The sequence below is a fragment of the Dendropsophus ebraccatus genome, chromosome 6 (genome assembly GCF_027789765.1).
Source record: "Dendropsophus ebraccatus isolate aDenEbr1 chromosome 6, aDenEbr1.pat, whole genome shotgun sequence".
Classification (NCBI taxonomy): Eukaryota; Metazoa; Chordata; class Amphibia; order Anura; family Hylidae; genus Dendropsophus; species Dendropsophus ebraccatus.
In genome coordinates, this window is record NC_091459.1 from 152,359,729 (window position 1) to 152,496,605 (window position 136,877).

At 48.7% G+C, this 136,877-nt stretch overlaps 3 protein-coding genes across 3 annotated transcripts; 1 reads left to right on the forward strand and 2 right to left on the reverse strand.

The window, feature by feature from the left end:
* Nucleotides 1-32,781: 32,781 nt before the first annotated feature.
* On the reverse strand, nucleotides 32,782-54,123 carry LOC138794570 (scavenger receptor cysteine-rich domain-containing group B protein-like). The gene is made up of 7 exons (XM_069973324.1): nucleotides 54,018-54,123; nucleotides 50,254-50,811; nucleotides 49,649-49,969; nucleotides 49,247-49,567; nucleotides 47,981-48,307; nucleotides 47,436-47,750; nucleotides 32,782-32,998 (listed from the first exon to the last, which is right to left on the reverse strand). Exons 1-7 carry the CDS (start codon nucleotides 54,073-54,075, stop codon nucleotides 32,982-32,984), a joined length of 1,917 nt encoding a protein of 638 aa, XP_069829425.1. The 5' UTR covers nucleotides 54,076-54,123; the 3' UTR covers nucleotides 32,782-32,981.
* Nucleotides 54,124-67,700: 13,577 nt separating this feature from the next.
* LOC138795377 (uncharacterized) lies at nucleotides 67,701-77,513 on the reverse strand. The gene is made up of 6 exons (XM_069974361.1): nucleotides 77,407-77,513; nucleotides 71,360-71,707; nucleotides 70,583-70,871; nucleotides 69,413-69,498; nucleotides 68,060-68,599; nucleotides 67,701-67,955 (listed from the first exon to the last, which is right to left on the reverse strand). The coding sequence occupies exons 3-6, from the start codon at nucleotides 70,743-70,745 to the stop codon at nucleotides 67,701-67,703; spliced, it is 1,044 nt and encodes a 347-aa protein (XP_069830462.1). The 5' UTR covers nucleotides 70,746-70,871; nucleotides 71,360-71,707; nucleotides 77,407-77,513.
* A 400-nt stretch (nucleotides 77,514-77,913) lies between these two features.
* On the forward strand, nucleotides 77,914-120,107 carry EIF2B4 (eukaryotic translation initiation factor 2B subunit delta). The gene is made up of 10 exons (XM_069974363.1): nucleotides 77,914-78,066; nucleotides 92,486-92,520; nucleotides 92,993-93,131; nucleotides 94,883-95,089; nucleotides 100,593-100,672; nucleotides 113,458-113,549; nucleotides 114,774-114,888; nucleotides 114,977-115,053; nucleotides 117,650-117,766; nucleotides 120,092-120,107. Exons 1-10 carry the CDS (start codon nucleotides 78,042-78,044, stop codon nucleotides 120,105-120,107), a joined length of 903 nt encoding a protein of 300 aa, XP_069830464.1. The 5' UTR covers nucleotides 77,914-78,041.
* Nucleotides 120,108-136,877: the final 16,770 nt, after the last annotated feature.

Below are 136,877 nucleotides of genomic sequence, written 5' to 3' on the forward strand. Positions count from 1 at the left end.
CTGTATTGGGGGGGGATTGTATAATGATGGCGTCCTCTGTATTGGGGGGGGATTGTATAATGATGGCGTCCTCTGTATTGGGGGCGGGGGGGATGATTGTATAATGATGGTGTCCTCTGTATTGGGGGGGGATTGTATAATGATGGCGTCCTCTGTATCGGGGGGGGATTGTATAATGATGGCGTCCTCTGTATTGGGGGGGGATTGTATAATGATGGCGTCCTCTGTATTGGGGCGGGGGGGATGATTGTATAATGATGGCGTCCTCTGTATCGGGGGGGTGATTGTATAATGATGGCGTCCTCTGTATTGGGGGGGGATTGTATAATGATGGCGTCCTCTGTATTGGGGGATGATTGTATAATGATGGCGTCCTCTGTATTGGAGGGAGGGGGATGATTGTATAATGATGGCGTCCTCTGTATTGGGGGGGGATTGTATAATGATGGCGTCCTCTGTATTGGGGGCGGGGGGGATGGAATTCGTATAATGATGTGCGTCCTCTGTATCGGGGGATGAATTGTATAATGGATGGCCGTCCTCTGTATCGGGGGGGTGGGGGGGATGATTGTATAATGATTGGCGTCCTCTGTATATCGGGGGGTGGGGCTGGGATGAATTGTACTAAATGATGCGCGTCCTCTGTATCGGAGGGCGGGGGGATTGTGATAATGATGGCGTCCTCTGTATCCGGGGGGGTGAACTTGTATAATGATGGCGTCCTCTGTAATTGGGGGGGGGATTGAGTGTATAATGATGGCGTCCTCCTGTATCGGGGGGGGGGTGATTGTAGAATAGATGGCATCCTCTGTATCGGGGGGGCGGGGGGGATGATTGTATAATGATGGCCGTCCTCTGTATTGGGGGGTGTGATTGTATAATGACTTGTGAGTCCTCTGTATCGGGGGGGCGGGGGGATGGTTGTATAGTGAAAGGCGTCCTCTGTATTGGGGGGGGGGGTTGATTGTATAGTGATGGCGTCCTCTGTATTGGGGGGCGGGGGGATGATTGTATAATGATGGCGTCCTCTGTATCGGGGGGGGGGATGATTGTATAGTGATGGCGTCCTCTGTATTGGGGGGGCGGGGGGATAATTGTATAATGATGGCGTCCTCTGTATCGGGGGGATGATTGTATAATGATGGCGTCCTCTGTATCGGGGGGCGGGGGGATGATTGTATAATGATGGCGTCCTCTGTATCGGGGAGGGGGGATGATAGTATAATGATGGCGTCCTCTGTATCGGGGAGAGGGGATGATAGTATAATGATGGCGTCCTCTGTATCGGGGGGCGGGGGGATGATTGTATAATGATGGCGTCCTCTGTATTGGGGGGGGGATGATTGTATAATGATGGCGTCCTCTGTATCAGGGGGCGGGGGGGTGATTGTATAATGATGGCGTCCTCTGTATCGGGGGGGCGGGGGGGATGATTGTATAATGATGGCGTCCTCTGTATCGGGGGGCGGGGGGGTGATTGTATAATGATGGCGTCCTCTGTATCGGGGGGCGGGGGGGATGATTGTATAATGATGGCGTCCTCTGTATCGGGGGGGTGATTGTATAATGATGGCGTCCTCTGTATCGGGGGCGGGGGGATGATTGTATAATGATGGCGTCCTCTTGTATTGGGGGGCGGGGGGGATGATTGTATAATGATTGGCGTCCTCTGTATCGGGGGTCGGGGGGATGATTGTATAATGATGGCGTCCTCTCTATCGGGAGGGGGATGATTGTATAATGATGGCGTCCTCTGTATCGGGGGGATGATTGTATAATGATGGCGTCCTCTGTATCGGGGGGGTGATTGTATAATGATGGCGTCCTCTGTATTGGGGGGCGGGGGGATGATTGTATAATGATGGCGTCCTCTGTATTGGGGGGCGGGATGATTGTATAATGATGGCGTCCTGTGTATTGGGCGGGGGGATGATTGTATAATGATGGCGTCCCTCTGTATTAGGGGGGCGGGGGGATGATAGTATAATGATGGCGTCCTCTGTATTGGGGGGATGATTGTATAATGATGGCGTCCTCTGTATCGGGGGGGGGGGATGATTGTATAATGATGGCGTCCTCTGTATTGGGGGGGATGATTGTATAATGATGGCGTCCTCTGTATTGGGGGGGATGATTGTATAATGATGGCGTCCTCTGTATCGGGGGGCGGGGGGGGATGATTGTATAATGATGGCGTCCTCTGTATTGGGGGGCGGGGGATGATTGTATAATGATGGCGTCCTCTGTATCGGGGGGGGGATGATTGTATAATGATGGCGTCCTCTGTATTGGGGGCGGGGGGGATGATTGTATAATGATGGCGTCCTCTGTATCGGGGGGGGGGATGATTGTATAATGATGGCGTCCTCTGTATCGGGGGGCAGGGGATGATTGTATAATGATGGCGTCCTCTGTATCGGGGGGCAGGGGATGATTGTATAATGATGGCGTCCTCTGTATTGGGGGGGGGGATGATTTTATAATGATGGCGTCCTCTGTATCGGGGGGATGATTGTATAATGATGGCGTCCTCTGTATCGGGGGGCGGGGGGATGATTGTATAATGATGGCGTCCTCTGTATCGGGGGGCGGGGGGATGATTGTATAATGATGGCGTCCTCTGTATCGGGGGCGGGGGGGTGATTGTATAATGATGGCGTCCTCTGTATCGGGGGGCGGGGGGGGATGATTGTATAATGATGGCGTCCTCTGTATCGGGGGGCGGGGGGGGATGATTGTATAATGATGGCGTCCTCTGTATCGGGGGGCGGGGGGATGATTGTATAATGATGGCGTCCTCTGTATCGGGGGGATGATTGTATAATGATGGCGTCCTCTGTATTGGGGGGGTGATAGTATAATGATGGCGTCCTCTGTATTGGGGGGCGGGGATGATTGTATAGTGATGGCGTCCTCTGTATTGGGGGGCGGGGATGATTGTATAATGATGGCGTCCTGTGTATTGGGGGGGGTGATTGTATAATGATGGCGTCCTCTGTATTGGGGGCGGGGGGGATGATTGTATAATGATGGCGTCCTCTGTATTGGGGGGATGATAGTATAATGATGGCGTCCTCTGTATCGGGGGGCGGGGGGATGATTGTATAATGATGGCGTCCTCTGTATCGGGGGGCGGGGGGATGATTGTATAATGATGGCGTCCTCTGTATCGGGGGGTGATTGTATAATGATGGCGTCCTCTGTATTGGGGGGGTGATAGTATAATGATGGGTCCTCTGTATTGGGGGGCGGGGATGATTGTATAGTGATGGCGTCCTCTGTATTGGGGGGCGGGGATGATTGTATAATGATGGCGTCCTGTGTATTGGGGGGGTGATTGTATAATGATGGCGTCCTCTGTATTGGGGGCGGGGGGGATGATTGTATAATGATGGCGTCCTCTGTATTGGGGGGGATGATAGTATAATGATGGCGTCCTCTGTATCGGGGGGCGGGGGATGATTGTATAATGATGGCGTCCTCTGTATCGGGGGGGCGGGGGGGTGATTGTATAATGATGGCGTCCTCTGTATCGGGGGGGTGATTGTATAATGATGGCGTCCTCTGTATCGGGGGGTCTGATTGTATAATGATGGCGTCCTCTGTATTGGGGGGGTGATTGTATAATGATGGCGTCCTCTGTATCGGGGGGCGGGGGCGATGATTGTATAATGATGGCGTCCTCTGTATTGGGGGGGTGATTGTATAATGATGGCGTCCTCTGTATCGGGGGCGGGGGGATGATTGTATAATGATGGCGTCCTCTGTATTGGGGGGCGGGGGGATGATTGTATAATGATGGCGTCCTCTGTATCGGGGGGCGGGGGGGTGATTGTATAATGATGGCGTCCTCTGTATCGGGGGGCGGGGGGGTGATTGTATAATGATGGCGTCCTCTGTATCGGGGGGGGATGATTGTATAATGATGGCGTCCTCTGTATCGGGGGGGGATGATTGTATAATGATGGCGTCCTCTGTATCGGGGGGCGGGGATGATTGTATAATGATGGCGTCCTCTGTATTGGGGGACGGGGGGATGATTGTATAATGATGGCGTCCTCTGTATCGGGGGGGGATGATTGTATAATGATGGCGTCCTCTGTATCTGGGGGGGGGATGATTGTATAATGATGGCGTCCTCTGTATCGGGGGCGGGGGGATGATTGTATAATGATGGCGTCCTCTGTATTGGGGGGGGGATGATTGTATAATGATGCGTCATCTGTATCGGGGGGATGATTGTATAATGATGGCGTCCTCTGTATGGGGGGTTATGATTGTATAATGATGGCGTCCTCTGTATCGGGGGGCGGGGGGATGATTGTATAATGATGGCGTACTCTGTATCGGGGGGGGATTGATTGTATAATGATGGCGTCCTCTGTATCGGGGGGCGGGGGGGATGATTGTATAATGATGGCGTCCTCTGTATTGGGGGGCGGGGGGATGATTGTATAATGATGGCGTCCTCTGTATGTGGGGGGGGGATGATTGTATAATGATGGCGTCCTCTGTATCGGGGGGGATGATTGTATAATGATGGCCGTCCTCTGTATCGGGGGGGGGGGATGATTGTATAATGATGGCGTCCTCTGTACTTGGGGGGCGGGGGGATGATTGTATAATGATGGCGTCCTCTGTATCTGGGGGGGGGATGATTTGTATAATGATGGCGTCCTCTGTATTCGGGGGGCGGGGGGATGATTGTATAATGATGGCGTCCTCTGTACTCGGGGGGCGGGGAGATGATTGTATAATGATGGCGTCCTCTGTATCGGGGGGCGGGGGGATGATGTATAATGATGGAGCCTCTGTATCGGGGGCGGGAGATGATTGTATAATGATGGCGTCCTCTGTATTGGGGGGGATGGATTGTATAATGATGGCGTCTCTGTATTGGGGGGATGATTGTATAATGATGGCGTCCTCTGTATTGGGGGGGGGGGGATAATTGTATAATGATGGCGTCCTCTGTATCGGGGGGCGGGGGGGATGATTGTATAATGATGGCGTCCTCTGTCTTGGGGGGGGTGATTGTATATAATGATGGCGTCCTCTGTATACGGGGGGGGATGATTGTATAATGATGGCGTCCTCTGTATTGGGGGGCGGGGGGATGATTGTATAATGATGGCGTCCTCTGTATTGGGGGGGTGATTGTATAATGATGGCGTCCTCTGTATCGGGGGGGGGGGTGATTGTATAATGATGGCGTCCTCTGTATTGGGGGGGGGATGATTGTATAATGATGGCGTCCTCTGTATCGGGGGGGATGATTGTATAATGATGGCGTCCTCTGTATTGGGGGGGGGGTGATTGTATAATGATGGCGTCCTCTGTATCGGGGGGGATGATTGTATAATGATGGCGTCCTCTGTATTGGGGGCGGGGGGATGATTGTATAATGATGGCGTCCTCTGTATCGGGGGGGGATGATTGTATAATGATGGCGTCCTCTGTATCGGGGGGGGGGATGATTGTATAATGATGGCGTCCTCTGTATTGGGGGGATGATTGTATAATGATGGCGTCCTCTGTATTGGGGGACGGGGGGGATGATTGTATAATGATGGCGTCCTCTGTATCGGGGGGCGGGGGGATGATTGTATAATGATGGCGTCCTCTGTATTGGGGGGCGGGGGGGATGATTGTATAATGATGGCGTCCTCTGTATTGGGGGGCGGGGGATGATTGTATAATGATGGCGTCCTCTGTATTGGGGGGCGGGGGGATGATTGTATAATGATGGGTCCTCTGTATCGGGGGGCGGGGGGATGATTGTATAATGATGGCGTCCTCTGTATTGGGGGGCGGGGGGGATGATTGTATAATGATGGCGTCCTCTGTATTGGGGGGGATGATTGTATAATGATGGCGTCCTCTGTATCGGGGGGCGGGGGGATGATAGTATAATGATGGCGTCCTCTGTATTGGGGGCGGGGGGATGATTGTATAATGATGGCGTCCTCTGTATCGGGGGGCGAGGGGGATGATTGTATAATGATGGCGTCCTCTGTATCGGGGGGGGGGATGATAGTATAATGATGGCGTCCTCTGTATTGGGGGCGGGGGATGATTGTATAATGATGGCGTCCTCTGTATTGGGGGGCGGGGGGATGATTGTATAATGATGGCGTCCTCTGTATTGGGGCGGGGGGGATGATTTGTATAATGATGGCGTCCTCTGTATCGGGGGCGGGGGGATGATTGTATAATGATGGCGTCCTCTGTATCGGGGGGATGATTGTATAATGATGGCGTCCTCTGTATTGGGGGGCGGGGGGATGATTGTATAATGATGGCGTCCTCTGTATCGGGGGGCGGGGGATGATTGTATAATGATGGCGTCCTCTGTATCGGGGGGCGGGGGGATGATTGTATAATGATGGCGTCCTCTGTATCGGGGGGCGGGGGGATGATTGTATAATGATGGCGTCCTCTGTATCGGGGGTCGGGGGGATGATTGTATAATGATGGCGTCCTCTGTATCGGGGGGATGATTTTATAATGATGGCGTCCTCTGTATCGGGGGGGGGGGATGATTGTATAATGATGGCTGTCCTCTGTATCGGGGGGCGGGGGGATGATTGTATAATGATGGCTTCCTCTGTATTGGGGGCGGAGGGATGATTGTATAATGATGGCGTCCTCTGTATCGGGGGGGGGGGGATGATTGTATAATGATGGCGTCCTCTGTATCGGGGGGGGATGATTGTATAATGATGGCGTCCTCTGTATGGGGGGGCGGGGGGGGATGATTGTATAATGATGGCGTCCTCTGTATCGGGGGGGCGGGGGGGTGATTGTATAATGATGGCGTCCTCTGTATCGGGGGGGGCGGGGGATGATTGTATAATGATGGCGTCCTCTGTATTGGGGGGGATGATTGTATAATGATGGCGTCCTCTGTATCGGGGGGGATGATTGTATAATGATGGCGTCCTCTGTATCGGAGGGGATGATTGTATAATGATGGCGTCCTCTGTATCGGGGGGCGGGGGGGATGATTGTATAATGATGGCGTCCTCTGTATTGGGGGGCGGGGGGGATGATTGTATAATGATGGCGTCATCTGTATTGGGGGGCGGGGGGGATAATTGTATAATGATGGCGTCCTCTGTATCGGGGGGGGGATGATTGTATAATGATGGCGTCCTCTGTATCGGGGGGGGGATGATTGTATAATGATGGCGTCCTCTGTATCGGGGGGATGATTGTATAATGATGGCGTCCTCTGTATTGGGGGGCGGGGGATGATTGTATAATGATGGCGTCCTCTGTATCGGGGGGATGATTGTATAATGATGGCGTCCTCTGTATCGGGGGGCGGGGGGATGATTGTATAATGATGGCGTCCTCTGTATTGGGGGGCGGGGGGATGATTGTATAATGATGGCGTCCTCTGTATCGGGGGGCGGGGGGATGATTGTATAATGATGGCGTCCTCTGTATTGGGGGGGTGATTGTATAATGATGGCGTCCTCTGTATTGGGGGGCGGGGGATGATTGTATAATGATGGCGTCCTCTGTATTGGGGGGCGGGGGGATGATTGTATAATGATGGCGTCCTCTGTATTGGGGGGCGGGGGGGATAATTGTATAATGATGGCGTCCTCTGTATGGGGGGGGGTGATTGTATAATGATGGCGTCCTCTGTATCGGGGGGCGGGGGGATGATTGTATAATGATGGCGTCCTCTGTATTGGGGGGGTGATTGTATAATGATGGCGTCCTCTGTATTGGGGGGGTGATTGTATAATGATGGCGTCCTCTGTATCGGGGGGCGGGGAGATGATTGTATAATGATGGCGTCCTCTGTATCGGGGGGGGATGATTGTATAATGATGGCGTCCTCTGTATTGGGGGGCAGGGGGATGATTGTATAATGATGGCGTCCTCTGTATTGGGGGGCGGGGGGATGATTGTATAATGATGGCGTCCTCTGTATCGGGGGGCGGGGGGGATGATTGTATAATGATGGCGTCCTCTGTATCGGGGGGGGTGTTTTGATAATGATGGCGTCCTCTGTATCTGGGGGGGTGATTGGATAATGATGGCGTCCTCTGTATTGGGGGGGTGATTGTATAATGATGGCGTCCTCTGTATCGGGGGGCGGGGGGATGATTGTATAATGATGGCGTCCTCTGTATTGGGGGGGTGATTGTATAATGATGGCGTCCTCTGTATTGGGGGGGTGATTGTATAATGATGGCGTCCTCTGTATCGGGGGCAGGGGGAATGATTGTATATGATGGCGTTCCTCTGTATTGGGGGGCGGGGGGATGAATTGTATAATGATGGCAGTCCTCTGTATCGGGGGGGGATGATTGTATAATGATGGCGTTCCTCTGTATCTGGGGGGCGGGGGGGATGATTGTATAATGATGGCGTCCCTCTGTATCGGGGGGGGATGATTGTATAATGATGGCGTCCTCTGTATCGGGGGGGCGGGGGGGATGATTGTATAATGATGGCGTCCTCTGTATTGGGGGCGGGGGGATGATTGTATAATGATGGCGTCCCTCTGTATCGGGGGGGATGATTGTATAATGATGGCGTCCTCTGTATGGGGGGCGGGGGGATGATTGTATAATGATGGCGTCCTCTGTATGGGGGATGATTGTATAATGATGGCGTCCTCTGTATCGGGGGGCGGGGGGATGATTGTATAATGATGGCGTCCTCTGTATCGGGGGGGGGGAATGATTGTATAATGATGGCGTCTCTGTATTGGGGGATATTGTATAATGATGGCGTCCTCTGTATCGGGGGAGGATAATCGTATAATGATGGCCGTCCTCTGTATCGGGGGGGGGATAATAGTATAATGATGGCGTCCCTCTGTTTCGGGGGGCGGGGGGGATGATTGTATAATGATGGCGTCCTCTGTATTGGGGGGGGGATGATTGTATAATGATGGCGTCCTCTGTATTGGGGGATGATTGTATAATGATGGCGTCCTCTGTATCGGGGGGCGGGAGGATGATTGTATAATGATGGCGTCCTCTGTATCGGGGGGGATAATAGTATAATGATGGCGTCCTCTGTATCGGGGGGGGGATAATAGTATAATGATGGCGTCCTCTATATCGGGGGGCGGGGGGATGATTGTTTAATGATGGCGTCCTCTGTATTGGGGGGGGGGGGGGATGATTGTATAATGATAGCGTCCTCTGTATCGGGGCGGGGGATGATTGTATAATGATGGCGTCCTCTGTATTGGGGGGCGGGGGGATGATTGTATAATGATGGCGTCCTCTGTATCGGGGGTCTGATTGTATAATGATGGCGTCCTCTGTATTGGGGGGCGGGGGAATGATTGTATAATGATGGCGTCCTCTGTATCGGGGGGGGGGGGATGATTGTATAATGATGGCGTCCTCTGTATTGGGGGGCGGGGGGGGATGATTGTATAATGATGGCGTCCTCTGTATCGGGGGGCGGGGGGATGATTGTATAATGATGGTGTCCTCTGTATCGGGGGGCGGGGGGGTGATTGTATAATGATGGCGTCCTCTGTATTGGGGGGATGATTGTATAATGATGGCGTCCTCTGTATTGGGGGGCGGGAGGATGATTGTATAATGATGGCGTCCTCTGTATTGGGGGGATGATTGTATAATGATGGCGTCCTCTGTATTGGGGGGCGGGAGGATGATTGTATAATGATGGCGTCCTCTGTATCGGGGGGCGGGGGGGGATGATTGTATAATGATGGTGTCCTCTGTATCGGGGGGGCGGGGGATGATTGTATAATGATGGCGTCCTCTGTATCGGGGAGGGGGATGATTGTATAATGATGGCGTCCTCTGTATTGGGGGGGATGATTGTATAATGATGGCGTCCTCTGTATCGGGGGGGCTGGGGGATGATTGTATAATGATGGCGTCCTCTGTATTGGGGGGATGATTGTATAATGATGGCGTCCTCTGTATTGGGGGGCGGGAGGATGATTGTATAATGATGGCGTCCTCTGTATCGGGGGGCGGGGGGGATGATTGTATAATGATGGTGTCCTCTGTATCGGGGGGGCGGGGGGATGATTGTATAATGATGGCGTCCTCTGTATTGGGGGGGGATGATTGTATAATGATGGCGTCCTCTGTATTGGGGGATGATTGTATAATGATGGCGTCCTCTGTATCGGGGGGGAGGGGGATGATTGTATAATGATGGCGTCCTCTGTATTGGGGGGCGGGGGGATGATTGTATAATGATGGCGTCCTCTGTATCGGGGGGGGGGGGGATGATTGTATAATGATGGCGTCCTCTGTATTGGGGGGCGGGGGGGGATATGTATAATGATGGCGTCCTCTGTATCGGGGGGCGGGGGGGATGATTGTATAATGATGGCGTCCTCTGTATTGGGGGCGGGGGGGATGATTGTATAATGATGGCGTCCTCTGTATCGGGGGGCGGGGGGGATGATTGTATAATGATGGCGTCCTCTGTATTGGGGGGATGATTGTATAATGATGGCGTCCTCTGTATTGGGGGGGCGGGGGGGATGATTGTATAATGATGGCGTCCTCTGTATTGGGGGCGGGGGGATGATTGTATAATGATGGCGTCCTCTGTATTGGGGGCGGGGGGGATGATTGTATAATGATGGCGTCCTCTGTATTGGGGGGCGGGGGGATGATTGTATAATGATGGGTCCTCTGTATTGGGGGGCGGGGGGATGATTGTATAATGATGGCGTCCTCTGTATCGGGGGGGGGATGATTGTATAATGATGGCGTCCTCTGTATTGGGGGGCGGGGGGATGATTGTATAATGATGGCGTCCTCTGTATTGGGGGGCGGGGGGGATGATTGTATAATGATGGCGTCCTCTGTATTGGGGGCGGGGGGATGATTGTATAATGATGGCGTCCTCTGTATTGGGGGGCGGGGGGGATGATTGTATAATGATGGCGTCCTCTGTATCGGGGGGCGGGGGGATGATTGTATAATGATGGCGTCCTCTGTATCGGGGGGCGGGGGGATAATTGTATAATGATGGTGTCCTCTGTATCGGGGGGCGGGGGGTGATTGTATAATGATGGCGTCCTCTGTATCGGGGGGCGGGGGGGATGATTGTATAATGATGGTGTCCTCTGTATTTGGGGATGATTGTATAATGATGGCGTCCTCTGTATTGGGGGCGGGGGGGATGATTGTATAATGATGGCGTCCTCTGTATTCGGGGGCGGGGGGATGATTGTATAATGATGGTGTCCTCTGTATCGGGGGGCGGGGGGGATGATTGTATAATGATGGCGTCCTCTGTATCGGGAGGGGGATGATTGTATAATGATGGCGTCCTCTGTATCGGGGGGATGATTGTATAATGATGGCGTCCTCTGTATCGGGGGGCGGGGGATGATTGTATAATGATGGCGTCCTCTGTATCGGGGGGGGGTGATAGTATAATGATGGCGTCCTCTGTATTGGGGGGCGGGGGATGATTGTATAATGATGGCGTTCCTCTGTATTGGGGGGTGGGGGGATGATTGTATAATGATGGCGTCCTCTGTATCGGGGGGATGATTGTATAATGATGGCGTCCTCTGTATTGGGGGGCTGGGGGATGATTGTATAATGATGGCGTCCTCTGTATCGGGGGGCGGGGGGATGATTGTATAATGATGGCGTCCTCTGTATCGGGGGGCGGGGGGATGATTGTATAATGATGGCGTCCTCTGTATCGGGGGCGGGGGGATGATTGTATAATGATGGCGTCCTCTGTATCGGGGGGATGATTGTATAATGATGGCGTCCTCTGTATCGGGGGGGCGGGGGGATGATTGTATAATGATGGCGTCCTCTGTATCGGGGGGCGGAGTGATGATTGTATAATGATGGCGTCCTCTGTATCGGGGGGCGGAGTGATGATTGTATAATGATGACGTCCTCTGTATCGGGGGGGGGGTGATTGTATAATGATGGCGTCCTCTGTATTGGGGGCGGGGGGGGTGATTGTATAATGATGGCGTCCTCTGTATCGGGGGGATGATTGTATAATGATGGCGTCCTCTGTATTGGGGGGCGGGGGGGATGATTGTATAATGATGGCGTCCTCTGTATCGGGGGGCGGGGGGATGATTGTATAATGATGGCGTCCTCTGTATCGGGGGTCTGATTGTATAATGATGGCGTCCTTTGTATCGGGGGGCGGGGGGGGATGATTGTATAATGATGGCGTCCTCTGTATTGGGGGGGCGGGGGGGGATGATTGTATAATGATGGCGTCCTCTGTATTGGGGGGCGGGGGGGTTATTGTATAATGATGGCGTCCTCTGTATCGGGGGGGGGATGATTGTATAATGATGGCGTCCTCTGTATTGGGGGCGGGGGGATGATTGTATAATGATGGCGTCCTCTGTATTGGGGGGGGGGTGATTGTATAATGATGGCGTCCTCTGTATGGGGGGCGGGGGATGATTGTATAATGATGGCGTCCTCTGTATTGGGGGGGGGATGATTGTATAATGATGGCGTCCTCTGTATCGGGGGGGATGATTGTATAATGATGGCGTCCTCTGTATTGGGGGGCAGGGGGATGATTGTATAATGATGGCGTCCTCTGTATCGGGGGGCGGGGGGGATGATTGTATAATGATGGCGTCCTCTGTATTGGGGGGGTGATTGTATAATAATGGCGTCCTCTGTATTGGGGGGGGTGATTGTATAATGATGGCGTCCTCTGTATTGGGGGGCGAGGGGGATGATTGTATAATGATGGCGTCCTCTGTATTGGGGGGGATGATTGTATAATGATGGCGTCCTCTGTATCGGGGGGCGGGGAGATGATTGTATAATGATGGCGTCCTCTGTATCGGGGGGATGATTGTATAATGATGGCGTCCTCTGTATCGGGGGGCGGGGAAATGATTGTATAATGATGGCGTCCTCTGTATTGCGGGGGGATAATTGTATAATGATGGCGTCCTCTGTATCGGGGGGGGATGATTGTATATTGATGGCGTCCTCTGTATCGGGGGGGATGATTGTATAATGATGGCGTCCTCTGTATTGGGGGGGATGATTGTATAATGATGGCGTCCTCTGTATTGGGGGATGATTGTATAATGATGGCGTCCTCTGTATTGGGGGGAGGGGGATGATTGTATAATGATGGCGTCCTCTGTATCGGGGGGCGGGGAAATGATTGTATAATGATGGCGTCCTCTGTATTGGGGGATGATTGTATAATGATGGCGTCCTCTGTATCGGGGGGGGGGATAATAGTATAATGATGGCGTCCTCTGTATCGGGGGGCGGGGGGGATGATTGTATAATGATGGCGTCCTCTGTATTGGGGGGCGGGGGGGGATGATTGTATAATGATGGCGTCCTCTGTATTGGGGGGGTGATTGTATAATGATGGCGTCCTCTGTATCGGGGGGCGGGGGGATGATTGTATAATGATGGCGTCCTCTGTATTGGGGGGATGATTGTATAATGATGGCGTCCTCTGTATCGGGGGGCGGGGGGGATGATTGTATAATGATGGCGTCCTCTGTATCGGGGGGCGGGGGATGATTGTATTAATGATGGCGTCCTCTGTATTGGGGGGCGGGGGGGATGATTGTATAATGATAGCGTCCTCTGTATCGGGGGGGATGATTGTATAATGATGGCGTCCTCTGTATTGGGGGGCGGGGGGATGATTGTATAATGATGGCGTCCTCTGTATTGGGGGCGGGGGGATGATTGTATAATGATGGCGTCCTCTGTATTGGGGGGAGGGGGATGATTGTATAATGATGGCGTCCTCTGTATTGGGGGGCGGGGGGGATGATTGTATAATGATGGCGTCCTCTGTATTGGGGGGCGGGGGGATGATTGTATAATGATGGTGTCCTCTGTATTGGGGGGCGGGGGGGGATGATTGTATAATGATAGCGTCCTCTGTATCGGGGGGCGGGGGGGATGATTGTATAATGATGGCGTCCTCTGTATCGGGGGGCGGGGGGATGATTGTATAATGATGGCGTCCTCTCTATCGGGAGGGGGATGATTGTATAATGATGGCGTCCTCTGTATTGGGGGGGGATGATTGTATAATGATGGCGTCCTCTGTATCGGGGGGGCGGGGGATGATTGTATAATGATGGCGTCCTCTGTATTGGGGGGGATGATTGTATAATGATGGCGTCCTCTGTATCGGGGGCGGGGGGATGATTGTATAATGATGGTGTCCTCTGTATCGGGGGGCGGGGGGATGATTGTATAATGATGGCGTCCTCTGTATTGGGGGGCGGGGGGGATGATTGTATAATGATGACGTCCTCTGTATCGGGGGCGGGGGGATGATTGTATAATGATGGTGTCCTCTGTATCGGGGGGCGGGGGGATGATTGTATAATGATGGTGTCCTCTGTATCGGGGGGCGGGGGGATGATTGTATAATGATGGCGTCCTCTGTATTGGGGGGCGGGGGGATAATTGTATAATGATGGCGTCCTCTGTATTGGGGGGCGGGGGGATGATTGTATAATGATGGCGTCCTCTGTATCGGGAGGGGGATGATTGTATAATGATGGCGTCCTCTGTATTGGGGGCGGGGGGGATGATTGTATAATGATGGCGTCCTCTGTATCGGGGGGAGGGGGATGATTGTATAATGATGGCGTCCTCTGTATCGGGAGGGGGATGATTGTATAATGATGGCGTCCTCTGTATTGGGGGCGGGGGGGATGATTGTATAATGATGGCGTCCTCTGTATCGGGGGGAGGGGGATGATTGTATAATGATGGCGTCCTCTGTATTGGGGGGGATGATTGTATAATGATGGCGTCCTCTGTATTGGGGGGATGATTGTATAATGATGGCGTCCTCTGTATCGGGGGGGATGATTGTATAATGATGGCGTCCTCTGTATTGGGGGGCGGGGAAATGATTGTATAATGATGGCGTCCTCTGTATTGGGGGGCGGGGGGATGATTGTATAATGATGGCGTCCTCTGTATTGGGGGCGGGGGGGGGATAGTATAATGATGGCGTCCTCTGTATCGGGGGGCGGGGGGGGATGATTGTATAATGATGGCGTCCTCTGTATTGGGGGGCGGGGGGGATGATTGTATAATGATGGCGTCCTCTGTATTGGGGGGGTGATTGTATAATGATGGCGTCCTCTGTATCGGGGGGCGGGGGATAATTGTATAATGTTGGCGTCCTCTGTATCGGGGGGCGGGGGGGATGATTGTATAATGATGGCGTCCTCTGTATCGGGGGGCGGGGGGGATGATTGTATAATGATGGCGTCCTCTGTATCGGGGGGGCGGGGGGATGATTGTATAATGATGGCGTCCTCTGTATTGGGGGGGATGATTGTATAATGATGGCGTCCTCTGTATCGGGGGCGGGGGGGATGATTGTATAATGATGGTGTCCTCTGTATTGGGGGGCGGGGGGGATGATTGTATAATGATGGTGTCCTCTGTATCGGGAGGGGGATGATTGTATAATGATGGCGTCCTCTGTATCGGGGGGCGGGGGGGATGATTGTATAATGATGGCGTCCTCTGTATCGGTGGGGGGATGATTGTATAATGATGGCGTCCTCTGTATCGGGGGGGGATGATTGTATAATGATGGCATCCTCTGTATTGGGGGGCGGGGGGGATGATTGTATAATGATGGCGTCCTCTTTATCGGGGGGGATGATTGTATAATGATGGCGTCCTCTGTATCGGGGGGCGGGGGGATGATTGTATAATGATGGCGTCCTCTGTATTGGGGCGGGGGGATGATTGTATAATGATGGCGTCCTCTGTATCGGGGGGGATGATTGTATAATGATGGCGTCCTCTGTATTGGGGGGCGGGGGGATGATTGTATAATGATGGCGTCCTCTGTATCGGGGGGCGGGGGGGATGATTGTATAATGATGGCGTCCTCTGTATTGGGGGGCGGGGGGGATGATTGTATAATGATGGCGTCCTCTGTATTGGGGGGCGGGGGGGATAATTGTATAATGATGGCGTCCTCTGTATCGGGGGGGGGATGATTGTATAATGATGGCGTCCTCTGTATTGGGGGGCGGGGGGATGATTGTATAATGATGGCGTCCTCTGTATTGGGGGGCGGAGGGATGATTGTATAATGATGGCGTCCTCTGTATTGGGGGGGGGGATGATTGTATAATGATGGCGTCCTCTGTATTGGGGGGCGGGGGGGATGATTGTATAATGATGGCGTCCTCTGTATCGGGGGGGATGATTGTATAATGATGGCGTCCTCTGTATCGGGGGGCGGGGGGATGATTGTATAATGATGGCGTCCTCTGTATTGGGGGGCGGGGGGGATGATTGTATAATGATGGCGTCCTCTGTATCGGGGGGGATGATTGTATAATGATGGCGTCCTCTGTATTGGGGGGCGGGGGGATGATTGTATAATGATGGCGTCCTCTGTATTGGGGGATGATTGTATAATGATGGCGTCCTCTGTATCGGGGGGCGGGGGGATGATTGTATAATGATGGCGTCCTCTGTATCGGGGGGCGGGGAAATGATTGTATAATGATGGCGTCCTCTGTATTGGGGGATGATTGTATAATGATGGCGTCCTCTGTATCGGGGGGGGATAATAGTATAATGATGGCGTCCTCTGTATCGGGGGGCGGGGGGGATGATTGTATAATGATGGCGTCCTCTGTATTGGGGGATGATTGTATAATGATGGCGTCCTCTGTATCGGGGGGGGATAATAGTATAATGATGGCGTCCTCTGTATCGGGGGGCGGGGGGGATGATTGTATAATGATGGCGTCCTCTGTATCGGGGGGCGGGGGGATGATTGTTCAATGATGGCGTCCTCTGTATTGGGGGGCGGGGGGGGATGATTGTATAATGATGGCGTCCTCTGTATCGGGGGGGATGATTGTATAATGATGGCGTCCTCTGTATGGGGGGCGGGGGGAGGATTGTATAATGATGGCGTCCTCTGTATTGGGGGGCGGGGGGATGATTGTATAATGATGACGTCCTCTGTATCGGGGGGAGGGGGATGATTGTATAATGATGGCGTCCTCTGTATTGGGGGGGGTGATTGTATAATGATGGCGTCCTCTGTATTGGGGGGGATGATTGTATAATGATGGCGTCCTCTGTATTGGGGGGCGGGGGGATGATTGTATAATGATGGCGTCCTCTGTATTGGGGGGCGGGGGGATGATTGTATAATGATGGCGTCCTCTGTATTGGGGGGCGGAGGGATGATTGTATAATGATAGCGTCCTCTGTATCGGGGGGCGGAGGGATGATTGTATAATGATGGCGTCCTCTGTATCGGGAGGGGGATGATTGTATAATGATGGCGTCCTCTGTATTGGGGGGGATGATTGTATAATGATGGCGTCCTCTGTATCGGGGGGCGGGGAAATGATTGTATAATGATGGCGTCCTCTGTATTGGGGGGGGATGATTGTATAATGATGGCGTCCTCTGTATCGGGGGGCGGGGGGATGATTGTATAATGATGGTGTCCTCTGTATCGGGGGGCGGGGGGATGATTGTATAATGATGGTGTCCTCTGTATCGGGGGGGCGGGGGATGATTGTATAATGATGGCGTCCTCTGTATTGGGGGGCGGGGGAATGATTGTATAATGATGGCGTCCTCTGTATCGGGGGGCGGGGGGGATGATTGTATAATGATGGCGTCCTCTGTATTGGGGGGCGGGGGGGATGATTGTATAATGATGGCGTCCTCTGTATCGGGGGGCGGGGGGATGATTGTATAATGATGGCGTCCTCTGTATCGGGAGGGGGATGATTGTATAATGATGGCGTCCTCTGTATTGGGGGGGATGATTGTATAATGATGGCGTCCTCTGTATCGGGGGGGGCGGGGGGATGATTGTATAATGATGGCGTCCTCTGTATTGGGGGGGGATGATTGTATAATGATGGCGTCCTCTGTATTGGGGGGCGGGGAAATGATTGTATAATGATGGCGTCCTCTGTATTGGGGGGCGGGGGGATGATTGTATAATGATGGCGTCCTCTGTATTGGGGGGCGGGGGGGGGGATAGTATAATGATGGCGTCCTCTGTATCGGAGGGCGGGGGGATAATTGTATAATGATGGCATCCTCTGTATTGGGGGACGGGGGGGATGATTGTATAATGATGGCGTCCTCTGTATCGGGGGACGGGGGGGATGATTGTATAATGATGGCGTCCTCTGTATCGGGGGGGGATGATTGTATAATGATGGCGTCCTCTGTATCGGGGGGGATGATTGTATAATGATGGCGTCCTCTGTATCGGGGGGGGATGATTGTATAATGATGGCGTCCTCTGTATCGGGGGGTGGGGGGATGATTGTATAATGATGGCGTCCTCTGTATTGGGGGGCGGGGGGGGGATGATTGTATAATGATGGCGTCCTCTGTATCAGGGGCGGGGGGATGATTGTTTAATGATGGCGTCCTCTGTATCGGGGGGCGGGGGGGATGATTGTATAATGATGGGGTCCTCTGTATTGGGGGGCGGGGGGGATGATTGTATAATGATGGCGTCCTCTGTATCGGGGGGCGGGGGATGATTGTATAATGATGGCGTCCTCTGTATTGGGGGGCGGGGGGGGATGATTGTATAATGATGGCGTCCTCTGTTTCGGGGGGCGGGGGGGATGATTGTATAATGATGGCGTCCTCTGTATTGGGGGGGGTGATTGTATAATGATGGCGTCCTCTGTATAGGGGGGCGGGGGGATGATAGTATAATGATGGCGTCCTCTGTATTGGGGGGGGTGATTGTATAATGATGGCGTCCTCTGTATCGGGGGGGATGATTGTATAATGATGGCGTCCTCTGTATCGGGGGGGGGGATAATAGTATAATGATGGCGTCCTCTGTATTGGGGGGCGGGGGGGTGATTGTATAATGATGGCGTCCTCTGTATTGGGGGGATGATTGTATAATGATGGCGTCCTCTGTATTGGGGGGGTGATTGTATAATGATGGCGTCCTCTGTATCGGGGGGCGGGGGGGATGATTGTATAATGATGGCGTCCTCTGTATTGGGGGGGTGATTGTATAATGATGGCGTCCTCTGTATCGGGGGCGGGGGGGGGGGTGATTGTATAATGATGGCGTCCTCTGTATCGGGGGGGGGGATGATAGTATAATGATGGCTTCTTCTGTATTGGGGGGCGGAGGGGATGATTGTATAATGATGGCGTCCTCTGTATTGGGGGGCGGGGGGATGATTGTATAATGATGGCGTCCTCTGTATTGGGGGCGGGGGGGATGATTGTATAATGATGGCGTCCTCTGTATCGGGGGGGATGATTGTATAATGATGGCGTCCTCTGTATTGGGGGGGGAGGGATGATTGTATAATGATGGCGTCCTCTGTATTGGTGGGCGGGGGGGGGGGTGATTGTATAATGATGGCGTCCTCTGTATTGGGGGGCGGGGGGATGATTGTATAATGATGGCGTCCTCTGTATTGGGGGGGTGATTGTATAATGATGGCGTCCTCTGTATTGGGGGGGTGATTGTATAATGATGGCGTCCTCTGTATTGGGGGGCGGGGGGATGATTGTATAATGATGGCGTCCTCTGTATCGGGGGGATGATTGTATAATGATGGCGTCCTCTGTATTGGGGGGTGATTGTATAATGATGGCGTCCTCTGTATTGGGGGGCGGGGGGATGATTGTATAATGATGGCGTCCTCTGTATGGGGGGGGATGATTGTATAATGATGGCGTCCTCTGTATCGGGGGGCGGAGTGATGATTGTATAATGATGGCGTCCTCTGTATTGGGGGGGTGATTGTATAATGATGGCGTCCTCTGTATTGGGGGGCGGGGGGATGATTGTATAATGATGGCGTCCTCTGAATTGGGGGGGTGATTGTATAATGATGGCGTCCTCTGTATCGGGGGACGGGGGGGATGATTGTATAATGATGGCGTCCTCTGTATCGGGGGGGGATGATTGTGTAATGATGGCGTCCTCTGTATGGGGGGGGGGATGATTGTATAATGATGGCGTCCTCTGTATCGGGGGGCGGGGGGATGATTGTATAATGATGGCGTCCTCTGTATTGGGGGGCGGGGGGGGATGATTGTATAATGATGGCGTCCTCTGTATCAGGGGCGGGGGGATGATTGTTTAATGATGGCGTCCTCTGTATTGGGGGGCAGGGGGGATGATTGTATAATGATGGGGTCCTCTGTATTGGGGGGCGGGGGGGGATGATTGTATAATGATGGCGTCCTCTGTATCGGGGGGCGGGGGGATGATTGTATAATGATGGCGTCCTCTGTATCTTGGGGCGGGGGGATGATTGTATAATGATGGCGTCCTCTGTATCGGGGGGCGGGGGGATGATTGTATAATGATGGCGTCCTCTGTATTGGGGGGGTGATTGTATAATGATGGCGTCCTCTGTATCGGGGGGGGTGATTGTATAATGATGGCGTCCTCTGTATGGGGGGGGCGGGGGGGATGATTGTATAATGATGGCGTCCTCTGTATCGGGGGACGGGGGGGATGATTGTATAATGATGGCGTCCTCTGTATCGGGGGGGGGGGATGATTGTATAATGATGGCGTCCTCTGTATGGGGGGGGGATGATTGTATAATGATGGCGTCCTCTGTATCGGGGGGCGGGGGGATGATTGTATAATGATGGCGTCCTCTGTATCGGGGGACGGGGGGGATGATTGTATAATGATGGCGTCCTCTGTATCGGGGGGGGATGATTGTATAATGATGGCGTCCTCTGTATCGGGGGGGGATGATTGTATAATGATGGCGTCCTCTGTATGGGGGGGGGGATGATTGTATAATGATGGCGTCCTCTGTATCGGGGGGCGGGGGGGATGATTGTATAATGATGGCGTCCTCTGTATTGGGGGGGCGGGGGGGATGATTGTATAATGATGGCGTCCTCTGTATCAGGGGCGGGGGGATGATTGTTTAATGATGGCGTCCTCTGTATTGGGGGGCAGGGGGGGATGATTGTATAATGATGGGGTCCTCTGTATTGGGGGGCGGGGGGGGATGATTGTATAATGATGGCGTCCTCTGTTTCGGGGGGCGGGGGGGATGATTGTATAATGATGGCGTCCTCTGTATCGGGGGGCGGGGGGATGATTGTATAATGATGGCGTCCTCTGTATTGGGGGGCGGGGGGGGTGATTGTATAATGATGGCGTCCTCTGTATTGGGGGGGGTGATTGTATAATGATGGCGTCCTCTGTATCGGGGGGCGGGGGGTGATTGTATAATGATGGCGTTCTCTGTATCGGGGGGATGATTGTATAATGATGACGTCCTCTGTATTGGGGGCGGGGGGATGATAGTATAATGATGGCGTCCTCTGTATCGGGGGGCGGGGGGGGATGATAGTATAATGATGGCGTCCTCTGTATTGGGGGGCGGGGGGGGGTGATTGTATAATGATGGCGTCCTCTGTATCGGGGAGGGGGGATGATAGTATAATGATGGCGTCCTCTGTATCGGGGGGGATGATTGTATAATGATGACGTCCTCTGTATCGGGGGGATGATTGTATAATGATGGCGTCCTCTGTATCGGGGGGCGGGGGGGGATGATAGTATAATGATGGCGTCCTCTGTATTGGGGGGGCGGGGGGGGGGGTGATTGTATAATGATGGCATCCTCTGTATCGGGGAGGGGGGATGATAGTATAATGATGGCTTCTTCTGTATTGGGGGGCGGGGGGATGATTGTATAATGATGGCGTCCTCTGTATTGGGGGGCGGGGGGATGATTGTATAATGATGGCGTCCTCTGTATCGGGGGGGATGATTGTATAATGATGACGTCCTCTGTATTGGGGGCGGGGGGTGATTGTATAATGATGGCGTCCTCTGTATCGGGGGGGCGGGGGGATGATAGTATAATGATGGCGTCCTCTGTATCGGGGAGGGGGGATGATAGTATAATGATGGCGTCCTCTGTATTGGGGGGCGGGGGGGATGATTGTATAATGATGGCGTCCTCTGTATTGGGGGATGATTGTATAATGATGGCGTCCTCTGTATTGGGGGCGGGGGGGATGATTGTATAATGATGGCGTCCTCTGTATTGGGGGCGGGGGGGATGATTGTATAATGATGGCGTCCTCTGTATCGGGGGGGATGATTGTATAATGATGGCGTCCTCTGTATCGGGGGGATGATAGTATAATGATGGCGTCCTCTGTATTGGGGGCGGGGGGGATGATAGTATAATGATGGCGTCCTCTGTATTGGGGGGCGGAGGGGATGATAGTATAATGATGGCGTCCTCTGTATTGGGGGCGGGGGGGATGATTGTATAATGATGGCATCCTCTGTATCGGGGGGATGATAGTATAATGATGGCGTCCTCTGTATCGGGGGGCGGGGGGGGATGATTGTATAATGATGGCGTCCTCTGTATCGGGGGGCGGGGGGGATAATTGTATTATGATGGCGTCCTCCATATGGGATGGGGTAGGGGAGGATCGTTGTCTCTGTTGTTTATTGTTCTCCATTGTCTTGACATCAGATAAGACGTCTTCATCTCAGTAATTATAGGGAACTTCTCCTTTTAGTCATCAGCTCCACAGTCAACCGCACCATTAACTCTTCACCTACTAGAAGGTGCAGCCTGTGGCCTATTTTAACCCTTTACACTCAGGATGTTGAGGACTATGGTGGTGCTTGGGTCTTAGTGACAGAACATCCTGGGGGGTCCTGAGACGTGAGGAGCCACCATGACCACCACACTGGTGAGAAGTAGTTGTAGATCCCTGGGAGGTACATACTTTATCCCCAGAGTCGATGTTTTACACTACTCTGATTAACCCTTCACTGTATGAGCTGCATTGATTCGGGAGACGTCTGGAAGCTGGTGAGCAGCATGGGTGTGGGGACATCCCACCATCCATGGTGGCAGCTTGTGGGTGAGACCAAGGAGAGGATGATTACCACTTATCCAGCAATGTTGGTGACAGTGAGTAGCGTACCCACTTAGAGTATGGACTGTGTCTACATAAAGGCACTACAGCCCCAGTGCTGGCCTCCTCTAGCGGCAATGCTTCCTCATACCTCTGGGATATTCAGTACAGCCCCAGTGCTGGCCTCCTCTAGCGGCAATGGTGGTCCAACAATTTTTAAAAACTTACCAAGATCTACCAGAGTTACTGGTGAAAGTGCGGCCCTTGTGCGCCCACTTTCAGAAGTCTACTGTAGTTGCTGCTAGCCTCAAAAAAACCCAGCAACGCCAACATTTGCCAGAACACCGGCTCTCGTGCAATGTGAGCACTCGCTGAATTCCACATATATGTTGTCCAGGGTGTGTGAGCAGCAGCGAGCGTTGATGGAGTACCAGCTCCAAAACCCCCGTGTGCAAAAAAATGTGTAAATCTGTTTCGGGTAATGTTACTCTCCATGCTGACAGCAGCCATCCGCCTCATACGATCAAATCAATCCCTGTTGGGGAAATGACACGTATGAAGCGCAACTGCAGTACGGATGATGCATTTAACATAGAATGTGAGATCAGTGAGGCCAGGCTCCGTCAGCGGGGATATCCACAATGGATGTTACAAAGGGCCAGAAATAGAGCGAGGAGGCCAGAAATCTGTCAGGTGCATCCAGACATTATGTGGACAATCATGGGGGCAAAATAGACTCTATACGTTTTCATGCCATAGAAAAAGTTCCACCGCTAGCGAGGGGTGGGGATAGAAGGAGCAGACTACAACAGAGGGAAGCTTTTTGGATATTTCAGCTTCAAACCTATTCTCCTAATGGCCTGAATCTGAGACGTGAGCTACTTTTGTATTATTAAATTCACAATTGTTGTGATCTTGTGCATATAACATGTTACAAGTTGTTAAATGTTGTATTATTCTGTGACACGCAATTCAGCCCCTTGTAAATAGTGTAAATTTTGGCACTTTTTGTTCAGTATTTTCCGGTAGCATTGGTTTTAAGTGTTTATGTTGGTTCTAACTCACTTCACCCATACAACATGTGTAACTCATCATGCTCTGACATCAGAGAGAGGTGGAGCTTAGAGTTTAAAAGCTAGCTCCACACGTAGTTACAATTGTCATGATTAAGGATGCGATAGCATCAGAAATGCGTTGACATCTGTGTGTGAATACTGCTGTTATACCTGTGGTCTTATGGGTCCGTACAAATAAACTATTCATCTGCAACTCGCTGGTCCGGTGTATCGTTTTGGAGAAATCTGTTGTCGTCACATCTTTAGAGGGCTCATCTGAAAGGCCATGCAGATAATTGTTTTCAATGGCTCACCTCAAGGGCCTAAAAATGTATGTTTGTAGGGCTCACCTCAACATCATCCAATGTTTGCTGGTGTCAACTTTAACTTGTCAAACTCAAAATTTGGAGGGCTCACCTCAAGGGTCCTTTAACTCAGCTTTTCAAGGGCTCACCTCAAGGGCCTCTAACTCAATTTTTGGAGAGCTCACCAAAAAGGTACTCAGACTCTATTTTTGGAAGGTTTCCATGAGACCCACACCCCTTTATGTGTAATGAAGGGCGTATGGAAGTGCCAGATGACTTTCAAAATTTAAAGAGAATGTGTATGACCACATCACACGCACATAGCATTTAGCGGTGGATGCTGTTTGATTCTCTCCCCCCCCCCCCCCCCCCCCCTCCGGCCATCTGTGGTTGTCATAGACAACGTGATTTAAAAGGGTTCAGGAAAATGTTCGTTATAAATTGGCTTTCTGTTTATGCTAATGTAGAGGAAAGAAGGTTTCCTGCTGTTTTTTTCCATGTTACATAGAGGCTATATTGGGTGTATTGCTGAGAGGCTGAGAAAGTGGCGTAATACTGCGACATGGGCATGTTAGATGCAGCCAGGCATGCTTCCCCTACTGTCCCATTTTCATTCCAGAGGTGTTAGCATCATTATCTGAGGTGTCATTGTGGACTTTATGACCTAAATTCGACCATTTGGAGACCACCAAGTCACCAGCATTTTTCCCATAGGCTTTAATGGGATTCAATATAATGGGATTCAATATTCGATCGAATAGTCAAACAGTCCGTTCGAATCGAGTCCGTTTCGAGCTTTCGAATATTTCACATCTCATGCATCTCTACACCTCATTATATGCGGTGATAGGGACTCGCCTTGTTATATACAGTATATACAGTCTCCTCATTATATACAGTGATCAGGGATCGGGAGTCTCCTCTCTGTATACAGTGATCAGGGATCGGGAGTCGCCTCTCTGTATACAGTGGTCAGGGATCGGGAGTCTCCTCATTATATACAGTGATCAGGGATCGGGCGTCTCCTCTCTGTATACAGTGATCAGGGATCGGGAGTCTCCTCATTATATACAGTGATCAGGGATCGGGAGTCTCCTCATTATATACAGTGATCAGGGATCGGGAGTCTCCTCATTATATACAGTGATCAGGGATCGGGAGTCTCCTCATTATATACAGTGAAGTTTGTAAGCGGGCTTTGTCCAGTGTCCGACCCATGCGGGTTACTGTCTGAGAACTAACTGGTAGAGAACCAGGGCTTAGGTAGACCCACGTTGGAAAGCTAAGCTGCGTCCTTTCTCCCGATCCCTGATCACTGTATACAGAGAGGAGACTCCGGATCCCTGATCACTGTATATAATGAGGAGACTCCCGATCCCTGATCACTGTATATAATGAGGAGACTCCTGATCCCTGATCACTGTATATAATGAGGAGACTCCTGATCCCTGATCACTGTATATAATGAGGAGACGCCCGATCCCTGATCACTGTATATAATGAGGAGACTCCCGATCCCTGATCACTGTATACAGAGAGGAGACTCCCGATCCCTGATCACTAGGCCGGAGCACCGCACAGTCAGAGGCCGGAGCACCGCACAGTCAGGGGCCGGAGCACCGCACAGTCAGGGGCCGGAGCACCGCACAGTCAGGGGCCGGAGCACCGCACGGTCAGAGGCCGGAGCACCGCACGGTCAGAGGCCGGAGCACCGCACTGTCATAGGCCGGAGCACCGCACAGTCATAGGCCGGAGCACCGCACAGTCAGAGGCCGGAGCACCGCACGGTCATAGGCCGGAGCACCGCACGGTCAGAGGCCGGAGCACCGCACTGTCATGGGCCGGAGCACCGCACAGTCAGAGGCCGGAGCACCGCACAGTCAGAGGCCAGAGCACCGCACAGTCAGAGGCCGGAGCACCGCACTGTCATAGGCCGGAGCACCGCACAGTCATAGGCCGGAGCACCGCACAGTCAGAGGCCGGAGCACCGCACAGTCAGAGGCCGGAGCACCGCACAGTCAGAGGCCGGAGCACCGCACAGTCATAGGCCGGAGCACCGCACAGTCAGAGGCCGGAGCACCGCACAGTCAGAGGCCGGAGCACCGCACAGTCAGAGGCCGGAGCACCGCACAGTCATAGGCCGGAGCACCGCACAGTCATAGGCCGGAGCACCGCACAGTCAGAGGCCGGAGCACCGCACAGTCAGAGGCCGGAGCACCGCACAGTCAGAGGCTGGAGCACCGCACAGTCAGAGGCCGGAGCACCGCACAGTCAGAGGCCGGAGCACCGCACAGTCAGAGGCCGGAGCACCGCACAGTCAGAGGCCGGAGCACCGCACAGTCAGAGGCCGGAGCACCGCACAGTCAGAGGCCGGAGCACCGCACTGTCATAGGCCGGAGCACCGCACTGTCATAGGCCGGAGCACCGCACAGTCATAGGCCGGAGCACCGCACAGTCAGAGGCCGGAGCACCGCACAGTCATAGGCCGGAGCACCGCACAGTCAGAGGCCGGAGCACCGCACAGTCAGAGGCCGGAGCACCGCACTGTCATAGGCCGGAGCACCGCACAGTCAGAGGCCGGATCTGTGAATATCCATACTCCCGAATCCAGGCAGTCAGAGGAATGGCTCTAACGGTAGATCTGGGAACAGTCAGACGATGTAGAGTTAAATATTTGCATCTCAGGGAACAAGAAAGATGAAAATATAATGAGAAATAATCATAAAATGGCAAATCCTGAGAAGGCGGAAGACACAGCGGGAAGAGAGGGGAACAAGAGAAGTGATTAGAGGGGGAGGAAGCCGAGGAATGGAGGCCGACAATGAGCAGGAAGAAAAGCCCCGCAGGACACAGATGGTGCGAGTGGGAGAGCGAGGCACAAGCCGGGCCCCACCAGCCCTATACACCCCACAGGACGGGCCCCACCAGCCCTATACACCCCACGGGACGGGCCCCACCAGCCCTATACACCCCACGGGACGGGCCCCACCAGCCCTATACACCCCACGGGACGGGCCCCACCAGCCCTATACACCCCACAGGACGGGCCCCACCAGCCCTATACACCCCACAGGACGGGCCCCACCAGCCCTATACACCCCACAGGACGGGCCCCACCAGCCCTATACACCCCACGGGCCGGGCCCCACCAGCCCTATACACCCCACGGGACGGGCCCCACCAGCCCTATACACCCCACGGGACGGGCCCCACCAGCCCTATACACCCCACAGGACGGGCCCCACCAGCCCTATACAACCACAGGACGGGCCCCACCAGCCCTATACACCCCACAGGACGGACCCCACCAGCCCTATACAACCACAGGACGGGCCCCACCAGCTCTATACAACCACAGGACGGGCCCCACCAGCCCTATACAACCACAGGACGGGCCCCACCAGCCCTATACACCCCACAGGACGGGCCCCACCAGCCCTATACAACCACAGGACGGGCCCCACCAGCCCTATACAACCACAGGACGGGCCCCACCACCCCTATACAACCACAGGACGGGCCCCACCACCCCTATACAACCACAGGACGGGCCCCACCAGCCCTATATGCAGCGAGCCGGGGTAATGGGAAGAGAGTGAGGGGAGTGAGGAGAGGATGATGGTGATGGTAGTCTCTCCTGAGCGTGTGGCTGAGCTCCTCTGTGAGGGGAGTGAGGAGAGGATGATGGTGATGGTAGTCTCTCCTGAGCGTGTGGCTGAGCTCCTCTGTGAGGGGAGTGAGGAGAGGATGATGGTGATGGTAGTCTCTCCTGAGCGTGTGGCTGAGCTCCTCTGTGAGGGGAATGAGGAGAGGATGATGGTGGTAGTAGTCTCTCCTGAGTGTGGCACTGAGCTCCTCTGTGAGGGGATGCACTGAGGGCTGCAGAGTGAGAGTGTGCTATACCTGCAGGATGGCTGGAACTTGTCACTGTCACAGGTGGGCACGAGGGCTTCTGCAGGTACAGGGGGACTCTCTGGCGCTTCCCGGGTATCTCTCTCTCTTCTGTGGCTGCTGCAGCGGTTTCTGTAGGGGGGCTGCACCCGTGTGTAAGGTGGTCGGTGGTGTGGACCTGTAGTTCCCCCGGGGCCAACCCCAAAATACTGCTGCCTGGTAATATGGCCCTTGATGGTGGTGTGGTGCAGGTGGACCAGACAACAGGGAGACAAGGAGGGAGGCAGTGTAACAACAACTCCTTTACTGTAAGACTTGCAGGTGTTATACAGTCCTTTAGCATACAGCTGTGACTACTGGCGGCTTTGACTGAGGTACTGTGCTTGTGAGAGCCTGGTGGTGTGAAGAGAGACGACCTGCCTTAGGTCCTGGTCTGCCAGTACGTGTGGGACGCTGGTGAGCACTGTGATCCTGTGGACTTCTCCCCAATGGCGCTTGTGTCTGCTTCTCCCCTCCCTGTCTGCCAGGGAGCTTCCTGCTTAGGTTACTGGGCCGGGCCTTAGGCCACAACTTTCGGATCCCAGAGGATCCAGGGGTCCTAGTCAATCCTACCCCCCGAATGTCAGGAAGATGGGTGCTGAGGCCTAGGTTAGCTCGGCTCCCCTTACAGCCAAGTCTCTCCACTGGGTGTCTGTCTTTAGGATTCCCACTGACTGTATATGTGCTGGCCCTTTCCTGAGGGGGCACCTGACAAACTGTCTCTCAGGGTCTCTCTTTCTCTCACCTCCAGCTGTCTGTTCTCTTGCTGCTCTGTGTAAGATCTTTCTCCTTGTTCCCCTCAGCAGCTTCTCTCTCTGTGGTGATCTCCTGAGGTGATGTTATTCCCTCTACAGCTGGTCACTTGTCTCCTGTCTCAGCTCTGCAACAGCCAGCCTTATATAGGGGGCCTATCTGCATAACCACACCCCCTTCTAGCAACTTCCTAAGCTTACCACACTACCTAGAGCAGTTCCCACTACGGTCAGTAGATGTCGCTGTTGTGTGGTGTGCAGTGTAAGCATGTAACCCATCTCTGCCTGCCAGTTACTGGTACAGAGAAATACACAGAATAGTTGCACATAAAACATGTTATCTCCTAAAATATATAATAACACTTGTTGACAGGAGCCATCCTCAGCCCAGCCACAGGAACCATGCTCTGGTATACTACATATACACCCCATGGGACGGGCCCCACCAGCCCTATACACCCCACGGGACGGGCCCCACCAGCCCTATACACCCCACGGGACGGGCCCCACCAGCCCTATACACCCCACAGGACGGGCCCCACCAGCCCTATACACCCCACAGGACGGGCCCCACCAGCCCTATACACCCCACAGGACGGGCCCCACCAGCCCTATACACCCCACAGGACGGGCCCCACCAGCCCTATACACCCCACAGGACGGGCCCCACCACCCCTATACAACCACAGGACGGGCCCCACCAGCCCTATACAGCCTCAGGACGGGCCCCACCAGCCCTATACACCCCACAGGATGGGCCCCACCAGCCCTATACAGCCACAGGACGGGCCCCACCAGCCCTATACACCCCACAGGATGGGCCCCACCAGCCCTATACACCCCACGGGCCGGGCCTCACCAGCCCTATACACCCCACAGGACGGGCCCCACCAGCCCTATACAACCACAGGACGGGCCCCACCACCCCTATACAACCACAGGACGGGCCCCATTAGCTCTATACACCCCACAGGACGGGCGCCACCACCCCTATACAACCACAGGACGGGCGCCACCACCCCTATACAACCACAGGACGGGCGGCACCACCCCTATACAACCACAGGACGGGCCCCACCACCCCTATACAACCACAGGACGGGCCCCACCAGCCCTATACAACCACAGGACGGGCCCCACCAGTCCTATACAACCACAGGACGGGCCCCACCAGCCCTATACAACCACAGGACGGGCCCCACCAGCTCTATACACCCCACAGGACGGGCCCCACCAGCTCTATACAACCACAGGACGGGCCCCACCAGCCCTATACACCCCACAGGACGGGCCCCACCAGCCCTATACAACCACAGGACGGGCCCCACCAGCCCTATACAACCACAGGACGGGCCCCACCAGCTCTATACACCCCACAGGACGGGCCCCACCAGCTCTATACACCCCACAGGACGGGCCCCACCAGCCCTATACAACCACAGGACGGGCCCCACCAGCCCTATACAACCACAGGACGGGCCCCACCAGTCCTATACAACCACAGGACGGGCCCCACCAGTCCTATACAACCACAAGACGGGCCCCACCAGCCCTATACACCCCACAGGACGGGCCCCACCAGCCCTATACACCCCACAGGACGGGCCCCACCAGCCCTATACACCCCACAGGACGGGCCCCACCACCCCTATACAACCACAGGACGGGCCCCACCAGTTCTAAACATCGACATTATGGTGTAATGGGAGGGATGTATTATGGTGTAATGGGAGGGGGTGTATTATGGTGTAATGGTGGTGTATTATGTTATGGTGTACTGGTGTTTGGGGGTCTTTAGTTTTCCTTCTTTAGGGCTCATAATATACCCCTGAGGATCCTGTCCTACGAGGCCCCTGATGTAAGATGTTTGTAATGTCTCCAATTCTGGAAAAGGGCCTGAAAAAAGCTCCTGGGACTGGGCAAGGGTGGGATGACTAGGATGGTGCGATTGGGCAGGTTGGGAGGAAGGAGGGTCAGAGAAAGGTTCCTGCAGTCCAGACTTGGCTAGTGAGGAGACTGGACTGTGTGGATGACTGGCTAGTGGAGAGCGTTATTGGCTATCCACTTTACCTCCTGTCCCTGCTGCTCGGGCATCAGCAGCTGTGTACCCCGCCCGCTGCTTAACTGTCCAATGAAGCCAGGGATGCTGGATGAGCGTAATGCTGGCTGCCCCCACCAGCACACATTTTATCCCTACTGGCTTGTGCGGCTCCCCACCAGCACACATTTTATCCCTACTGGCTTGTGCGGCCCCCCACCAGCACACATTTTATCCCTACTGGCTTGTGCGGCCCCCCACCAGCACGCATTTTATCCCTACTGGCTTGTGCGGCCCCCCACCAGCACGCATTTTATCCCTACTGGCTTGTGCGGCCCCCCACCAGCACGCATTTTATCCCTACTGGCTTGTGCGGCCCCCCACCAGCACACATTTTATCCCTACTGGCTTGTGCGGCCCCCCACCAGCACATATTTTATCCCTACTGGCTTGTGCTGCCCCCCACCAGCATTTCCGTGCGCTAGCCTTACACATTTCAAAAATGTTTAACTGTATACAAAGTTGTGTGATATATCTCTGCACCAAGGCTTTTTTTGTGAATCTGTTGCAGAGCACAAGAGACTATTGCAACTGTTTAACATCCCAGAAGAAGTGCGCCAATTTGGGCAGAAACAGGAGGTGTTTGCAACTTTTAGGTACAGCAACAGGCGATACGTGAACATATATGTATATTACTTTTCAATATGTCGCAGCAACAAAAGCAGCAGAATTCTAATCTGCAAGACTGTGCACTGTATGATCTGCTGCTGCGTCTCTCCACTATAACGTGTGGTGTACGCTCGACCGGTCACTAGATGGTAATGTGAGATGCCACTCCTGTGGTGGTTAGTCGGAATATAGCTCAGCCAGATGGTAGGTTGTCGTGACGCCAGGACCCAGGATCTGTCACCAGCCCATATGGACTCATTCCAGGATCTGTCACCAGCCCATACGGACTCATTCCAGGATCTGTAACCAGCCCATACGGACTCATCCCAGGATCCGTCACCAGCCCATATGGACTCATCCCAGGATCCGTCACCAGCCCATATGGACTCATCCTAGGATCTGTCACCAGCCCATATGGACTCATCCCCAGATCTGTCACCAGCCCATACGGACTCATTCCAGGATCTGTAACCAGCCCATATGGACTCATCCCAGGATCCATCACCAGCCCATATGGACTCATCCTAGGATCTGTCACCAGCCCATATGGACTCATCCTAGGATCTGTCACCAGCCCATATGGACTCATCCCCAGATCTGTCACCAGCCCATATGGACTCATTCCAGGATCTGTCACCAGCCCATATGGACTCATCCCAGGATCTGTCACCAGCCCATATGGACTCATCCCAGGATCTGTCACCAGCCCATATGGACTCATCCCAGGATCTGTCACCAGCCCATATGGACTCATCCCAGGATCCGTCACCAGCCCATATGGACTCATCCCAGGATCCGTCACCAGCCCATATGGACTCATCCCAGGATCCGTCACCAGCCCATATGGACTAATCCTAGGATCCGTCACCAGCCCATATGGACTCATCCCAGGATCTGTCACCAGCCCATATGGACTCATCCCCAGATCTGTCACCAGCCCATATGGACTCATCCCAGGATCCGTCACCAGCCCATATGGACTCATCCCAGGATCCGTCACCAGCCCATATGGACTCATCCCAGGATCCGTCACCAGCCCATATGGATTTTATGATCTGACAGCAGATTTGGCTTTCACTTCACCCTCCTCTGTAAACGCTTTCTCCCTCCTGGTAAATAAGACTATGACAACTCTTGAGGACATCTCTCTTTAATCATCATAGTCGATCACAAGACATCTTGTAAATTATCATGCGGGGGGGGGGGGGGGGGACACATCGAGGAATACAGAAAAGACTTCAGAAGAGAAGGCAGCAGCTCGATGACATCACTGACCCACCACATGACATCACTGATCCACCACATGACATCACTGATCCACCACATGACATCGGCTACGACACTTCCTCATCTATAAGAGTAAAATATTATTATGACGTATTGCATCACAGCACAGGGCGATCCTGATGAGTATGTGACGGATGATACAGACACTACAAGTGCATATACATAGAATACATCATCCATGTGATATTACACGGATAGCCTCACACCCAGGAGCTGTGACCACATATACTATATACCTGTGCCAAGTATATAGTATATACTGATAGTAGGCAGTCACTGAGCTCTCACTGTGTATACATTTACATTATCTAATAGGCCCTGAGTCCAGGAAGAAGCTAATATACCCAGTTGGTCACCATTCTCCATTCCACCACTAGATGGATGGGACAAATCTCCCATCCAATACTCTGGGTCTCTCTCCAGGGCCGTAGGGAGGGGGGGGGGGGCAGCTGCCCCGGGTGCAGAGACCGGGGGGGGGGCGCCATCACAGGGACCAGAGAGAGGATGGCAGTGGATGAGGCAGCCTGGAAGCCTCCTGCCCTCTGTCAGTGTGAGGAGGACGGGGACGATTATAACTTGATCAGCAGAGCTATTTCCCATACTGTACTGTCTCCTGGCTGCTGTTTAGCTATAATTTGTGCAAAATCGCTGCGTTTAGCCCTGATTTGCACAAAATCTCGGTAAAAACGCAGCCAGGAGACAGTACAGCAAAGTTACTGTGTAGATGGTGAAGGACCTTGGCATGTGACTATGATGTCACCGCAGGTCCTGTATGTACACTGCACTATGGAGGAGGAAGAAATAAAATACAGGTGTGTGGGAAGGGGAGGACAATCAGGGGCGCCCAGTGTGGGGAGGAGGGTGAAGGCTGCCCAGTCTGAGGGGGGGGAGGGAGGGGTGAAGGGTGCCCAGTCTGGGGAGGGGGAGTGAAGGGTGCCCAGTCTGGGGAGGGGGAGTGAAGGGTGCCCAGTCTGGAGTGGGAAGGGGGGTACAGGGTGACACCAGGCTGGGATGAGGGGAGACACACAAGAGAGTGTCCAGTGTCTATTAAGGGGTCTGGTCTGGTTGTACATTATTATATACTTAACCCCTTAATAACTGCCTTCACCTACTATCTGCAGGGGTAGGGAAGTTTTAGTTTTGTCCATGTATGATGGGAGTTGTAGTTTTGCAACAGCTGGGGAGCCAAGGTTTCCTACACCGATCTATATAGCAACTGTACTTGTATATACAGCGACCATGATACAAGAGTCATTTTTCTAAATTATTTCTATTTTGAATTTGGTGACGGCATACCTTACTGGAGGTGACGGGATACCTTACTGGAGGTGACGGGATACCTTACCGGGGGTGACGGGATACCTTACCGGAGGTGACGGGATACCTTACCGGGGGTGACGGGATACCTTACCGGGGGTGACGGGATACCTTACCGGGGGTGACGGGATACCTTACCGGAGGTGACGGGATACCTTACCGGGGGTGACGGGATACCTTACCGGGGGTGACGGGATACCTTACCGGAGGTGACGGGATACCTTACCGGAGGTGACGGGATACCTTACCGGGGGTGACGGGATACCTTACCGGGGGTGACGGGATACCTTACCGGGGGTGAAGGGATACCTTACTGGAGGTGTTACTGCTGCTGCTGTCTCCGCTGCTGAGTAGAGTCAATCAAACCTCGGGAAATCCTAGCTTACATCAAACTCGAACATTCACAAACCTGCCGCATTAGATTGCTGATGTCTTCAAGGTCCGTGGGGAAGGAGGAGACTGCCCGGGTACTGCCTGAAATTCTGGGATTCAGCCTAGGTAATAGGTCCCCGGGCTGTCTCCTCCTTCCCCACAGACCGGGAAGACATCAGCAATCAAATGCGGCAGGTTCGTGAATGTTCGAGTTCGATAGAACCTAGGATTTCTCGAAGTTTGATCGACTCTACTGCTGAGCGTACCTGTGCATTAGGAGACGGCACCATAGAATCACATTACATTGGGGGTCACACTGGAGATAGATCAGGAAGCTTAAACTCCTAATTCACAGGTACAGAGAGCAGGGAGCGAAGACAACGGCGCCTCCTCAGGTACAGACAGCAGGGAGCGGAGACAACGGCGCCTCCTCAGGTACAGACAGCAGGGAGCGGAGACAACGGCGCCTCCTCAGGTACAGACAGCAGGGAGCGGAGACAACGGCGCCTCCTCAGGTACAGACAGCAGGGAGCGGAGACAACGGCGCCTCCTCAGGTACAGACAGCAGGGAGCGGAGACAACGGCGCCTCCTCAGGTACAGACAGCAGGGAGCAGAGACAACGGCGCCTCCTCAGGTACAGACAGCAGGGAGCAGAGACAACGGCGCCTCCTCAGGTACAGACAGCAGGGAGCAGAGACAACGCCGACTCCTAATTCACGGTACAGAAAGCAGGGAGCGGAGACAACGGCGCCTCCTCAGGTACAGACAGCAGGGAGCGGAGACAACGGCGCCTCCTCAGGTACAGACAGCAGGGAGCGGAGACAACGGCGCCTCCTCAGGTACAGACAGCAGGGAGCGTAGACAACGGCGCCTCCTCAGGTTTCAGACAGCAGGCAGCGTAGACAACGGCGCCTCCTCAGGTACAGACAGCAGGAAGCGGAGACAACGGCGCCTCCTCAGGTACAGACAGCAGGGAGCGGAGACAACGGCGCCTCCTCAGGTACAGACAGCAGGGAGCGGAGACAACGGCGCCTCCTCAGGTACAGACAGCAGGGAGCGGAGACAACGGCGCCTCCACAGGTACAGACAGTAGGGAGCGGAGACAACGGCGCCTCCTCAGGTACAGACAGCAGGGGGCGGAGACAACGGCGCCTCCTCAGGTACAGACAGCAGGGAGCAGAGACAACGGCCCCTCCTCAGGTACAGACAGCAGGGAGCGGAGACAACGGCACCTCCTCAGGTACAGACAGCAGGGAGCGGGGACAATGGCCCCTCCTCAGGTCCAGACAGCAGGAAGCGGAGACAACGGCGCCTCCTCAGGTACAGACAGCAGGCAGCGTAGACAATGGCGCCTCCTCAGGTACAGACAGCAGGGAGCGGAGACAACGGTGCCTCCTCAGGTACAGACAGCAGGGAGCGGAGACAACGGTGCCTCCGTTAAGGGGTTAAAATTTGGTCCCTAAGTACCTTAACAACACAGGGTGTATATTTAGGCCCTTTGGTCGCCTCAGGGAGTTCAGAGGGAGGCCGCGCGGTGACCCTGCTCTGAACCGCCGCAGTCCCGGGTGCCACATGTACCCTGGGACCGTGGCTATTAACGAGCATGATCAGATTGCCATGCCCGCTAATAAAGTATTACTTATGCAGTCTGATCCCTGGTGGTCTAGTGGCGGAGATTGCCCACCCCAGGACGTTGTCCTGGAGGAGTGATTTCTGTGTCTGCTGCTGGCCGGGGTCTGCGCTGTAATGGCGCTGATCCCGACTCGGCACTCGGTTGCTTCCGGCTGCAGCAGCTGAAAGCAATCAGGTGCCTATCTCATCGATCTATGCTGTATTACTATATACAGCATAGATCAATGAGAGATCAGAGTGCTTATACTAGAAGTCCCCCAGGGGGAATAACCCTAACCCCAGGGGGAAGAATCCTAACCCCAGGGGGAATAACCCTAACCCCAGGGGGAATAACCCTAACCCCAGAAGGCAATAACCCTAACCCCAGGGGGAATAACCCTAACCCCAGGGGGAATAACCCTAACCCCAGGGGGGCTTCTAGTATAAGTGTAAAAGGAATAAAAAAAAAAGTGTTGTTATTAGTAAAAAATCCCCCTCCCCTAATAAAACTCAGAATCACCCCCCTTTTCCCATGTTATAAATAAATAAACATGTTTGCTATAGCCGCGTGCGTAATCGCCCGAACTATTAATTAATCACATTCCTGATCTCACACGGTAAACGGCGTCAGCGCAAAAAAAAACAAAATGCAAAATTGCGCATTTTTGGTCAAATCAAATCCAGAAAAATTGTAATAAAAAGTGATCAAAGTCGTATATGCGCAATCAAGGTACCGATAGAAAGATCACATCGTGGCGCAAAAACTGACACCTGACACAGCCCCATAGACCAAAGGATAAAAGCGCTATAAGCCGGGAATAGAGCGATTGTAAGGGACGTATATTTGGTAACAATGGTTTGATTTTTTACCGGCCATCAGATACAAGAAAAGTTATACATGTTATATATCGTCGCAATCGTAATGACTTGAGGAACATGTATAACAAGTCAGTGTTACCCCAGGGCGAACAACATAAAAACACAAATACCCCCCAAATAAACAAAATGCGTTGTTTTTTTTTTCCAATTTCACCACACTTTGAATATTTTCCTGGTTTCGCAGTGTAATTTATAAAAAAATGCAGCCGTCATTGCAAAGTACAATTAGTGGCGCAAAAAATAAGGATAAGGGATGATGTGGGTCTCTAGGTGAAAAAATGCAAGTGCTATGTATGTATGTATGTATGTATGGCCTTATATACACAAGGAGGAAAAAACGAAAACGCAAAAATGCAAGTTGTCTCTGTCTTTAAGGGGTTAAATGCGAAAACTTTAATGCAATTACTTTAAAAAATGGTGATTGAGCCCAGAGCTGCCTGATAATGATTCTTCATAAAAACCTTCCAGGTGCACAGTATATATGACCTTATGTATCCCATATTGTGACCACCGCACTAGTGCTGCCAGGAGAGAGGAGCCAATCTGAACAATCACTTATACATATCTAAACTTCATTTAATATATTATATATATGTGTGTTATATACCAGCAGTGAAGGGACAACATGGGCCCCCTGTGCTTAATCTTTGCCTCGCTACACCTCTGCTCTCTCTCTCTCTTTCCTGCGGCCCTGGACCAACAAGCACTAAGGTACAGGTATAATATATGTGGCCTTCTGTGTGTGTATATAGCAATATACGTATCACAGTAGACTGTATACGTGTACATATAGATATTCTAGGTAGAAGTGTGTGTTGCTATAGACATACCTCCCAACTTTGGCTGAGAGGAAAGAGGGACATGGACACGCCCCTAACCCCACCCAAAGACACGCCCTATCCCCAAGACACGCCCCTAACCCCCAAGACACGCCCCTACCCTCCCATATCACGTCTTCCACTGTAGTGCCACATTGGTTTTCTTGCAGAAAAAAATGGTTTGACCAGGATGGTAAGTATAGCACTTTAACTTATATCTCTTTTCCTTCTGAGCTAACTCTTGGCTTTGGCTCATTTCCTCTGCAAAAAAAAATCTTTTTAATTTCTGAAGACTGTAGCTGGCGATAAGTGATAAAACTTAGAATATAACATATTGTGGATTACATCCCTACACTGAATGGAGAGATATATACACACTCAGTAGGAAGATAAGTATATAATACACTGCTGTATACCTACACTGAATGGAGAGATATATACACACTCAGGAGGAAGATAAGTATATAATACACTGCTGTATACCTACACAGAATGGAGAGATATATACACACTCATACAGGAGGATAATAAGTATATAATACACTGCTGTATACCTACACAGAATGGAGAAATATATACACACTCATACAGGAAGATAAGTATATAATACACTGCTGATCACCAGGGCTGTATTTACAGCTTGGGCTGCACTAGGTCTCAATACGCCCGTTGTGAAGGCCCATTTGAACACGCCAATTATCGCTATTAGCAAAAGATCTAAATATCACCAACATATATGACTAAATAATGCCACCATACAATAACTTAAAGTGACTGTACCACAAGGCCCAGGCTGAAGCATTGGAGGCGGGCCGACCTACCCTTAGGGTACTATTACACCAACAGATCTGACGACAGATTATCTGCCAAAGATTTGAAGCCAAACCCAGGAGTGAATTTGAAAAGAGGAGAAATCCAGTCTTTCCTTTATGACCTGATCTCTGTTTATAGTCTGTTTCTGGCTTTGGCTTCAAATCTTTGGCAGATAATCTGTCGTCAGATCTGTTGGTGTAATAGTACCCTAGTGGGAAGAAACTCCAGCCCCTCCATGACGTGACTGCATTAGAATCAATGGAACCCTATCATAGAGGGGCGGGGGGGTTTCCCCCCACTAAGGGTGGGTCGGCCGCCTCCAGTGCTTCAGCCTGGGCCTGGTGGTACTGTCACTTTAATGCCGCTACTGTAGACTAACTGCATAGCATGATAACTAAAGTACCTCTAGTAATTGCCAAGTTGCATTATATAAGCAAGAAAAAAAAATTCCTGTAGTGCTTCTCTAACTCCCCACTTTTGGCCATAAGTACCAAGGCCTATTTTTCAAATCTTTGTGAAACTTAAAGTGTACTGATGGTCTTTCTCTGGTGGCAGGATATCCTGTACATGCGCCCAGCGGAGATGGAATACTTCTGGCAGTGTCGTTGCATACAGTGCAATTGATGGTATTGTTGGACCTTCACAGGTACTGTAGCATGGTGGCAGCATTTTGACAGCGTATCCTGCCACCAGCGAAAGATGATGGTTACACTTTAAGGCTATGTTCATATGCTGTACAAACAACAACCGTTCAGCTTGAATGGCCGTTGTTTAACACAACCTACGGCTGGAGTTATTGAACACGTTCATTACTTCTGACCATAGTTAGCGTTAAACAGTTGTTCACGTGGAACGGCCGTTGTTTGTACAGCATATGGACATATATGTGGTCACCAGTAGCTGCGCAATCATGGCAACATTGTACATCTATTGGTGACCACATAGGGACATGGATTAAACTACATACATGGACCAGAATTGTGGGGAAACAGTATTAAAGGTGATATCCTCTCTTTTAGGAGGGATTCTCTATTATCAGGAGGGATTCTCTATTATCAGGAGGGATTCTCTATTATCAGGAGGGATTCTCTATTATCAGGAGGGATTCTCTATCATCAGGAGGGATTCTCTATCATCAGGAGTGATTCTCTATCATCAGGAGTGATTCTCTATCATCTCTCTGTACCCTCTGGACTGCCAGGATGAGTTTTAGCTACTATGTAGAGTTAAGTTGTGGCTCTGCCTCCTCAGCCTAATGCAGCAGCCTGCTGGGAGTAGTAGTATTAGAAGTCATCTGATTACTCCCCCTAGAGAAGGGGTTTTCCTTATAGTGACTTTAGGGGACATCAGACAATACACAGATAATGAGCACTTCATCCACAGTCCCTCCAGGTCACTGTCTGCCGTCCAGGCTGGTCAGGCAGAGAAGCCTCATTCATCCTCCTTCCCTCCTGGCAGTGCCTGGTAGCGTCAGCAGCTGGCTGACAGACATGATAGCAGACAGCTAACCTGCACAGCAGGGAAGGGGTTAAGTCACTTCCATCCTCCCCTCCCCCCTTCTCTGCTGAGTCCGTACAGTGCTCTGGGTGCTCAGCACAGAAGGTGGGGGATGTGCTGACTCCAAAGGTAACTTAACCGCTTCCTTGTAAACTGCCTCCTGCTCGGCCTCATTAACACCCCCCAATCCCCTTATACCGGGCCGCGCAGCAGCAGTGCTCCTCTCCCAGCAGCTGCTCCTCTTCTCCCTCCTTCGCGGTCTTCTGGTGGGCGGGAGCAGGGAGTAGTTCCCCAGCCGGCTGATACACTCCCGAGGCCGGGAACAGACTCATCAGAGGGAGTTTGTATCTCCCGCACTCTTGTGGCCGGAGGCAGAATGCAGCTTCCGGTCACAGGAGCCAGCCAATCACAGCCCCGCATCTGCCAGCGCTCACCAGGAGCACTCGTAGTTAAAGGGCCAGCTGTGTTTTGGGAAGCGGGACACTTGGGGACCGTTCCGGGACGGCGGGACATGACCCCAAAATCGGGACTGTCCCGCCGAAAACGGGACGGTTGGGAGGTATGGCTATAGATATATATGCATGAGTCTCTATATGTACATGTACTAGTGGTCGGCTGCTGGATGTGGCTGTGATAGTAACTATAGATCCAGGATACGGTGTGGGGTCTGGATATAGGTTATACTGTATATACATACACATGGTCACATGGTGCTTGGTATCCAGGGGGTAGGAAAGGAGGCAGCTGTGTGTGGTTGTGTTCTCTATGTATTGTATCTGTATATGATGTATAGTGTCCTTGTCATCTATGTTATTAGTAAAGCAGACCGAAAGACCGAAAGATATGGAAAACGTATTCATTTTTATTTTAATCAGAATCATAGAAAATCAGATAAAAAAAGCATATAGCATGAGCTGGAGCTAATACAAACCCCCAATAGGGGTGGATATAAATAGGTTACATAATGAAAAAGGACATTGAATAAATATATATTGAATGGTGACCTACATACAAATGTACCGGCCACTGGGTATGTCACAAAGCAAAATGAACATCAGTGGAACATCCAAAGTAAATACATGAAAGATTATTGCATGTTACCCAAACAGCATGTCCTTAATATATATATATCTGTCCACCTCACCACTGGGTCTCTCAGTCCTTTAAGACAGATATGGCTGATAGGTAGGGCTCATTCTTTGGGGATCCCTTGTTGGATGGTCGGGCCTATATTCTGCTTCTCCAGGCAACTGGACTCAAATTGTCACCAATTTGTCACGATCCCCGTGACTTAGGTTCTGGCTGATAGGCCACAGGGTCAGGCTGGACCCCCCTCCGTCAGCTGCCAACCAGAACCTCCTCCAATCATGTCGCTGCCCCCACACATCATATAAGGCTGACGTGACACCTCACCTTACACACCTTACACAATCACCACAGACTATACGCTATAGCCCTAACAGATAACAACTCGCCCTCGGTAACGCTCTTCCTAGGGTCATAGGATCGTTAGGACACAAGAAGACTCTTATTAAAGTGAAATTTAATATAATAAAAAAGACAGTGCATACAACAAAGGGTTATTTAAGAAAAATACAAGATAAAATACACAGACATATATATATATATATATATATATATATATATATATAGTGAGATACAGTTCTTAAAATAAAAGGGAGAAAAAACAGAACTTAATCCGTTACGCGAGGTTTGAGTCCAGTTGCCTGGGGAAGCAGAATATAGGCCCGTCCATCCACCAAGGGATCCCCACAGAATGACCATGTCCTTTTTCATTATGGAACCCATTTATATCCACCCCTATTGGGGATTTGTATTAGCTCCAGCTCATGCTATATGTATTTTTATCTGATTTTCTATGATTCTGATTAAAATAAAAATCAATAAGTTTTCCATATCTTTCGGTCTTATTTTGGTTTTGGTATTTTGCATGCAGATAGACCCTATCCATCTGAGCCTAATATAGGATTGGTTATTAGTAAAGTAGTTTTATACATATCTGCAAGGGTTGTATGTTACTCCGGTAGTGACAGAAGGAGCGGTGGGTGTGTATACTAATTTATATATATATATATATATATATATATATATATATATATATATATATATATATAATACAGAGTAAGCGGTGTGTATACTATATATAATACAGAGTAAGCGGTGTGTATACTATATATATAATACAGAGTAAGTGGTGTGTATACTATATATATATATAATACAGAGTAAGTGGTGTGTATACTATATATATATATATATATATATATAATACAGAGTAAGCGGTGTGTATACTATATATAATACAGAGTAAGTGGTGTGTATACTATATATATATATATATATATATATAATACAGAGTAAGCGGTGTGTATACTATATATATATATATATATATATATATATATATATAATACAGAGTAAGCGGTGTGTATACTATATATATATATATAATACAGAGTAAGCGGTGTGTATACTATATATAATACAGAGTAAGCGGTGTGTATACTATATATATAATACAGAGTAAGTGGTGTGTATACTATATATAATACAGAGTAAGCGGTGTGTATAATATATATAATACAGAGTAAGCGGTGTGTATACTATATATATATATAATTACAGAGTAAGTGGTGTGTATACTATATATAATACAGAGTAAGCGGTGTGTATAATATATATAATACAGAGTAAGCGGTGTGTATACTATATATATATATAATTACAGAGTAAGTGGTGTGTATACTATATATAATACAGAGTAAGCGGTGTGTATACTATATATAATACAGAGTAAGCGGTGTGTATACTATATATATATATATATATATATATATATATATATAATACAGAGTAAGTGGTGTGTATACTATATATATATATAATTACAGAGTAAGTGGTGTGTATACTATATATAATACAGAGTAAGCGGTGTGTATACTATATATATATATAATTACAGAGTAAGCGGTGTGTATACTATATATATATAATACAGAGTAAGTGGTGTGTATACTATATATAATACAGAGTAAGCGGTGTGTATAATATATATAATACAGAGTAAGCGGTGTGTATACTATATATATATATAATTACAGAGTAAGTGGTGTGTATACTATATATAATACAGAGTAAGCGGTGTGTATACTATATATAATACAGAGTAAGCGGTGTGTATACTATATATATATAATTACAGAGTAAGCGGTGTGTATACTATATATATATATAATTACAGAGTAAGTGGTGTGTATACTATATATAATACAGAGTAAGCGGTGTGTATACTATATATATATATAATTACAGAGTAAGCGGTGTGTATACTATATATATATAATACAGAGTAAGCGGTGTGTATACTATATATAATACAGAGTAAGCGGTGTGTATACTATATATATATATAATTACAGAGTAAGCGGTGTGTATACTATATATATATAATACAGAGTAAGCGGTGTGTATAATATATATAATACAGAGTAAGCGGTGTGTATACTATATATATATATATAATTACAGAGTAAGTGGTGTGTATACTATATATAATACAGAGTAAGCGGTGTGTATACTATATATAATACAGAGTAATCGGTGTGTATACTATATATATATATATATATATATATATATATATATATATATATAATACAGAGTAAGTGGTGTGTATACTATATATATATAATTACAGAGTAAGTGGTGTGTATACTATATATAATACAGAGTAAGCGGTGTGTATACTATATATAATACAGAGTAAGTGGTGTGTATACTATATATATATAATACAGAGTAAGCGGTGTGTATACTATATATATATATAATTACAGAGTAAGTGGTGTGTATACTATATATAATACAGAGTAAGCGGTGTGTATACTATATATAATACAGAGTAAGCGGTGTGTATACTATATATATATATATATAATTACAGAGTAAGTGGTGTGTATACTATATATATATAATACAGAGTAAGCGGTGTGTATACTATATATATATATATAATACAGAGTAAGCGGTGTGTATACTATATATAATACAGAGTAAGTGGTGTGTATACTATATATAATACAGAGTAAGCGGTGTGTATACTATATATATATATAATACAGAGTAAGCGGTGTGTATACTATATATATATATATATAATACAGAGTAAGCGGTGTGTATACTATATATATATATATAATACAGAGTAAGTGGTGTGTATACTATATATAATACAGAGTAAGTGGTGTGTATACTATATATATAATACAGAGTAAGCGGTGTGTATACTATATATATAATACAGAGTAAGTGGTGTGTATACTATATATATAATACAGAGTAAGTGGTGTGTATACTATATATAATACAGAGTAAGTGGTGTGTATACTATATATATATATGTATAATACAGAGTAAGCGGTGTGTATACTATATATATATATGTATAATACAGAGTAAGCGGTGTGTATACTATATATATATATATATATATATATATATATAATACAGAGTAAGCGGTGTGTATACTATATATAATACAGAGTAAGCGGTGTGTATACTATATATATATATAATACAGAGTAAGTGGTGTGTATACTATATATATATATATAATACAGAGTAAGCGGTGTGTATACTATATATATATAATACAGAGTAAGCGGTGTGTATACTATATATATATATATAATACAGAGTAAGTGGTGTGTATACTATATATATATAATACAGAGTAAGTGGTGTGTATACTATATATAATACAGAGTAAGCGGTGTGTATACTATATATATATATATATATATATATATAATACAGAGTAAGCGGTGTGTATACTATATATAATACAGAGTAAGCGGTGTGTATACTATATATATATATAATACAGAGTAAGTGGTGTGTATACTATATATAATACAGAGTAAGCGGTGTGTATACTATATATATATATATATAATACAGAGTAAGTGGTGTGTATACTATATATATAATACAGAGTAAGTGGTGTGTATACTATATATATATAATACAGAGTAAGTGGTGTGTATACTATATATATATATATATATATATAATACAGAGTAAGCGGTGTGTATACTATATATAATACAGAGTAAGCGGCCTGTACAGGAAACAAAAGTACCAGACTAGGAGCCGACCAAAGGGACTAAGATCCACAAACCAGATATATCCCTGTATATATATATATATACACTAGAGAATGTAGCCGGGGCTGCCTGGGTATAAAGTGTTAGGGTGTTAATTAGATTTGTTCCAAGGTCGCCCAGGAGGCCAATCTATGCCCTTGTTCTTTTTTGTTTAGGTTAAATTCACACGGGTGTATCTGCAGCGGATTTAAGGGGTTAATGGGGCCGCGACTTACTCCCAGCAGGATTGTTAACCTGCTGCCAGTATGTATGTAATCACACTGAAATTCACAGGGGAGGCATCCGCTGCCGATCTGCCCGTGTGAATTTACCCTTAAGGGGAAATCGCCAGGAGCCCTATATACCCCTTTATACGCTATATACCCTGACAGTTCTGCACTGTTTATGTAAATTGTAGGTTAGAAATAAACTAAAAACTTTAAAAATCCTAAATACCTAATAGCCAAACTGAGATGTCATCATGTGATCAGACTGTATACAGGGCATTGTTATATAAAACATTGGCAGTGCTGGTGAAGGTCCTGTCTACCTGTAGTATATAGTTGGTGGAGGTCCTGTATACCTGTAGTGTATAGTTCTGGGGTCCTATATACCTGTAGTGTGTAGTTTGGGGGTCCCTGCATCATCATAATCTGGCCCTCTTAGGCACTACCTTTCATCCTTGGTGAGGACAACACAGAAGAGGTTTCAAAGTTGTATACACTCCCCCGCATGTAGCCCCCATACTGTATACACCCCCCACACCTGTGGGTAGCCCCCATACTCTATACACCCCCCGCTTGGAGGTAGTCCCTATACTGTATACACTTCACCCCTGCAGGTAGCCCCCATACTGTATACACTCCCCCCTGCAGCTATCTCCCATACTGTATAGACTCCCCCTTCAGGTAGCTCCCATGCTGTATACACTCCCCCCTGCAGGTAGCCCCCATGCTGTATACACTCCCCCCTTCAGTTAGCCCCCCATGCTGTATACAATCCCCCCCAGGTAGCCCCCATGCTGTATACACTCCCCCCCCAGGTAGCCCCCATGCTGTATACACTCCCTAACATCCCCTTACTGTATACATTCCCCAACCCCCTTACCCAGCAGGTAAGCCCCTTACTGTATACACTGTATATACACTGTACACTGTTAGGGTGCCTTCACACCTACCGGATCCGCAGCAGATTTCACGCTGCAAATTCGCTGCAAAATCCACTGCCTATGACACTACATACTCGCAACGAGATTACATACTCGCAGCGGGTTGTCAAATTAACCCCCTTGGCGGCCGGAGCGTAACTTACGCTGACAGAGGCCGCCATCATCTCGCCCGCACAGACCGCTGTTAGATGGTGCAGGCTCCTTCCAGTGTGTTCAGCGCTGAGCTGCTGCCTGGCACGGCTCTCTCCTCACGGATCTCGACGTCACCCCATGAAGCAAGCTGGAGCGGTGTGTGCGGGCGGGATGATGGGCGTGTCTGTCAGTGTAAGTTACGCTCCGGCCGCCAAGGGGGTTAATTTAGTATGAAGTGTCATAGGGTTGAATGACACCGGATCCTAAGCGGATTTTGCTGCGAATTTGCAGCGTGAAATCCGCTATGTGTGAAGGAACCCTTACTGTATTTATATCTGTGGATCTGCTGTGAGGCAGCTTCCCTAGCATCCAATCAGATTCCAGCTCCCTGTGAAAATGAAAGTAATAATCCTATTGGTTGCTAAGACTTCATACTGCCTGCTAAGACTTCATACTGCCATTACTGCTGGAGAGCTGCAGCTAATTATATCACCTGTGTGTGCAGTGAGGAGATTCTCACATTCATCTCTATGGGGCGCCACTCTTCCCCCTCCCCCTCCCCTCCTGTACATCTGGAGGGGACAGGACCTTTGCTCTAACCTTCCCGGGCACCCAATGTATCTGTGGGCCAAATTTGGGTCAAATGGTTCAGGCGTTTGGAAATCTATAGAGGACAGACAGACAGACAGACAGACTTTCATTGTTAGGATATAGATGGGAACACTTGCCTGTACAGATGACCCCCGCATCCTGGGAGTGGGTGCAGAGACTGTTCTTAGACAGGACTCCTCCGCACTGGGACAGCGAGGTCTCGGTGCCGTTACAGAACAGTTTTTCCAGCCATATTGATCCAGAACCAGGGCTGAAATACGCTGCTCCAGGGGCCCGTTGTGCAGGTCCACAGCCAACGTGTCTACACACAACATGGGCATCGGAGACATCCCAGGTGTCATCACATACGGTTCCCCAGGCCTGGTTATAGAACACCTCCACCCGTCCTGAGCACGAGGAGTTACCACCAACCAGTCTCACCCTTGAGATGCCTACAAGAGAGGATGTCAGTGTCATGTAGCACAGACACAGGTCACATGATGTACACGTGTAGCACACGACTGTCTATACATATCACAGTGTCCACATTCTACATATACACACACAGCTGCCCTCAGCCAACAGGATGTACACATTGATCTGGATGGTGTCCTTGGGAATCTCTCAATGGTGCAGCCTCAGGCTTTGGGCCCTCACCCCTGGTTGCTTAGGATCTTCATACCTGCTTGTGAACACAACACCTCGGCCTCCCCGGCCTCACATCTGTGCCCTTTGGACAAGATAGAGCTGCACTTGGAGAAACTTGCTTCATGGCCGGCACAGGCGATACTGCGCAGATCTGAATGGGAGAATTCCCCTTTGTGTATTGACATTTCCTTGACATGTGCACGCTCAATAGCGAGGCCACAGCCAAGCTGCCTACATAGCACTGCCTCCTCCTCAACATCCCACTCAAAGGCAGGTACAACGTTCCATTTACTGTCCTGGAATATCTTCACTTTCCCAGAACACGCAGTGTTTCCCCCTTCTACCGCCACCTTGGAAATAGCTGCACAAGACATGAAGAAAGAACAAGATGATGAGTACAAAAAAAGCTTATGGAGCTCAACTATGGAGGACCAGCTGGTGGTGTGGACATGTCTACTATGAGCTGTACAGACATGTCTACTATGAGCTGTACAGAAGAAGACATCAGGGCGGGGATGAGATGTGGAGGACCAGCTGGTGGTGTGGTCATGTCTACTATGAGCTGTACAGACATGTCTACTATGAGCTGTACAGAAGAAGACATCAGGGCGGGGATGAGATGTGGAGGACCAGCTGGTGGTGTGGACATGTCTACTATGAGCTGTACAGACATGTCTACTATGAGCTGTACAGAAGACATCAGGGCGGGGTTGAGATGTGGAGGACCAGCTGGTGGTGTGGTCATGTCTACTATGAGCTGTACAGAAGACATCAGGGCGGGGATGAGATGTGGAGGACCAGCTGGTGGTGTGGTCATGTCTACTATGAGCTGTACAGAAGACATCAGGGCGGGGATGAGATGTGGAGGACCAGCTGGTGGTGTGGTCATGTCTACTATGAGCTGTACAGACATGTCTACTATGAGCTGTACAGAAGAAGACATCACGGCGGGGATGAGATGTGGAGGACCAGCTGGTGGTGTGGTCATGTCTACTATGAGCTGTACAGACATGTCTACTATGAGCTGTACAGAAGAAGACATCAGGGCGGGGATGAGATGTGGAGGACCAGCTGGTGGTGTGGTCATGTCTACTATGAGCTGTACAGAAGACATCAGGGCGGGGATGAGATGTGGAGGACCAGCTGGTGGTGTGGTCATGTCTACTATGAGCTGTACAGAATAAGACACCATGGGTGGGACTGAGTGTGTCTATTATTAGGTCATGTATGTCCTGAAACCATCCCTGGTCCCCACTGCATGTAAACCGAGTACATGACTAAACCTTTGTGATTGTCCCACCTGATGTGGAACAGGCAATTCTTGCATGGATGTTAAGGAAGCATGGTTGTGAGTTCCAGACACTGAGGCTGCATTCAGCTAAGTGAGCCTCGGACCCAGAACAATGTGTTTGCTCTACCATCCTCCACTGGGGATCATTCTGTCCCAGCATGTTTTCCTGCATCGTCACCAGAGGTCCACAGCCCATGTGTCTGCATATGACTGAAGCTTCCTTTACATCAAAGTTCCAGAGGCAGAATCTACTCCACGTGTTATTGAGGGAAACTTCCACTATCCCGTCACAGGGTCCAGAACCATTGACCAGTCGGACATTACTAACACCTGCGTGGCGAAAAAGGAGGAGGTCATGTTCGTAACGAAAAAGTAGAACATTAGTAATAGGTTCTTACCTAGAAGACTTACCAGAGGGCAGACAGCTGACCCCTGCACTACGCTGAGGTATTGCTGGGTCCGGTTCGGTCCATGTTCCCAGTAAACACTGGGAAGCATCATGCTCATCTCCAGTACAGTCCAATTGTGTCAGCACCTTACCAGATGCTGTCCCGAATGCATCTCCCTTCAAGGCCTCCAGAGAAGGTCCACACCCCATCTGCCTACAGACAACATCGGCTCCATGCCTGTCCCAGTGTTTGTCACTCAGCCAGCCCCAGGTATCATTGTAGAGAAATTCCACTCTTCCCTGGCAGCGGTCATTGCCACCCACCAACTGGACCTGAGAAAGAACTGGAGAAGGGCAGAAGGATCAGAGATCATGTGTCCATGGGGCACTTCTGAATTGGCATCTGAATCAAATTTGACAAAATCCAATTTCAGGAAATGTGGTCATCTAGCTGGGGTCCCTCTGCCTTCCTCTACGGGGCCTGAATGACACACAACATCTTATAAGTCCTTCCTGAGCACTTGTGAAGCTCCTACACGCAGTGTCAGCTTCTTTAGATTCTACAACAATATGGAGACTAGACGAAGATGCCGACATTACTGATACTTTCTGCAGTTGAGAAACTTACGAGCTCTCTTGGCGGGTCCTCCCTTCCTCTCGATGCTGCGACACACTGACCGCCTCAACACGGACAGACCTCCGTCAATACTCAGATATTCCGCTATGTTATGTAAATGGGTCTTTGGTGGGTAGGACACAATGTCAATATATTCATGGATGAAGGATCTTGTAAATCCCGCCACAAATATCTCCACCCCAGCTCTCTTCAGTTTGTGTATCTTGGGCTTCATAAACAGGTAGGGGTCGTAGCCATCCAGCAGTAAGATGAGGATGTGTGGCCGGTGGGCATTGTCGGCCTGTGGTCTCCATGTCATGGAGTTAATGAAGTCGACAATGGGTTTTCTCTGCGAGATGTATCTGACCGTCCCGGGATGGCGGCGGAAGTATTCCTGGGTCTCCTTGAAGCCCATGTCGTAGTAGTAAAACATCACCTGTTGGTTGGTGACGTTCTGCAGCTCTTCTGCAAACCTTCTGATTGTCCCCAGTTCATGCTGATTGCCGCCATATCTGAAGCGATCACAGTAGACGATGATCTCCGCAGATCTGTGGATCCCATAGGAACAACCTTGGAGAGACAAAGTATATATAACCAGAGAATCCACCGAGACAAGCAAGTGGCTCACCTTTCTGTTAGGGATCAGCTGCAGCGATCAGGTCCCGGCGTACAGACACTAAATACACTACAATAAATATCAAATATCAACCTTACCTCAGTATTCAAACCAATAAGATACCAACATAAATGCATATAAAATCCCTGCAATAATGCTGCGTACATGGCCAGAGACGGGTCGTGTGTGAACAGGACCCCAGAACCTCCATGGATACAATGTAATAATGCTGCGTCCATGGCCAGAGACGGGTCGTGTGTGAACAGGACCCCAGAACCTTCATGGATACAATGTAATAATGCTGCGTCCATGACCAGAGACGGGTCGTGTGTGAACAGGACCCCAGAACCTCCATGGATACAATGTAATAATGCTGCGTCCATGACCAGAGACGGCTCGTGTGTGAACAGGACCCCAGAACCTCCATGGATACAATGTAATAATGCTGCGTCCATGGCCAGAGACGGCTCGTGTGTGAACAGGACCCCAGAACCTCCATGGATACAATGTAATAATGCTGCGTCCATGACTAGAGAAGAATCGTGTGTGAACAGGACCCCAGAACCTCCATGGATACAATGTAATAATGCTGCGTCCATGACCAGAGACGGGTCGTGTGTGAACAGGACCCCAGAACCTCCATGGATACAATGTAATAATGCTGCGTCCATGGCCAGAGACGGCTCGTGTGTGAACAGGACCCCAGAACCTCCATGGATACAATGTAATAATGCTGCGTCCATGACTAGAGAAGAATCGTGTGTGAACAGGACCCCAGAACCTCCATGGATACAATGTAATAATGCTGCGTCCATGACCAGAGACGGGTCGTGTGTGAACAGGACCCCAGAACCTTCATGGATACAATGTAATAATGCTGCGTCCATGACCAGAGACGGGTCGTGTGTGAACAGGACCCCAGAGCCTCCATGGATACAATGCAATAATGCTGCGTCCATGACCAGAGACGGGTCGTGTGTGAACAGGACCCCAGAACCTCCATGGATACAATGTAATAATGCTGCGTCCATGACCAGAGACGGGTCGTGTGTGAACAGGACCCCAGAACCTTCATGGATACAATGTAATAATGCTGCGTCCATGACCAGAGACGGGTCGTGTGTGAACAGGACCCCAGAACCTTCATGGATACAATGTAATAATGCTGCGTCCATGACCAGAGACGGGTCGTGTGTGAACAGGACCCCAGAGCCTCCATGGATACAATGCAATAATGCTGCGTCCATGACCAGAGACGGGTCGTGTGTGAACAGGACCCCAGAACCTTCATGGATACAATGCAATTCTCTCTACCAACCAATCAATCCCGAATAACCTTCACATACTGTACAGGAGAGGTCTGAGAGAAGTGTGTGTGTGTGTGTGTGTGGGGGGGGGGGTTATGAGCAGGAGACCACTCAATTGACAGCAGGAGAGGGGACAGGTATGTGTAGGAGGGAAGCAAGTTAAAGGGGTACACCAGCAAAAATAAAAAAAATAATCTTTCATATCAACTGGTTTCAGAAAGTTATAGAGATTTGTAATTTACTTCTATTAAAAAATCTCCAGTCTTCCAGTACTTATCAGCTGCTGTATGTCCTGCAGGAATTGTTGTATTCTCTCCAGTCTGACACAGTCCTCTCTGCTGCCACCTCTGTCCATGTCAGGAACTGTCCAGAGCAGCAGCAAATCCCCATAGAAAACCTCTCCTGCTCTCCAGACTGGAGAGAATACACCACTTCCTGCAGGGCATACAGCAGCTGATAAGTACTGGAAGACTGGAGATATTTTAATAGAAATAAATTCTTTCAAATCAACTGGTGACAGAAATTTGTAATTTCTTTTTTTTCCCTTGCTGACGTATCCATTTCAGGGCAGGAGAAGGCTCAGGTAAGGGCAAGAGAAGGCTCAGGTAAGGGCAAGAGAAGGCTCAGGTAAGGGCAAGAGAAGGCTCAGGTAAGGGCAAGAGAAGGCTCAGGTAAGGGCAAGAGAAGGGTCAGGTGAGGGCAAGAGAAGGGTCAGGTGAGGGCAAGAGAAGGGTCAGGTGAGGGCAAGAGAAGGGTCAGGTGAGGGCAAGAGAAGGGTCAGGTGAGGGCAAGAGAAGGGTCAGGTAAGGGCAAGAGAAGGGTCAGGTAAGGGCAAGAGAAGGGTCAGGTAAGGGCAAGAGAAGGGTCAGGTATTAGCAGGAGAAGGGTCTGCTATAAGCAGAAGGGTTGGGTATGAGCAGGAGACTTTTATAAGGTGGAGGAGTAGTACCACCACTGCTCAGTATGTTCCCTCAGTTAAACAAATAGTGGGATGCTCTGTTTGTCTTTTTCACACTAACCAGCTGGTAAACAGCCAATCCTTCTGCTTATACCCAACCCTTCTCCCGATCCTACCCGACCCTTCTCCCGATCCTACCCGACCCTTCTCCCGATCCTACCAGACCCTTCTCCCGATCCTACCCGACCCTTCTCCCGATCCTACCCGACCCTTCTCCCGATCCTACCCGACCCTTCTCCCGATCTTACCCGACCCTACCCGACCCTTCTCCCGATCCTACCCGACCCTTCTCCCGATCCTACCAGACCCTTCTCCCGATCCTACCCGACCCTTCTCCCGATCCTACCCGACCCTTCTCCCGATCTTACCCGACCCTACCCGACCCTTCTCCCGATCCTACCCGACCCTTCTCCCGATCCTACCCGACCCTTCTCCCGATCCTACCCGACCCTTCTCCCGATCCTACCCGACCCTTCTCCCGATCCTACCCGACCCTTCTCCCGATCCTACCCGACCCTTCTCCCGATCCTACCCGACCCTTCTCCCGATCCTACCCGACCCTTCTCCCGATCCTACCCGACCCTTCTCCCGATCTTACCCGACCCTTCTCCCGATCCTACCCGACCCTTCTCCCGATCTTACCCGACCCTTCTCCCGATCCTACCTGACCCTTCTGCTTATACCAGACCCATATCCTGCTCCTACCTGACCCTTGTAGATAGTTATCGTTGTTCAGGCAGCATATATTATGTAACTTTCTCCACTGTCATCACCCCATCAGTCAGATCAGCCACAGCTCTAATGGGCCCAGCTAGCTATGGTCGTCACCACCTCTCCCTCCCTTCCTAATTCTCTATATAACCTACAGCAGCTTACAGGAACCTCCCGAACTAACCTTCAATGTACACTGTCGTGTGAGCAATGATGAAGACGAACCAGATGAGGAGGAACATGATAGCTACAGCGACTGCTGTGCAGGTGATGCCTCTGTGATACCACACGGGCTCAGAGGTCCTGTTTACCAGCTGGTTAATGTGAAAAAGACAAACAGAGCATCCCACTATTTGTTTAGCTGAGAGAAGGAGAGGGGTACTACGAGAACTGTGTGATCTACTGTTTATACAACATGAAAAAACATGAATTACTAACCAGTAATTGCTTTCCCTCTCGCCCTATGACGCCACCCATGGAGACTAGAATAGGAATTACGCCTAGGGTGGGACCACTGCCTGCAATACCCTTCTCCCAAAGATTAAGTCTTCTTGAGAGGATAACCGGAGCCTATAGTGCTTAAAAAAAGGTATGGGGGGAGCTCCGTGTAGCAGCCCTGCATATCTGCTCATTAGATACTAAGGCTCTCTCCGCCCAGGATGTGGCTACTGAACGAGTAGAGTGAGCCCCGAACCCTGATGGAACTTAGATACCTGCGGCTAGATAGGCAGAAGAGATGGTGTTCTTAATCCACTTAGCTATCACCTGGGCAGATGCAGCCTTCCCTCTATTCTTTCCCTGAAAGAGTATTAAAAGATTGGAAAGTCTCCACTCTTCTGTAGATAATGGATAAGACATCTCCTGACATCTAGACAGTGAAAACGAGACTCCCCCTCATTGGATGGGTTGGGACAGAATGAGGGGAGTACCACTTCCTGGGATCTGTGGAAATCAGAAACCATCTTGGGAAGGAAGGCTGGGTCTGGAGATTGTATCACCCTATCCTCTCTAATGGACATATAGGGTTGCTGAATGGAGAAGGCTGATATTTCTCCTACCCTCCTGGCAGAGGTGATAGCTAGGAGGAAGGCTAACTTCTGAGAGAGAGTCTTGATGGAGAGATCTGCTAAGGGTTCAAGTGGATAGATTTAAATCCCACGGTAGTAGTTTAGGCTTGATGGAAGGGAAGATTCTATATGTCACCCTCATGAACCTCCTCACCCAGGGATGTTCCGCCAGCTTAAAGTCAAAGAGGGAACTGAGAGCTGAAAGCTGGACCCTGATAGTACTAGGCCGTAACCTCTTATTCAGACCTTCCTGTAGGAAATCTAGTACTACTGGGATATCTGGTGGAACTAATACATTAATGGGTTTATTAATTAACCTACAAAATGCTCTCCAAGTTCTAAGATATATGTGACTCACATCACTAAGATGTGATGTGACTCTTTTTACTGGCCAGGAGGGTGGTGTGAGAGATATAGTCTGACAAATATCTATATATCTATATGTATACTCAGGTATAGCTCGTACTGCCATATGGTAATCATTATAGATATATACTTGAATGTGTCTTTGTTCTCTTAAGAGTTGGGAGGGGGGAAGCGAGTTGTCTGGGTGTCACATAACTTAGGAACTCATCAGCATAAGACCCTCCCGAGTAGGCAGATAGCCAATTGTGCCAGTATTAACCCATGATGTAACCACCCTTTTCCTGTACGTCATAACTAGTATAAGAATCCTTTTGCATTGATACCAATTGCTATTGGTGTCTGTGTGAATCTGTATGAGCGCTCATACTATTATTTGATGTAATTTGGATACCACACAAAGAGGAAGAAATCGCTATTAGTGCGATAGCAATTTTGGTGCCGTGACTCGGATGATCTAGATCTAAATGGCGTTTGTTCAACCGTACCAGAGATAAGCTTTAAGGGGGAACATTAGATGAGATCACAGCTGCAGCAGGTAAGAAAGTCTTATTTCTTACACTCTCCTCTTGGTTCCCGCTTAGCTTGTCCCTAAGTGTTGACCTAACGCTATTTAGGGTTCAATTGTGCTGGATCTAGATCTAAATTAAGAACCCTACGATCCCCTCTTTGTGTTGGTAGTGCAAAAAGTCTGTGTTTTGTAGAAAGAATATCCGGTACCATTACTGGTTAGCCCTTGTCGATGCGGAGTATTAGTCTGCCGTCAAGGAGCAGCGTGTGTAGTAGAGTCCACAGAGTACTGGTTAGCCCTTGTCGATGCAGAGTATTAGTCTGCCGTCCAGGAGCTACGTGTGTGGTTAAAGTTCACTAAGTTTTAACAAAATAAAAAAAAAATAAAAAAATAAAAAAAATAATTAAAATAAAATGGGTAATTCTAATGTTACAGGTGGTAGCGTAACAGCTGCCCAATTGATGGAGGACAGAGAAGGTAAAGATGCAGTTAAAAAGTTGAAATAGTTCATGCAAGCCTAAGGGAAGCCAGAAGGTGGTAGATTGAAGGAAGAATTGTGGAAAGAGATATTGCAGGAAAAGAGAGGTTGGTTGAAGGATAATAATAGTCTAGAACAAGCAGAATTATGGTGGAAAATACCTTTAGAAGTGACTGATGGAAAGTTGAAAGAAATTGAGAAAGATGGGCAGTTTTTATATGAGAAGATGTCTGAGAACAAAGAGTGTGTTAGCTCTTCAGCACAGGGTGGGGCAGCCCCCACCACCGTGTGTAATGCTCTTTCAACAGGAACTCCCTCCATCGTGCAAAACATTTCAATCCAAAACCCCCTTCATTCCCCAACTTCAGTTCCAAATGGTATACCTTCTATGGTACATACTGCTCCACCCCCATATGGTGGGGGTTGGGAGTGTAGTTGTAGACAAAAGAATCCTGACTGGAGAGAGATTTGTTGTAAATGTACTACACCCAAAAGTCTAGCTATCTCCCCCAGTACTGGCCTTTACCCTATTGTATGTGCAAATAATTCTTCCCAATTATATGTACCACCAAAACCAAGTATGCCTACTATAGCTGCACCTATAATGACAACGGGAGGTGTCTCTGATGCACCCCTGGAATATAGTAATCCACCATCACTTCTACCCTATTCAGATAGAAGTGCACCACAGTCACAGGGAAGTGCAGCAATGGTTTTGGAAGATAGAGATTTTAGGTCCGAGGGAACATTATCTGCGCCAAACAAATCTAGAACAAATCCTTTTTGGCGCACATCCCGACAACCAAGTTATGGGATTGGCCCCCTTAGGGGACCAAATGATCATCCTGCTGAGCCTGCCTATGACCCTTGGTCCCCTAGTGAGATGCTAGCAATGATGAGCAGAATTCCTAATCCAGAGGAGTTGCCTTTTTGTAGAGAGATGGCAAAGATTAGGAAGGCTTTTTCATGTAGTTGGAGGGATTTGGAGGAATTGGTGCAGTGTAAAGCTGGGGATTCGTTTTCTCAGCTCATTGCTTCTGCTGTGGGCTCTTGTGTTGGGGATGATACAACTTTCCAGTCTGGGGAGCGATATATGGTCAGACTTACTGAGTGGGGGAGGAAGAGGCTAGCAGATCAGTCAGCCACCTTGTCTGATATGCAACAAGACAAAACAGAGAGTGTGGAGAAGTTTTCTACTAGACTGCAGCAGAGATGGATGGATTTGGGCTTTGAAGATACCTCAGAGATGCATGGTGGAATTTTGACTGCTGCTTTTGTAGAGGGTCTTAGAGAAAACATTCATAAAGGTTTGGTATTGGCCAGACCTGAGTGGAGGTCTCTACAACCTCCTATTCTGTTGCAAGTTGCTAAAGGAGTGGAAGTAGAATTCACCAAAAGACCTAGAGCGGGTGTGGCTGCTTATCAGCTCCACCCAGAAGAGGGAAAGGGAGGAATATTTAGACGCAGGGGTAGGTGTTTCAACTGTGGCAGATATGGACATTTTAGGCGTGAGTGTCGTGTACCTCTCCGCCCCAGAGAGGAGGAAACAAATGGACGCTCTCTGCATTGGCAACTCCCTATGGGCGTTCCATTTGCTGAGTCAAATGCTGTGTCTCTATTATCTATGCAAGTCTTTCAGACTCTATTACACTATTGAGTCTCTTGGCCACGCCTCGGCTGTCCTCACTCAAACAAGGGCGGGCAAACAACGTCCTGTGGCCTATTACTCTGCCAGACTTGACCCAGTAGCTAGAGGAGCTCCGTCTTGTGCCCGAGCTGTTGCAGCTGTACACCTCATGCTTGATAAAAGCTCTGACATTGTACTGAACTACCCTGTTACAGTACTTGCCCCACATGACATCACTGCCATTCTAAGTGCAGCCCAAGCACCTCTCCACTGCCCGGCACCTTAGACTTCAATGTGCACTCCTTATGCCACCATTCAAAGGTGCACAACCCTGAACCCGGCTACTCTGCTGCCTCTGGAGGAGGGAGGGAGTAGTAGTATGAGTCACCTAGCACAGTATCTTCCTGACTCAGAGGAGTCACATGACTGTCTCCAGTTAATGTCCCAAGAGACAGCAGGGTTTGATCATGTGGTAGACACCCCCCTAGAGAACCCAGAAATGGAGCCCTTTGTGGATGGATCGCGGTATGGTGTCAAGGAAAATTTTATACGGGGTACGCAGTTGTTACCCAACATGATCTCGCCCGGGCAGAACCCCTGCCTCCTCATATGTCTGCACAAGAGGCCGAGCTCAAGGCTTTGGAAGAGGCCTGCAGATATGCAGAGGGAAAAACTGCAAACATATTCACTGATTCCAGATATGGGTTTGGGATTGCCCATGATTATGGTCCCATCTGGAGGGCTAGAGACTTTCTCACAGCAAATGGCAAGCCAATTAAAAATAGCAAGGATGTAAAGGCCCTAATGGATGCTTTGCTGTTGCCAAAGAAGGTGGCCATTGTTAAGGTCAAAGGCCACTCTTCAGACAAAACCCCTGAAGCTCGAGGGAACCATCGGGCTGATCAGGCAGCTAAAGCTGCTGCACAAAATCCCAGACATGACCCTGCAGGGATTGCAGCCGTACAACAAGACATTTCTCTGCCAGTTGATTTTGAAAAATGCTTAAAACGTTGCAATCTCAAGCCAGTAAGGAAGAAAAGTCTGGGTGGGAAGAGAAAGGAGCTAAGATGAATCCTGAGGGAGCATGGGAACTAAAAAGGAAATTGTGTTTACCCCGTGCCCTGTTTCCTGTCATAGCTCAGGCCACCCATGGTAACACCCACTTGTCAAAGACTGCAATGTCTGATCTGGTGAATAAATATTGGCATGCCCCAGGATTTAGTGATGCAGCAGCCAAGTTTACCCAAGCTTGTATGATTTGTGCCCATCACAATGTGGGAAAGACTGTAAAAACACCTTTGAGACACACCCCAGGCCCAATTTCCCCTTCCAAAGACTACAAATCGACTTCATCCAACTACCCAAAGTTGGGACCCTTGAATATGTACTAGTGTGTGTAGACCTATTCTCGGAATGGCGAGAGGCATATCCAGTGGCCAAAGCCACTGCGAAATCTGTTGCCAAGAAATTGATTAACAAGATAATTTGTCGTTATGGGGTCCCAGAGACAATTGAAAGTGACCGTGGTACACATTTCACAGGGGAGGTCATGAAGGAAATCATGGGGGCCCTGGGCGTTGAGCAAGCCTTCCATACAGCCTACCAGCCACAAAGTAGCGGTAGAGTAGAAAGACTGAATGGAACTATCAAATCTAAGCTGCAGAAAGCTATGGCTGAGCTGAAAAAGCCATGGACAGAGTGCCTACCCCTAGCACTCTTCTCCATTCGGTATACCCCTAACCGAAGGACAGGCCTCAGCCCTTATGAAATTCTTTTTGGAAATGCCCCTAGGCTAGGGCTTTATTTTCCACAACAACTCCAGATGCAGCATAGTAACCTTACTGACTATGTTATCTGTCTCACAAAACGATTATCTACATATGTTCCCAAGTGTTTGCTTCCCTTCCAGATCCAGACAGCGTAGAGGCGACCCACTCTCTACAGCCAGGAGATTGGGTAGTGGTGAAAAAGCACGTCCTAAAAACTCTAGAACCACAGTTTGAAGGTCCACACCAAGTTCTGCTGACCACCGCCACAGCTGTCAAATTGGAAGGAAAACCCAATAGGATCCAAGCATCCCATTGCAAGAAAGTGCCTGAACCATCAACAGAATGACCTTCAGGGGCGTAACTGTCCTGCATGTGGTGATATGTTTTGTGTATTGTATAAAAGGAGAACCTCAGACTGATAAAATCCCTACTTTTGTGTTCCACCAAGACGAAACAAAAACTGCTAGGTTTGACTTTTGTAGTGTAGTTGACTGTGGGCCAAAGGACAAAATAAATAAGGACACATGGCTCTGGTCGGACAAGTATATATGTGTGACGGAACCAAACTCTATGGCATGTGGAAAGTGGGGATTGGTGGGATGGAACACTAGTCCAAATAGTTTGGGATATACTCCGACGGGAGCCACCTCGAGAGTTAACAAAGGGGAAAACCTATTGCAGAGAATGACACTCATAAAAGCAATCCCATCTGATAACTGCAGGTATGATAGATGTAACCCTCTGCTCCTATCCATTAGAAATCCCACTCAAGAGGATTCAGGGACTTATGTCCTAGGAGCAGTGGTAGAGGGCAAAGATCCCATAGGTCAGTTCAAGATAATGGTAATAGGAAAGGATACACAGGCAAATCCTACCCCTCTGCCAATATTTGGTGTTAAATACTTGGGCAATCTTAAATACGAAGATAAGTTAGCCATCGAGACTGGGTTCTCCGATACCAACTTATGGGTAGAATGGGTACGTTATACAGCCCTTTCTCAGGATAAATCTGACTGTATTGCCTGGGCTGCAGCTCGTCCCCATTTAGGAACTGTACCTTTTCCATTAGATGATATCACTGATCCTTAAGATGTACTCTGAAACTGTTCCTATTAATGAGATGGCCCCACGTTGTAAAACCCTAGCATTATTATATCCTGCAGTAAAGGAGGAAGATCATATGGGATTTGGTGTAGTTCCGTACCCTGGGAACTATACTTGTTTTGAACGCAATAGTGTAGGACTACCCCTTGGTGCTTTTCCCCCAGGGTACTGTTCACACATTGTACAACTCACTGACCCAAGCAATAGAAGTGACGATTATCTAGATAGATGGTTTATTAATCAAATAAAAGAGCATGCAGATATCTGGGGGATGTGCGGAGACCTGAAACTCCGACCCAGGATGCAGACAGAATGGGTAGGCCAGTGGGCCTTAGTTAAGATACTTATGCCTTTCCAGATATTTTCCCCTCCTAAATGGAATGAGGTCAATCACAAACGTAGTAAGAGATCACTCCCAACATCCTTTGACCCACATGTCTATATTGATGCAATAGGAGTTCCTAGAGGAGTCCCAGATAAGGTTAAAGCCAGAAACCAGATAACAGCAGGTTTTGACTCTCATTCCTATGATTGCCATTAATAAAAATGTAGATTGGATTAACTATCTCTATTATAATCAACAGAGATTCGTCAATTACACCCGTGATGCTGTCAAGGGAATTGCAGAACAACTAGGCCCCACCTCAATAATGGCCTGGCAAAACAGACTGGCCCTCGACATGATTTTAGCTGAAAAAGGAGGAGTCTGTAAGATGTTCGGAGGGGTCTGCAAGATGTTCGGAGCTTCGTGCTGCACATTCATTCCCAACAACGCTGCCCGATGGAAGCATCACAAAGGCATTACAAGGACTCACAGCTTTATCAGAGGAACTGGCTCAGAACTCTGGAATTGATAATGCTTTTACCTCATGGCTTGAGAAATGGTTTGGAAGCTGGTCCAATGTAGTAGCCAACCTAGTTCTCACACTTGTGTTGTCTTTGTAATATTAAGCCTTATATGTTGTTGTGTCGTTCCTTGTTTCAGGAAACTTGTCTTACACACATTCAACACATCAGTGACCTCAAACACCATTTATGTGAATAGTAACCCTATCAAGGACAAAGACTATTATGATCAATTATTTCAAGAGCGCAACTCCGCCCTTAAACAAACTAATAATCTTTGATAATTGCGGGGCTGTTAGGACAATGGGAAGGCGATACCCAAGAGGATTGTGGGGGGACCTGGTGAAGAAATAGGAAAGTCCAGCTCTGCGTCATTTAGGGCGAGGGTATGCACCTCACTTCGCCTTCTCTCATTGATCCTACAGTCCGCAAAAAGGAGGGAGTTGTGAGAGATATAGATATTTGTCAGACTATATGTATACTCAGGTATAGCTCATACTGCCAGATGGTATTCATTATATATATACTTGAATGTGTCTTTGTTCTCTTAAGAGTTGGGAGGAGGGGGGATATGAGTGGTCTTGGGTGTCAGATAACTTAGGAACTCATCAGCATAAGACCCTCCCGAGTAGGCAAATAGCCAATTGTGCCAGTATTAACCCATGATGTAACCACCCTTTCCTGTACGTCATAACTAGTATAAGAATCCTTTTGCATTGATACCAATTGCTATTGGTGTCTGTGTGAATCTGTATGAGCGCTCATACTATTATTTGATGTAATTTGGATACCGCACAAAGAGGAAGAAATCGCTATTAGTGCGATAGCAGTGGTGATGACCTGTTCTGAAAACCGGAGTTACTCACCGGTAATGTAGTTTCCCCGAGTACATGACAGCACCACCAGAGAGAGGGACTCCGCCCCCCAGGGACAGGAAACCTAGAGAATAAAAGGAAAGGCCCTCCTCTCCACCCTCAGTGAATATCCGAGACTGAAGAGAGCCTTATAATTTTTAATCATGCATATACATAGTGTACAAACACATAACCATAACATCAATTATCCATCTTTGCTTTCAGAATAGGGAACACTTCCTTATCTATGAACTTGTTAATAGAACCCCCTAGGTGTTCACCCGGTGAGAAATAGAGTATTAAGGGGTGGGAATGTAATGGTGCTGTCATGTACTCGGGGAAACTACATTACCGGTGAGTAACTCCGGTTTTCCCCATCGACATGACAGCACCACCAGAGAGAATACCAGAGAGGAATTCAGGGTGGGACTACAGCTTGCAAGACCCTTCTACCAAAGGAAACATCAGAAGTAGAGGACAGATCCAAACGGTAGTGACGGAAGAAAGTGTGAGGAGAAGACCAAGTGGCAGCCTTACAGATCTGCTCTAGAGAGGCATCTCCCTTCTCTGCCCAAGATGTTGATACTGCTCGTGTGGAGTGAGCCTTAAGAGAGAGAGGAGGCGAAAGACCAGTGGAAACATAACATAAGCCTATAGCCTGTCTGATCCAGTTTGCTAGAGTACCTCTAGCCACCTTGTTCCCTTTATTGGGACCAGAAAACTGTACAAATAAATTTTTTGACTTCCTAAAAGGTTTAGTGATGCCTAAATAAGCAAGGACTGCCCTCCTGACATCTAAACAATGATACTCTCTCTCTTCCTCGTTTGCGGGTTTATTAAAAAAGGAAGGCAAAACCACTACCTGGGACCTGTGAAAAACTGAAGCAACTTTCGGAAGGAAAGCCGGATCTGGGGTAAGTATAATTCTATCTTCTAGAACCTTTGTATAGGGTTCCGAGGCTGAGAAGTGAATCATCTCACTTACCCTCCTGGCCGACGTTATTGCTACCAACAGGACAGTTTTTAGAGTTAGCAATTTTAGAGACGTCTCTGTTAGAGGCTCAAACGGGGCTTTTATTAGGGCTGAAAGAACTATATTAAGGTCCCAAGGGGCCACTCTATTAGTAATTTTAGGACAGAGTCTGGTTAAGGCCCTAAAGAATCTAACAATCCAAGGGTGTTTTGCCAAATGGTGACTGTAAAATGCTCCTAGAGCCGAGACCTGTACCTTAAGAGTAGCTGCTTTTAGTCCTTTTTCAAGTCCTTTTTGCAGGAAGTCCAGAATCGCAGCCAGGTTCGGTTTGTCAAGGTCTATTGTCGTGGTGCCTATGAAAGTAAAATATGCCTGCCAAATCCTAAAATAAATTTTACATGTTATAGGCTTTCTACTTTTTTGCAATGTCGAGATGACTGCATCCGACAACCCTTTACCTTTCAGGATTAACCTTTCAAGAGCCAGGCCGTCAAGTGGAGCTTGTCCACTTGTGGGTGCTGAACTGGCCCCTGAAGAAGAAGATCCGGACGGTCCGGGAGAACCCACGGGTCGGAGATGGACATCTGAGTTAGGCAAGAAAACCACGCTCTTCTGGGCCAAAAGGGAGCCAGTAGAATCACCCTGGCCCTGTCCTGCCTTATCTTCCTTAGTATCCTTGGAAGAAGAGGTAGCGGCAGAAAGGCATACATTAGCCTCCACCTCCAAGTCTGTGATAATGCGTCTATTGCTAGAGGTCGGTCCCTGGGAGATAGCGAACAGAACTGTGTCACCTGCCGGTTGGATCTTGTGGCGAATAGGTCCACCTCCGGTATTCCCCATAGGTCCGTGATCATGTGAAATATTTCCGGGTTCAGTTGCCATTCTCCCTGGTGCAGTGAATTCCGGCTGAGATAATCTGCTCTGATGTTTTGTGTTCCTTTTAGGTGAACCGCTGATAAGGATAGTAGATTTTTTTCTGCAAAGGAGAATATTTTGTAACAGAGGTCCAGCAATGCTGTACTTTTTGTGGTTCCTTGTTTGTTTACAAGCGCCACTGAGGTAGAATTGTCTGATAATATTTTCACGTTAGAGTTTTTTATATAATGTTTTGCCGATCTGAGGGCTTCTAATATTGCTGCCAATTCACGGTAGTTTGAGGATTTATCCCTGAAAGATCCATCCCACATACCCTGGAAATCCAACTCCCCTAAGTGTGCTCCCCACCCCCTAGGGCTAGCATCGGTTGTGACCAAAATCGGAGAAAACATATTCCAACTTAAACCTATTGTGAGATTTTCCTCTATTAACCACCAGGAAAGACTATCTGCGACATCATGGGGAATGATGTTTTTCTATCTAAACCTTTTGGAGACCCATCCCACACTTCAAGGAGGTGTTTTTGTAATGGTCTACTATGGATTAGGGCCCAAGGTACCGCTGGGATGGCTGCAGTGAATAGACCTAATAGAGACATACCCTTCCTGATGGTTATTCTGGGGTTTTCTAGTACTGCGGTTACTGTATCCCTTAGTTTGCGAGTTTTGTCTTCTGGTAGGTAGGACTTTTGAGAAGATGAGTTTAAGTCTATTCCTAGGAATTTTTTCTGCTGGGCTGGGGATAGAAAGGATTTTTCATTATTTACAATCCAACCTAACTTATCTAGAATCTTTAGAGTTTTTACTATTTGAGTAATTTAGTTTTTGCTCTGACTCAGCTACCAGTAAAAAATCATCCAGGTATGGAATAAACAAACCTGGACCTTCCCGAATGTGTGCCGCCATCTCTGCGATTATTTTGGTGAAAACTCTCGGGGCTATCGCAATTCCAAAGGGAAGGGCCTGGAATTGAAGGTGACACAGGTTATTATTAATCCGTATAGCAATCCTCAAGTATTTTTGATATTGTTTGTGTATGGGTACATGAAGGTAGGCGTCTTTTAAATCAATGGAGGCCATAAAGCAATTTTTCTGTAATAAATTTATTGTGGACTTAATGGATTCCATTTTAAATCTCTGATACTTCAGAAATTTGTTAAGGGGTTTTAAATTAATAATGACCCTAAAGGATAAATCGGGTTTTTGAACTAAAAAGAGTGTAGAGTAAAACCCCTGTTCTATTTCACCGTGTGGCACCGGGACAAGCACGTCCTTATCAATAAGAGAAATCACTTCTTTCTCTAGAGTCTTAGCCCCTACTTCTCCCATTTGGCTCTTTGTTATTACAAATCGTGTGGGGGGTCGGGAGATAAAGTCAAAGTCCACACCTTCCTGAATGTATTTCAGGACCCAGGAGCTGCCACAGATCTTCTTCCACTCCTGGGCAAAAAATTTTAATCTACCCCCCACCTTGATCCCAGTACTACTGGGTAGATGGCTTCTTATAGGTATCGGATTTTTGGTTGAAGAGGTAGCCCCTTGATTTACCGTATCCTCTACCTCTTCCTCCTCTGTCCGATCCTCTTCTGCTAAATCCACCCCTACCTTGTGGACGAAAGAATCTATAGGCATTTGGCTGAAAGGAGGAGGGAAACCCTTTCTTTTTATCTCCCGCATTCTCCAATAATTTGTCCAGTTCTGACCCAAACAAAAATTCTCCTTCACACGGAAAGCTGCAAATTTTTGCTTTTGCGACTGCATCGCCAGACCAGTTCTTAAGCCAAATAGTTCGTCTGGCTGAGTTTGATGATGCTGCTGACCTGGCTGAGAATCTGAGCGCATCGGCTGAGGCATCTGCCAAAAAAGAGGTAGACTTCTTGAGTTGAGCCAGGGAGGATAGAATAGTCTCTTCTGACTCCTTGGCCTTAATTGCATCCTCCAATTGTGCTAACCAGACTAACATTGAACGGGCAACACAGGTACCGGCTACATTTGGTTTAAACGTAGCCGTAGATGATTCCCAGGCTTTTTTAAGGTAACCATCCGCTTTTTTGTCCATGGGGTCTTTTAACGTGCCTAGATCTTCAAAAGGCAGCTGAGACCTCTTTGAAACCTTTGCAATAGCTGCGTCTATCTTGGGGGACCCCTCCCAAGATGGGATTTCCTTTTCGTCAAACGGATATTTCCGTTTTACGGCTCGAGGAATAAAGCCTTTACGGTCAGGTTTTGCCCATTCTCTATTAATCAGTGCTGATATGGTTCTGTGCACCGGGAACACTCTTTCTTTTCTTGCATTCTAAGCCACTGAACATGATATCCTGTACGGATCTCTGTTCCTTCTGCTCCTCAATCTCCATAGTGGAGCGTACCTCCTTAACTAGAGTGTCCACATCCTCCACTGAGAATAAAGGCTTCCCGGAAAGTTCATCATCTGAATAATCCGCCTCTATCTCATTAATAACCCCCTCTTCACACTCATTCTCTGCAAGGACTACTGCTTCCTGAGAGGTACTCGGAGTAGCGGGGTTAGGAGCAGAAACAGGTGTAACCGCAGGAGATACCTGCACAAGGGATTTTTGGATTTCCTCTTTAATTAAATCCCTAAAAATAGAAAAAAAAATAATTTCTGAGAGAGCTGCTCTTATTATATTATTTAACATAATAGAAAAAAGGAGAGAAGGAGTAGAAATGAAAAAAAAAAAGAAACCGTCTCACTTCATGGATGATAGAATAGAGGATATATTGGGTGTTTCTGCAGCCACCATCTTATCAATGCAGGATTCGCATGTTGGTTTGTCATAATCTGCAGGCAGTCTCCCCTTGCAAATTCTACACTCCTTCTTTGCAGGTCTAGACTTCCTAGCTTCCTCCTCCTATCAAACACATTTCATTCAGTAATGTAAAAAAATACAGACAGATACTGCTCACCACTCTGTGTCTCCGTCTGTTACCCTGGATTTCTCTGCTGGCCCAGCAGCATCCTTCTTCCTCTCGCTCATGCTGGCTGGCACACAACAAAACACGCTGAAATGCTGGCCACCACCTCACTCCAGCACGATCTGCAGCTTTTGAGTTCCCAGTGCTGCCTCGCTTCCTGGTGCCCGGCGTCTGACGTCACTTCCGCCGCGCCGCTCCGAGAATCCCGTGACGCGTCACTTCCGGGTATTCTCCTGCCGGCCTCCAGGACGGTGAGTGTGGACTTATAGACCCAACTAGGGCCCGTTTGAGACTCCCCCTCGGCCGCACCGAGCCACCAGGGATTAGAGGGAGCTCCAGCATGCTACATCTCCAGGCTCCCTGCAGGGACAGGAAACCACTGAGGGTGGAGAGGAGGGCCTTTCCTTTTATTCTCTAGGTTTCCTGTCCCTGGGGGGCGGAGTCCCTCTCTCTGGTGGTGCTGTCATGTCGATGGGGAAAGCCCCCTATCTATGAGGATCTGCCTCTCAATAGCCATGCAGTCAGGTGGAGATTCTTGACTTCCGGATGGTAAATCGGACCCGGACTGAGAAGATCCGGAGTCTCTGGCAGTAGCCAGGGATCTGTAATGGACATGACCGTCAACCAAGAGAACCACACCCTCCTGGGCCAGAATGGCGCTATCATGATAACCAGAGCTTTGTCCTGCCTGACCTTCCTGAGAACTCTGGGGATCATCCTGAACAGAGGGAAGGCATACAGGAGTCCCTGAGTCCAAGGATGAGCCAGCGCATCTATCCCTATCGGGTTGTCTGATGGGCTCAGGGAGAAGAACCTCTCTACCTTCTTGTTCGCTTTGGAAGCGAAGAGATCTATTACTGGATGACCCCACCTGGCACAGATCTGTTGAAACACCTGGACTGACAAGCTCCACTCCCCCTGGTTTAGCTGGTGTCTGCTCAGGTAGTCTGGCCTTATATTCTCTGAACCCTTTAGATGTAGTGCTGTGAGCGAGGAGAGATGAGGTTCTACCAGTCTGAAGATGAAGTGAGCGACTCTCATTAGCTCTCTGGATCTTGTGCCCCCTTGGTGATTTATGTACGCTACTACCGATGAGTTGTCTGACTGGATCTTTACGTGTCTGTCTCTTAGGAGGGGCAGGGCCTGGGATAGGGACATGAAGACTGCTCTGAGCTCTCTGACGTTCTGAGACAAGGCAGCTTCCTCTGGCTTCCATAACCCCTGGAGTATGATGTCTGTTGTGTAGGCTCCCCAGCCCTGAGGGCTGGCATCGGTAGTTAGGATGACTTCGTCTGAGCGTACCCAGGGAACCCCCTTTTCCAGATTTTCTCTCTGGGTCCACCAACTTAGGGAAGGTACTGTCTGTGGAGAGAGAACACATAGAGAGTCTAAGGAGTCTGTAGATCTATCCCACTGAGAGAGGATCTGTGTCTGCAGTGTTCGGGAATGATACTGGGCCCAGGGGACTGAGGGAATGCAGGAGGTCATCAGACCTAGAACCGACATGGCCTCTCTGAGTGTAGTGCTCTGACTGTACATGAGGTGCTCTATTCTAGTCAGTAACTGGGTCACTTTACTAGGAGGTAGGAAACATTTCTGAACCCGGGAATCTAGGAGAATCCCTAGGAATTGGCAGGTGTGAGAAGGAGTCCAGACTGATTTATCCTCATTTATTTCCCATCCTAGCTTTTTAAAGATGATTTCCACCTGTGCGACTTGAGATTGTAAGATCTCAGGAGAATCAGCCACCAGGAGAAAATCATCTAAGTATGGAACAATGATGATATCCTGTTCCCTTACATGTGCCATCACCTCTGCCATAACCTTTGTGAATATTCTGGGGGCCTGTGAAATACCGAAAGGCATGGCCATGAACTGTAAGTGGAGGAAGGAGCCCATGAACCAAACCGCAACCCTGAGGAATCTCTGGTGTTCTGGGTGAACTGGGATGTGATAGTACGCATCCCTGAGGTCAAGGGTCGCCATGGAGCAATCTCTAGAAAGATTCAGAATGGCTGAAGATGTAGATTCCATTCTGAATTTTTCATAGGTAAGGAATTGGTTGAGAGGTTTTAAATTAATTATGGTACGAAACGTACCATTTGGCTTCCTGACCAGGAAGAGAGTGGAGTAAAAGCCTGCCCCCCTCTCCTCCACCGGTACAGCGACCAATACCTGTTTATCCAAGAGAGATTGCACCTCAAGTTCCATGGCCTGTTGACGCTCTGGATCCCGGAATTGAGTGGTGACAAATCTATTGCCTGGAGGGGACACAAAAGAAATTTTTAAACCATACTTTATTGTATTCAAAATATTCTTGCTGGCTGATATCTTATCCCAAGCCTGACTATATAGAGAAAGGCGACCACCCACCGGGGCCTGGCGTCATTGGGGATTGGGCTTTTTGGCAGAATCAGCAGTGTTGAACAAAAGACCTTTACTCTTTCTAGAGGTCCTCCATTCCCTTCTACCTGAAGAGCCTCCCCGATGACCACCCCTACCTCTGCCCCTATATTATTACTTTTGGGAGGTTGTGGTACACCTGGAAACCCTTTCTTCCTATCGGGAGCTTTTTCAAGGACTGCATCAAGGGTGGAACCAAAGAAAAAACTTCACCCTCACAGGGTACGGCACATAGCTTTGCCTTAGAAGTAATGTCCCCTTTACAGTCCCTGAGCCAAATTGTACGTCTTGCAGAGTTGGATAAGGCAGCAAATTTGGCGTTTAGTTTCAGGGTATCTGCTGAGGCTTCCGATAAGAACTTAGCTCCCTGACTAATATTGGAGATAGCAGCCAATAACTCTTCCTTAGGGGCATCGTCTTTAATCTTTGAGGTCAGTTCATCGATCCAAATGTCCATAGACCTGGCTACAGATGTGGCCGCAACAAGAGGCTTAAAAGAGGCAGCGGCTGCTTCCCAACCTTTTTTAAGGTAGACCTCTGCTCTTTTGTCCATAGGATCTTTTAGAGTAGCAGAGTCATCAAAAGGTAAGACCCCCCTCTTAGAAATCTTCGCTAAAGGTGCATCAACTTTAGGGGCTCTATCCCAAACAGCTGTCTCCTCCTCATTAAAGGGATATCTACGCTTCATTGTCCTAGACACGAAGAACTTTCTGTCTGGGTTATTCCACTCTCATTTAATCAAGTCCTTAATAGTATGGTGAATAGGACTTTTTTCTTTTTTGGGGTAAGACCTTGAAACATTCTATCCTGTACGGTCCTGGACACAGGACTGTCCTCTAGCTCCAAGTGCGTCTAACTGCACTGACTAATGGATCAATCTCCTCTATGCTGGAAGCCGAAGGTTCAGACTGGTGAGATTGATTATCAATTTCAAAACCTCACCAAAGTCCTCTGTCTCGGACACAGGATCCTCCTCATCCGCCTCCGTACTGGGACCAGGCATAGGCTCAGACCTGGAGGATTCTCCCGTCTCCACGGGGACTAGGGCCTGTGAGGGAAGGGATGATTTAATTTCCCCTCTAATAAGTTCCTTAATGTCCTTCATGAAGGACGGTGTTTCTTCCTCCAGGAATCTATTAGGACAGGAGCTGCATAATGTCTTATTGTGACTACTCCGCTTTCTGTCACACACAGGACATTCTCTGGTCTTAGTACGGGATGTTTTTGGTGCCTACAAGAAAAAAATATACATACTATGTGTACACACCTATTTAAACCATCATAAATATGTGAGGGTACCAAGTTAGCCCCTGTCATACCGGTTGAGTCTCAGAAGGGGTCTCAGGGTTATCTGCGCGCACCTCCATAATGGAAGTAGATATGTTTGCAGAGTGCACAGCCAGAAGCCTGCTGGAATACCTGCTCAGCGTGGACGCCATCCTCGATGACTGCTGGGCTCTTTTTGAATTCAGCGCCAAGGAATGGCTGGCTTCTCCCCTTCCGCCGCGCGCCAGCACACCCTCTCCAGACCGCTGCAGCGATAGGCTCACCTAAAAGGCCCCAAGCCTGTGGTCCGGAAGAGTATGGCCCCGCCGGAACCCCTCCCCGGAAACAGTCACAGCGCCCCCCCGGACGTCAGACGCACGTGACGTCACCACGTGCATGCCGACGCGCGCGCCCCGCAACCCGGAAGTGCCGCTGCCTGGACCGCACGCTTACCGGAGGACGTCAGACCACTGATCCGGAGAGCCAGGGAGGATCTGGAGGTCGTCCTTCTGACAGGTGCTGGGGAGAGAGCCAGTCTTAGCAGCTGCTCCATTAGAAGACTTACGCCGCCGGGATGCCGGCAGTAAGGTAAGTAAGCTGGTTGCCCCATTCCCCTCTTCTTATGCTGGATTCTTTGGAGAGGTGGCAGAACCACCTCCTGCTCCAAAGGACAGGAAACAGAACTGGCGATGAAGGGGCGGTCTCTTCTTTTATGGATCCAGTGAACGGTTTCCTGTCCAGAGGAGCGGGAGGTGGACCTCTCCATGGGTGCAGTCATAGGGCGAGAGGGAAATTCATGATCTAGAAGTGGGACAATAGAAGATACAACATTCAGTGTAACCTCATGAACACGAGCCAGCAAACAGCTCATATCAGGGGACTATTGTAATATTCATCTTTCATCTCAGACCTTATACTGTCAGGAGACACAACTGTGACACCAGCCATCCCCGAGGTCATCACCCACCATTCCTGAGATCATCACCAACCATCTCTCAGGTCATCACCAACCATCCCTGAGGTCATCACCAACCATCTCTCAGGTCATCACCAACCATCTCTCAGGTCATCACCAACCATCTCTCAGGTCATCACCAACCATCTCTCAGGTCATCACCAACCATCTCTCAGGTCATCACCAACCATCTCTCAGGTCATCACCAACCATCCCTGAGGTCATCACCAACCATCCCTGAGGTCATCACCAACCATCCCTGAGGTCATCACCAACCATACCTGTGGACATCTCCATATTGAGGTCATCACCAACCACCCCTGTAGACATCTCCATCCCTGTAGACATCACCATCACTGTGGACATCACCAACCACCCCTGTGGACATCTCCATTTTGAGGTCATCTCCAACCACCCCTGTAGACATCTCCATCCCTGTGGACATCACCAACCACCCCTGTGGACATCTCCATCCCTGTGGACAACACCAACTATCCCTGTGGACATCTCCATCCACCCCTGTGGCCATCTCCATCCCTGTGGACATCACCAACCAACCCTCTGGACATCTCCATCCCTGTTGACATCACCAACCACCCCTGTGGACATCCCCAACCATCCCTGTAGACATCACCAACCATCCACAAGGTCACCACGGCCGCTACACATTGGCCGCAAAAAAAGTCCACCACAGTAGCGGAGCTTGTAGGAAAAGTCAAATAGAGGGGGTATGCCCTCCCTCTCAGAATTTTCTTGCTAATGTAGAAAATTTTTTCTTTTTGAAAATATTTAATAAAAAACTGTGCAGAAAACAATGCACAACAAATGGTTATCACCTATCATTCCCCAAATCATCACCATAAGTCCTCGAGGTCATCACCAATGTACATCAGATTCGCGCTGCGGAATCTGTTGGCGCTATACAAATAATGTCATGGCCGCGGCGGCGTTCCGTGCTCCGGGCCACCGCCGCGACCTCTCTCTGCCCCATGCAGCCGCCGGGGTCCTTGTGCAGGGACCCAGCGCTGCTATCTGTTCGGCCCCGGGGGGCGCCTTACCTCGCCCAGCTCCCATCTCCGTCTGTGCCGGCCGGCGTGCGCGTCCCCGCCTCCTAGGGCGCGCGCGACGGCTGTCTCAGATTTAAAGGGCCAGTCCGCCCCTAATTGGAAGTTGCACTAATCACTCCCTATAAATTCCAGCCCTGCCCCACTACAGGTGTTGGAGCCTCTGCATGCTTCCCATAGCGTTTGGCCCAGCTCCCTATTGTTCCTGACTGTAGTCCTTGTCCCTAGTCCCTGCCCGCCTCCTTCCCATTGTTCCTGAGTCCTGTCCGCCACCTGCCATCACGCCTACAAACCTCTGCCTGCACTATCGCCTGCCTACTGCTCCTTCAACGCCTGGCCTGCCGTCACTAGCAACCAAGCCAGTGGTAGCGACCTGGGGGTCGCCTGCCGCAGCAAGTCCATCCCGCCTTGCGGCGGGCTCTGGTGAAAACCAGCGGCCCCTTAGACTCCGCTCCCTGGTGAGGTTAGTGCCATCGCTAGTGACGGTTCAGTGGATCCACTACTCCAGGCGTTACAAATATATTATTATCATCACTATCCTTGAGGACATCACCAACAATCCCTGTAGACATCACCAACCACCCCTGTGGACATCACCAACCACCCCTGTGGACATCACCAACCACCCCTGTGGACATCTCCATATTGAGGTCGTTACCAACCACCCCTGTAGACATCTCCATCCCTGTAGACATCACCAACCACCCCTGTGGACATCTCCATACTTGAGGTCATCACCAACCATCCCTGTGGACATCTCCATCCCTGTAGACATCACCAACCATCCCTGTGGACATCACCAACCGGATGGTGGACATCACCAACCATCCCTGTGGACATCACCAACCGGATGGTGGACATCACCAACCATCCCTGTGGACATCACCAACCATCCCTGTGGACATCACCAACCATCCCTGTGGACATCACCAACCATCCCTGTAGACATCACCAACCACCCCTGTGGACATCACCAACCACCCCTGTGGACATCACCAACCACCCCTGTGGACATCTCCATATTGAGGTCGTTACCAACCACCCCTGTAGACATCTCCATCCCTGTAGACATCACCAACCACCCCTGTGGACATCTCCATACTTGAGGTCATCACCAACCATCCCTGTGGACATCTCCATCCCTGTAGACATCACCAACCATCCCTGTAGACATCACCAACCATCCCTGTGGACATCACCAACCGGATGGTGGACATCACCAACCATCCCTGTGGACATCACCAACCGGATGGTGGACATCACCAACCATCCCTGTGGACATCACCAACCATCCCTGTGGACATCACCAACCATCCCTGTAGACATCACCAACCATCCCTGTAGACATCACCAACCATCCCTGTGGACATCACCAACCATCCCTGTGGACATCACCAACCATCCCTGTGGACATCACCAACCATCCCTGTGGACATCACCAACCATCCCTGTGGACATCACCAACCATCCCTGTGGACATCACCAACCATCCCTGTAGACATCACCAACCATCCCTGTGGACATCACCAACCATCCCTGTGGACATCACCAACCATCCCTGTGGACATCACCAACCATCCCTGTGGACATCACCAACCATCCCTGTGGACATCACCAACCATCCCTGTGGACATCTCCATACTTGAGGTCATCACCAACCACCCCTGGGGACATCTCCAACCACCCCTGGGGACATCTCCAACCATCACTGTGGACATCTCCATCCCTCTGGACATCCCCAACCATCCCTGTGGACATCTCCATACTTGAGGTCATCACCAGCCACCCCTAGGGACATCTCCATATTGAGGTCATTACCAACCACCCCTGTGGACATCTCCATCCCTGTGGACATCACCAACCATCCCTGTGGACATCACCAACCATCCCTGTAGACATCACCAACCATCCCTGTAGACATCACCAACCATCCCTGTAGACATCACCAACCATCCCTGTAGACATCACCAACCATCCCTGTAGACATCTCCATCCCTGTAGACATCACCAACCATCCCTGTGGGCATCACCAACCACCCCTGTGGGCATCTCCAACCACCCCTGTGGGCATCTCCAACCACCCCTGTGGGCATCTCCAACCACCCCTGTGGGCATCTCCATCCCTGTAGACATCACCAACCATTCCTGTGGACATCACCAACCATTCCTGTGGACATGTCCATACTTGAGGTCATCACCAACCATCCCTGGGGACATCTCCAACCACCCCTGAGGACATCTCCAACCATCCCTCTGGACATCCCCAACCATCCCTGTGGACATCTCCATACTTGAGGTCATCACCAACCATCCCTTTGGACATCTCCATACTTGTGGACATCTCCAACCACCCCTGTGGACATCACCAACCATCCCTGTGGACATCACCAACCATCCCTGTGGACATCACCAACCATCCCTGTGGACATCACCAACCATCCCTGTGGACATCACCAACCATCCCTGTGGACATCACCAACCATCCCTGTGGACATCACCAACCATCCCTGTGGACATCTCCATACTTGAGGTCATCACCAACCACCCCTGGGGACATCTCCAACCACCCCTGGGGACATCTCCAACCATCACTGTGGACATCTCCATCCCTCTGGACATCACCAACCATCCCTGTGGACATCTCCATACTTGAGGTCATCACCAGCCACCCCTAGGGACATCTCCATATTGAGGTCATTACCAACCACCCCTGTAGACATCTCCATCCCTGTAGACATCACCATCCCTGTGAGCATCACCAACCACCGCTGTGGACATCACCAACCATCCCTGTGGACATCACCAACCGGATGGTGGACATCACCAACCATCCCTGTGGACATCACCAACCGGATGGTGGACATCACCAACCATCCCTGTGGACATCACCAACCGGATGGTGGACATCACCAACCATCCCTGTGGACATCACCAACCGGATGGTGGACATCACCAACCATCCCTGTGGACATCACCAACCGGATGGTGGACATCACCAACCATCCCTGTGGACATCACCAACCGGATGGTGGACATCACCAACCATCCCTGTGGACATCACCAACCGGATGGTGGACATCACCAACCATCCCTGTGGACATCACCAACCATCACTGTGGACATCTCCAACCATCACTGTGGACATCTCCATCCACCCCTGAGGACATCACCAACCACCCCTGTGGACATCTCCAACCATCACTGGGGACATCTCCAACCATCACTGGGGACATCTCCAACCATCACTGGGGACATCTCCATCCACCCCTGGGGACATCTCCATCCACCCCTGGGGACATCTCCATCCACCCCTGGGGACATCTCCATCCCTGTGGAAGTCACCAACCAACCCTCTGGACATCAGCAACCAACCCTGTGGACATCACCAGCCACCCCTGTGGACATCTCCATATTGAGGTCATTACCAACCACCCCTGTAGACATCTCCATCCCTGTAGACATCACCATCCCTGTGGACATCACCAACCATCCCTGTGGGCATCACCAACCACCCCTGTGGGCATCTCCAACCACCCCTGTGGGCATCTCCAACCACCCCTGTGGGCATCTCCAACCACCCCTGTGGGCATCTCCATCCCTGTAGACATCACCAACCATTCCTGTGGACATCACCAACCATTCCTGTGGACATGTCCATACTTGAGGTCATCACCAACCATCCCTGGGGACATCTCCAACCACCCCTGAGGACATCTCCAACCATCCCTCTGGACATCCCCAACCATCCCTGTGGACATCTCCATACTTGAGGTCATCACCAACCATCCCTTTGGACATCTCCATACTTGTGGACATCTCCAACCACCCCTGTGGACATCTCCATCCCTGTGGACATCACCAACCATCCCTGTGGACATCACCAACCATCCCTGTGGACATCTCCATCCACACCTGTGGCCATCACCAACCATCTCTGTGGACATCTCCATCCCTGGGGACATCACCAACCATCCCTGTGGTCATCACCAACCACCCCTGGGGACATCACCAACCACCCCTGTGGACATCACCAACCATCCCTGTTGACATCTCCATCCACCCCTGTGGACATCTCCATCCACCCCTGTGGACATCACCAATCACCCCTGTGGACATCACCAACCATTCCTGTGGACATCTCCATCCCTGTGGACATCTCCAACCACCCCTGTGGACATCACCAACCACCCCTGTGGACATCACCAACCACCCCTGGGGACATCACCAACCACCCCTGGGGACATCACCAACCACCCCTGGGGACATCACCAACCACCCCTGGGGACATCACCAATCACCCCTGGGGACATCACCAACCACCCCTGGGGACATCACCAATCACCCCTGGGGACATCACCAACCACCCCTGTGGACATCACCAACCACCCCTGTGGACATCAGCAACCTCCCACAGTCACTAGTGTCTTTCCACAGTCCCCAGTGCCCTTCCACAGTCCCCAGTGCCCAGCCACCATCCCCACCCTCCGCCTGTCTTTGTGTAGTCCTGAGGGTTCTTCAGGAGGTCCAATCACCCAACATGAATAGAGTAAATAACCATAGCTGCTGCCTGTGAGGAGAACCCCACGTGACTCCCCCAGAGGGCGGATCCTGTGACGCCGCCGATCCATCGGCTGTTATATACTGTTGAGTGAGAACAGTCTCCTCCCCCACATTGCAGGCCCCGCCCACCCTGATCAGTACCTTCCCCCATACCCCATGACCACATTCAGCACAGGTCCCTCCCACTCAGCACAGTATCCGCCCTCATACCCCATATACAAAGAGCTCAGTACAGGCGCCTAAGCAATAACCCCAGCTCCTCCCCCACACTGCAGGCACCTCCCACCCCACCCTCCGTCCATTTGTATAGAGGAATATTGAATGGTCACATGGAGCACCACGTGGTAGGGGATCGTGCTCATCACGTGACCGGGGGAGGGGCTCTTACCTTTCCATCTGTTGCCCACAGAAAATATGGCGGCGGCCGAGCGATAGCTTTGCGTCCTGCGTGCCCGCTGATTGGCTGATCTGCCGGACTGTGCCATCCAGGCGTCATCCTCCAACCACATGGCTGCGCTGTGACACCGCACACCGGACCGGCCGGGAGCCCAGAGCCATGGACGGGAGCGGGGAACCGGGAGGTGAGCGGGGACAGCTGCACGGTGCCTCATCACTACCACATATTATACACTATATCACTACACCTGTGACGTCACCCCCCTCCTATCTATTATACAGTATATATATATATATATATATATACAGCAGTGACATCTCCTCCTCCTATCTATTATACAGTATATATATATACACCTGTGACGTCACCTCCTCCTATCTATTATACAGTATATATATATATACAGCAGTGACATCTCCTCCTCCTATCTATTATACAGTATATATATATATACAGCAGTGACATCACCTCCTCCTATCTATTATACAGTATATATATATATATATACAGCAGTGACATCACCTCCTATCTATTATACAGTATATATATATACAGCAGTGACATCACCTCCTCCTATCTATTATACAGTATATATATATATACAGCAGTGACATCACCTCCTCCTATCTATTATACAGTATATATATATACAGCAGTGACATCTCCTCCTCCTATCTATTATACAGTATATATATATATACAGCAGTGACATCTCCTCCTCCTATCTATTATACAGTATATATATATATATACAGCAGTGACATCACCTCCTCCTATCTATTATACAGTATATATATATACAGCAGTGACATCACCTCCTCCTATCTATTATACAGTATATATATATACAGCAGTGACATCACCTCCTCCTATCTATTATACAGTATATATATATATATACAGCAGTGACATCTCCTCCTCCTATCTATTATACAGTATATATATATATATACAGCAGTGACATCACCTCCTCCTATCTATTATACAGTATATATATATACAGCAGTGACATCACCTCCTCCTATCTATTATACAGTATATATATATACAGCAGTGACATCTCCTCCTCCTATCTATTATACAGTATATATATATACAGCAGTGACATCTCCTCCTCCTACATATTATACAGTATATATATATATACAGCAGTGACATCACCTCCTCCTATCTATTATACAGTATATATATATATACAGCAGTGACATCACCTCCTCCTCCTATCTATTATACAGTATATATATATATATACAGCAGTGACATCACCTCCTCCTATCTATTATACAGTATATATATATATATACAGCAGTGACATCTCCTCCTCCTATCTATTATACAGTATATATATATATATATATACAGCAGTGACATCACCTCCTCCTATTATACAGTATATATATATATACAGCAGTGACATCACCTCCTCCTATCTATTATACAGTATATATATATACAGCAGTGACATCTCCTCCTCCTATCTATTATACAGTGTATATATATATATACAGCAGTGACATCACCTCCTCCTATCTATTATACAGTATATATATATATATATACAGCAGTGACATCTCCTCCTCCTATCTATTATACAGTATATATATATACAGCAGTGACATCACCTCCTCCTATCTATTATACAGTATATATATATATATACAGCAGTGACATCACCTCCTCCTATTATACAGTATATATATATATACATACAGCAGTGACATCACCTCCTCCTATTATACAGTATATATATATATATATACAGCAGTGACATCACCTCCTCCTATCTATTATACAGTATATATATATATATATATATACAGCAGTGACATCTCCTCCTCCTATCTATTATACAGTATATATATATATATATACAGCAGTGACATCTCCTCCTCCTATCTATTATACAGTATATATATATATACAGCAGTGACATCTCCTCCTACATATTATACAGTATATATATATACAGCAGTGACATCACCTCCTCCTATCTATTATACAGTATATATATATATACAGCAGTGACATCTCCTCCTACATATTATACAGTATATATATATACAGCAGTGACATCTCCTCCTCCTATCTATTATACAGTATATATATATACAGCAGTGACATCTCCTCCTCCTACATATTATACAGTATATATATATACAGCAGTGACATCACCTCCTCCTATCTATTATACAGTACATATATATATATATACAGCAGTGACATCACCTCCTCCTATCTATTATACAGTACATATATATATATACAGCAGTGACATCACCTCCTTTTATTTATTATACAGTATATATATATATACAGCAGTGACATCACCTCCTCCTATCTATTATACAGTATATATATATACAGCAGTGACGTCACCCCCTCCTATCTATTATACAGTATATATATATATATATACAGCAGTGACATCTCCTCCTCCTATCTATTATACAGTATATATATATATATATACAGCAGTGACATCACCTCCTCCTATCTATTATACAGTATATATATATATATACAGCAGTGACATCTCCTCCTCCTATCTATTATACAGTATATATATATATATACAGCAGTGACATCACCTCCTCCTATCTATTATACAGTATATATATATACAGCAGTGACGTCACCCCCTCCTATCTATTATACAGTATATATATATACAGCAGTGACATCACCTCCTCCTATCTATTATACAGTGTATATATATATACAGCAGTGACATCTCCTCCTCCTATCTATTATACAGTATATATATATATATATACAGCAGTGACATCACCTCCTCCTATTATACAGTATATATATATATATATACAGCAGTGACATCACCTCCTCCTATCTATTATACAGTATATATATATACAGCAGTGACATCACCTCCTCCTATCTATTATACAGTATATATATATATATACAGCAGTGACATCTCCTCCTCCTATCTATTATACAGTATATATATATATACAGCAGTGACATCTCCTCCTCCTATCTATTATACAGTATATATATATATATACAGCAGTGACATCTCCTCCTCCTATCTATTATACAGTATATATATATATACAGCAGTGACATCACCTCCTCCTATCTATTATACAGTATATATATATATATACAGCAGTGACATCACCTCCTCCTATCTATTATACAGTATATATATATACAGCAGTGACATCACCTCCTCCTACATATTATACAGTATATATATACAGCAGTGACATCACCTCCTCCTATCTATTATACAGTATATATATATATACAGCAGTGACATCTCCTCCTCCTATCTATTATACAGTATATATATATACAGCAGTGACATCACCTCCTCCTATCTATTATACAGTGTATATATATATATATATACAACAGTGACATCACCTCCTCCTATCTATTATACAGTATATATATATATATACAGCAGTGACATCTCCTCCTCCTATCTATTATACAGTATATATATATATATATACAGCAGTGACATCTCCTCCTCCTATCTATTATACAGTATATATATATATATACAGCAGTGACATCTCCTCCTATCTATTATACAGTATATATATATATACAGCAGTGACATCACCTCCTCCTATCTATTATACAGTATATATATATACAGCAGTGACATCACCTCCTCCTATCTATTATACAGTATATATATATACAGCAGTGACATCACCTCCTCCTATCTATTATACAGTATATATATATACAGCAGTGACATCACCTCCTCCTATCTATTATACAGTATATATATATATATACAGCAGTGACATCTCCTCCTATCTATTATACAGTATATATATATATACAGCAGTGACATCTCCTCCTCCTATCTATTATACAGTATATATATATATACAGCAGTGACATCACCTCCTCCTATCTATTATACAGTATATATATATACAGCAGTGACATCACCTCCTCCTATCTATTATACAGTATATATATATATATATACAGCAGTGACATCACCTCCTCCTATCTATTATACAGTATATATATATACATACAGCAGTGACATCACCTCCTCCTATCTATTATACAGTATATATATATACAGCAGTGACATCACCTCCTCCTATCTATTATACAGTATATATATATATACAGCAGTGACATCTCCTCCTCCTACATATTATACAGTATATATATACAGCAGTGACGTCACCTCCTCCTATCTATTATACAGTATATATATATACAGCAGTGACATCACCTCCTCCTATCTATTATACAGTATATATATATATATACAGCAGTGACATCACCTCCTCCTATCTATTATACAGTATATATATATACAGCAGTGACATCACCTCCTCCTATCTATTATACAGTATATATATATATACAGCAGTGACATCTCCTCCTCCTACATATTATACAGTATATATATACAGCAGTGACGTCACCTCCTCCTATCTATTATACAGTATATATATATACAGCAGTGACATCACCTCCTCCTATCTATTATACAGTATATATATATATATATACAGCAGTGACATCACCTCCTCCTATCTATTATACAGTATATATATATACAGCAGTGACATCACCTCCTCCTATCTATTATACAGTATATATATATACAGCAGTGACATCACCTCCTCCTATCTATTATACAGTATATATATATATACAGCAGTGACATCTCCTCCTACATATTATACAGTATATATATATACAGCAGTGACATCACCTCCTCCTATCTATTATACAGTATATATATATACAGCAGTGACATCACCTCCTCCTATCTATTATACAGTATATATATATACAGCAGTGACATCACCTCCTCCTATCTATTATACAGTATATATATATATACAGCAGTGACATCTCCTCCTACATATTATACAGTATATATATATATACAGCAGTGACATCACCTCCTCCTATCTATTATACAGTATATATATATATATACAGCAGTGACGTCACCTCCTCCTATCTATTATACAGTATATATATATATATATACAGCAGTGACATCTCCTCCTCCTATCTATTATACAGTATATATATATATATATATATACAGCAGTGACATCACCTCCTCCTATCTATTATACAGTATATATATATATATACAGCAGTGACGTCACCTCCTCCTATCTATTATACAGTATATATATATATATATATATATATATATATATACAGCAGTGACATCTCCTCCTCCTATCTATTATACAGTATATATATATACAGCAGTGACATCTCCTCCTCCTATCTATTATACAGTATATATATATACAGCAGTGACATCACCTCCTCCTATTTATTATACAGTATATATATATACAGCAGTGACATCACCTCCTCCTATCTATTATACAGTATATATATATACAGCAGTGACATCACCTCCTCCTATCTATTATACAGTATATATATATATATACAGCAGTGACATCTCCTCCTCCTATCTATTATACAGTATATATATATATATATACAGCAGTGACATCACCTCCTCCTATCTATTATACAGTGTATATATATATATACAGCAGTGACATCACCTCCTCCTATCTATTATACAGTATATATATATACAGCAGTGACATCACCTCCTCCTATCTATTATACAGTATATATATATATATATACAGCAGTGACATCACCTCCTCCTATCTATTATACAGTATATATATATACAGCAGTGACATCTCCTCCTCCTATCTATTATACAGTGTATATATATATACAGCAGTGACATCTCCTCCTCCTATCTATTATACAGTATATATATATATATACAGCAGTGACATCACCTCCTCCTATCTATTATACAGTATATATATATACAGCAGTGACATCTCCTCCTCCTATCTATTATACAGTGTATATATATATACAGCAGTGACATCTCCTCCTCCTATCTATTATACAGTATATATATATATATACAGCAGTGACATCTCCTCCTCCTATCTATTATACAGTATATATATATATATACAGCAGTGACATCACCTCCTCCTATCTATTATACAGTATATATATATATACAGCAGTGACATCACCTCCTCCTATCTATTATACAGTATATATATATACAGCAGTGACATCACCTCCTCCTATCTATTATACAGTATATATATATATACAGCAGTGACGTCACCTCCTCCTATCTATTATACAGTATATATATATACAGCAGTGACATCACCTCCTCCTATCTATTATACAGTATATATATATATATATACAGCAGTGACATCACCTCCTCCTATCTATTATACAGTACATATATATATATACAGCAGTGACATCACCTCCTCCTATCTATTATACAGTATATATATATATACAGCAGTGACATCTCCTCCTCCTATCTATTATACAGTATATATATATACAGCAGTGACATCACCTCCTCCTATCTATTATACAGTATATATATATATATATACAGCAGTGACATCACCTCCTCCTATCTATTATACAGTATATATATATATACAGCAGTGACATCTCCTCCTCCTATCTATTATACAGTATATATATATATACAGCAGTGACATCACCTCCTCCTATCTATTATACAGTATATATATATACAGCAGTGACATCTCCTCCTCCTATCTATTATACAGTATATATATATATATATACAGCAGTGACATCACCTCCTCCTATCTATTATACAGTATATATATATATATATATATATATATATATACAGCAGTGACCTCTCCTCCTCCTATCTATTATACAGTATATATATATACAGCAGTGACATCACCTCCTCCTATTATACAGTATATATATATATACAGCAGTGACATCACCTCCTCCTATCTATTATACAGTATATATATACAGCAGTGACATCACCTCCTCCTACCTATTATACAGTATATATATATACAGCAGTGACATCACCTCCTCCTACCTATTATACAGTATATATATATACAGCAGTGACATCACCTCCTCCTATCTATTATACAGTATATATATATATACAGCAGTGACGTCACCTCCTCCTATCTATTATACAGTATATATATATATATATACAGCAGTGACATCACCTCCTCCTATCTATTATACAGTATATATATATATATACAGCAGTGACATCACCTCCTCCTATCTATTATACAGTATATATATATATATATATATATATATATATATATACAGCAGTGACATCACCTCCTCCTATCTATTATACAGTATATATATATACAGCAGTGACATCACCTCCTCCTATCTATTATACAGTATATATATATACAGCAGTGACATCACCTCCTCCTATCTATTATACAGTATATATATATATATACAGCAGTGACATCTCCTCCTCCTACATATTATACAGTATATATATATACAGCAGTGACATCACCTCCTCCTATCTATTATACAGTATATATATATATACAGCAGTGACATCACCTCCTCCTATCTATTATACAGTACATATATATATATACAGCAGTGACATCACCTCCTCCTATCTATTATACAGTATATATATATATATACAGCAGTGACATCTCCTCCTCCTATCTATTATACAGTATATATATATATATACAGCAGTGACATCACCTCCTCCTATCTATTATACAGTATATATATATATACAGCAGTGACATCACCTCCTCCTATCTATTATACAGTATATATATATATATATACAGCAGTGACATCACCTCCTCCTATCTATTATACAGTATATATATATATATATACAGCAGTGACATCACCTCCTCCTATCTATTATACAGTATATATATACAGCAGTGACATCACCTCCTCCTATCTATTATACAGTATATATATATATATATATACAGCAGTGACATCTCCTCCTATCTATTATACAGTATATATATATATATACAGCAGTGACATCACCTCCTCCTATCTATTATACAGTATATATATATATATATACAGCAGTGACATCACCTCCTCCTATCTATTATACAGTATATATATACAGCAGTGACATCACCTCCTCCTATCTATTATACAGTATATATATATACAGCAGTGACATCTCCTCCTCCTATCTATTATACAGTATATATATATATATACAGCAGTGACATCACCTCCTCCTATCTATTATACAGTATATATATATACAGCAGTGACATCTCCTCCTCCTATCTATTATACAGTATATATATATATATATACAGCAGTGACATCACCTCCTCCTATCTATTATACAGTATATATATATATATATATATACAGCAGTGACATCTCCTCCTCCTATCTATTATACAGTGTATATATATATATATATATATACAGCAGTGACATCTCCTCCTCCTATCTATTATACAGTATATATATATATATACAGCAGTGACATCACCTCCTCCTACATATTATATAGTATATATATATACAGCAGTGACATCACCTCCTCCTATCTATTATACAGTATATATATATACAGCAGTGACATCACCTCCTCCTATCTATTATACAGTATATATATATACAGCAGTGACATCTCCTCCTCCTATCTATTATACAGTGTATATATATATACAGCAGTGACATCTCCTCCTCCTATCTATTATACAGTATATATATATATACAGCAGTGACATCTCCTCCTCCTATCTATTATACAGTATATATATATATACAGCAGTGACATCACCTCCTCCTATCTATTATACAGTATATATATATATATATATATATATATATATACAGCAGTGACATCACCTCCTCCTATCTATTATACAGTATATATATATATATATACAGCAGTGACATCACCTCCTCCTATCTATTATACAGTATATATATATACAGCAGTGACATCACCTCCTCCTATCTATTATACAGTATATATATATATATATATACAGCAGTGACATCACCTCCTCCTATCTATTATACAGTATATATATATATATATACAGCAGTGACATCTCCTCCTCCTATCTATTATACAGTATATATATATATATATACAGCAGTGACATCTCCTCCTCCTATCTATTATACAGTATATATATATACAGCAGTGACATCTCCTCCTCCTATCTATTATACAGTATATATATATACAGCAGTGACATCTCCTCCTCCTATCTATTATACAGTATATATATATACAGCAGTGACATCTCCTCCTCCTATCTATTATACAGTATATATATATATATATACAGCAGTGACATCTCCTCCTCCTATCTATTATACAGTATATATATATACAGCAGTGACATCTCCTCCTCCTATCTATTATACAGTATATATATATACAGCAGTGACATCTCCTCCTCCTATCTATTATACAGTATATATATATATACAGCAGTGACATCTCCTCCTCCTATCTATTATACAGTATATATATATACAGCAGTGACATCTCCTCCTCCTATCTATTATACAGTATATATATATATATACAGCAGTGACATCTCCTCCTATCTATTATACAGTATATATATATATATATATATATATATATATATATATATATACAGCAGTGACATCTCCTCCTCCTATCTATTATACAGTATATATATATATATATACAGCAGTGACATCACCTCCTCCTATCTATTATACAGTGTATATATATATATACAGCAGTGACATCACCTCCTCCTATCTATTATACAGTATATATATATATATACAGCAGTGACATCACCTCCTCCTATCTATTATACAGTATATATATATATACAGCAGTGACATCACCTCCTCCTATCTATTATACAGTATATATATATATATACAGCAGTGACATCTCCTCCTCCTATCTATTATACAGTATATATATATACAGCAGTGACATCACCTCCTCCTATCTATTATACAGTATATATATATATATATACAGCAGTGACATCTCCTCCTCCTATCTATTATACAGTATATATATATACAGCAGTGACATCACCTCCTCCTATCTATTATACAGTATATATATATATATACAGCAGTGACATCTCCTCCTCCTATCTATTATACAGTATATATATATACAGCAGTGACATCACCTCCTCCTATCTATTATACAGTATATATATATATATATATACAGCAGTGACATCACCTCCTCCTATCTATTATACAGTATATATATATATATATATATATATATATATATATACAGCAGTGACATCTCCTCCTCCTATCTATTATACAGTATATATATATATATATACAGCAGTGACATCACCTCCTCCTATCTATTATACAGTATATATATATATATATACAGCAGTGACATCACCTCCTCCTATCTATTATACAGTATATATATATATATATATATATATATATATATATATATATATATATATACAGCAGTGACATCTCCCCCTCCTATCTATTATACAGTATATATATATATATATACAGCAGTGACATCACCTCCTCCTATCTATTATACAGTATATATATATACAGCAGTGACATCACCTCCTCCTATCTATTATACAGTATATATATATACAGCAGTGACATCTCCTCCTCCTATCTATTATACAGTGTATATATATATACAGCAGTGACATCTCCTCCTCCTATCTATTATACAGTATATATATATATACAGCAGTGACATCTCCTCCTCCTATCTATTATACAGTATATATATATATACAGCAGTGACATCACCTCCTCCTATCTATTATACAGTATATATATATATATATATATATATATATATACAGCAGTGACATCACCTCCTCCTATCTATTATACAGTATATATATATATACAGCAGTGACATCTCCTCCTCCTATCTATTATACAGTATATATATATACAGCAGTGACATCACCTCCTCCTATCTATTATACAGTATATATATATATATATATACAGCAGTGACATCACCTCCTCCTATCTATTATACAGTATATATATATATATATACAGCAGTGACATCTCCTCCTCCTATCTATTATACAGTATATATATATATATATACAGCAGTGACATCTCCTCCTCCTATCTATTATACAGTATATATATATACAGCAGTGACATCACCTCCTCCTATCTATTATACAGTATATATATATACAGCAGTGACATCTCCTCCTCCTATCTATTATACAGTATATATATATACAGCAGTGACATCTCCTCCTCCTATCTATTATACAGTATATATATATATATATACAGCAGTGACATCTCCTCCTCCTATCTATTATACAGTATATATATATACAGCAGTGACATCTCCTCCTCCTATCTATTATACAGTATATATATATACAGCAGTGACATCTCCTCCTCCTATCTATTATACAGTATATATATATATACAGCAGTGACATCTCCTCCTCCTATCTATTATACAGTATATATATATACAGCAGTGACATCTCCTCCTCCTATCTATTATACAGTATATATATATATATAGAGCAGTGACAGCTCCTCCTATCTATTATACAGTATATATATATATATATATATATATATATATATATATATACAGCAGTGACATCTCCTCCTCCTATCTATTATACAGTATATATATATATATATACAGCAGTGACATCACCTCCTCCTATCTATTATACAGTGTATATATATATATACAGCAGTGACATCACCTCCTCCTATCTATTATACAGTATATATATATATATACAGCAGTGACATCACCTCCTCCTATCTATTATACAGTATATATATATATACAGCAGTGACATCACCTCCTCCTATCTATTATACAGTATATATATATATATACAGCAGTGACATCTCCTCCTCCTATCTATTATACAGTATATATATATACAGCAGTGACATCACCTCCTCCTATCTATTATACAGTATATATATATATATATACAGCAGTGACATCTCCTCCTCCTATCTATTATACAGTATATATATATACAGCAGTGACATCACCTCCTCCTATCTATTATACAGTATATATATATATATACAGCAGTGACATCTCCTCCTCCTATCTATTATACAGTATATATATATACAGCAGTGACATCACCTCCTCCTATCTATTATACAGTATATATATATATATATACAGCAGTGACATCACCTCCTCCTATCTATTATACAGTATATATATATATATATATATATATATATATATATATATATATATATATACAGCAGTGACATCTCCTCCTCCTATCTATTATACAGTATATATATATATATATATATATATATATATATATATATATATATATATATATACAGCAGTGACATCACCTCCTCCTATCTATTATACAGTATATATATACAGCAGTGACATCTCCTCCTCCTATCTATTATACAGTATATATATATATATACAGCAGTGACATCTCCTCCTCCTATCTATTATACAGTATATATATATATATATACAGCAGTGACATCACCTCCTCCTATCTATTATACAGTATATATATATATATATATATACAGCAGTGACATCACCTCCTCCTATCTATTATACAGTATATATATATATATATATACAGCAGTGACATCACCTCCTCCTATCTATTATACAGTATATATATATATATACAGCAGTGACATCACCTCCTCCTATCTATTATACAGTATATATATATATACAGCAGTGACATCACCTCCTCCTATCTATTATACAGTATATATATATATATACAGCAGTGACATCTCCTCCTCCTATCTATTATACAGTATATATATATACAGCAGTGACATCACCTCCTCCTATCTATTATACAGTATATATATATATATATACAGCAGTGACATCTCCTCCTCCTATCTATTATACAGTATATATATATACAGCAGTGACATCACCTCCTCCTATCTATTATACAGTATATATATATATATACAGCAGTGACATCTCCTCCTCCTATCTATTATACAGTATATATATATACAGCAGTGACATCACCTCCTCCTATCTATTATACAGTATATATATATATATATACAGCAGTGACATCACCTCCTCCTATCTATTATACAGTATATATATATATATATATATATATATATATATATATATATATATACAGCAGTGACATCTCCTCCTCCTATCTATTATACAGTATATATATATATATATATATATATATATATATATATATATACAGCAGTGACATCACCTCCTCCTATCTATTATACAGTATATATATACAGCAGTGACATCTCCTCCTCCTATCTATTATACAGTATATATATATATATACAGCAGTGACATCTCCTCCTCCTATCTATTATACAGTATATATATATATATATACAGCAGTGACATCTCCTCCTCCTATCTATTATACAGTATATATATATATATATATATATATACAGCAGTGACATCTCCTCCTATCTATTATACAGTATATATATATATATACAGCAGTGACATCTCCTCCTCCTATCTATTATACAGTATATATATATATACAGCAGTGACATCACCTCCTCCTATCTATTATACAGTATATATATATACAGCAGTGACATCACCTCCTCCTATCTATTATACAGTATATATATATATACAGCAGTGACATCACCTCCTCCTATCTATTATACAGTATATATATATACAGCAGTGACGTCACCCCCTCCTATCTATTATACAGTATATATATATACAGCAGTGACATCACCTCCTCCTATCTATTATACAGTATATATATATACAGCAGTGACATCACCTCCTCCTATCTATTATACAGTATATATATATATATATATATACAGCAGTGACATCTCCTCCTCCTATCTATTATACAGTATATATATATATATACAGCAGTGACATCTCCTCCTCCTATCTATTATACAGTATATATATATATATATACAGCAGTGACATCTCCTCCTCCTATCTATTATACAGTATATATATATATACAGCAGTGACATCACCTCCTCCTATCTATTATACAGTATATATATATATATACAGCAGTGACATCACCTCCTCCTATCTATTATACAGTATATATATATACAGCAGTGACGTCACCTCCTCCTATCTATTATACAGTATATATATATACAGCAGTGACGTCACCTCCTCCTATCTATTATACAGTATATATATATACAGCAGTGACATCTCCTCCTCCTATCTATTATACAGTATATATATATACAGCAGTGACATCTCCTCCTCCTATCTATTATACAGTATATATATATACAGCAGTGACATCACCTCCTCCTATCTATTATACAGTATATATATATACAGCAGTGACATCACCTCCTCCTATCTATTATACAGTATATATATATATATATATATACAGCAGTGACATCTCCTCCTCCTATCTATTATACAGTATATATATATATATATACAGCAGTGACATCTCCTCCTCCTATCTATTATACAGTATATATATATATATATATATATATATATACAGCAGTGACATCTCCTCCTCCTATCTATTATACAGTATATATATATATACAGCAGTGACATCTCCTCCTCCTATCTATTATACAGTGTATACATATATACACATACAGCAGTGACATCACTAGTCGGCCATATATCAGTATGATGGGGTTGTTGTCTCTATGTGATAGAAGCTGATGGTGATTTCCCTCCTTATCTTGTACAGGAGAGAAGCAGAAGATGGATCCTGCACTGGGGAAGGTGGGTTCCTAGCCCCACCCCATGCTCTTAGCCCCACCCCATGCTCTTAGCCCCACCCCATGCTCTTAGCCCCACCCCATGCTCCTAGCCCCTTCCTTCGCTCCTAGCCCCACCCCAGGCTCCTTCCCCCGCACCTGACCCTGACCTGCCCCAGGCTCCTAGCCCTGCCCCAGGCTCTTAGTCCTGCCCCAGGCTCCTAGTCCTGCCCCAGGCTCCTAGCCCTGCCCCAGGCTCTTAGTCCTGCCCCAGGCTCCTAGTCCTGCCCCAGGCTCCTAGTCCTGCCCCAGGCTCCTAGTCCTGCCCCAGGCTCCTAGCCCTGCCCCAGGCTCCTAGCCCTGCCCCAGGCTCCTAGTCCTGCCCCAGGCTCCTAGTCCTGCCCCAGGCTCCTAGTCCTGCCCCAGGCTCCTCCCCCATGCCCACTCCTAGCCCTGCCCCCCCCCCCCCCGGTGACTTTGTTTTGCTCTATGTCTAGGTGAAGGGGCAGGAACTCTCCAAGGAGGAGAAACTGCGGCTGCGGAAGGAGAAGAAGCTGCAGAAGAAGAGCAAAGAGAAGCCGCCTGCAGTAGTGGTGACCCCGAGTGTAGGGGGTCAGGAGAGCGCCCCCCAGAGGGGTGAGGAGAGGGGCGGGCAGTATATATGTATCCTGGGGGGGCGGGGGCAGTATATATGTATCCTGGGGGGGGCGGGGGCAGTATATATGTATCCTGGGGGGGCGGGGGCAGTATATATGTATACCGGGGGGGCGGGGGCAGTATATATGTATCCTGGGGGAGAGGGGGCAGTATATATGTATCCTGGGGGGGCGGGGGCAGTATATATGTATCCTGGGGGAGAGGGGGCAGTATATATGTATCCTGGGGGAGAGGGGGCAGTATATATGTATCCTGGGGGGCGGGGGCAGTATATATGTATCCTGGGGGAGAGGGGGCAGTATATATGTATCCTGGGGGGGCAGGCAGTATATATGTATCCTGGGGGGGCGGGGGCAGTATATATGTATCCTGGGGGGGAGGGGGCAGTATATATGTATCCTGGGGGGGCGGGGGCAGTATATATGTTTCCTGGGGGGGGCGGGGGCAGTATATATGTATACTGGGGGGGAGGGGCAGTATATATGTATCCTGGGGGGGAGGGGGCAGTATATATGTATCCTGGGGGGGCGGGGGCAGTATATATGTATACTGGGGGGGAGGGGCAGTATATATGTATCCTGGGGGGGTGGGGGCAGTATATATGTATCCTGGGGGGGGCGGGGGCAGTATATATGTATCCTGGGGGGGCGGGGGCAGTATATATGTATCCTGGGGGGGAGGGGCAGTATATATGTATCCTGGGGGGGAGGGGCAGTATATATGTATACTGGGGGGGAGGGGCAGTATATATGTATCCTGGGGGGGCAGGCAGTATATATGTATCCTGGGGGGGTGGGGGCAGTATATATGTATACTGGGGGGGAGGGGCAGTATATATGTATCCTGGGGGGGCGGGGGCAGTATATATGTATCCTGGGGGGGAGGGGCAGTATATATGTATCCTGGGGGGGAGGGGCAGTATATATGTATACTGGGGGGGCGGGGGCAGTATATATGTATCCTGGGGGGGAGGGGGCAGTATATATGTATCCTGGGGGGGGCGGGGGCAGTATATATGTATATTGGGGGTAGGGGCAGTATATATGTATCCTGGGGGGGCAGGCACTATATATGTATCCTGGGGGGGCAGGCAGTATATATGTATTCTGGGGGGGGAGGGGGCAGTATATATGTATCCCGGGGGGGCAGGCAGTATATATGTATCCCGGGGGGGCAGGCAGTATATATGTATCCTGGGGGGGGCGGGGGCAGTATATATGTATCCTGGGGGAGAGGGGGCAGTATATATGTATCCTGGGGGAGAGGGGGCAGTATATATGTATCCTGGGGGAGAGGGGGCAGTATATATGTATCCTGGGGGAGAGGGGGCAGTATATATGTATCCTGGGGGGGCAGGCAGTATATATGTATACTGGGGGGGCGGGGGCAGTATATATGTATCCTGGGGGGGCGGGGGCAGTATATATGTATACTGGGGGGGCGGGGGCAGTATATATGTATACGGGGGGGGAGGGGCAGTATATATGTATCCTGGGGGGGCGGGGGCAGTATATATGTATCCTGGGGGGGCGGGGGCAGTATATATGTATCCTGGGGGGGAGGGGGCAGTATATATGTATCCCGGGGGGGCAGGCAGTATATATGTATCCTGGGGGGAGGGGTTCTGATGTCCGTACACCTTGCGGTATAATAAGTTACCTGAGGTATGGGAGCGGTTGTCGGTAGTCAGGAGGTCGGCACAGTTCTCAGCAATGTCCTTGTTGTTGCAGTGGACCCCTGTCCACCCTCAGTTACCCCTCCTGTGGCCCCGCCCCCTGCGGAGCAGCCAACTGCAGGGAAGAGCAAGGCAGAGCTGCGGGCAGAGAGAAGAGCCAAACAGGAGGCGGAGCGAGCCCAGAAACAGAGCAAGAAGGCGGAGCCAGGGGCGGGACCAGCTACCACTAAGTTGAAAGCCCCTCCTCCTGAAAGCCAGACAGGTGAGAGACAGTCACAGTTCTCCCGCCCTCTGTGGTCTCTTCCTCTGTCTCTCCTGTGACTCTGTGGTCTCTTCCTCTGTCTCTCCTGTGACTCTGTGGTCTCTTCCTCTGTCTCTCCTGTGACTCTGTGGTCTCTTCCTCTGTCTCTCCTGTGACTCTGTGGTCTCTTTCTCTGTCTCTCCTGTGACTCTGTGGTCTCTTCCTCTGTCTCTCCTGTGACTCTGTGGTCTCTTCCTCTGTCTCTCCTGTGACTCTGTGGTCTCTTTCTCTGTCTCTCCTGTGACTCTGTGGTCTCTTCCTCTGTCTCTCCTGTGACTCTGTGGTCTCTTCCTCTGTCTCTCCTGTGACTCTGTGGTCTCTTTCTCTGTCTCTCCTGTGACTCTGTGGTCTCTTCCTCTGTCTCTCCTGTGACTCTGTGGTCTCTTCCTCTGTCTCTCCTGTGACTCTGTGGTCTCTTCCTCTGTCTCTCCTGTGACTCTGTGGTCTCTTCCTCTGTCTCTCCTGTGACTCTGTGGTCTCTTCCTCTGTCTCTCCTGTGACTCTGTGGTCTCTTCCTCTGTCTCTCCTGTGACTCTGTGGTCTCTTTCTCTGTCTCTCCTGTGACTCTGTGGTCTCTTCCTCTGTCTCTCCTGTGACTCTGTGGTCTCTTCCTCTGTCTCTCCTGTGACTCTGTGGTCTCTTCCTCTGTCTCTCCTGTGACTCTGTGGTCTCTTTCTCTGTCTCTCCTGTGACTCTGTGGTCTCTTCCTCTGTCTCTCCTGTGACTCTGTGGTCTCTTCCTCTGTCTCTCCTGTGACTCTGTGGTCTCTTTCTCTGTCTCTCCTGTGACTCTGTGGTCTCTTCCTCTGTCTCTCCTGTGACTCTGTGGTCTCTTCCTCTGTCTCTCCTGTGACCCTGTGGTCTCTTCCTCTGTCTCTCCTGTGACCCTGTGGTCTCTTCCTCTGTCTCTCCTGTGACCCTGTGGTCTCTTCCTCTGTCTCTCCTGTGACTCTGTGGTCTCTTCCTCTGTCTCTCCTGTGACCCTGTGGTAGGGCTGGGCGGTATACCGCAAAAATACCGATACCGTCACTGGCGTCGGTTAACCGACTTCAACTTGGCCAGGACGGTATTTGCGGTATTTTTGTATTTCTGTGTCCCTGCGCCCGTCCTGTCAGTGCCCCCCGCACACACACGAGCGGCCCGGCACTAGCGCTGGTGTCAGCGGGAGGTGGAGGAGCAGCAGCAGGGTCCAGGTGAGAATGCTCCCCCCTTCCCCCTCCCCCTCCCCCTCCCCAAGCGACCGCCCGTCCGGTCCGCACACCTGTCCGCCCTACCCACCCGTCCGGTCCGAGGCTCCGTCCCACCGCACCTGTCCTGCCAAAGCGCCCACCACCCGTCCGGTCCGGCGTCCCTGCACACTGAGGGGACTACAGGAAAGCCGCCGCCAAGTGCTGCTGTGACATGGCCGCGCCGGCCGGGTGTGGGGGCGATCGAATCGGACTGGTCCGGGACACACACACACACACACACACCCGGCCGGCGAGCGCTGCACATGTTGTCCTGTGTGTGCAGGGACGCGGCCATGTCACAGCAGCACTTGGCGGCGGCTTTCCTGTAGTACAGTACAGGACTGTAACATAGGAGGAATAATGGGCTGCAGCAGGCAGGATAACTTATAGGAGACATTGCTGTGTGTGGCATCCTGCCTGCTGCAGCCCATTATTCCTCCTATGTTACAGCCCTGTACTGAGGGGACTACAGGTCCCAGCATACACCTCCCTGTGCTCCTTGTACAGTAATACACCCCTATATAGTCATACACCCCAATCCGTCCCCCCCTATATAGTCATACACCCCAATCCGTCCCCCCCTATATAGTCATACACCCCAATCCGTCCCCCACTGTATAGTCATACACCCCTATCCCTATGTGCCCCCCCCTGTATAGTCATACACCCCTATCCCTATCCCCCCTGTATAGTCATACACCCCTATCCCTATGTGCCCCCCCCCGTATAGTCATACACCCCAATCCGTCCCCCCCTGTATAGTCATACATCCCAATCCGTCCCCCCCGTATAGTCATACACCCCAATCCGTCCCCCACTGTATAGTCATACACCCCAATCCGTCCCCCCCTGTATAGTCATACACCCCAATCCGTCCCCCCCTGTATAGTCATACACCCCAATCCGTCCCCCCCTGTATAGTCATACACCCCAATCCGTCCCCCCCTGTATAGTCATACACCCCAATCCGTCCCCCACTGTATAGTCATACACCCCAATCCGTCCCCCCCTGTATAGTCATACACCCCAATCCGTCCCCCACTGTATAGTCATACACCCCAATCCACCCCCCCTGTATAATCATACACCCCTATCCCTATGTGCCCCCCCCTGTATAGTCATACACCCCTATCCCTATGCCCCCCCTGTATAGTCATACACCCCTATCCCTATCCCCCCTGTATAGTCATACATCTCTATCCATATGCCCCCCCTGTATAGTCATACACCCCTATCCCCCCTGTATAGTCATACATCTCTATCCATATGCCCCCCCTGTATAGTCATACATCTCTATCCATATGCCCCCCCTGTATAGTCATACATCTCTATCCATATGCCCCCCCTGTATAGTCATACACCCCTATCCCCCCTGTATAGTCATACATCTCTATCCATATGCCCCCCCTGTATAGTCATACATCTCTATCCATATGCCCCCCCTGTATAGTCATACATCCCCTATCCCCCCTGTATAGTCATACATCTCTATCCATATGCCCCCCCTGTATAGTCATACATCTCTATCCATATGCCCCCCCTGTATAGTCATACATCCCCTATCCCCCCCTGTATAGTCATACATCCCTATCCCTATGTGCCCCCCCTGTATAGTCATACATCCCCTATCCCCCCCTGTATAGTCATACACCCCTATCCCTATGCCCCCCCTGTATAGTCATACACCCCTATCCCTATCCCCCCTGTATAGTCATACATCTCTATCCATATGCCCCCCCTGTATAGTCATACACCCCTATCCCCCCTGTATAGTCATACATCTCTATCCATATGCCCCCCCTGTATAGTCATACATCCCCTATCCCCCCCTGTATAGTCATACATCCCCTATCCCCCCCTGTATAGTCATACATCCCCTATCCCCCCCTGTATAGTCATACATCCCCTATCCCCCCCTGTATAGTCATACATCCCCTATCCCCCCCTGTATAGTCATACATCCCCTATCCCCCCCTGTATAGTCATACATCCCCTATCCCCCCCTGTATAGTCATACATCCCCTATCCCCCCCTGTATAGTCATACATCTCTATCCATATGCCCCCCCTGTATAGTCATACATCTCTATCCATATGCCCCCCCTGTATAGTCATACATCTCTATCCATATGCCCCCCCTGTATAGTCATACATCCCCTATCCCTATCCCCCCCTGTATAGTCATACATCTCTATCCATATGCCCCCCCTGTATAGTCATACACCCCTATCCCTATCCCCCCCTGTATAGTCATACATCTCTATCCATATGCCCCCCCTGTATAGTCATACATCCCCTATCCCCCCTGTATAGTCATACATCCCCTATCCCCCCCTGTATAGTCATACATCCCCTATCCCCCCCTGTATAGTCATACATCCCCTATCCCCCCCTGTATAGTCATACATCCCCTCTCCCCCCCTGTATAGTCATACATCCCCTATCCCCCCCTGTATAGTCATACATCCCCTATCCCCCCCTGTAGAGTCATACATCCCCTATCCCCCCCTGTAGAGTCATACATCCCCTATCCCCCCCTGTATAGTCATACATCCCCTATCCCCCCCTGTATAGTCATACATCCCTATCCCTATGTGCCCCCCCTGTATAGTCATACATCCCCTATCCCCCCCTGTATAGTCATACATCCCCTATCCCCCCCTGTAGAGTCATACATCCCCTATCCCCCCCTGTAGAGTCATACATCCCCTATCCCCCCCTGTATAGTCATACATCCCCTATCCCCCCCTGTATAGTCATACATCCCCTATCCCCCCCTGTATAGTCATACATCCCCTATCCCCCCCCCTGTATAGTCATACATCCCCTATCCCCCCCTGTATAGTCATACATCCCCTATCCCCCCCTGTATAGTCATACATCCCCTATCCCCCCCTGTATAGTCATACATCCCCTATCCCCCCCTGTATAGTCATACATCCCCTATCCCCCCCCTGTATAGTCATACATCCCCTATCCCCCCCTGTATAGTCATACATCCCCTATCCCCCCCCCTGTATAGTCATACATCCCCTATCCCCCCCTGTATAGTCATACATCCCCTATCCCCCCCTGTATAGTCATACATCCCCTATCCCCCCCTGTATAGTCATACATCCCCTATCCCCCCCTGTATAGTCATACATCCCCTATCCCCCCCTGTATAGTCATACATCTCTATCCATATGCACTCCCATGTATAGACCCGTACCTCCATCCCTATGTACCTCCTGTATAGTAATACACCCCTAGCCACCCCCCCCCCTCCCACCCCTTTATAGTCATAAACAACAATCCCTATGTGACCCCCTGTGTATACACATCCTGTAGAGGCTGTATACCTGTATATACATGTCCAGGTCCCCTAATAATGACTAATAATAATGATAATAGACTAACCACGGGTTGCTGCTCAGTGAGTTCTTTTTTACTTTTTTTAATCAAAATGTCGTCAGTTTGGCACGGCAAGTGGGTGTGGTTTGCAAAAAGGGGCGTGTCATAATTATCGTTGAATTATCGTTACCGCGGCTACATGTGCGATAAACCGCGATATTGATTTAGGTCAATATCGCCCAGCCCTACCCTGTGGTCTCTTCCTCTGTCTCTCCTGTGACTCTGTGGTCTCTTCCTCTGTCTCTCCTGTGACTCTGTGGTCTCTTCCTCTGTCTCTCCTGTGACTCTGTGGTCTCTTCCTCTGTCTATCCTGTGACTCTGTGGTCTCTTCCTCTGTCTCTCCTGTGACTCTGTGGTCTCTTCCTCTGTCTCTCCTGTGACTCTGTGGTCTCTTCCTCTGTCTCTCCTGTGACTCTGTGGTCTCTTCCTCTGTCTCTCCCGCCCTCTGTGGTCTCTTCCTCTGTCTCTCCTGTGACTCTGTGGTCTCTTCCTCTGTCTCTCCTGTGACTCTGTGGTCTCTTCCTCTGTCTCTCCTGTGACTCTGTGGTCTCTTCCTCTGTCTCTCCCGCCCTCTGTGGTCTCTTCCTCTGTCTCTCCTGTGACTCTGTGGTCTCTTCCTCTGTCTCTCCTGTGACTCTGTGGTCTCTTCCTCTGTCTCTCCTGTGACTCTGTGGTCTCTTCCTCTGTCTCTCCCGCCCTCTGTGGTCTCTTCCTCTGTCTCTCCTGTGACTCTGTGGTCTCTTCCTCTGTCTCTCCTGTGACTCTGTGGTCTCTTCCTCTGTCTCTCCCGCCCTCTGTGGTCTCTTCCTCTGTCTCTCCTGTGATTCTGTGGATGTCTCTGCAGTGAAGCGTCTTCCTGAACATGTCCTTGTGGACGATCCGGCAGCACAGAAGAAATTGGCAAAGAAACTGGAAAGACAGCAGGTGGGTGGTGGTGTGTGTGTGTGTGGCCCCCTGGGTGGTGGTGGGGGGGGTGTTACTCCCTGAGTGGTGGTGGGGTGTGTGTTACTCCCTGAGTGGTGGTGGTGTGTGTGTGGCCCCCTGGGTGGTGGTGGGGGGTGTGTTACTCCCTGAGTGGTGGTGGGGGGTGTGTTACTCCCTGAGTGGTGGTGGGGGGTGTGTTACTCCCTGAGTGGTGGTGGGGGGTGTGTTACTCCCTGAGTGGTGGTGGGGGGGTGTGTTACTCCCTGAGTGGTGGTGGGGTGTGTGTTACTCCCTGAGTGGTGGTGGGGGGTGTTACTCCCTGAGTGGTGGTGGGGTGTGTGTTACTCCCTGAGTGGTGGTGGGGGGTGTGTTACTCCCTGAGTGGTGGTGGGGGGTGTGTTACTCCCTGAGTGGTGGTGGGGGGTGTGTTACTCCCTGAGTGGTGGTGGGGGGGTGTGTTACTCCCTGAGTGGTGGTGGGGTGTGTGTTACTCCCTGAGTGGTGGTGGGGGGTGTTACTCCCTGAGTGGTGGTGGGGTGTGTGTGGCCCCCTGAGTGGTGGTGGGGGGTGTGTTACTCCCTGAGTGGTGGTGGGGTGTGTGTTACTCCCTGAGTGGTGGTGGGGGGGGGGTGTTACTCCCTGAGTGGTGGTGGGGTGTGTGTGTTACTCCCTGAGTGGTGGGGGGGGGGGTGTTACTCCCTGAGTGGTGGTGGGGTGTGTGTTACTCCCTGAGTGGTGGTGGGGTGTGTGTTACTCCCTGAGTGGTGGTGGGGTGTGTTACTCCCTGAGTGGTGGTGGGGGGTGTTACTCCCTGAGTGGTGGTGGGGGGGGGGGGTGTTACTCCCTGAGTGGTGGTGGGGGGTGTGTGTTACTCCCTGAGTGGTGGGGGGGGGGGGGGGTGTTACTCCCTGAGTGGTGGGGGGGGGGGGTGTTACTCCCTGAGTGGTGGTGGGGTGTGTGTTACTCCCTGAGTGGTGGTGGGGTGTGTGTTACTCCCTGAGTGGTGGTGGGGTGTGTTACTCCCTGAGTGGTGGTGGGGGGGTGTGTTACTCCCTGAGTGGTGGTGGGGGGTGTGTTACTCCCTGAGTGGTGGTGGGGTGTGTGTTACTCCCTGAGTGGTGGTGGGGGGTGTGTTACTCCCTGAGTGGTGGTGGGGTGTGTGTTACTCCCTGAGTGGTGGTGGGGGGTGTGTTACTCCCTGAGTGGTGGTGGGGTGTGTGTTACTCCCTGAGTGGTGGTGGGGTGTGTGTTACTCCCTGAGTGGTGGTGGGGGGTGTGTTACTCCCTGAGTGGTGGTGGGGTGTGTGTTACTCCCTGAGTGGTGGTGGTGGGGGGGGGGTGTGTTACTCCCTGAGTGGTGGTGGTGGGGGGGGGGGGGGTGTTACTCCCTGAGTGGGCTGTTGCTGTGGATTCCCCCAAATGTTGTGGCTGACTAGTTGCCCCCTGTAACCGGTTACTTTGGAGAATAGTGGCAGAAGGCTATAACCACACAGATTTATAGAAAAATAAGAGATTTATTACAGAAAACAATACTTAGCTGTAGTTACAGATGGGACAGATGCAGAGATGTTCCTTCCACAATGAGATGGGGAGCCCCATTGTACATTATACACTAATATACACCCATTCCCCTCGATGACCACCAGGGTGCTGGGCACCTTCCATCCATGGTCCCAGCTGGGACTGACTAGAAGCTACATACCCCCGACCTGTATAGTAAGTTTGGGTGGGGGGTGATGGGCTTCTATGTCTGTGTAGACCACTGATCACCATGGATGGAAGTTATCTGATGTTTCTCCGGCCTTGTACATATTTACCAAGCACAATGGGGACCCAGTCTCACAACTACAGCTACAAGGTTCTGTCAGCCATAGAACAATAGCAACAAACAACTGTATCCTCCAATGTCCACACTATTGTGCAGGTATATGGCCGGACAGCTGACATAGGTGTGACAGTATACATACACACACACACAACTACAATGACTTCTACACACATAGCCATACGAATAAATATATATACACATATACACAAGACATTACAATAATACATTCCTTCTCATTACACCCATCCGGTTACACTCCACCCCTTGTCTTATTGATGTGATGTAAGGAAGTTATAGACATTATATGTGACGCCATTTACACGTTCTTCTGATATCATCCTCATTTAACCATGTGATTGCTCACTTCCTATTTTCTCTTACATTGGTCGGTTGCTACAAACAGAAACTAGTGCGGTCACAGCTGAGGCTTAAAAACAAAAAGAATAATCAAATGTCCAGTGATACAAAATACAATATCCATTCTGGTGGGAATTTTCTTTCTTCTGATCTTCTTAGACCCCGATCTCAGGTGCAGGGAAGCAAGGGGATTATTGTGCGCTCGCCACAGGGGCCTATTGCTCAGGTAACGTCACTACTTCCATGGTTGGCCAAAGGACAGACCCTCAGTAGGCATCTGCCCCCACTCTACATATTCAGAAGTCTGTCTCATTCCTCCCCTCCCCTCCCCTATGTATCTCTGGTGATGGATCAGGGGGTGCAGGTATGGCTGGAGGTGCAGGCTGTAGAGCCCCTCTGTATCTCTGGTGATGGATTAGGGGGGTGCAGGTATGGCTGGAGGTGCAGGCTGTAGAGCCCCTCTGTATCTCTGGTGATGGATTAGGGGGGTGCAGGTATGGCTGGAGGTGCAGGCTGTAGAGCCCCTCTGTATCTCTGGTGATGGGTCGGGGGGGGGGGGGGAGGTGCAGGTATGGCTGGAGGTGCAGGCTGTAGAGCCCCTCTGTATCTCTGGTGATGGATCAGGGGGTGCAGGTATGGCTGGAGGTGCAGGCTGTAGAGCCCCTCTGTATCTCTGGTGATGGATCAGGGGGTGCAGGTATGGCTGGAGGTGCAGGCTGTAGAGCCCCTCTGTATCTCTGGTGATGGGTCGGGGTGCAGGTATGGCTGGAGGTGCAGGCTGTAGAGCCCCTCTGTATCTCTGGTGATGGGTCGGGGGGGGAGGTGCAGGTATGGCTGGAGGTGCAGGCTGTAGAGCCCCTCTGTATCTCTGGTGATTGGGGGTCGGGGAGGTGCAGGTATGGCTGGAGGTGCAGGCTGTAGAGCCCCTCTGTATCTCTGGTGATGGGTCGGGGGAGGTGCAGGTATGGCTGGAGGTGCAGGCTGTAGAGCCCCTCTGTATCTCTGGTGATGGGTCGGGGGAGGTGCAGGTATGGCTGGAGGTGCAGGCTGTAGAGCCCCTCTGTATCTCTGGTGAGGGGTCGGGGGGTGCAGGTATGGCTGGAGGTGCAGGCTGTAGAGCCCCTCTGTATCTCTGGTGATGGGTCGGGGGAGGTGCAGGTATGGCTGGAGGTGCAGGCTGTAGAGCCCCTCTGTATCTCTGGTGATGGGTCGGGGGAGGTGCAGGTATGGCTGGAGGTGCAGGCTGTAGAGCCCCTCTGTATCTCTGGTGATGGGTCGGGGGAGGTGCAGGTATGGCTGGAGGTGCAGGCTGTAGAGCCCCTCTGTATCTCTGGTGATGGGGGGTCGGGGGGTGCAGGTATGGCTGGAGGTGCAGGCTGTAGAGCCCCTCTGTATCTCTGGTGAGGGGTCGGGGGAGGTGCAGGTATGGCTGGAGGTGCAGGCTGTAGAGCCCCTCTGTATCTCTGGTGAGGGGTCGGGGGGGGGGGTGCAGGTATGGCTGGAGGTGCAGGCTGTAGAGCCCCTCTGTATCTCTGGTGATGGGGGGTTGGGGGGTGCAGGTATGGCTGGAGGTGCAGGCTGTAGAGCCCCTCTGTATCTCTGGTGAGGGGTCGGGGGTGCAGGTATGGCTGGAGGTGCAGGCTGTAGAGCCCCTCTGTATCTCTGGTGAGGGGTCGGGGGAGGTGCAGGTATGGCTGGAGGTGCAGGCTGTAGAGCCCCTCTGTATCTCTGGTGAGGGGTCGGGGAGGTGCAGGTATGGCTGGAGGTGCAGGCTGTAGAGCCCCTCTGTATCTCTGGTGATGGGTCGGGGTGCAGGTATGGCTGGAGGTGCAGGCTGTAGAGCCCCTCTGTATCTCTGGTGATGGGTCGGGGGGGGGGGTGCAGGTATGGCTGGAGGTGCAGGCTGTAGAGCCCCTCTGTATCTCTGGTGAGGGGTCGGGGGGGGGGTGCAGGTATGGCTGGAGGTGCAGGCTGTAGAGCCCCTCTGTATCTCTGGTGATGGGTCGGGGGAGGTGCAGGTATGGCTGGAGGTGCAGGCTGTAGAGCCCCTCTGTATCTCTGGTGATGGGTCGGGGGAGGTGCAGGTATGGCTGGAGGTGCAGGCTGTAGAGCCCCTCTGTATCTCTGGTGATGGGTCGGGGGGGAGGTGCAGGTATGGCTGGAGGTGCAGGCTGTAGAGCCCCTCTGTATCTCTGGTGATGGGGGGTTGGGGGGTGCAGGTATGGCTGGAGGTGCAGGCTGTAGAGCCCCTCTGTATCTCTGGTGATGGGGGGGAGGTGCAGGTATGGCTGGAGGTGCAGGCTGTAGAGCCCCTCTGTATCTCTGGTGAGGGGTTGGGGGGTGCAGGTATGGCTGGAGGTGCAGGCTGTAGAGCCCCTCTGTATCTCTGGTGATGGGGGGTTGGGGGGTGCAGGTATGGCTGGAGGTGCAGGCTGTAGAGCCCCGCTGTATCTCTGGTGATGGGGGGTTGGGGGGTGCAGGTATGGCTGGAGGTGCAGGCTGTAGAGCCCCTCTGTATCTCTGGTGAGGGGTCGGGGGGGGGGTGCAGGTATGGGTGGAGGTGCAGGCTGTAGAGCCCCTCTGTATCTCTGGTGAGGGGTCGGGGTGCAGGTATGGCTGGAGGTGCAGGCTGTAGAGCCCCTCTGTATCTCTGGTGAGGGGTCGGGGGAGGTGCAGGTATGGCTGGAGGTGCAGGCTGTAGAGCCCCTCTGTATCTCTGGTGATTGGGGGTCGGGGTGCAGGTATGGCTGGAGGTGCAGGCTGTAGAGCCCCTCTGTATCTCTGGTGATGGGTCGGGGGGGGGAGGTGCAGGTATGGCTGGAGGTGCAGGCTGTAGAGCCCCTCTGTATCTCTGGTGAGGGGTCGGGGGGGGTGCAGGTATGGCTGGAGGTGCAGGCTGTAGAGCCCCTCTGTATCTCTGGTGATGGGGGGGGGGTGCAGGTATGGCTGGAGGTGCAGGCTGTAGAGCCCCTCTGTATCTCTGGTGATGGGGGGTCGGGGGGTGCAGGTATGGCTGGAGGTGCAGGCTGTAGAGCCCCTCTGTATCTCTGGTGATGGGTCGGGAGGTGCAGGTATGGCTGGAGGTGCAGGCTGTAGAGCCCCTCTGTATCTCTGGTGATGGGTCGGGGTGCAGGTATGGCTGGAGGTGCAGGCTGTAGAGCCCCTCTGTATCTCTGGTGATGGGTCGGGGGGGGGGGGTATGGCTGGAGGTGCAGGCTGTAGAGCCCCTCTGTATCTCTGGTGAGGGGTCGGGGGGGGGGGGTATGGCTGGAGGTGCAGGCTGTAGAGCCCCTCTGTATCTCTGGTGATGGGTCGGGGGGGGGGGTGCAGGTATGGCTGGAGGTGCAGGCTGTAGAGCCCCTCTGTATCTCTGGTGATGGGGGGTTGGGGGGTGCAGGTATGGCTGGAGGTGCAGGCTGTAGAGCCCCTCTGTATCTCTGGTGATGGGTCGGGGGGTGCAGGTATGGCTGGAGGTGCAGGCTGTAGAGCCCCTCTGTATCTCTGGTGAGGGGTCGGGGGGGGGGGAGGTGCAGGTATGGCTGGAGGTGCAGGCTGTAGAGCCCCTCTGTATCTCTGGTGATGGGTCGGGGGGGGGGAGGTGCAGGTATGGCTGGAGGTGCAGGCTGTAGAGCCCCTCTGTATCTCTGGTGATGGGTCGGGGGGGTGCAGGTATGGCTGGAGGTGCAGACTGTAGAGCCCCTCTGTATCTCTGGTGATGGGTCGGGGGGGTGCAGGTATGGCTGGAGGTGCAGGCTGTAGAGCCCCTCTGTATCTCTGGTGAGGGGTCGGGGGTGCAGGTATGGCTGGAGGTGCAGGCTGTAGAGCCCCTCTGTATCTCTGGTGAGGGGTCGGGGGGGTGCAGGTATGGCTGGAGGTGCAGGCTGTAGAGCCCCTCTGTATCTCTGGTGATGGGTCGGGGTGCAGGTATGGCTGGAGGTGCAGGCTGTAGAGCCCCTCTGTATCTCTGGTGAGGGGTCGGGGGGGGGGGGGTATGGCTGGAGGTGCAGGCTGTAGAGCCCCTCTGTATCTCTGGTGATGGGTCGGGGGGGGGGGGTGCAGGTATGGCTGGAGGTGCAGGCTGTAGAGCCCCTCTGTATCTCTGTGATGGGTCGGGGGGGGGGGGGTGCAGGTATGGCTGGAGGTGCAGGCTGTAGAGCCCGTCTGTATCTCTGGTGAGGGGTCGGGGGGGAGGTGCAGGTATGGCTGGAGGTGCAGGCTGTAGAGCCCCTCTGTATCTCTGGTGAGGGGTCGGGGGTGCAGGTATGGCTGGAGGTGCAGGCTGTAGAGCCCCTCTGTATCTCTGGTGATGGGTCGGGGGGGAGGTGCAGGTATGGCTGGAGGTGCAGGCTGTAGAGCCCCTCTGTATCTCTGGTGATGGGGATCGGGGGGGGGCAGGTATGGCTGGAGGTGCAGGCTGTAGAGCCCCTCTGTATCTCTGGTGAGGGGTCGGGGGGGAGGTGCAGGTATGGCTGGAGGTGCAGGCTGTAGAGCCCCTCTGTATCTCTGGTGATGGGTCGGGGTGCAGGTATGGCTGGAGGTGCAGGCTGTAGAGCCCCTCTGTATCTCTGGTGATGGGTCGGGGGGGGGGGGGTACAGGTATGGCTGGAGGTGCAGGCTGTAGAGCCCCTCTGTATCTCTGGTGATGGGTCGGGGGGGGGGGAGGTGCAGGTATGGCTGGAGGTGCAGGCTGTAGAGCCCCTCTGTATCTCTGGTGAGGGGTCGGGGGGGGAGGGTGCAGGTATGGCTGGAGGTGCAGGCTGTAGAGCCCCTCTGTATCTCTGGTGATGGGGGGTCGGGGTGCAGGTATGGCTGGAGGTGCAGGCTGTAGAGCCCCTCTGTATCTCTGGTGATGGGTCGGGGGTGCAGGTATGGCTGGAGGTGCAGGCTGTAGAGCCCCTCTGTATCTCTGGTGATGGGGGGGGGGTGCAGGTATGGCTGGAGGTGCAGGCTGTAGAGCCCCTCTGTATCTCTGGTGATGGGTCGGGGTGCAGGTATGGCTGGAGGTGCAGGCTGTAGAGCCCCTCTGTATCTCTGGTGATGGGGGGTCGGGGGGTGCAGGTATGGCTGGAGGTGCAGGCTGTAGAGCCCCTCTGTATCTCTGGTGATGGGTCGGGAGGTGCAGGTATGGCTGGAGGTGCAGGCTGTAGAGCCCCTCTGTATCTCTGGTGAGGGGTCGGGGGGGGGGGGTATGGCTGGAGGTGCAGGCTGTAGAGCCCCTCTGTATCTCTGGTGATGGGTCGGGGGAGGTGCAGGTATGGCTGGAGGTGCAGGCTGTAGAGCCCCTCTGTATCTCTGGTGATGGGTCGGGGGGGAGGTGCAGGTATGGCTGGAGGTGCAGGCTGTAGAGCCCCTCTGTATCTCTGGTGATGGGGGGGTCGGGGGGGGGGAGGTGCAGGTATGGCTGGAGGTGCAGGCTGTAGAGCCCCTCTGTATCTCTGGTGAGGGGTCGGGGGGGGGGTGCAGGTATGGCTGGAGGTGCAGGCTGTAGAGCCCCTCTGTATCTCTGGTGATGGGGGGTCGGGGGGGGGGCAGGTATGGCTGGAGGTGCAGGCTGTAGAGCCCCTCTGTATCTCTGGTGATGGGGGGGAGGTGCAGGTATGGCTGGAGGTGCAGGCTGTAGAGCCCCTCTGTATCTCTGGTGATGGGTCGGGGGGGGGGAGGTGCAGGTATGGCTGGAGGTGCAGGCTGTAGAGCCCCTCTGTATCTCTGGTGATGGGTCGGGGGGGTGCAGGTATGGCTGGAGGTGCAGGCTGTAGAGCCCCTCTGTATCTCTGGTGATGGGTCGGGGGGGGTGCAGGTATGGCTGGAGGTGCAGGCTGTAGAGCCCCTCTGTATCTCTGGTGATGGGTCGGGGGGGGGGGTGCAGGTATGGCTGGAGGTGCAGGCTGTAGAGCCCCTCTGTATCTCTGGTGATGGGTCGGGGTGCAGGTATGGCTGGAGGTGCAGGCTGTAGAGCCCCTCTGTATCTCTGGTGATGGGGGGTCGGGGGGTGCAGGTATGGCTGGAGGTGCAGGCTGTAGAGCCCCTCTGTATCTCTGGTGATGGGGGGTCGGGGTGCAGGTATGGCTGGAGGTGCAGGCTGTAGAGCCCCTCTGTATCTCTGGTGATGGTCGGGGGGGGGGGGGGGGTGCAGGTATGGCTGGAGGTGCAGGCTGTAGAGCCCCTCTGTATCTCTGGTGATGGGTCGGGGGGGTGCAGGTATGGCTGGAGGTGCAGGCTGTAGAGCCCCTCTGTATCTCTGGTGAGGGGTCGGGGGGGGGGGGGGGTATGGCTGGAGGTGCAGGCTGTAGAGCCCCTCTGTATCTCTGGTGATGGGTCGGGGGGGGGGGGGGGGTGCAGGTATGGCTGGAGGTGCAGGCTGTAGAGCCCCTCTGTATCTCTGGTGATGGGTCGGGGGGGGGTGCAGGTATGGCTGGAGGTGCAGGCTGTAGAGCCCCTCTGTATCTCTGGTGATGGGTCGGGGGAGGTGCAGGTATGGCTGGAGGTGCAGGCTGTAGAGCCCCTCTGTATCTCTGGTGATGGGTCGGGGGGGAGGTGCAGGTATGGCTGGAGGTGCAGGCTGTAGAGCCCCTCTGTATCTCTGGTGATGGGGGGTCGGGGGGGGGCAGGTATGGCTGGAGGTGCAGGCTGTAGAGCCCCTCTGTATCTCTGGTGAGGGGTCAGGGGGGGGAGGTGCAGGTATGGCTGGAGGTGCAGGCTGTAGAGCCCCTCTGTATCTCTGGTGAGGGGTCGGGGAGGTGCAGGTATGGCTGGAGGTGCAGGCTGTAGAGCCCCTCTGTATCTCTGGTGATTGGGGGTCGGGGGGGGGTGCAGGTATGGCTGGAGGTGCAGGCTGTAGAGCCCCTCTGTATCTCTGGTGAGGGGTCGGGGGGGTGCAGGTATGGCTGGAGGTGCAGGCTGTAGAGCCCCTCTGTATCTCTGGTGATGGGTCGGGGGAGGTGCAGGTATGGCTGGAGGTGCAGGCTGTAGAGCCCCTCTGTATCTCTGGTGATGGGGGGTTGGGGGGTGCAGGTATGGCTGGAGGTGCAGGCTGTAGAGCCCCTCTGTATCTCTGGTGATGGGTCGGGGGGGGGGGGGGAGGTGCAGGTTTGGCTGGAGGTGCAGGCTGTAGAGCCCCTTTGGCAGTGCTGTTCCAGGTACATGGTCTTCCGTCACTCGTGCATCATCTTGGCACCTTGGAGAGAAGACACTGTAGATCTCGGGATGTCAGCTCTTCAGGCTCTCTGCACTTGCTGAGTTTTAAGAGGGGTCAATATCCAAATAGGAATGAATCATTGAATCCCCAGCAGATAGGAAACATGGCGGCTTTAGACTCAGTCACATGAGAACAGAAGGTCATTTGCGAAGTCTCTGTAAACGCTGTATAAAGTCCTGTATATTTTCATGGTGGTCGCTCATTCCTTCATCAAATGGAGAACACAAAAATAAAAATCCAAATGTCTTTCTTAGGAAAAAAAAACAACAAATCCAATCTCTGCCCAGGAAAGTGTTTCTGTTGATAGCAAGGACATGTAACAATGGCGATCTACCTAATCCCATTACCAACATGGTTATCGTCAAACAACATTCTTACATTTCAAGCATACAAACCAAACATATAGTATATGACTTCAGTCTATTGGATGAATAAACAAATCTAGAGTATACACACATATCCTTTAATATGCATCCCATGTAAAGCAAACCCATCATCCTGTATTGGAGATATATATATACACACATACATATATAGCTATATCCAATGCAGGCATTTTCTCAGTAATGGTTACCCATACATATTTGCATTTTCCCAACACAATTCACCCACCCTTATTGTTTTCTTTGTAAACAATCTTGAACGTTCTGAACTCATTCAGTTTATTACTTCAATATTGATTATTTTTTATCCCAAAACCAATTTCAGTGAAATATATTCAATTCAGCATTCAGATACCCCACTTATATAGCACCAAGTAGGCATCTGAAGACAATTCAGACTTCTCAATCTTATTTCCCTCTCAGGGTTTCGGTGTTTAGGAGGGACAAAGGGCGGCTGGTATATCCAAACATAAGGGGCTGTCACTCTCCCTTTCTTATCCCACCTTTCTATGTCATTAGTCACCACCCCCTTAGTCCAGGGCTTTGTACTGTCATACTTCAGGTCAGTCGTCTGCAACCTTGGGACCATAAAAGCCTACTAACCTTCTTGTGGTATCACAAGACAGACAAAACATATAACAATACAGACATGTACAAACATAAAACACACATGGGCCCATTCATTCATAACATACAATTCACACAAAAGAAATGGTAAAAATAAAACAAAACAAGGAGCTCCTTTAAAAAAAAAATTAAAAAGCTTCATGAATTGTGGTTAACCATATCAAAAAATGTCTCTTTCATGTGCAAATCCTAAAATATAAATGGACAATTGATGGCATTTTCACACAGTTGAAGTTCTCGGTGTCCGTCCTTCCTGCCAAACTGTGAAAAAACAAAACTTTTCATTAGGGCAAAACTTTCCTCCAGCTGTGGAAATAAACAAAACTCATGGTTATTTTTCCAATCTTACAAAGTGTAATCAATATCACCAGGTGGATTTTTCTCTTTCTATACCCCAATTTACATTTACCAATATTACAAGTTATACACATACTATATACTGTATAGCAATACTCCTTCAAGAACCTGCAAATAAAACCCAGACATATTAGTTATATCATAGATTACATAATCCCATGAAGTCCTCAGATTATCGTCTATCTGACTGGTCCACAAACACTAAAACAATGGACAGAGGACAACACTTTGCACAGAGATTACGTTTATAGCTCTCAGACACAAAATCTTCCAATGACAAACAGAGAGTCCTCAACTAATCTTTCCAGAGAAGTCACAAAAAGAAAACCTTCCTGCCGCAGCAGAGCTCCATATTGTCATTTATCACTTACTATGAGATGAAACCTCCTGTGAGCTCCGCACCTTCTATTGTTTTCTTCCTGACAAGCTGCTTCTCACTCTGCTTTCCCAGGTACAGAGAGAGACTTTTCTGCAGTGTAAAAACACATACAACGTCATTATAAAGACATATACAAGCCGTCATATATGGCTGGAAGTTACACTTCTCACTATCACACTGTTACCTTCTACACATTAATCGTTCCAATACCGGTAATACAATAACATCCATTCTTACCGGCCAATAACACAACTTCTACTCATCCTCTTTGCAAACACATTACTACAGGTTTCCCATCTCTCTAACTCTTACCATGAGTTACATCAAACCTATAAAACAACGCACTGCGGCCGCTCATTGGCCAATACCTGGTGAGGAGCTGCTCCCCCCCTACAATCTCCACATCCATGCAGCCACTTGCCTCACTTCTTTTTCTTGTATGTCTCTCTCAATTCGCGCCAGCAGACAGATCCATCCCACATCTGCTGCCGTCTTCTGCCATTCAAGAGACATAACAAGGCACCACCAGCCGACTGGGGTCTGTCCGCTGTCATGGTGTCACCACCTCGAGTGCTGGGTGCCCAGGGTCGCGAACTACACACCCACCAGGGGACTGGACTCGCTTTGTCATCTACCCCACAACTACACATCTCAGCTAACACATACATTATATTCTATTATACAGTTATAGCAATTCTATCACTATTATCCCACTTCTGACACCATTATGTAACCGGTTACTTTGGAGAATAGTGGCAGAAGGCTATAACCACACAGATTTATAGAAAAAGAGGAGATTTATTACAGAAAACAATACTTAGCTGCAGTTACAGATGGGACAGATGCAGAGTTGTTCCTTCCACAGTGAGATGGGGAGCCCCATTGTATATTATACACTAATATACACCCATTCCCCTCGATGACCTCCAGGGTGCTGGGCACCTTCCATCCATGGTCCTAGCTGGGACTGACTAGAAGCTACATACCCCCGACCTGTATAGTAAGTTTGGGTGGGGGGTGATGGGCTTCTATGTCTATGTAGACCACTGATGACCATGAATGGAAGTTATCTGATGTTTCTCCGGCCTTGTACATATTTACCAAGCACAATGGGGACCCAGTCTCACAACTACAGCTACAAGGTTCTTTCAGCCATACAACAATAGCAACAAACAACTGTATCCTCCAATGTCCACACTATTGTGCAGGTATATGGCCGGACAGCTGACATAGGTGTGACAGTATACATACACACAACTACAATGACTTCTACACACATAGCCATACGAATAAATATATACACACACAAGGCATTAAAATAATACATTCCTTCTCATTACATCAATAAGACACTTTAATTTTCTGAAATGAACCCATCAGGTTACACTCTCTTTGCCCAATAGAAGACACCAGGTGTTATTGGGGGAGCCAGGTGCTGGTTGTCACCTCTGGCTGTGATTGGAGGAGCCAGGTGCTGGTTGTCACCTCTGGCTGTGATTGGAGGAGCCAGGTGCTGGTTGTCACCTCTGGCTGTGATTGGAGGAGCCAGGTGCTGGTTGTCACCTCTGGCTGTGATTGGAGGAGCCAGGTGCTGGTTGTCACCTCTGGCTGTGATTGGAGGAGCCAGGTGCTGGTTGTCACCTCTGCTTTTGTCTGCAGGTTCCTTACCGCCAGGACTACGGTACGAAGGTCAGCCTGTTCTCCCACCTGCACCAATACAGTCGTCGGATGCCGCTCACCCAGCAGATGAGGTATGTCACCTGCAGTGTGTCTCCCAGCATCCCTCACTCCCCTTCTGACCCGCCCCCTTGTCTCCCAGCATCCCTCACTCCCCTTCTGACCCGCCCCCTTGTCTCCCAGCATCCCTCGCTCCCCTTCTGACCCGCCCCCTTGTCTCCCAGCATCCCTCACTCCCCTTCTGACCCGCCCCCTTGTCTCCCAGCATCCCTCGCTCCCCTTCTGACCCGCCCCCTTGTCTCCCAGCATTCCTCGCTCCCCTTCTGACCCCATTCCCTTGTTATCCAGCATCCCTCGCTCCCCTTCTGACCCCACCCCCTTGTCATCCAGCATCCCTTGCTCCCCTTCTGACCCGCCCCCGTGTCTCCCAGCATCCCTCGCTCCCCTTCTGACCCCACCCCCTTGTCATCCAGCATCCCTTGCTCCCCTTCTGACCCGCCCCCTTGTCTCCCAGCATCCCTCGCTCCCCTTCTGACCCGCCCCCTTGTCTCCCAGCATCCCTCGCTCCCCTTCTGACCTGTCCCCTTGTCTCCCAGCATTCCTCGCTCCCCTTCTGACCTGTCCCCTTGTCTCCCAGCATTCCTCGCTCCCCTTCTGACCCCACCCCCTTGTCATCCAGCATCCTTCGCTCCCCTTCTGACCCGCCCCCTTGTCTCCCAGCATTCCTCGCTCCCCTTCTGACCCCACCCCCTTGTCATCCAGCATCCTTCGCTCCCCTTCTGACCCGCCCCCTTGTCTCCCAGCATCCCTCGCTCCCCTTCTGACCCTTCCCCTTGTCTCCCAGCATCCCTCACTCCCCTTCTGACCCCATTCCCTTGTTATCCAGCATCCCTCGCTCCCCTTCTGACCCGCCCCCTTGTCTCCCAGCATCCCTCGCTCCCCTTCTGACCCCACCCCCTTGTCATCCAGCATCCCTTACTCCCCTTCTGACCCGCCCCCTTGTCTCCCAGCATCCCTCGCTCCCCTTCTGACCCGCCCCCTTGTCTCCCAGCATCCCTCGCTCCCCTTCTGACCTGTCCCCTTGTCTCCCAGCATTCCTCGCTCCCCTTCTGACCCCACCCCCTTGTCATCCAGCATCCTTCGCTCCCCTTCTGACCCGCCCCCTTGTCTCCCAGCATCCCTCGCTCCCCTTCTGACCTGCCCCCTTGTCTCCCAGCATCCCTCGCTCCCCTTATGACCCGCCCCCTTGTCATCCAGCATCCCTCGCTCTCTTTCTGACCCGCCCCCTTGTCTCCCAGCATCCCTCACTCTGGAATACACCCGGCGGTGGTGCGGCTTGGACTCCAGTACTCACAGGGCATCATCACCGGCTCCAACTCCCGCTGCATCGCCTTATTACACTGCTTCAAACAGGTAAGAACACTCCCACCCGAGACACTAAGCCCCACCCCCACCACAAAGCCCCACCCCCAACACCTGCTGATGAGATTCCTGCCCACAGGTGATCCGGGACTATAGCACTCCGCCCAATGAGGAGCTGTCACGTGACCTGGTCAACAGACTAAAGCCCGCCATCAGGTGAGGGGTCCTGGGGGGAGGGGAGGATGATGAGGGTGATGATACGTGTGCAGGATGATGGGGGTGAAGATACATGTGCAGGATGATGAGGGTGATGATACGTGTGCAGGATGATGGGGGTGAAGATACATGTGCAGGATGATGGGGGTGAAGATACATGTGCAGGATGATGGGGGTGATGATACATGTATAGGATGATGAGGGTGATGATACATGTGCAGGATGATGGGGGTGAAGATACATGTGCAGGATGATGGGGGTGAAGATACATGTGCAGGATGATGGGGGTGATGATACGTGTGCAGGATGATGGGGGTGAAGATACATGTGCAGGATGATGGGGGTGAAGATACATGTGCAGGATGATGGGGGTGATGATACATGTATAGGATGATGAGGGTGATGATACATGTGCAGGATGATGGGGGTGATGATACATGTGCAGGATGATGGGGGTGAAGATACATGTGCAGGATGATGGGGGTGATGATACATGTATAGGATGATGAGGGTGATGATACATGTGCAGGATGATGGGGGTGATGATACATGTGCAGGATGATGGGGGTGATGATACGTGTGCAGGATGATGGGGGTGATGATACATGTGCAGGATGATGAGGGTGATGATACATGTATAGGATGATGGGGGTGATGATACATGTGCAGGGTGATGAGTGATGATACATGTGCAGGATGATGGGGGTGATGATACGTGTGCAGGATGATGGGGATGATGATACATGTGCAGGATGATGGGGGTGATGATACGTGTATAGGATGATGGGGGTGATGATACATGTGCAGGATGATGGGGGTGAAGATACATGTGCAGGATGATGAGGGTGATACATGTGCAGGATGATGGGGGTGATGATACGTGTATAGGATGATGGGGGTGATGATACATGTGCAGGATGATGGGTGATGATACATGTGCAGGATGATGGAGGTGATGATACATGTGCAGGATGATGGGTGATGATACATGTGCAGGATGATGGGGGTGATGATACGTGTGCAGGATGATGGGGGTGATGATACATGTGCAGGATGATGGGGGTGATGATACATGTGCAGGATGATGGGGGTGATGATACGTGTGCAGGATGATGGGGGTGATGATACGTGTGCAGGATGATGGGGGTGATGATACGTGTGCAGGATGATGGGGGTGATGATACGTGTGCAGGATGATGAGGGTGATGATACGTGTGCAGGATGATGAGGGTGATGATACGTGTGCAGGATGATGAGGGTGATGATACATGTGCAGGATGATGAGGGTGATGATACATGTGCAGGATGATGGGGATGATGATACATGTGCAGGATGATGAGGGTGATGATACATGTGCAGGATGATGAGGGTGATGATACATGTGCAGGATGATGAGGGTGATGATACATGTGCAGGATGATGAGGGTGATGATACATGTGCAGGATGATGGGGGTGATGATACGTGTGCAGGATGATGGGGGTGATGATACGTGTGCAGGATGATGGGGGTGATGATACGTGTGCAGGATGATGAGGGTGATGATACGTGTGCAGGATGATGAGGGTGATGATACGTGTGCAGGATGATGAGGGTGATGATACATGTGCAGGATGATGAGGGTGATGATACATGTGCAGGATGATGGGGATGATGATACATGTGCAGGATGATGAGGGTGATGATACATGTGCAGGATGATGAGGGTGATGATACATGTGCAGGATGATGAGGGTGATGATACATGTGCAGGATGATGAGGGTGATGATACATGTGCAGGATGATGGGGATGATGATACATGTGCAGGATGATGAGGGTGAAGATACATGTGCAGGATGATGGGGGTGATGATACGTGTGCAGGATGATGGGGATGATGATACATGTGCAGGATGATGAGGGTGATGATACATGTGCAGGATGATGGGGATGATGATACATGTGCAGGATGATGGGGGTGATGATACGTGTGCAGGATGATGGGGGTGATGATACATGTGCAGGATGATGAGGGTGATGATACATGTGCAGGATGATGGGGATGATGATACATGTGCAGGATGATGGGGGTGATGATACATGTGCAGGATGATGGGGGTGATGATACATGTATAGGATGATGGGGGTGATGATACATGTGCAGGATGATGGGGGTGATGATACATGTGCAGGATGATGGGGGTGATGATACGTGTATAGGATGATGAGGGTGATGATACGTGTATAGGATGATGGGGGTGATGATACATGTGCAGGATGATGGGGGTGATGATACATGTATAGGATGATGGGGGTGATGATACATGTGCAGGATGATGGGGGTGATGATACTTGGGCAGGATGATGAGGGTGATGATACATGTGCAGGATGATGAGGGTGATGATACATGTGCAGGATGATGGGGGTGATGATACTTGGGCAGGATGATGGGGGTGATGATACATGTGCAGGATGATGGGGGTGATGATACATGTGCAGGATGATGGGGGTGATGATACATGTATAGGATGATGGGGGTGATGATACATGTATAGGATGATGGGGGTGATGATACTTGGGCAGGATAAGAATTGTGAGTTTTCTTTCTGCTGCAGTTTCCTGACTCAGTGTCGCCCTCTATCAGCCAGTATGGGAAATGCTATCAAGTATATAAAGAAGGAAATCTCTAACATCAGCCGGCAGAAGGGGGAGGAGGAGGTGAGTGCGGAGGGGTAAGTGTGCAGGATGGGGGGGAGGTGAGTGCGGAGGGGTAAGTGTGCAGGATGGGGGGGAGGTGAGTGCGGAGGGGTAAGTGTGCAGGATGGGGGGGAGGTGAGTGCGGAGGGGTAAGTGTGCAGGATGGGGGGGGTGAGTGCGGAGGGGTAAGTGTGCAGGATGGGGGGGGGAGGTGAGTGCGGAGGGGTAAGTGTGCAGGATGGGGGGGAGGTGAGTGCGGAGGGGTAAGTGTGCAGGATGGGGGGGAGGTGAGTGCGGAGGGGTAAGTGTGCAGGAGGGGGGGGAGGTGAGTGCGGAGGGGTAAGTGTGCAGGATGGGGGGGAGGTGAGTGCGGAGGGGTAAGTGTGCAGGATGGGGGGGAAGAGAGTGCGGAGGGGTAAGTGTGCAGGATGGGGGGGAGGTGAGTGCGGAGGGGTAAGTGTGCAGGTTGGGGGGAGGAGGAGAGTGCGCAGAGGTAAGTGTGCAGGATGGGGGGGAGGTGAGTGCGGAGGGGTAAGTGTGCAGGATGGGGGGGAAGAGAGTGCGGAGGGGTAAGTGTGCAGGATGGGGGGGAGGTGAGTGCGGAGGGGTAAGTGTGCAGGTTGGGGGGAGGAGGAGAGTGCGCAGAGGTAAGTATGCAGGACGGGGGTTTTCTCTGCCGGCTTAAGAGATACACGTGAAACTAAAGCCGATCCTGGGTGCTTAAGGTGCATCTCATCCAATCGGCACTGAGTTTCATTCCTAGATCAAACACGAGGGTCGCCCCAGATCTTCATGCTATGTGTATCAGTACAAAAACAGAAACTTATCAATCACTATGAAGATCTAAATTCTGAACCATAACTTTTATTTAGATACCTAGTAAAATGTGCGATTATGTGGTGTAACAAACGCCTTACAGATGGATATGGTATGCTTCTCCTATATCCTATAGTATCAGGATATGGCTGAGATAAGCAGCGCTGATGTCGCCCAATCTCCAAATAAAATCCTACAAGCCCCCCGCTCCTCGTCCTCAGCTTAGTGCTCGTATTCCATTGGGACTATTAGTATAATGGCTGATGGGATAGCGCTGCAGTAGCCATACAGAGGGTATATGATGATCTAAGAGGCCGTGTACTGGACTGGAAGCAGCCGTACCCGAATGATAACCAGCGTTCAGGAGTAGAACCTTTAGTAGATAATGCACATATTACGCGTTTCAAGAGTACTAGGCTCTCTCCATCAGATGGTACATGGTACAGGTGGGAACAACAAGGTGTAAATACCTAAAAGGCGCCAATCACGCCCACTAGCTGAGAGAGACTGCGGGATGGGACTGTATAGTGATCATATGGATACTGGTGATTGTATAGTCTGGGGAGCGGATAGCCACTATATGATATGGATAGAAGGATCATCAGATCTGCTTAGGCAGCGCAAAGAATGATATAAATCTCGGGCCGCTATCAGGGCTGACAGTGGTCATGTGACCAGAGAAGACCAATGGCAGATGGAGGAGTGTCCGTATGGCAGCCAATGGGGGATTACGCTGTCTAGGATGACAGGAGTCATGTGACCCGAGGCGACCAATAGTCTGTAGGGGAGTGTCCGCGCAGTGGCCAATGAACGCTGGGGAATAATGGAGATGCGGTTAAGCCGGGCGGCTACAGAATCGTCATTGGGCTGGGTAAATAGAATGATAGTAAAGCGGTAATGTATGTCAGAATCTGTTGGGATTATATGTTATGATTAGACCGGAGACCCATGTCGGCAGACACCACATCTCGCAGATAGCTGTCAGAGCTAGTGGGGACACGTGACAATAGGAATCCAATAGCTGAAAAGGAAAACGTCCAAATGGCCAATAGGAGTGGAGGGGCCCGGGGCTGCTGCACGGATGAAGGGAGAGAAGGTAGCAAAGAGTGAGATAATGAGGACATAGATACGAGTAGCGTCTAGAAGCTAAATAATAGCGGAATACATCATGATTCATAGAAGTATATACCTGCAAAGGGAACACAACATAGATATATAAAGAGTAGTAAATATAAATAAAGGTATATATATATTGATATACCTGAAGCTAAAAGGACCATAATATGCCTAAAAACTATATAATTAAATGCCTAGATAACCGAATACATGCATATATATATATATAAATAGGTATACGCATAGGTGCGCCCCCGGATGGATACATGAGTACGCACAAGTGAATATCTAAATATAGAGCTCAATATCCTTTGTAACAGAGATGCCAGTAATGTAATGGATTAATACACATTCTCAATGTATTGGTTTAAACCCTGGGGAATGGGTGTTTTTAATTGAAATATCCAGAAATGTTCCCTTTTTCTCAGGCTCTGGAATCTCTGACCACCCATAGGGATATGTTCAATGGGTGTGATGGAGTGAGGGGTGAAGCTGGAGCGTGTGCGTTGCGTGTCTGGAGACACTATGCAGGACAAAGCTTTTTTCTACATTAACCCTATGTTGGTTGATTCTGCTGCGTAACTGCTGAGTAGTGCGCCCAACATATTGTGTCCCACATTGGCATCCAGAAGGTATATAACGAAGGAGGAGGCGCAGTTCATACGGGATTTAACGGAAAAACGCTCACCTGTAACATTAGATTCAAGCTTATGGATCTGTCTTTAGTATTGAGACCGCATTTGCAGGTTTTGCTGCCACATTTATAACTCCCGGCCTGGTTGTTCAGAATGGACGTGGAGCGGATGGCGCTGACAGGGTTAGCTTTGGGAAGTTTGCTGGGAGCCAGGATGTTTTTTAGAGAAGAAGCTGTAGGTGACAGATGGTCGGTCAGGAAGGATATCCTTGAGATAAGGATCAGGTTTCAGGATTGTCCAATGTTTTGTAAGAATGGATCTAATGGATTTGTAATCAGATGAGAAGGTGGTAATGAAGTTGAGACCGAACTCTTCAGGGCCGTCGGGTTTTGTTTTCCTGCCTGGTTGAAGACACTTGTTGGCCGAGGGATTTGGCTCTAGAGACAGTGGATATTGTTTAGCGCGAAATCTTTGAGTAAGAATTTTGCTTTGTTTGGTGTAGTCCTTTGTGTTTGAGCAGTTGCGGCGTATGCGTCTAGATTGCCCATAGGGGATGTTGGTGATCCATTTCTTATAATGGCCGCTTTTGAAATGTAAATAACTATTCCCATCAACTGCTTTGAAGTAGGTTTTGGTGAGGATCTTGTTCTCCTGATGGAACACAATGATGTCCAAGAATTCTGCATTGTCCATGAATATGTTGTGGGTGAATTCAAGGCCCCAGGAGTTTTTATTGATGTCTTTTACGAATTCTTCCAAATGATGAATATGTCATCTATGTAACATTGGTATGAGACGCATTTATTGAAAAGATGATGTTCAAATAGTATTTCTTTTTCAAATAGGCCTACGAAGAGATTTGCGTAGCTTGGCGCAAATTTACTGCCCATCGCGGTACCATGTTCCTGTTTATAGATGTGACTGTCAAATTGGAAGAAATTGTGTTTGAGGATGAAATCTATGCAATCCAGAATGTATTGGGCTTGAATGGAGGGCATGGTGGTGTCGTTTAGGAGGAAATGAGAAACTGCCCTGATGCCCAAACTGTGATGGATACCGGTGAGGAGATATCCATGGTAAGGAAGATGTACTTGTCTCTCCATGGTAAGGAACATGTACTTGTCTCTCCATGGTAAGGAAGATGTACTTGTCTCTCCATGGTAAGGAACATGTACTTGTCTCTCCATGGTAAGGAAGATGTACTTGTCTCTCCATGGTAAGGAAGATGTACTTGTCTCTCCATGGTAAGGAAGATGTACTTGTCTCTCCATGGTAAGGAAGATGTACTTGTCTCTCCATGGAATAGGAAGTGTCACAAGTATATGAGATGAGAGATCTGACATGTTTCTGGAGATGTGTGTCCACATATTGTGCTAAGTTACTAGTAAGGGAGTTTATACCTGAGATGATAGGTCTGCCAGGAGGTTTAAGTGGGGTTTGTGGACTTTGGGGAGGTAATAACATCACTGAACCCGCTGTTTCGCTATTTTAAGGAAGTAGAATTCTTGTTTGCACAGGACCCCTGTGGTGTGGCCTGCTGAGATAAGTTGTTTGTATTCCGTGAGGTAGTTGGACATAGGGTTAAAGGTGAGAGGTTTATAGAACTTCTTGTCCGATAGTAGTCGGTCGGCTTCAGCAATGTAGTCAGTGCGATCTAGTATGACAATGCCTCCTCCTTTATCAGCTGTCTTGATAACTATGGACATATCGTTAGATAATGACTTAAGCGTGTTTCTTTCTACTCGTGAGAGGTTATGTTGGTATCGTGGGGATTTAGAGGTGAGTATCTGAAAGTCTGAAAGAACCAGAGAAGAGAAAGTCTCCAAGAAACTGCCCCTGCTTTGTAAGGGATAGAACACAGATTTGGGTTTCAATCCACTGTTAATTGGTGGCGGAACAGATGGAGGCACTGGCTTCTGTTTGCTTCATTTTATTGCAATTCTTGATGTTGAAATAGTTTCCGGATGTAGGAGTTCAAGTCCAAAAATAGCTCAAAGTCCTTACTTCCATTGGTTGGGCAGAAGGATTAGCCTCTTTCCAGTAGGGAAAGTTCATTGCGGGTAAGGACGTGTTTGGAAAGGTTGAAGATCTTGACTTTGTCAACCGTTCCTATTGCGTTGGGATCTGAACTTGTTAGTGGCCGAGATCGTTGGTTCTGTTTCTTTTGTCGCTTTTGGATTCCTCCTCTAGATCCTCTCTTCCTTTTGGTGCCTAGAGGTGGTGCTAAGTGGACTGTTTCTGCAGAATGGAGCTTCACTCCTAATGGTAGAGTAGGGGGGAAGTGTACTTGTACACATGGTGTACACATGGTCAGTACAGGTGGTGTCCAGGGGCACTAGAGATGGATGGCCGAGTTGGGTGGCCATAGGTGTAAAAAAGGAGGAACCTTGAGGTAGTGGCGATGAGGGAGACCTGGTGTGCATGGGGCCTGGCGTGACTAGGGAGTCTAGTACTGAACTGCTTAGATGTCTCTCTAGTAACAATCTAACACACTAATAATCTGTCTGAATGGCCAAATGTCACTAGAAAAGCAATGGGGAATATTAGCCTTGTAGTGCTTACCGCTCTGCCGGTCAGAACACGGGCTGATGTCCTGTTACTGGATATACAGTCCATAGAGCAGTATATCAGATGGTACACAGGCTGGTACACTGCCCCGGCTATACAGTCCATTGAGCAGTATATCAGAGAGTCGCTGCCCCGGCTATACAGTCCATAGAGCAGTATATCAGAGAGTACACTGCCCCGGGCTATACAGTCCATAGAGCAGTATATCAGATGGTACACTGCCCCGGCTATACAGTCCATAGAGCAGTATATCAGAGAGTCGCTGCCCCGGGCTATACAGTCCATAGAGCAGTATATCAGAGAGTACACTGCCCCGGCTATACAGTCCATAGAGCAGTATATCAGAGAGTACACTGCCCCGGCTATACAGTCCATAGAGCAGTATATCAGAGAGTACACTGCCCCGGCTATACAGTCCATAGAGCAGTATATCAGAGAGTCGCTGCCCCGGGCTATACAGTCCATAGAGCAGTATATCAGAGAGTCGCTGCCCCGGCTATACAGTCCATAGAGCAGTATATCAGAGAGTACACTGCCCGGGCTATACAGTCCATAGAGCAGTATATCAGAGAGTACACTGCCCCGGCTATACAGTCCATAGAGCAGTATATCAGAGAGTACACTGCCCCGGGCTATACAGTCCATAGAGCAGTATATCAGAGAGTACACTGCCCCGGCTATACAGTCCATAGAGCAGTATATCAGAGAGTACACTGCCCCGGCTATACAGTCCATAGAGCAGTATATCAGAGAGTACACTGCCCCGGGCTATACAGTCCATAGAGCAGTATATCAGAGAGTACACTGCCCGGGCTATACAGTCCATAGAGCAGTATATCAGAGAGTCGCTGCCCCGGCTATACAGTCCATAGAGCAGTATATCAGAGAGTACACTGCCCCCGGCTATACAGTCCATAGAGCAGTATATCAGAGAGTCGCTGCCCCGGGCTATACAGTCCATAGAGCAGTATATCAGAGAGTACACTGCCCCGGCTATACAGTCCATAGAGCAGTATATCAGAGAGTACACTGCCCCGGCTATACAGTCCATAGAGCAGTATATCAGAGAGTACACTGCCCCGGCTATACAGTCCATAGAGCAGTATATCAGAGAGTACACTGCCCCGGGCTATACAGTCCATAGAGCAGTATATCAGAGAGTACACTGCCCCGGCTATACAGTCCATAGAGCAGTATATCAGAGAGTACACTGCCCCGGGCTATACAGTCCATAGAGCAGTATATCAGAGAGTACACTGCCCGGGCTATACAGTCCATAGAGCAGTATATCAGAGAGTACACTGCCCCGGCTATACAGTCCATAGAGCAGTATATCAGAGAGTACACTGCCCCGGCTATACAGTCCATAGAGCAGTATATCAGAGAGTACACTGCCCCGGCTATACAGTCCATAGAGCAGTATATCAGAGAGTCGCTGCCCCGGCTATACAGTCCATAAAGCAGTATATCAGAGAGTACACTGCCCCGGCTATACAGTCCATAGAGCAGTATATCAGAGAGTACACTGCCCCGGGCTATACAGTCCATAGAGCAGTATATCAGAGAGTACACTGCCCAGGCTATACAGTCCATAGAGCAGTATATCAGAGAGTCGCTGCCCGGGCTATACAGTCCATAGAGCAGTATATCAGAGAGTACACTGCCCGGGCTATACAGTCCATAGAGCAGTATATCAGAGAGTACACTGCCCCGGCTATACAGTCCATAGAGCAGTATATCAGAGAGTCGCTGCCCCGGGCTATACAGTCCATAGAGCAGTATATCAGAGAGTACACTGCCCCGGGCTATACAGTCCATAGAGCAGTATATCAGAGAGTACACTGCCCGGGCTATACAGTCCATAGAGCAGTATATCAGAGAGTACACTGCCCCGGCTATACAGTCCATAGAGCAGTATATCAGAGAGTACACTGCCCCGGGCTATACAGTCCATAGAGCAGTATATCAGAGAGTCACTGCCCCGGGGTATACAGTCCATAGAGCAGTATATCAGAGAGTCACTGCCCCGGGGTATACAGTCCATAGAGCAGTATATCAGAGAGTCACTGCCCCGGGGTATACAGTCCATAGAGCAGTATATCAGAGAGTACACTGCCCCGGGCTATACAGTCCATAGAGCAGTATATCAGAGAGTACACTGCCCCGGCTATACAGTCCATAGAGCAGTATATCAGAGAGTACACTGCCCCGGGCTATACAGTCCATAGAGCAGTATATCAGAGAGTACACTGCCCCGGGCTATACAGTCCATAGAGCAGTATATCAGAGTACACTGCCCCGGGCTATACAGTCCATAGAGCAGTATATCAGAGAGTACACTGCCCCGGCTATACAGTCCATAGAGCAGTATATCAGAGAGTACACTGCCCCGGGCTATACAGTCCATAGAGCAGTATATCAGAGAGTACACTGCCCCGGCTATACAGTCCATAGAGCAGTATATCAGAGTACACTGCCCCGGGCTATACAGTCCATAGAGCAGTATATCAGAGAGTACACTGCCCGGGCTATACAGTCCATAGAGCAGTATATCAGAGAGTACACTGCCCCGGCTATACAGTCCATAGAGCAGTATATCAGAGAGTACACTGCCCCGGCTATACAGTCCATAGAGCAGTATATCAGAGAGTACACTGCCCCGGGCTATACAGTCCATAGAGCAGTATATCAGAGAGTACACTGCCCCGGCTATACAGTCCATAGAGCAGTATATCAGAGAGTACACTGCCCCGGCTATACAGTCCATAGAGCAGTATATCAGAGAGTACACTGCCCCGGCTATACAGTCCATAGAGCAGTATATCAGAGAGTACACTGCCCCGGGCTATACAGTCCATAGAGCAGTATATCAGAGAGTACACTGCCCCGGGCTATACAGTCCATAGAGCAGTATATCAGAGAGTATACTGCCCCGGGCTATACAGTCCATAGAGCAGTATATCAGAGAGTCGCTGCCCCGGGCTATACAGTCCATAGAGCAGTATATCAGAGAGTACACTGCCCCGGCTATACAGTCCATAGAGCAGTATATCAGAGAGTCGCTGCCCCGGCTATACAGTCCATAGAGCAGTATATCAGAGAGTACACTGCCCCGGCTATACAGTCCATAGAGCAGTATATCAGAGAGTACACTGCCCCCGGCTATACAGTCCATAGAGCAGTATATCAGAGAGTACACTGCCCCGGCTATACAGTCCATAGAGCAGTATATCAGAGAGTACACTGCCCCGGGCTATACAGTCCATAGAGCAGTATATCAGAGAGTACACTGCCCCGGCTATACAGTCCATAGAGCAGTATATCAGAGAGTACACTGCCCCGGGCTATACAGTCCATAGAGCAGTATATCAGAGAGTACACTGCCCCGGGCTATACAGTCCATAGAGCAGTATATCAGAGAGTCGCTGCCCCGGCTATACAGTCCATAGAGCAGTATATCAGAGAGTACACTGCCCCGGGCTATACAGTCCATAGAGCAGTATATCAGAGAGTACACTGCCCCGGCTATACAGTCCATAGAGCAGTATATCAGAGAGTACACTGCCCCGGGCTATACAGTCCAATAGAGCAGTATATCAGAGAGTACACTGCCCCCGGCTATACAGTCCATAGAGCAGTATATCAGAGAGTACACTGCCCCCGGCTATACAGTCCATAGAGCAGTATATCAGAGAGTACACTGCGCCCGGCTATACAGTCCATAGAGCAGTATATCAGAGAGTACACTGCCCCGGCTATACAGTCCATAGAGCAGTATATCAGAGAGTACACTGCCCCGCTTATACAGTCCATAGAGCAGTATATCAGAGAGGTACAGCTGCCCCCGGCTATACAGTCCATAGAGGCAGTTATATCAGAGAGTACACCTGCCCGGGCTATACAGTCCATAGAGCAGTATATCAGAGAGTACACTGCCCCGTGCTATACAGTCCATAGAGCAGTATATCAGAGAGTACACTGCCCCGGCTATACAGTCCATAGAGCAGTATATCAGAGAGTACACTGCACCCGGCTATACAGTCCATAGAGCAGTATATCAGAGAGTACACTGCCCCGGGCTATACAGTCCATAGAGCAGTATATCAGAGAGTACTCTGCCCCGGGCTATACAGTCCATAGAGCAGTATATCAGAGAGTACACTGCCCCGGCTATACAGTCCATAGAGCAGTATATCAGAGAGTACACTGCCCCGGGCTATACAGTCCATAGAGCAGTATATCAGAGAGTACACTGCCCCGGGCTATACAGTCCATAGAGCAGTATATCAGAGAGTACACTGCCCCGGGCTATACAGTCCATAGAGCAGTATATCAGAGAGTACACTGCCCCGGCTATACAGTCCATAGAGCAGTATATCAGAGAGTACACTGCCCCGGCTATACAGTCCATAGAGCAGTATATCAGAGAGTACACTGCCCCGGCTATACAGTCCATAGAGCAGTATATCAGAGAGTCGCTGCCCCGGCTATACAGTCCATAGAGCAGTATATCAGAGAGTACACTGCCCCGGGCTATACAGTCCATAGAGCAGTATATCAGAGAGGTCGCTGCCCCCGGCTATACAGTCACATAGAGCAGTATATCAGAGAGTCGCTGCCCCGGCTATACAGTCCATAGAGCAGTATATCAGAGAGGTACAGCTGCCCCGGCTATACAGTCCATAGAGCAGTATATCAGAGAGTACACTGCCCCGGGCTATACAGTCCATAGAGCAGTATATCAGAGAGTACACTGCCCGGCTATACAGTCCATAGAGCAGTATATCAGAGAGTACACTGCCCCGGGCTATACATCCATAGAGCAGTATATCAGAGAGTACACTGCCCCGCTATACAGTCCATAGAGCAGTATATCAGAGAGTACACTGCCCCGGCTATACAGTCCATAGAGCAGATATCAGAGAGTACACTGCCCGGCTATACAGTCCATAGAGCGTATATCAGAGAGTACACTGCCCCGGGCTATACAGTCCATAGAGCAGTATATCAGAGAGTACACTGCCCCCGCTATACAGTCCATAGAGCAGTATATCAGAGAGTACACTGCCCCGGCTATACAGTCCATAGAGCAGTATATCAGAGAGTACACTGCCCCGGCTATACAGTCCATAGAGCAGTATATCAGAGAGTACACTGCCCCGGCTATACAGTCCATAGAGCAGTATATCAGAGAGTACACTGCCCCGGGCTATACAGTCCATAGAGCAGTATATCAGAGAGTACACTGCCCCGGGCTATACAGTCCATAGAGCAGTATATCAGAGAGTACACAGGCTACTGCCCCGGGCTATACAGTCCATAGAGCAGTATATCAGAGAGTACACTGCCCCGGCTATACAGTCCATAGAGCAGTATATCAGAGAGTACACTGCCCCGGCTATACAGTCCATAGAGCAGTATATCAAAGAGTACACTGCCCCGGCTATACAGTCCATAGAGCAGTATATCAGAGAGTACACAGGCTACTGCCCCGGGCTATACAGTCCATAGAGCAGTATATCAGAGAGTACACTGCCCCGGGCTATACAGTCCATAGAGCAGTATATCAGAGAGTACACAGGCTACTGCCCCGGGCTATACAGTCCATAGAGCAGTATATCAGAGAGTACACTGCCCGGCTATACAGTCCATAGAGCAGTATATCAGAGAGTACACTGCCCCGGCTATACAGTCCATAGAGCAGTATATCAGAGAGTACACTGCCCCGGGCTATACAGTCCATAGAGCAGTATATCAGAGAGTACACTGCCCCGGCTATACAGTCCATAGAGCAGTATATCAGAGAGTACACTGCCCCGGGCTATACAGTCCATAGAGCAGTATATCAGAGAGTACACTGCCCCGGGCTATACAGTCCATAGAGCAGTATATCAGAGAGTACACTGCCCCGGGCTATACAGTCCATAGAGCAGTATATCAGAGAGTACACTGCCCCGGGCTATACAGTCCATAGAGCAGTATATCAGAGAGTACACTGCCCTGGCTATACAGTCCATAGAGCAGTATATCAGAGAGTACACTGCCCCGGGCTATACAGTCCATAGAGCAGTATATCAGAGAGTACACTGCCCCGGGCTATACAGTCCATAGAGCAGTATATCAGAGAGTACACTGCCCCGGGCTATACAGTCCATAGAGCAGTATATCAGAGAGTACACTGCCCCGGCTATACAGTCCATAGAGCAGTATATCAGAGAGTACACTGCCCCGGGCTATACAGTCCATAGAGCAGTATATCAGAGAGTCGCTGCCCCGGGCTATACAGTCCATAGAGCAGTATATCAGAGAGTACACTGCCCCGGGCTATACAGTCCATAGAGCAGTATATCAGAGAGTACACTGCCCCGGCTATACAGTCCATAGAGCAGTATATCAGAGAGTACACTGCCCCGGCTATACAGTCCATAGAGCAGTATATCAGAGAGTACACTGCCCCGGCTATACAGTCCATAGAGCAGTATATCAGAGAGTACACTGCCCCGGCTATACAGTCCATAGAGCAGTATATCAGAGAGTACACTGCCCCGGGCTATACAGTCCATAGAGCAGTATATCAGAGAGTACACTGCCCCGGGCTATACAGTCCATAGAGCAGTATATCAGAGAGTACACTACCCCGGCTATACAGTCCATAGAGCAGTATATCAGAGAGTACACTGCCCCGGGCTATACAGTCCATAGAGCAGTATATCAGAGAGTCGCTGCCCCCGGCTATACAGTCCATAGAGCAGTATATCAGAGAGTACACTGCCCGGGCTATACAGTCCATAGAGCAGTATATCAGAGAGTACACTGCCCCGGGCTATACAGTCCATAGAGCAGTATATCAGAGAGTACACTGCCCCGGCTATACAGTCCATAGAGCAGTATATCAGAGAGTACACTGCCCCGGGCTATACAGTCCATAGAGCAGTATATCAGAGAGTACACTGCCCCGGGCTATACAGTCCATAGAGCAGTATATCAGAGAGTACACTGCCCCCGGCTATACAGTCCATAGAGCAGTATATCAGAGAGTACACTGCCCCGGCTATACAGTCCATAGAGCAGTATATCAGAGAGTACACTGCCCGGGGCTATACAGTCCATAGAGCAGTATATCAGAGAGTACACTGCCCCGGCTATACAGTCCATAGAGCAGTATATCAGAGAGTACACTGCCCCCGCTATACAGTCCATAGAGCAGTATATCAGAGAGTACACTGCCCCCGGCTATACAGTCCATAGAGCAGTATATCAGAGAGTACACTGCCCGGGCTATACAGTCCATAGAGCAGTATATCAGAGAGTACACTGCCCCGGGCTATACAGTCCATAGAGCAGTATATCAGAGAGTACACTGCCCCGGGCTATACAGTCCATAGAGCAGTATATCAGAGAGTACACTGCCCCGGCTATACAGTCCATAGAGCAGTATATCAGAGAGTCGCTGCCCCGGGCTATACAGTCCATAGAGCAGTATATCAGAGAGTACACTGCCCCGGCTATACAGTCCATAGAGCAGTATATCAGAGAGTACACTGCCCCGGGCTATACAGTCCATAGAGCAGTATATCAGAGAGTACACTGCCCCGGCTATACAGTCCATAGAGCAGTATATCAGAGAGTCGCTGCCCCGGGCCATACAGTCCATAGAGCAGTATATCAGAGAGTACACTGCCCCGGCTATACAGTCCATAGAGCAGTATATCAGAGAGTACACTGCCCCGGGCTATACAGTCCATAGAGCAGTATATCAGAGAGTACACTGCCCCGGGCTATACAGTCCATAGAGCAGTATATCAGAGAGTCGCTGCCCCGGGCTATACAGTCCATAGAGCAGTATATCAGAGAGTACACTGCCCCGGCTATACAGTCCATAGAGCAGTATATCAGAGAGTACACTGCCCCGGCTATACAGTCCATAGAGCAGTATATCAGAGAGTACACTGCCCCGGGCTATACAGTCCATAGAGCAGTATATCAGAGAGTCGCTGCCCCGGGCTATACAGTCCATAGAGCAGTATATCAGAGAGTCGCTGCCCCGGCTATACAGTCCATAGAGCAGTATATCAGAGAGTCGCTGCCCCGGGCTATACAGTCCATAGAGCAGTATATCAGAGAGTCGCTGCCCCGGCTATACAGTCCATAGAGCAGTATATCAGATGGTACACAGGCTGGTACACTGCCCCGGCTATACAGTCCATAGAGCAGTATATCAGAGAGTACACTGCCCCGGGCTATACAGTCCATAGAGCAGTATATCAGAGAGTACACTGCCCCGGCTATACAGTCCATAGAGCAGTATATCAGAGAGTACACTGCCCCGGGCTATACAGTCCATAGAGCAGTATATCAGAGAGTACACTGCCCCGGGCTATACAGTCCATAGAGCAGTATATCAGAGAGTACACTGCCCCGGGCTATACAGTCCATAGAGCAGTATATCAGAGAGTACACTGCCCCGGCTATACAGTCCATAGAGCAGTATATCAGAGAGTACACTGCCCCGGCTATACAGTCCATAGAGCAGTATATCAGAGAGTACACTGCCCCGGGCTATACAGTCCATAGAGCAGTATATCAGAGAGTCGCTGCCCCGGCTATACAGTCCATAGAGCAGTATATCAGAGAGTACACTGCCCCGGCTATACAGTCCATAGAGCAGTATATCAGAGAGTACACTGCCCCGGGCTATACAGTCCATAGAGCAGTATATCAGAGAGTCGCTGCCCCGGGCTATACAGTCCATAGAGCAGTATATCAGAGAGTCGCTGCCCCGGCTATACAGTCCATAGAGCAGTATATCAGAGAGTCGCTGCCCCGGCTATACAGTCCATAGAGCAGTATATCAGAGAGTCGCTGCCCCGGGCTATACAGTCCATAGAGCAGTATATCAGAGAGTACACTGCCCGGGCTATACAGTCCATAGAGCAGTATATCGGAGAGTACACTGCCCCGGGCTATACAGTCCATAGAGCAGTATATCAGAGAGTACACTGCCCCGGCTATACAGTCCATAGAGCAGTATATCAGAGAGTACACTGCCCCGGCTATACAGTCCATAGAGCAGTATATCAGAGAGTACACTGCCCGGGCTATACAGTCCATAGAGCAGTATATCAGAGAGTACACTGCCCCGGGCTATACAGTCCATAGAGCAGTATATCAGAGAGTACACTGCCCCGGCTATACAGTCCATAGAGCAGTATATCAGAGAGTACACTGCCCCGGGCTATACAGTCCATAGAGCAGTATATCAGAGAGTACACTGCCCCGGGCTATACAGTCCATAGAGCAGTATATCAGAGAGTCGCTGCCCCCGGCTATACAGTCCATAGAGCAGTATATCAGAGAGTACACTGCCCCGGCTATACAGTCCATAGAGCAGTATATCAGAGAGTACACTGCCCCGGGCTATACAGTCCATAGAGCAGTATATCAGAGAGTACACTGCCCCGGGCTATACAGTCCATAGAGCAGTATATCAGAGAGTACACTGCCCCAGGCTATACAGTCCATAGAGCAGTATATCAGAGAGTACACTGCCCCGGCTATACAGTCCATAGAGCAGTATATCAGAGAGTACACTGCCCCGGGCTATACAGTCCATAGAGCAGTATATCAGAGAGTACACTGCCCCGGCTATACAGTCCATAGAGCAGTATATCAGAGAGTACACTGCCCCGGCTATACAGTCCATAGAGCAGTATATCAGAGAGTACACTGCCCCGGGCTATACAGTCCATAGAGCAGTATATCAGAGAGTACACTGCCCCGGCTATACAGTCCATAGAGCAGTATATCAGAGTACACTGCCCCGGGCTATACAGTCCATAGAGCAGTATATCAGAGAGTACACTGCCCCCGGCTATACAGTCCATAGAGCAGTATATCAGAGAGTACACTGCCCCAGCTATACAGTCCATAGAGCAGTATATCAGAGAGTACACTGCCCCGGGCTATACAGTCCATAGAGCAGTATATCAGAGAGTACACTGCCCCGGCTATACAGTCCATAGAGCAGTATATCAGAGAGTACACTGCCCCGGGCTATACAGTCCATAGAGCAGTATATCAGAGAGTACACTGCCCCGGCTATACAGTCCATAGAGCAGTATATCAGAGAGTACACTGCCCCGGGCTATACAGTCCATAGAGCAGTATATCAGAGAGTACACTGCCCCGGCTATACAGTCCATAGAGCAGTATATCAGAGAGTACACTGCCCCGGCTATACAGTCCATAGAGCAGTATATCAGAGAGTACACTGCCCCGGGCTATACAGTCCATAGAGCAGTATATCAGAGAGTACACTGCCCCGGGCTATACAGTCCATAGAGCAGTATATCAGAGAGTACACTGCCCCGGCTATACAGTCCATAGAGCAGTATATCAGAGAGTACACTGCCCCGGGCTATACAGTCCATAGAGCAGTATATCAGAGAGTACACTGCCCCGGCTATACAGTCCATAGAGCAGTATATCAGAGAGTACACTGCCCCGGCTATACAGTCCATAGAGCAGTATATCAGAGAGTACACTGCCCCGGGCTATACAGTCCATAGAGCAGTATATCAGAGAGTACACTGCCCCCGGCTATACAGTCCATAGAGCAGTATATCAGAGAGTACACTGCCCCCGGCTATACAGTCCATAGAGCAGTATATCAGAGAGTACACTGCCCCGGCTATACAGTCCATAGAGCAGTATATCAGAGAGTACACTGCCCCGGGCTATACAGTCCATAGAGCAGTATATCAGAGTACACTGCCCCGGGCTATACAGTCCATAGAGCAGTATATCAGAGAGTACACTGCCCCGGCTATACAGTCCATAGAGCAGTATATCAGAGAGTACACTGCCCCGGCTATACAGTCCATAGAGCAGTATATCAGAGAGTACACTGCCCCGGGCTATACAGTCCATAGAGCAGTATATCAGAGAGTACACTGCCCCGGGCTATACAGTCCATAGAGCAGTATATCAGAGAGTACACTGCCCCGGGCTATACAGTCCATAGAGCAGTATATCAGAGAGTACACTGCCCCGGCTATACAGTCCATAGAGCAGTATATCAGAGAGTACACTGCCCCCGGCTATACAGTCCATAGAGCAGTATATCAGAGAGTACACTGCCCCGGCTATACAGTCCATAGAGCAGTATATCAGAGAGTCGCTGCCCCGGCTATACAGTCCATAGAGCAGTATATCAGAGAGTACACTGCCCCGGGCTATACAGTCCATAGAGCAGTATATCAGAGAGTACACTGCCCCGGCTATACAGTCCATAGAGCAGTATATCAGAGAGTACACTGCCCCGGCTATACAGTCCATAGAGCAGTATATCAGAGAGTACACTGCCCGGCTATACAGTCCATAGAGCAGTATATCAGAGAGTACACTGCCCCGGCTATACAGTCCATAGAGCAGTATATCAGAGAGTCGCTGCCCCCGGCTATACAGTCCATAGAGCAGTATATCAGAGAGTACACTGCCCCCGGCTATACAGTCCATAGAGCAGTATATCAGAGAGTACACTGCCCCGGGCTATACAGACCATAGAGCAGTATATCAGAGAGTACACTGCCCCGGCTATACAGTCCATAGAGCAGTATATCAGAGAGTACACTGCCCCGGCTATACAGTCCATAGAGCAGTATATCAGAGAGTACGCTGCCCCGGGCTATACAGTCCATAGAGCAGTATATCGGAGAGTACACTGCCCCGGCTATACAGTCCATAGAGCAGTATATCAGAGAGTACACTGCCCCGGGCTATACAGTCCATAGAGCATTATATCAGAGAGTACACTGCCCCGGCTATACAGTCCATAGAGCAGTATATCAGAGAGTACACTGCCCCGGGCTATACAGTCCATAGAGCAGTATATCAGAGAGTCGCTGCCCCCGGCTATACAGTCCATAGAGCAGTATATCAGAGAGTACACTGCCCCGGGCTATACAGTCCATAGAGCAGTATATCAGAGAGTACACTGCCCCGGCTATACAGTCCATAGAGCAGTATATCAGAGAGTACACTGCCCCGGCTATACAGTCCATAGAGCAGTATATCAGAGAGTACACTGCCCCGGCTATACAGTCCATAGAGCAGTATATCAGAGAGTACACTGCCCCGGCTATACAGTCCATAGAGCAGTATATCAGAGAGTACACTGCCCCGGCTATACAGTCCATAGAGCAGTATATCAGAGAGTACACTGCCCCGGGCTATACAGTCCATAGAGCAGTATATCAGAGAGTACACTGCCCCGGCTATACAGTCCATAGAGCAGTATATCAGAGAGTACACTGCCCCGGCTATACAGTCCATAGAGCAGTATATCAGAGAGTACACTGCCCCGGCTATACAGTCCATAGAGCAGTATATCAGAGAGTCGCTGCCCCGGCTATACAGTCCATAGAGCAGTATATCAGAGAGTACACTGCCCCGGGCTATACAGTCCATAGAGCAGTATATCAGAGAGTACACTGCCCCGGGCTATACAGTCCATAGAGCAGTATATCAGAGAGTACACTGCCCCGGGCTATACAGTCCATAGAGCAGTATATCAGAGAGTACACTGCCCCGGGCTATACAGTCCATAGAGCAGTATAATCAGAGAGTACACTGCCCCGGGCTATACAGTCCATAGAGCAGTATATCAGAGAGTACACTGCCCCGGCTATACAGTCCATAGAGCAGTATATCAGAGAGTACACTGCCCCGGCTATACAGTCCATAGAGCAGTATATCAGAGAGTACACTGCCCCGGGCTATACAGTCCATAGAGCAGTATATCAGAGAGTACACTGCCCCGGCTATACAGTCCATAGAGCAGTATATCAGAGAGTACACTGCCCCGGGCTATACAGTCCATAGAGCAGTATATCAGAGAGTACACTGCCCCGGCTATACAGTCCATAGAGCAGTATATCAGAGAGTCGCTGCCCCGGCTATACCGTCCATAGAGCAGTATATCAGAGAGTACACTGCCCCGGGCTATACAGTCCATAGAGCAGTATATCAGAGAGTACACTGCCCCGGGCTATACAGTCCATAGAGCAGTATATCAGAGAGTACACTGCCCCGGGCTATACAGTCCATAGAGCAGTATATCAGAGAGTACACTGCCCCGGGCTATACAGTCCATAGAGCAGTATATCAGAGAGTACACTGCCCCGGGCTATACAGTCCATAGAGCAGTATATCAGAGAGTCGCTGCCCCGGCTATACAGTCCATAGAGCAGTATATCAGAGAGTACACTGCCCCGGGCTATACAGTCCATAGAGCAGTATATCAGAGAGTACACTGCCCCGGCTATACAGTCCATAGAGCAGTATATCAGAGAGTCGCTGCCCCGGCTATACAGTCCATAGAGCAGTATATCAGAGAGTCGCTGCCCCGGCTATACAGTCCATAGAGCAGTATATCAGAGAGTCGCTGCTATTCTTACAGCTCGGTGGATAGTATCACAATCGCTGTGGCCGCTTCTTATAATCGCCTTCTTCCTATCAGATAACACAGTGTGCGGCTTTGGTCGTGCTCAGTAGAACGGCCGTCACTGCCGACTAACAAGACCAGTGTCACCGCTATTATCGGCCATCTTACACCATTATTTAAAACTCTAATTCTTACTTTTGTAGATCTGTAAATATTACTGTAGCGATACCACCTGTCCATCATAGATCTGTAAATATTACTGTAGCGATACCACCTGTCCATCATAGATCTGTAAATATTACTGTAGCGATACCACCTGTCCATCATAGATCTGTAAATATTACTGTAGCGATACCACCTGTCCATCATAGATCTGTAAATATTACTGTAGCGATACCACCTGTCCATCATTCTATAGAGACTCCCTCCCCTTTAGTGTAAATAATACAGACCAATCACTAAGATGCAATATAATAGGGTAGTTTCTCAGCTGACAGGTCTTCCTAGTAAACTATCATTTTTAGTCCAGGTCGTAAAATAGGCCCAAACCATAAGTGATGGGGGAGG

What these genes read in the sequence shown, in the direction of transcription:
- LOC138794570 (XM_069973324.1), bottom strand. Translation starts at nt 54,075, where the DNA reads ATGTTCCTCCTCATCTGGTTCGTCTTCATCATTGCTCACACGACAGTG. An exon ending in AATTGCCTGTTCCACATCAG is followed by an intron (nt 48,308 to 49,246) that starts GTGGGACAATCA and finishes TGTCTTGTGCAG; the next exon opens with CTATTTCCAAGGTGGCGGTA. An exon ending in GGTGTTGTGTTCACAAGCAG is followed by an intron (nt 47,751 to 47,980) that starts GTATGAAGATCC and finishes CCTCTCTTGTAG; the next exon opens with GCATCTCAAGGGTGAGACTG.
- LOC138795377 (XM_069974361.1), bottom strand. Translation starts at nt 70,745, where the DNA reads ATGAAGGACATTAAGGAACTTATTAGAGGGGAAATTAAATCATCCCTT. An exon ending in AATCTCTCTTGGATAAACAG is followed by an intron (nt 68,600 to 69,412) that starts GTATTGGTCGCT and finishes CTCTCTCCACAG; the next exon opens with ACAGTACCTTCCCTAAGTTG. An exon ending in CTTCCAAAGCGAACAAGAAG is followed by an intron (nt 67,956 to 68,059) that starts GTAGAGAGGTTC and finishes CCCTCTGTTCAG; the next exon opens with GATGATCCCCAGAGTTCTCA.
- EIF2B4 (XM_069974363.1), top strand. Translation starts at nt 78,042, where the DNA reads ATGGACGGGAGCGGGGAACCGGGAG. An exon ending in GGAGAGCGCCCCCCAGAGGG is followed by an intron (nt 93,132 to 94,882) that starts GTGAGGAGAGGG and finishes TTGTTGTTGCAG; the next exon opens with TGGACCCCTGTCCACCCTCA. An exon ending in CCGCTCACCCAGCAGATGAG is followed by an intron (nt 113,550 to 114,773) that starts GTATGTCACCTG and finishes CTTGTCTCCCAG; the next exon opens with CATCCCTCACTCTGGAATAC.